Raw genomic sequence first — 144,179 nt, 5'->3', positions numbered from 1 at the left:
TTTAAAAGTACCCCATCAGCTCTCTTGCATTCTTTTATGTACACTATCCCCAAGCTATAGGCTTTCAGAAGTCCTGATAGCAGACTTTTCCTTACTGACGGTTTTTGGATCTAAAGTCAAGTTTCTTCTTAGGTTCAGTGAGTGCAATATATGCTACTAATGTGTAGGGTGAAATGGTCCTCTAATAATTGTTCATTCAACACACAGTGGAGTCATAAGGTTAAACACTAACAACAGAAATTTTCCTGAGCATGTCTAAAATGCTGGTAAAATGCATACATGCACACAGAGACATATATGACAGCAAAATTTGTGAAGCCTCGTGCAAAAGTACATTTGATTACAAACATGCATACAAAACTGTGCTTTGTAAAAAGCTGTAGGAAGTGTTCTGGAGTACATTATTGTAATTATACATTATGCAAAATGAGTACAGGTTGAAATAACTTGCCACAACATACTGTTAGATCTGAATTAACAATGCATTTTTTTAATAAGTCAATAAAACTGAAGGCAAAATTACAACAGAGAAAAATGGACATATTGCTCTCAGGGTTTCCAAATAAAGCCCAAAACTCAAGTTGCCATAAACACAGAATTTAATGTCCCAGTGAAATTCCTTGTATCCCCTGTATCTATGTTACTGGAAGCCACCTAAGGAAGACAAATACAAAGGCAACAAAATCAATGAGGCAGTTTCCTGCAAAGCTTCACGCATTAATCTCTATCACACAGAGAAATATACACCACTACAAGGGAAGGAAGTCACTTGTTCTCTAATAAAAGAGAAAACCCTTGGTAATAAGCAATTAATAAAGTTGTCATGATTAGTTATGCAACTATGAATCAATGTTCATGATGAAAATGACCACTCTCATGATTTAACATATCTATGATCTGGAGGTACTGCAAAAATCATTGCCACGCTGAAGCCTACAGAAACACTGTGGTCATTTTCTTACCATTGTTAATGGCAAATTTTAGCAGAGGCGGTTTCCCTGTCGTGCACACACTATCTGTATATCTGAGTGCAAAGTGTCTCCTCCTGCCTCTTGTCTGCTCTGAAACTCTCTTTTGGGCTTGCCAGCTCTGCCTGGCTCCTGTTTGCAGCAGGAGTTTGGAGCTTTCGTGCCTGCTGACATCTGCCAGCAGTATCCTGGCACCCAGGAGCAGATCCTCCAGGCCAGCTGCAGCCAGATCCCGCTGGGTCTGCTGGCTGCTCAGGTCACCAAGTGATGGGAACAGCCCCTGGGAGGGAGCGCTCAGTGGCACTTTGGGTTCTTCAAGCTCCTACACCCTGCAGCCACTGATGTGGTCCTCAAACTGTGGCGTCCAAGCACGTACCAAGCATTAACCTCAAAGAGCAGAGGCACCCCTCGAAGACCTTGAGGAGGAACAGTTGCCTGACTGTGTCTTTAATTTTCTCTGCAATCCCGAAAGGGGGCTGGAAGTGTTGGCAACACGTTAAGGTGCCATTATCCCACCCACTGGCTCCTCTCGGGGTGGTCAGCACCTGATGCATCTGGAGTGCAGAGCCTGAATTTCTGAGGTCATGAGTTTTTATTAAATTTAATGGTGCATCTTGGGGAGGGAAAAAAAAAAAAATAAAAGGAAAGCCTAAATAGTGATTTAAGAGACTCATTTTCGATATGGCATGCTGCCATCTGGTGGACACCGCTCTGATCGAGCGTTTGACCAGAGCTGTGAGGAGCTGGGGCAGGGAAACAAAGGTCTGCGTGGAGTTTTGGGGTCCTCTGCGGATGAACCCGGATCCAGTGCCAGCCTTCACTCTGCAGGGAAACCATCTCTGAAAAACCTGAGAGCCCCCACGACTGCAGCGTGAGGCACTGAATCCAGAAAATGTTGGCTTATTTTCATGGAGCCCCTGGGAAAAACATGAAGAAAAGCCTGTCTTTCACACTGTCAAGAAGGGGGAAAAAAAAAAAAAAGGCAGCAAAAGAAGCACTACAGTAGAGCCACACTGAAACTGCAACAGGCTTCCAAGCATGCTCAACTTGTGAGTTGTCCTCTGGCCCACTTGTGCTGCTCCTGTGGATGAAGTAATGTCCTGGGAGGAAGCATTTAATTAGCACTCAATCATTTAGATGAAGCTAAGATGAACCCAAAAGAATGAGGCATTTAGGGAAATTTTAAATTACACAAAACAGAGTGCCTATATTTCTGCCTTTATCCAGCTTCCATCAGAAGGATATGCAAAAACATGTAATTAAGTGATACTGGAATCCAGACCATTTAGACCATTTCAAATGCTAAAGAAACTGGGACAACGTTTGGTAGGTCTGGGGAAAGGAGAAGGAAGAGGGAGGAAAAAAAATAGCTGCATGTTATCATAGAGACTGGATGTTTATTCACATTTCTATTTTCCTAGCTTATGCTTTCATGAAAATATAGCATTGAAGCTTTTATCAGTGCCACATGTACTGTCCTGAATATCAAAGCTCAAGGAAAATGATTCTTCTTTAAATGAATGCAATAGTACAACACGCAGCCTAAGAGCTGCTGTAATTCAAGAACTTCACAAATGCTATGAAAAGGTAACCAGCAAAAGAGACTCGTGTCTCATGGTGTGTGTGTGTGTGTACCAAGCTCTTTACAAAGCATTCGTACACTTTGTCCTAAACACAGTAATCAAGTTTCCCACTGAGAGACTTGAAGATCAAGACTAGGGGCCAAATTCTGCTCTTATAGTTACATGTTCACCTGTGTAACTGACAGCAGAATTTGCCCTTAGGACTTTAAACTTGATCTGCTATTCGATGGGCAGCTCGTGCACTGATCTGAGCACCAGAGTGATGTGCTCCTGTCAACCTGTGAATCAGAGGAATTGCTGCTCTCACACCGAGGAGGAAAAAACCTCCTTGTCAATTGCTCTTGAAATCGCCTCATGCTTCTTTCTAGCAAGGATGGGCAAATCTGAACACAAAATTCAACATAAACTTAAATAATGCTTAGATATCAGGGAGGCAGATGCCATAGAAATACAAGCTGGTTGATGACTAATTGTATTTGCCTTTCATTTAGGACATGCTATGATAAAAGGAGTTAGTGAGGGGAAAAGAGAGAAGTTTAAATGAAAAAATGCACGAAGCACACATAAATATGTACATGCTGCATATAAACAAAGCCAATTCAGACCAGCTTCAGCATACTTCTTCACTGGCTAATACAGAAAGTGTTCAAAAAAGAAGCTATTCTTTGTAAAACCGTCTTCATCCTCCAAAACAAAAAAAAGATCAATATAGACAGTGCAAAAAGTTTTATTGGCTGAGATTACCTTGCAAAAACTACAGAATTGTTTGTTGAATTCTACATAAGTTAGCAACTTTGTGAAATGGAATATATTTTTTCCAAATTTACTGCTTTGCATAAAATTAGTTAACACTGAGCACAGACCGTCAAAATGTGTCTAGTAGAATGAGAATGTGGGACACTTGGGGAAGGCAGCCGAGTTAATTTTGGTTGTGGATACACTACCCTCAGCAAACCCTGACCCTGCTCAAACAGCATTTGCAATCAAGATTTACTACACTGTGTTGTCAAGCAGAGAGCCTGTTCTGTTTGTGCAGATATGTAGACTCCTCTCATGATGCCAGGCAGCCTTCCTTGGATAAACTTCCCTGGTCCAGGCTCCTTCCCGTGCCTGGCTGCCAGTTTAGCCCATTGCAGCACAGTCACACGAGTGGGAATGCTGCTGGCTGATGGTGCCCTCATGCTGCTCTGGAAAATGTGAGTTAGCTGCAGTCATGGCTAAAGTCTTTGTGGATATAGGGCTGGGCTAGCTCAAGCCATTTGAGCTTTCAAATAAACCTAGGAGGTATGAAAGTGTCACATCAGAGATGGAGGTACTCATTTAGTTTGTAAATCACATGTGATTGCTGCTATAATTTCTTCAATGGGCAAAGATGGCAAGAAGGCTTTCCTACGTAAGTTGGCAAAAAGATATTTTTGATAGTGCTTCATGAAAGAATGTGTGATCTGTAAATCAGAGAGGAAAGCATTATTTTTTCAATGTATTGAAGTAATGTCAATGCCTTAGTTACAAACTGCTATTGTCCCTGTGATGCTGCACTCTGCAGAAACAGGCAAGAAAAGCTTCTTCCTCAAGGTAACTGCTTGTCTCCATTTAGCAAACAAAATAAAAAAAGACTAGATGGTAAACAATTTTTTTAGGTACATATTTTTTTTCCACTAGGAAAAAAGCTTATAAAGCTCATTGCAATGATCAAGTCTGTTCTTGCAAATGTAGAAACAGACAATTTCTTTTGCTCAGACCCCTACTGACATCATGGCTTGAATGAGCAAAAAGAGAGAAAAAAATATTTTTAAAGATGCTTTTATTGTCTTATTTTATTCTCTATTCATTTGCAAGTTATTCCATTTTCAAGGTCAATTGTTTGATAGAACACTTGGAAGGATATTCCCTGGACATATTTTTGAGAGGAAAAAAATAATCCAGTTTGTAAACAAATGAAATAAAATGTGACAGAAGATGATATCAGACATGCAACATTTGTGACAGATGAAGCTCACAAAGATTGCCCACAGACTTCAGAATGTCTCCTTAGTAATCCCCTTTTCCTCAGGAAAGACTGCTCCTGGGTTTCCCTGGCCACTTCAGAAGTTCATTCTAGCATCTTCATTGAATTTCTAAGACTAAACTCAGTAAAATTAATGTATTTTAAACTGCCCAAGAGGTTACAATGAGTATCTCACAGAACTTAAACTCTCTTTCTCTTTCCTGTGGTTTTCCTCTCTGCAAACACACTTATTCCTTTTCCAGTCAAAAAAACCCCCCAAAAAAAACCAAAAAAAAACCAAACTAAAACCAACCCAACTAACCAACAAGAGTGATAAAAACGAACAAACCTAAAAATCTCCCATAATTATTCTGCAAATTTCAGAATGGTAGTTGAGGCTCATCTTCTAATAACTTTTCCAGTATTTCTCAGCTGCCTCATCAGGTTCTGTCAAAGTCTCATCCAAGTGTTTGATCCTGGAAGTTAAAATTACCTCAGGAATCACCTCTTTCCACCCTCAGACCTAGATCTCCTGAGCCTGTTTGTATTTCTTGTCTCCTTGCAACTGCTACGATAAGCCCCAAAAAGCTGTGAACACTTTTCCCCACTGTGATAGACAGGAACGAAGCCTTCTTCAGAGAGCAGGGGATGGAAAGTAAATAGGTTCATGAGCTCTGGGAACACCAGCAGTGCTGCAGGCAGGGTAGCACACAATGTAAAAATAAATACAGTTAAAGAGTAAGAAAAATATGTTTACTTTTGCTCTTTTAAGCTTTGAGCTATTTGAAAAGGTTGTGAAGGAGATCCCAGTTCAGAAGGGCACAAAAAAAATTTACTTTTAGGCTATGCTATTGCCTCATAGATGAAAAGGAGGCAAATTGGATTTTAAAAGATTCACAACAGATGAGTCATAATCATGAAGAATATGATCCCCAAACCATTAGGAATGAACAGATCATGTGATGGTCAGTCTCCAGAGAAGCACAATTTCCACAAACATAAGTAATTTCTCCTCTCAGGTTCTCAGTACTTACTAGTAAATCCCCAACAACAAACAGAGTACCTATAAATTGAAGAGACTTGAGAGAGGCATTTTGCAGATTTCTGAGAATTATTTGTCTCAGCTTGCCCCTCACTTGTACTGGTCGAGTAAAAGCCACAGCCTATAATACTAGAAACAGGTCAGTACTGCATATATAGACAAATATATACATATACACATACATACACACACATTTTTGTTTGCTAAGTGTGAGGAGTTTTTTTTGGGGTTGGATTTTTTTTTCTTTTTTTTGTTTAATGAATAGTGCCTAGAAGGCACAACAAGAGAACCAGCTAGAGAACCAACTACTGCATTAAATCAATATTGTGTCTTGTAAAACACATAACAGCACTAGAAAATAACACATAATCTGAGAAAAACCATGGCCATGATGCATTTCTATCTCTGTGGAATGCTATAGAATGTAAAATATTTGCTTCTTTCTCCTTTCAATTTAAACCCTGCTCTCCTCTGAGATTATGCTCAAAAAGTATTTCAGCTTGAAGAATTAAGATAGAATGCTTATACATTTCTAGAGGTGTGGACCCTTCAACAAAACAAAAGGAATTAAGAAAAAATATTTTGAGGCTTTCTGCCCATCCTCCATCAATAAAATGCTCTTAGCTTTGTCCCCAGCCCTCTGTCCAACCTGCACAGCAAAGGTACTGTATTGTCTCAGCAACCCAAGTGGTATATACAGACATTTACTCTAGTTACTTTTTTCCCCCCATCACTATCTCTTTTCTTTCTGAAATATTTGTTACTACTTCTAATAATTCTATTAACCAGAGTGGTAGCAATTTCCCGTAGTTATGTTCCCTTGTGAAAGAATACTGAAAATTTGTAAGGTTTCATTTCCATTTAGGATGAAAATTAAGGCCTTTTGAAGCTTTAGTAAGAAGAAAGATGAATATGAGAAATGTCCCTAAGTACCTCAAGCTCCCATGTCTGTTGTAGGGAAACTAGATCACCTCACCTCACATAATTTTTGCATCTCTCTGTGTTTCTCTCTCATGTGTACCTCAGACACTGTTCTTTGCTATTTTGAGATGGTTCTCTTTCAAGGGGAACTGCAAACTTCTGCATAAATTAACTTTTACTGTCCCAAGAGGTTAAACTTTTGTATTCTTCCTTTCAGTAAATAACCAAAGGCTGTTTGGTTGGAGACTCCACCTTGTGTTTACTTTTGCAGAGCAGGTCTGCAACAGGACAGAGAAATCAGTCCAAGCACTCACCTTCATCTTGTGGAAGATGAAATACAAACCACCATGGTGAACAAGAGGCAAAGGAATTGATTTGGCCCCTCTTACATCCCAAGTCAGCTTGACCATTAGATTGTGAGGAGCTCTGAGACTGTCCTGTTTCCTGACTGGACTTTCTAGCCTGCATCTCAGAAACCTTTAATGAAAAGAAATCATGCCAAACTGGTACACATCAGCAGCACATGTCACTCTTGAAAGACTGGTTTTCCTTTAGACAATAACTTTTTGACAAAAATACTCCTAATACAGCACAGCACCATGTCCCACATATAAAATCAGTTTAACCATCCAGTATCTACTGAACCAAAGTCTGACTGACATAAACAAAAAGTTATATCCTCTTCTCTTTCACATAGATTTTATGCTGCACTCATCGCTCTGCTGCTGCCAGCACCATGTCAGTGATGCATATATGAATCAGTACAAACCATTCACAAGTTCTATATTTAAAAGGCTCCGGATGTAGCAGCTCTTCCAGCCTCGTCAGATGTTCGGAGGCGGGTAGGCGTGAAGGGAGGAGAGGGGAAAGGAGTGTTCCGCTTCAAATTCCCACCAGTTTGTTTTGACATCTCCCTTGTACCAAAGTGGCTGTAGCTCACTCAGTGGCTTGCAGAGAGACGTGTGTTGCCAATCTGATATGATGACTCTGCATACACCGCCAAAAACTGTAGTGGATTTTTCATCTCGGATCACAAAGCAAGCTCATGTTTAATTTGGTAGCTACTATCATCCCACCTTTTTTGTGAGACATTGCTGCTTTACATGTGTATCCCTTTTTTATACAAGCAAATGACAGGCAATTTTTTTTTTTGTATACTTTGCTCAATTATATAAGATTGTCACAAGTGTGTAGAGGATGGGGAGAAAGTGAGCTGTTCTGGTGAGACAGCTGACAAAGGAGCAACTCCAGCTCCCCGTACGCTCTGGACTCGGAAGAAAGCCCTTCTGGTTTTTTCCTGATTCACACTCTATGAAGAAAATAAAAAATGTGGCAATGGGGAGGGGGAGGAACTCAGAGAGGTAGAGGTAAGGAAGCCAGGCAACAGAAGACTAAAATCTTGGCATTACTGCCCTCCATATCAGGGAAATAAGGTGAAGGTTTTGTTCAGATCTCCTGCCTCTCTGCCTTCATTTTCGATTTCTACATCGCAGCACACTTCCTTGTCCTGAAGGCATCTGCCCTCCCAGAGCCAGTTCTGTTTTGCTTGTGCCATTATTATAGGCTCGGTGTCTCTGATACATGATTGAGGCCTGACTCATAAATAAGAGCTACTATAAATTTAAACCACTGTCTTGTTTAATCCCCTTTTGCCCACATAGCAAGGAAACTGACTGGAATTTATTGCCTTGCGTATTCTCCCTGATTTATTCAGTCAAGAGCCTGCTTGCATTTCCCTCTATTTGACATTACTTTATATCTCGTAACATAATATATTTTCATTATATTTTAACACACCATGTGGTAAATGCAACCACACTGCAAAATTTTGGGATCTTGCTGCTTGTGCTGTTATTTCTCATGTACAATAATATCCAGTGCATGATGAAGACCTGGCTCATAAACAATAGCTTAGATCACTGCCTTATTTATTTCCCTGAGCACTCTGGCCAAGGAACTAAGGGTCTGGCAATATATCTGACATTTGTATCAGGATAGTACAATCTATGCCCCTGCAGAGGAACATGGGGCTCATCTGTTGACCCAAGCTATTAGCAGGTGTAGAAATCTGCATTAGAGCACCAAGAAAGTTGTGCTGACTCACTGCTGTCAGCACAGCCTGTTAATTCTCAGTATGAGAAGCCTGTGTCAACTTCTACACAGGTAGAAAGAAAGGAAAGACTGAGAGACCTTCTGAGGAAATCTATGAGAACAGGTAGCTTTGAGAAAAGAGGAGTTGTGCAGTGTCACCAGTTTAGCTGGATAGGAACTGAGTGAGCACATATAATCTGAGAAGTCTGCCTCCATATATTGTTCGGTATGCTTCCAAAATCACACTTAGAGCTGTTCATTTTTAAAAAACTAAATGTTTTCTCCTCAAATTGCATTTTTTGAAGAAGAAAATGTTTTAGCAAATTGATTTTCAGTGAAAGCAATTTTTAAAATGTTTTTTACTTCCTCACTGAACAAATTAATTTCTGTGCAAAACCCAAAAATCTAAAGTGACATAGGGTAGGATAAGAAAAGTGGACACACACAATAATTATCAGGCTTTTAAAATTTGTTTGTTAAAAGTCTAAAACGAAAGTTACTTTCACCCTTTCTGTTTTAAGGAAGAGGTTCACAGAAAGACATCACCAAAAACTGCAGACTCACAGTGTGGGGGAGAGGAGTGTTTTTCAAAAAAGGCACCTTTGCAGCATGGACTAGGGAAACAGTACTGTAAGTCCAGGGATTAGAGCACAAGACGGGCACATCACTGGGTGTAGCCCCTGGCAGTGCACAGCACTGGGCAGTATTTTGGGAAAGAAGGTTCCAGAAGCCCAACAGCCTGACAAATAAAGAAAAGCTTGAGCTCACAATAGCCAAGACACCAGTAGCAAAGTCATTCTGAAACTTTGAGACACACTCAGAGCATTAGCAAGGTTAGTTCTGTATTTTCCCTGAGTTCCCTATGGGCTTTGATGAAGTAAATGCCTCTTAAGGTTAGTACCTGAAATCAAGTTACAGGGCAATATTTAGTAACTTCAAGTCTTATTTCAAGTCTTATAAGGTGTAGGTGGCTGCCATAGCACTGGCTATTGTTCCTGCAGGTATTCAGAAAGAAAAATTGTTTCAATGATTCTGGAAAAGAAAGCAAAATTTGGTCAGATTTTAGAGGAATGTCAGTACTCATGCATAAAATATATCAGGTTATGGGATTTTATTTTTAGCCACTTTGTTATTAGCCTTTTCCATCTAAACTTTTTGCTCTCAAATGCTGAATTAGGCCTGGCTTGGAAAGAGTTAATTTTCATCAGAGGAACCCTTATGGTGCTGTGTTCTGGATTTGTAACTGAAGCAGTGCTGATGACATGCTCCAAAGGGATACTTTATAATGTCATGCTTAGCTGTAAAAAGTGAATGGAGGGACACTCTGGAGAGATAACAACTGCACAGTGCCTGGCTGGACATCAGTGCATTTGTGGGAGGTGGCAAGTGATTGTTTTTGCATAATTTTTAAATTATTATTTCTTCTTTCTTTGTTTATTAAACTATGTCAAGCCATGAGTATTTTTGCTTTTCCCCATCTGATTCTTTTCCCTGTTCTTCTGGGAGGGATGGGGGACTGAGGCACCACACAGCTAATGGCTCTTTGGTGCTGCTACATCACAGCTGCATTTCTGTTCTACCCCTGTTCTTTCTAATTTGAGGATTCCCTAAACACTTCAGGTCCAACTGGGGGTCAAAGAAAGACTAGCAATTTAATCAGTTTCTTGGTGATATTTTTAAGTTTCATACTACAGTCATGTTACTTTCAAACGAAAGGACATGAGAACTGTTGTAAATTTTGGTGATTTTATTCCTTTTGCTCTGTCATGACAATGGGCTCAAAGACCTGCAGGAGACAGCATGAAAGACATGAAAGAGTTACTGAACCATTTGTTCAAGACAGGCTGTCAGTGCTCTCTTTTTCTGGCCTGATATCAGTAAAAGGATGGAAATTGAAAAGACTCCTAACTTATGAGTCCACATGAAGATCTTCCTATACAGGAACTGTAAAAATTAAGATTAAATACTTCAGGGCCATCTTTTTCAGGAAAGGAAAGTGCTTGGGCAGTAGCTGTTCAGACCACCCTGCATCCCTGCATAAATGAGGTCCATGGTATCACAGAGAAACAAGAATGCTCCAGCTCCACTCTTTTGTGAGAAAGGAGAGGGAAATGCAGAGACTGAGAACTGGGAGCAACGATTTTTTTGGCTTTCATACCTGTTGATTTCTGAAAAAAATACTTTTGATTATGATGTGTTGCTATTATCCACCTACTTAAAATTACAGCTTTTCTCAAACACTGCCTCTAGGCACTCTAGAACAAGAATTAAAAATCTACAGGGTATGAAGGTATCGTGACTGTCCAATGGTCAATAGCAAAAGAATAGATACTCATTTCAGCCAAAAGATCACTTACCTCCACTTCACATCTTGGGGATAGAATCCAGAAACAATGTCTTTTGCTGATCAGATTTTTCTTTATTAAAATGAAAGTTATTTGTGACTGTGCACTTTCTTTTGCTTTCTCTTTTTTTTTTTTTTCTCCCCACTATGGTGATTATCCTTTTATCTCAAAAAATGCTTCACTATTATTTCCAGTGCAGCGATAGCTCCTGGAGAGTCCAGTGATCATCAATCACCATCTCCCCTGCTGCTCAAATCAACACACACACACTACTCATGTCCCAGTCAGTGTCTGGTCTCGTGGTACTGGGAATGGTTTAGGCCTAGCTATGTCTTTATCAATAACCTATGTTCATATGAACAGGAATAAAACTAATCTGAGTGCTGAACCCTACATTTAAATGTGGTTATTACTGAATACTGAGTCAATAATCAAACCCTGTTTTGTTTGCCAAAATACGAATAAAAAAGAGGGGAAGACAAAGAGAAGATAAAAAACAGAGGAAAAAATCAAAGAAAATAAACAAACAAATAAAAGAGAGAGAAGAGTAAATGAAAAAATTCTACTTTTTCTGCTTTGAGAATAGCTTTCAAAAGTGTGGGCAATGTTTGAGTGACAGACACTTTTGTTAACACAAGGTACCTACACGCACTGACCTTTCAAAGCAAATGCAAAGGTGTTTGTAATCTTTACAGTCTGAGACCTTCCTAAGGATATGATTTGCAAAGTTGATATTTACACACTTTAAAAACAATAAAAAGTGTTAGTGATTTTTAAAATAGAGATTCTACCAAAAAGTCAATACTGTTTCTAAAGCACACAATTTGTGCATATTTATGTTAGCTGTGATAGAATTAGCTTATTTGATACATGGATAGAATGGCCAAAAATCACAGCAGTGTTTCTTGTGATGTTTCCAGTCTTATCTATTAAATGGGCTATTTTCTCCACAGTAAAGTTTTATCCCATTACCCATTGTCTATCAGTAAAATATAAAGAAAACAAAGAAACAATATATGTAGTTTTACTAAGTAAAGTTAACAATGGGTTAGATCCTGCTGCCTTTGCTAATAATATCAGGTAAAACCTCTTCCTTGGATTTTGCAAATATTTGTGGATGTAATTAACTTAAGCATACAATAAGTCACTCCAAAGTCAGTGCTTAATCAGTCTGAGAGACTTACAAAGGAAATTAGCATTTATGAAATACATTATAAATAGCCTAATTTGCACATAGGGATCCCTAGTAAAATATTTGGTTTTTACATTTTGTATATCCTAAGAAATGGAGAACAATTTTGGCTGCCTGTTCTTTTCATTAAGTGGATTTCTTTTCAGGAAAATAAAAAATTGCTAAGCTGTCTGTTAGCTTAGCATTTCACTTATCATACATTTTGTTAAACAGGAGCAAACCAGGCGAAATATATATTTATTAAAAAGTTTAACCCACTTTTTAAAAATATTAATTACTCTAAATAAACTGTTTTCTTTCCAATTCCATTTTATTAATATAAATTATATTATATTATATTATATTATATTATATTATATTATATTATATTATATTAATGCATATATTATAATTATATCTTAATATAAATAATATCATATTATTTAGGCTAAACAATTTCATTGCAAAAGAATTGTGAGCCAAAGAATCAGATCCATATGTTCTTTGTAAACCTATACAGAATTAAATGTCAATGTATTTGTCAGCATGCCATTAATTTTTAAATTCCAATTATTTCTATTATTTAACTAAATTGAAGTACAAAATGCATAAAAAGTAAGAGCTTTACAAATTTGCTTGTAATTGCAGAAATTCAGCAGGTATTGACAGAAAGATTCTCAAGATATATCAGTCTTGAAAATATATCTCCACTATATACCCCATTAAGACAAGAAAAGCACTCTTTGGTTCTCTAGGAAGATTTTGAAATTTTCAAGTGTATTTTCACTGCTGCTACTCAGCAAAATAATTATTTTTTACCAAACTAAAGGAACCAATGGTGCCTTCCACCTTTAAATTTAGCAGTCCTTTTACTGAATCACAATATAATCTCAAGCAGATGATGAAACACGTTCTAGATATAAGCATTTTATTTTTCCCTGCTGGCTGAGCTCAGGAGGAGCATTAGAACTACAGTCACAGTTTCATGCTACTTTATTCTGAACCAATCTAACTTATGCTGACCCATAGGGCACAAAAGAAACCCTTTAAGAAGTGCTAAATATTTTTTCAAAGACCAGCATCTGACTTCATGTTTAGATTATAATTTTTGAAGAGATTTCTAAAAAATAAAATTGATTTTCCATTTCCTTTCTTTCAAAATATCTTTTTGATGAATCACAAATCAAAAATCATCTACCTTTTCATACATCTGCTTTCCTCCAGTTATAAATAAATATTCCAAATATATTAACACTAGAAACCACAATGTGACCACCTAACACTTTTTATATGTGATTATTTTAGGAGAGGTTAGAGATTACATTCACTGCACAACTGCCTTATTCCTTTTATAGCTGTGTGCCTCAGAGTTTTCATTTCATTTCATTGTTATGGAATGCTGACAGCCTTTCCCAGTGTTTTTCTTTTCTGTCTTAGCATGGAGACCAGTGTCTATTGATAATGTCTTATCAAACCTAAGCATCTAATGAAAAGTTAGTTTGGAAATCCAAGGTAAAAAAATTGACTACTTGGCAACAAGATAATTTTAAGAGAAAGAGTGGGTCATTTAACTGCAACATAACCAACAGCACTGTAGAAGTCTATTCACACCAGTCTTAATAAAGCAAATTACTGTTTTTGAAATCTGAGGCAGACAGATATAAAACTGACTTTTAAAGAAGAAAAATATTCTCCTACACTTGCTTTATCTAAGAATTTATCATTCCAAGTACTGCATTAACTATTTGGTTATCCTTAAGAGATGAGAGAGTCTTGGGCTGGGGATTTGAAAAGAAGAGTTTGAAATACCCTGTGCTCAGAAAGTGATCACATTTTTAAAATTTAAAGGTATTTTATTTCAGAGCAGCTTATTAAAGAGCACTGCTCACTCTGCCTGTGCAAGTAATTGATGGTGTATGAATTGTATGACAGTGCTGGGATGATTCTTTATGAACTGTGCTGATTCTTTGTTAACATACTTACTAAACCACAGAGCAATGCTGACCTGGGGGAGGTTTTGAGAAAGAAAGCAACAAATACTTCTGATTAATGAAATGAAAGTAAAATTATATTGCAATATTTTACAGAACATGGAATATTAAAATAGTAACTACAAAAAAGGAGTTTGGGACAATTTCCCATTTGGTACATTTGAAGTGATAGTATTCACATGATTACAACAACTTTCCTTTCCTTGAACCTGGACCATAAGCATGGTAGGGACTTCTCTTCTGATGCATTGCCCTTGACCTTGTGTGTTTCATAATAGATTCAGAATCAAAATCCTTGTAATGATTACAATACAAAATTCAAGTTTTCAGTCATTATGTATGTCCATACATAGGACAAGGTTTAGTTTTGGTTTTTGTGGTTTTTTTTTTTTTTCAGAAATCTCTTGCTTGTGTAAAAAGGCTGACTTGAGACTATACTGGCCAAAGAAAGTAGAAAATTCATTTTTATGTGCCTTTCCTGTAACTCTTGCCATCAAGATAAATCACTATACTAGTGCACAGCTTGAAAAGAAAAAATTGCTAAATTTGAAATGTACAAAACTCATGACGCAAAAGAAGCAGAACTAATATGTCATTTATTTAGATTCAGTTATGATCTTTATGTGAGAGTGAGACATAATAACAGAAAAGCCTTCACAGAAGATATGGATGCACCTGCAACACCTACATCCAAGAAGTGAGTACATCAACAAAGAGGGAAATACATCAATTTTGTTGATAAATTAAGAAAACAAACCACATCAAACACTAGGCATTTACCTTGTGTTTTCTCTGTGGACATTATTTGCAGTATAGATATGGCTAAAATATTACTACTGAGTGTTGGCCAAGCAATTTGTGAGCCTATAAACTTTGATTGATGGATGTTGGGTAGAACAGACCAAAAGATCTTGTACCTGAGGATGATGTACTGAGTGACTCATGATAGTTTACGATGATGTTTAAAATCTTAATAGTACTGCTTGTTTCTGTGCAAGAGCTGATTTTATTACTTGGACCAAAGGCCACTGACATTTTGGTTTCATAAAGCATAAATATATCCATCAGAACAGTTTTATATTCAGAATATGAAAAGCAACAGGGCTGTGCACAAACACTGCTGAACTGAAGCAAAATAACTTTTTTCTCATGAGAATGCCATGGGATCATGGCAACATGGAGAAATGGGAAGAAGTTATCAAAGTCTGCTGAGCCTTTAGTGGAAGAACTACATCATGTAGTATGTAAATATGTTTTACTCACACTCAAAAAGCATGGTGTGCCATGATTTACTGTGGGCATATTTCATTTGAATTCTGAATAAAGACTTAGGGTTTAGGAAACCAATGTCTATGAAGAGGAACTCCCCTACTCATAGTACAGCAGCCTGTACTATGGCCAAGCAGAATGAAATGATTTAAAACAACATGTTTTGATTTGATTCACTTTGTTGAAGGGGCCAGTAGCTTGAATTAACTCCAGGCAGGAAGAGTCTGATAGATTTCCCAAGAAGTCCTGAAAGTTCTCTTCATTGATGGCCATCTGTTTTCAAGTTTATATTGAAATTGCAACTCCTTGTAGCTGTACATAACACTAAGGCCTCATGAAGGTCAGTTTTGATAGTTGAGGGGGTAAGTTCAAACTGCCAAAATTTCAAGTGATGAATCCTCTTTAAAATTTATTTTTAATGTCAAAGATTTTTCTCATTTCACATGTATTTAGACACAAACATTGTCTATTGTAGGGATAGGAACAAAGCACTTTTAAAAACTGTGAAAACATTTAATTGTTGTAAACAGAGCTGATGCCTCCCCAAAACTGAGGGAATTAAAAGTCTTATTCAAAGCAGGAGATTTAAAATGTTTGGATAATTTTCCCACTTACCTTTTCTTTTTTTCTTTTTTAAACTTCCTCTTTTTACAAGTCATCATGAGTAAAAATGAGGGAACAAAAGCTATCTTTCTAAAATAAGTAAGCTGTTGAATTGAATATGTTCCTTAAGTATACAACAAAGTGATGGGCACTGGACTGCATGCTATACAGTGCTGGCATTTTAAGTAGCTTCATATTGAGAAGTTAGTAACCAAATCTTAAAATCTCCTTCTGTGTGGGGGAAGAGATATACAGAGGAAGCAAATAGTTTTTCTAACCAGAGGGTAAATGCCTTGTCTATCATTTCTCCCAGCAACTCAAAATGTTTCTAAGCAAAATAAAGCTAACCACTTTTTTTAGTCTTTGGAGTCACATGTTTATAGATTTTCTGTGGTTCAGCTGCTTAGTGTCCCTGCCTGTCATTAATAGAGATGCTCACATGTAAAGTCACCACAGACTTTTTGTAAATAAAAAGAACCTCAGCCTTAGAAGTGCAAGATATCCTCAAAATGAGTGATCCACCATAGCAGGAAGTGCTTTAAATTTGTTTTAAGAAGAAAAAAAAATCTCAGAATTTTTCCAGGTGCCAAGATGAAGTATATTTCCTCCCACCTGATTTCCTCCCACCTGATTCCTCCTCTCCCCAGATAAAGAAATCTTTAATGTTTCCTTCACTAACAGGAGCATCACAGGCGAAACACAGTGTGTATATGCATCTGTATTTCCAAAAAGAAAAATATCACTACATTTCCTTTAAGATTCTGTTAGAAGAATTTCAAGACCTGTAGCAGTCCATGATACTAAAATTGTATGCCATGCTTTGAAAATGTACTCCTTCAGTTTTTGCAAATCTGTTTATATGCAGATACAATTCTTTCCCAAGAAAGAAAACCGTGTTGCTTTCTTTCACTGAAATATCACCAGCATACCAAGGTGCCACAGCAGTCATGAATAGTAATGTTGACAGATATGTGGACAGATTATATATAAACATGTACATCCATAACTGTGCGAACAGTGAAGGCTGTGATTTAGTTTTCAATTCCACTTGCTGTGTCCCATCATTCCCATGAGAACCACTGATCACTCAGAGACACATTTTGGGGTGATTGGTCCATTTTTGCAACATCTTGCTATTTTAGAAGCGCCAACAGCATCCCACTTTGTATAACATGCCTGCAGTTCCTGCTGCATTCTGCCTGTAATGCTGGCCAAAACTTGCTTGTTTTGATATCACTTGTGCTCAGTGGGCAGTCTAATCAGCCTGGTTGATGGCTCCCCTGATTCACATTGCTCCCACTGTGCTCAAGGTTGCAGTATATTAGTCTCAACACAAATATGAACTTAAAAGTATACACAAAGTATTTATTTGGATAGCACATGCAGAATTCACATACCTCCAACAACAACTTTATGACTGTTATGTAAAATATTTAAATACTGAAAGGGATAGCTATGGTATACAGAGAGGCTTGTTGATGAACTTATTTCTTATTGTTATAATACATTAGATTTATTTGTATAAAATAAAGGCAAAAATATTTTATAAACTATGTTGGTGAGTACATTTATTACACTGAGTTCTTGAAATGAAACATGTTCCCTTCTTTTTAAAATCTCGGTTTAAGTAGTCACAGTTCTAACTATTTAGTCCATGAAACACCAATTTTAAAATTACTTCCAAGTTCCTGACCCTTTGAAATTCTTGCTTTCTGGAATTATTCAGTGCCCATTTGCTTTCCATAAATGTAAAACTGAGAGGGTTATATGGGGCTGTGATTTCTGAAATACAGTGTCATGATGCAAAGTGACAATCAGCAGGGCATTTCACTTCAAAAATTTTTATATTCCAACATCAGGCAATACTGATACTTCAAAAATCTATAATATGAACCTTTCACAAATCAGAATTGTCTGTAATATGAGCCTAGAGATTTTTCTGACTGAAATTTCCTTATAAACAGCCTAGCCTATACTAACAAATGCAATGTAATTCACTACATACAGTCACAACATTGCCATGTGTTTCACTCTATCCCTTTTACTGTAGTCACGTACTATCTGATTTACTGAGCATAAAAATGTATTTTGACTTCCTTCTAATTAACCTCCTCCACCTTATGGCTGCTGTCAATGCCACAGTGTAATTTTTGCAGGTATCTCTCAGCCCAAATATATTATTATGGCAGCTGAAGTGCATGGGGCTTGTTCTCAAAACAGTTCCTACCATTTGCACCTCTGAAGAACTGGGCTGTGATCTCTCTGATCAAATTCCTTTTCTGGAATATCATCAGGACATTTTCTAGGGACTGAAGGAATTCAGGTCTTCCTGGTCTCAGAGGGTAAAACAAAACCACAGGAATAGGACCTATATTTTTGATGAAAATGCTTTTCTTACTGCAAATAGAAAGGCAATAGAGAAGGAAGTACAGACAAGTGATAAAAAGAATCTCTGAAATAATACCTTGAAGGAAATTTTGTTGATATTTTTCAAATGGAGTATCTGGAAAGCTGTTCTACCGCACTTATATCTACAATAGATATTAATTGCATGCATAAAATCTATATGAAAATGGTGTTAAATTAGAAGGAATCAGGAAGTGCACAATTCATAATGACATATTGCATTTTATGTGCACAAAAACAAATGCCTTAGTTGTATATCAACTGATTTTCTTTTACATAAATTCTCATATTTGCTCTCCTCCCCATTCATTCTTTTTTTCTCCCTTAACCAAATAATTCCTCCCCAGTGGAGTTCAGTTGGAATTGAGAGCTCCAACTTGCATTGAATTAAAAGTAGGATTCTGTTTTATAGGTTAAAGAGTATATAAAAAACTGAAACTACACTCAAAACATAGACGTTGTTGGCAAGCAATAAGGATTCCCTCATTACTGTGATGAAATCATCTGTATCCAATTTAGATAAATTCCAATATCCCTGTGATAAATTCCTTCTCCCCTAGAAAAGAATACAAAAGACTTGATCTTTCTATTGGCATTTATCTTCTCTGATGTAGAGGCATAAGTCAAGTGCAATAGTCACCAGTGACTTATTATTTCTCTTCTCACAGGTGAAGATGAATGTCATAAGGGAGATAAGCCCTCGTGCACATATATTATATATATAACACTATATATGAATAAGGAGATATTAAACAAACCATGAATATTTTCTTTTCCCTTTTTCTTTTTTTTTTTTTACTCATCCTAGACTATCATTAAATAAAATTAGAAGATGCTGTAAGTTCCTCTTGAAATGAAAAGCTTCAAAGGACTCAATATATCCTTCAGCACTACAGCCTGTCATCAGTGAAAAAGACATAGCCTTTGTTTCTGTTTGACTGAGAATTGTTTGACAGAGGCACTAGACTGGGACCGCAGGCAATGGGCAGGAACTGATGTACAGGAGGTTCCACCTGAACATGAGGAGGAATTTCTTTACTGTGCAGGTGACTGAGCTGGAACAGGCTGCCCAGAGAGGGTGTGGAGCCTCCTTCAGCTGGGGTACTGAAGAACCTTCTGGGCACAATGCCGTGCCATGTGCTCTAGGATGATGCTGCCTGAGCAGAGAGGTTCAACCAGAAGACCCACTGTGGCCCCTTCCAGCCTGGCCCATTCTATGATTCTGTGAAATTTATCTACTTGATCTGTTGAAGATTTCTACTCTCCGATACCCCATGACTCAGTGCTCCATCTTGTAAACATGATATTCATAGCTCTTTCCTCTTTCAGTGCTCTACAAGCATGTCAAAGAAAATCAGGTCAAACAGCATTTTATTAGATGTGTACTTGTCTTGGAAACATATCTGCTATTTGACTGACATTTTAAAATATATCTAGAACTAAAAAATTACCACACGTAAAAAAATATATAATAGTTCAGAAAAAAAGCTCAATTTATTTGTCTATAAAACTAGCTAATTGCAGAAGCCTAGTAAAGAACAAAGGAGTCCTAGTATTTTTTAAGGGAAGGGAAGGGAAGGGAAGGGAAGGGAAGGGAAGGGAAGGGAAGGGAAGGGAAGGGAAGGGAAGGGAAGGGAAGGGAAGGAAAGGGGAAGGGGAAGGGGAAGGGGAAGGGGAAGGGGAAAGGAAAGGGGAAGGAAAAAGAAAAGGAAAAGGAAAAGGAAAAGGAAAAGGAAAAGGAAAAGGAAAAGGAAAAGGAAAAGGAAAGGTTTTTGGCCCTAAAGAAAAGTGCGGAATATTCCTGAGGATGCCAAATTCATATTCATCCTGCAACTCTCTCAGGTCCTGCTGTAAGCTCCTGCCCCAGCAGCCAAGCAGGCAGGTGGCAGGGTTTGGGTGTCAGCACTAGTGGTTCAGCTCTGATGTGGTCACTTCATTTAAAAGGGCTGAAAAAGGGCTCTAAGGAAGCCCCCAGAGAGGTGAGAAAGGCAACACTGAAAACAGTGTAGGTTGTTGAGACAAAATCCTGCAGGGAAAAAAAACCAATAAAAAGACATGGGGAGGCAGTATGTGTCTATAAAGGTCACCTGCAGTCCAGGTCTAAAGGCAGAAGTTTGTAGCTCCTTTTCTGGTGTTACATTGCAATTCATCTTTTGCCCAGGTTAGCCACAGAGTACAACTCCTTTCCAGTAGCTCAAACAAAATAAATTTCAGAAGAAAAATTAAACACCCTTTCTCTTTAGATGAGCTACACATGTCCTAAACCAAAAAGTGATATATTTAATCTTCTCACCAGCGTGATAAATTGGCACATATAATACAGACTAGTAAAGAGTATTGTTGCACATGGACTATGATGAGTGTATGCATTGTATCTGTATTGTAACATATAAAAATGTGCTTGACTTAATGATTTTAAAGCAAAAAATTCAATGCATAAGGCATATCATATTGGTGAAAAGCACATATTTTATATAATCAACAAATAATCCCTTCAGCCTGCAAAATTTAAAAAAAAACAATCAACATACAGATATATTCCAAAATACACTTGTAGACTGTCAAAGAAGATTGAATGAAGGTATTTATTTAAACTACTCACCTGAACTTTGGGTCATTATTTTTTTGAAACTGCTATGGATTAATACATAAAATCTATCAAATCTATGTGATAATGATTTATCCAATGTTTACAGTTAAGGAGAAGGAAAATGTGGCATGTCCTGTGCTTTGCGTAGTTACAGGGAGTACTTAGAATATTGTGGAGTAACACTGTGTAATGTGAAGCTCCCTGGAGACAGCTGTAAATCAAAGCTGTGGATTTGAGACAATGTTCTTGCATTTATATTTTTCAGAACATAGCTTCATTATATCTGGTAAATGTGAAATTATTTTCAGAATGTCTTTAGTGTGAAGGATAGATATCAATGCTCTGTAATATGTAAAGGTACAGTTAAAGTGAAAATCTGGTACCAATAATTTATTTGCAGTCAAGGTATTTTTTTTTATTGTCTGATGACAGCACATTAGAAATATAGAGCTGGCTTAAAGAAGATACTCATATCTTTGTACAGATATATAATTTTTAAGATAGTCCATGCACCTTATCAGAATGAATGCAGGCAATGTTGGCCAACATTTTTCTACACCACTTTGATATCTGGGTTGCATATCTAATGTGCACAATACTGAGGGAAGTACCCATGATGCTGAGTACTCTGATCTAAGTCTTTCAAAACAGGAAAGTCTCATGACTTTCAGCAATTCATAGATTTTTATGTTTCAAATCCACTGTCATAATCATCTTGTGACACAAAAGACAAATTTTCACCCAATAATTGTTGCATCAGAACTAACACCTTGTGGATGAGCTATAACATCTCTTTCCAAAGGATGCATAAACTTAATTTAAAACAGTAAGACATTGATTAGAAATGCTATTTGACTGACATTAGATTAGAATTAGAAATTAGAAATCTCCTCCAACTCTAGATTCTGACCAAAAAAAATCATGTCACCATTCAATCTTCTGTCAATAAAGAAAATATGTTGTGCTTATTGCAATAGTGATAAAGCATGTTTTTCCTCCCTTGGGATTATTCTTGATAAGCAAAGGTAGAGAACCAACCAGCTCCATGCTGCCTTGTGTAGAACTTCCCCCCCCCCCTTTATTTAGTGCTACTTTTAGACGAAATTAAAACAACTCCCATCATGTCTTTGCATAGAAATTGTATATAGCAGAGTGTAAATGGATTCTTGTTCATAGCATGTTGCTATGAAATAATTTACTATTCAACTAATTATAAGTATGCAGTTTCTCGTGTCTAGCCTAATCTCAAATAAAAAAGAAAATTATTTTTAAAAATAATTTGAAACTATGATGTTATTAGTTATTTGAGCTTCAAAATCTACAACAATATAAATAAAATGAATTCACTTGTTGAAAACAAAATGTCTTTCCAGTTTGGCCGAATAGTGTAAGATTTTGAGATTTTTAATTTGTAGGAATTAGTCTATTTCTACATAGGTTTTACTTGATACTCTGAAATGCCAGCTACTTGCACCTGGAAGCTTTTCTTTTTTTTCTTCTTTTTTTTTGTTTTTTTTCCCTAGCCACTTGTAATGAAGTCTGTTTTGTGTGATTTGCATTTTTACTTTGCTGAAGGGTGGAGTCTTTGCATATTTATTCAGTCATTGTTTTTCACATTCCAATGAAAAAGGCTGCTATAGGTCAGAAGTCTCAGTGTTTTAGACATGAGAAAAGAACAGGATAACATTGCCTGATTACAGCAGAGCCAATTTTGCCCCAAAATATGCTCTTCCAATTGGAGCAGTTGCTGGATGGCAGTAAACAGCCTCAGAAGCCAAGTCACATAACCTATAGCTGTTCCAAAATGGGAGCGTTTTGCAATGCAGTGCCTGAGGCATGTCAAAGTGCAATGGTAAGTAGTATACAGACTACAATAACCTACACTTAGGAAAGCAAACTAGCAGATTAAGCTGCAGTATGTTATAATGTCTTTTAGGAGGAAAAAGAATCCTGAATTTTGTTCAATTTGACAACCTTCCTGTAAGAAAACATTTATGTTTCCAGATTTTCTTCTCCTGTTTCTTTCTTTGAGTACTGACACGAATGGCAGCTTCCTCTCTTCAATGACTCATCCATCAAGATTATCTAAAAGTAAAACAAACTCAGGAAAACACTCTTTACTCATCTCTCATCCCACATAATTTTCACTTTTTTTTTTACATCAGGCCAAAACACGATTGGTCTTCTAGTACAAGGGTGAGTTGGGTAGAATAAAAACTGGCAAAAATCTGTATAACAAAGATACAAAATCTTTTGCAGGCTTTCTATTTGCAGCTGATTATCTCAGTTATTAGGGTACAAGAGAACTGTTAGAATGAACCATGAGACTCCAGTGACTACTGAAGTCGAAGGAAATAGTCCTTTTACCTCATTAGGTTTTAGATTAGGCATTAAGTCAATAAGATGACATTGCCCAGATTTCTGCATAAGAGTAATATTGTAACTCCTTCTACTGCAGCAATAGGGGAAACCAATGGGAAAGATTTTTTGTATCATGACAACAGTACAGCTCATCATCTTTCACAGAACTATGTAATTGCCTGCAACTGAAAGCACTTCACCACATGTTTTAAAGACATGTTCATTAAACTCACTACTTCTGTGCCTTCTTAAGTGTTAGGGATAAATAGGTTAATAATGTAGGATTCACGGGTTAATATTGAAAGCACAGGTATGCATGAAATATGGTATTTAAGCATATGGTTTTATTTTTCTTTCTATCGTGAAGAAAAACATCCATTCCCTATCAATGCATTGTGCAGTCATGACTCCATTGATCAATTCTATTTGAAAAATAAAAATATTTGCAATTTTCTTTTTCAAATTGCAAAATTCATGTTTTTTCTTACTTCTTTCTCAAATACTATTTTGTAGGAAAATGATGGTACCTGAGGCCCCATTTACCTTTTGAAATTGTCAGTCCAGAATAGCTATAGGTGTCCAAATCAAATATTGCAAGGAAAGACAGCACCATCTACTCCATGCTGAAAATGTTCTATTGCAAATTGCAAAAAAATATGAAGTAAAATAGGTAGGTCATAAATACCTTGAAAACAAAGTTTATGGTGGAAATGCTGAAAGACATTCAATGATAACAGCAACAGTTGGCTCCATAGTCATAAAATACTTAAAAGAAAAGGAAAAAAGTCTGTACGCTTCACAAAGGCTTGTGGATTTCAGGGGAAAGCTATGTGCAGAACCAATGTAAAGATGGATGTTAATAATTTATTGTGATGCTTAGATGTCATTTACAGAAAATCTCAGAAACTCAACTTGCAGTCATACTGTTAAAGAGGAATCAGAAACACAGTGCTGCACCTTGCACTAGTATTTCCTTCTGCTTTCCTCATGATAAAATCATGCATCTCAGTGTTCCTCATGCCTAGGATTCAGTGGCCAGAACAGTCTGCCCAGTTATTGTGCAAACAGCAGCCTTCTGTCTGCCTCAAAACAAACACAATGCCCAACTACAAATAAATAGTTAATGGAACTCGGTCTCCCACTGTCTGACACTCAGGTAAGCTTCCCATTCACTTGTGACAAAATGTCTTTTCCCCAGTGGACGAAAAAAGGGATTGATGGGCACTGCTAGAACAGGTGGCCGTGTGCAGCCTTTGCCCTACAGGGGACCTGCAAGCTAAGAGCCAGTAAGGTACTCAAACCAGCAAATAGGTTTCATATTTAAAGGATATTCACATACACAGGTGCATTAGCACTCTTCTTGCATCCTCCAGCCTAGATTAAAAATTAAAGCAACGACCTTAGACTACTCTTGTTGTTAAACATTTTCTTTTTATTGAACCAGCAACAAAAGCTAAAGATACTTCATTTTTCCTCTCTTGCTCTTTAAATTTCTATTCCCTCTTCTCTTTTCTTCCACCTGTTTTTCCTCCTCCTCCTGTTTTTGTTGGCAGCAGTGTATTTGACTTGACCGCTCAAATACCCACTAAGGTCTATTTGCAATCCCCAAGCAACAGCAATTTATAGATTAAACTGGCCACTTACATATTCCTGTCTCCAAATAACGAACCAGGTTTCCCTCAAATAGCTCCACTTGGTAATCCTTTCATGTCTATTCTGCTCCTGAGCCATTTCTGTAGAGCATTGTCTACTGGGAAGGGGATGCAAAGTGAAAAGGAGCAATTGTGTGCATCTGTGTGTGTTCTTTCTCCATGTCTGTAAAACCCAACCCAAACTGTCAAGGTGACAATCCAAAACGATAATCAAAACCACTTTTTACATTCCATCTTGTAATTGCCGCAGGCAAGTTTGAAAGGAGATGCTAACAAATCCCAAAGAATATCAGGTATTAAATATTTGATACAGCTAGAAATGTATACAATAGACATCAAACTTCTGTTGTATATCTCCGTAATTTCTATACCATAGGTAAACAACCATATTTCAATAACAAATTCTTAGGTGGGTATTTGGAAATCTACATTAAAATCTGTTTACATTTTAGAAACAGCTCTGTTGTTTCTACATGCAGCTACAACAATAACAACAAAAAGAGATTTTACTTGGGAATATTATCCCCCATAGACATAGTATGAGAAAATATTTTCAAGGGTGCCTTTCTAGCTTTTTGCATCTTTACAAGTATTTGCTTTAAAACAATCTTACATTCATACTACAGCCTGATTTAAAAATTGTAAGACTGCTGATTTACAAAATAGTTTACACTCATGCCTACAGTCTGCATTTTAAATTTTTCCAGTACTTAGCTATTAAAATTCAGTTCAGTTTTACCATGTCCTTCATAGGGAGCATTGAGACGGCTGCATAGAAAAAGGGGATATTATGAGTAAAAGGGAAAGGAAAACTAAGAAAGAGATGCAAACTGAGGTTACTCTGTTGAGAGAGTAAGAAAAATACAGTGTGCTGGTTTCAGCTCTGATAGAGTTAATTTTCTTCACATGGGCAGGTATGGTGCTGTGTTTTGGATTTGTGCTGAACACAGGGTTGATAATACAGAGATGTTTTTGTTACTGCTGAGCAGGGCTTACACAGAGCCAAGGCCTTTTCTGCTTCTCGTAGTGCCACACTGGGGAGGGGGCTGGGGGTGTTTGGGAGGCTGGGAGGAGACACAGCCAGGACAGGTGACCCAAACTGACCAAAGGGACATTCCAGACCACGTGACATCATTCTCAGTACATAAAGTGGGGGGAAGAAGGAGGGGACATTTGAAATAATGAGTTTGTCTTCCCAAGTCACCATTACCCAAGATAAGGCCCTGCATTCCTGAAGATGGCTGAACACCTGCCTGCCCAGGGGTAGCAGTGAATTAATGCCTTATTTTGCTTTGCTTTTGTGCTCAGCTTTTGCTTTCCCTATTAAACTGTCTTTGTCTGAACCCACCAGTTTCCTACCTTTTACCCCTCTGATTCCCTGCCCCGTCCTGCTGCTGGGGGAGCGAGGGAGCGGCTGGGTGGGGCTTGGCTGGTGGGTGAGGTTAAACCGCTGCAAACAAAGAGCCAGTGGAAAGAGTGAGTGTTCCCTCAGTATGTACAGTCAAAGAGAGGAAAAAAAGAATGATCCTAGATAAAACTTGGTTACAAAGTAGGCTGATGGTAAAAAAATGTAATAGAATGGTGCCTTTACAAAAAGAAGGTGAGTGAATGAGTGATGCATTTAATACGCATCCACTGAGCCGTGTTAACTGCATGCGTGTGTTTAGCTCAGAATAAGTGTAAGAGAACTTGACCTAGGTCATAGAGTTGGTTGTATGTTGTATCAAAGAAGTTCACTTTTGTTTGGGACAAACAGCAGATATATGAGCAGTTACTAGGAAAGCAATTTCCACATAACTTTAGACTACTGCAGTGTGGAAATCTTCATCTCAGCTATTTCTTCTAGACACTCTCCATAATCAATGGAGAGAAATAGGCATTTGGGGAAACATGATTCATCTGATATATGTTAGTTGTCTACTGTGGAATGAAACCTAAGAGTGACAAATTTTTTTCAGTGACTACAGAGAAAGTCAAGATGACTAGTTCAGATGTAGTCATTTACCCTGGCTCAGACAAGTCCCCCTAATGAGCAACAGATGTAAGGTACCTTGTTACACTGCAGTAACTTAATCATGAGCCTAAAATCCTGGAATTAACAGCCAGTGGTGGGGTCCTGCTAGGATGGAAAATGCTCTCCAAAGACAGAATTAGCTCTGCATAATTTTATGCTGTGCTTTTAAAGGAAACTACAGAGGGGGAACAAAAGAGAGGCACAGAGAGATGAGTGGCCCAAGGTCGCCCAAAAGGTCATAGCCTGTATCTGAATCAGTGACTTACCACTGAAGTGCAGTGCTGCTAAATGAAAGTAGCAAAAATAACACAAGGCAGGAGAAATTTTTCCTTCTCTTCCTCTCCACCCTCTAAGGATGGATTAGTGCAGTCTTTATTGTGTATTAGGTAGGTAGCTGTGAACACCGAGCAGTTGATCGCCTAGTGTACAGTGCACACTTCACAAAGATGATCCTTGTATGTCCCATTCACAATATCACAGCAGAATATCTTTATTAGGGCGTTTAAATCCACAAAGCATCAAAGTAAAGGCCCTTCAAAATAGCAGCTCTACTAACGTGTTGTTTATTCGGCAGAAAAAGCATAGCTATTTGACTTAAGTGCCAAATGTAATGGATTGGTAGCAGCTAAAAAGTCTAGGCAACTAAAAGCTTTTTTAAAAAAGCCAGGGTTGGGATCTATATGCAACCAAGAAGGCGTCATTTCAAAACTGTAATTGGCACATCCCTGTGTCTGGTTTTCTTGAATGTCACTGGCACTTGGATTAAGATTTCCTTGTTTGCAGACGCCCTCTTTCTTCTAGATGACTATGGCCTTTTAAGTTCTTTTTTATTGGCACCCTGATTTTCCAGGTTTGAACATAGCCTGTGGAGCAGAGTTGTGATATGTTCTTCCTAGTACAGCACTTGTGAGGGAAAGCAACTGTGTTCTGAAGTAACTGGAGGTTTCAAGGATTCTTCACACTTTGAATCTGATAGAGTGCAATGTAGTAGACAAGCCTGAAGGGATTCTCAGTTATGGATCACTGTAACAAAGTCTGCATTTAAGAAGAAAATGCACCAGCTGAGATGATAAAACAAAATGTTTCTAGTCACTGCTATCTGAAGGACAGAAGAGTCTGATATGAACTGAGATTCTGAATTGGCATGTCATCCTTAGCTTGGGGAGAAAATAGACTTGATCAGTTCCTAAAAATGCTGCCTTCCACATTTCAGGATCACAGCTATCTTCCACTTAAGAAGGCCATGCTAGACTGAATGAACAAAGCAGTAACTCTGTTAGCATGTCATGGAAAGCATCAGCCCTGTCTGAGATTAGTTCATGGCATTGCTGATAGCTCCACTAAAGCATTGAAGGGAGGGCAACAGAAGCACCAGGCACAGCCAGGCCAAGCTCTGAGAGAGGTCAGGGAGCAGAACAGGTCAGGGGAAGAAAACCCATGTTTGCTGGGTTGCCCCATCACAAACTGAACTGCCACCTAAACCAGTGAGTACAGCTCTTGTAATGACCCACTGGATAGAAGGATGCTCCGAGAACTGACCAGATTTGGCCACACAACATGCCATACATACATTTTTATATCAGCATCACAAAGATGGTTGGATAGAATGGCAACGCTGGAGATGGGTTTTTTGTTTTAAATAAAAGGCTTTACAGATAAGGGTTCCTGTGAAAATCAAATTCTCTTAGTAAATATAAACACTATGAAAATATATGTATTTCCTGGCATTTCCATGACATTGGAAATTACTTTATTATTCTATAACTGATACTTAATAATTAATATCTTCTTCATTTAGTTTTTATAAGGTTGAGGTGACTAGAGGCTGTAGAGTGAAGTTACTCAGAGCAACAGTAGGACGAAAAAATGTCCTCCAATAAGCTGCCTGAGAGAAGTTTCTGAATCCCAGGTTTATGCCACCTGAAGAGAAAAATCCAGAACTAAATGTCTTATTTTATTTTATTTTCCTGCAGTGACAGTCCGTTTATTTAGAACCAAATGAAAAAGGAAATTATATATGTGAATACAAGGCTTCCTGGAGAGTTTTAAAATGTATTTTTAAAATTTGTATCAGTGCTGTACATTATGCTTTGTTGTCAGCCACTGATATGAATTTTATCTGCAGTTCAAGAAGGTAGAGTATACAGGTAGTGAACTACCATTTTAATTAACAAAAGAAAAAAATTGTCCTGCAATGTATTATAATCTGTCCTGGTCAATAAGAAGCCACAGGGGGAAATTTTAACTCTGGTTACACATATGCTTTCTCTACAGTTCCTTAGGCTCAAGAAATGAAATATATTTCATAAAGCTGAACTGGTTAGTGGAAGAAAGGAATATAGAGAAGTGCTCCCATTATATTATAATTTTAAAATATTTAAACTACAGTATGATCCAGACATCTCAGTGGTTACCAGGAGTGTCATGCAAAAGTTATCAGAGAGGTAGGTACATGTGTACACGTACAGCAGTTTTTTGTTTTGATTGCTCTACTGAGATTCTCTCCTGTAACAAAAACAAGGACGTGCACAAACACAAACAGAACTTACGGGTCAAACCAATATGATGTATTTCCCTGCAGTAATAGAGTTTGACTAAGACCTTCATTCTTTCAAGTGTTTTAGCTTTCAGGAGCAGAAAAGACCTTCAGTTTGTGTTGTCTCTCTACTACATAGCAGAAGCTTTCATGGAGTTGTTTCTGTCTTGACCCTTGATTTCGCCTTTCAGAGTAAACAATGAGATTGCCTTCTTGGGGAAGAAAAAAAAAGGATGGAATATAGATGCTAGAGGTAATTATGTTTGATGCACCACATCTTTCTCCATACTCAACATTAACTCTTTTGTATATTGACATATCAACAGGTGAGGGACAGGGAAAACCTGATAAGGCTACTTTAGTGTGACACTTAAAAAGTGCTTAAGAAAGGACTATTCTGTTTCTTTCTGCTATACCTGGCTTTGCATTTGTTTCCAACATTTTCCCCTACTGCTTTGATAGAGTTCTTTGACATCTAACTGCATTTTCCCAGTCTCTCAGATTATTGCATTGTGATTTCTTCAATTTAGAGGAACTCTCCCTTCTTTTCAAAAGTGTCCTTTCCACAGAGGAACAAGGTGACATGATGAACGTGAACCCAACCCTTTTTCCTTGTTATTGAGCTGACTGGGTTTTTGGTACTGAGCTGATGGTTTCAGTTTCCAAAAAGAAAATCATGCCACATCTGTGTAATTGTTGATCTGAGGTCTTGATTTGTCTGTTAGTTGTGGACAAGACACCTCATCAGTACTAACTTGTACTGATAATATAGTTTTGAACAGTCTGTATCCATCCTTATATATTCTGTAAATATGTATTTGATTTTGCTAATAGTAGTTTTTTGTCATGAGTTTTACTAGTGCCAGAATCTGTTCCTGACGCCTTATCTGTCTGGCCTTGCTTGCTCTTGGCCTGGCAAGTGCCAAGTTGTTGTCAGTTCTCCCATTGGCTGGAAGTATGGCTGATTTCCCCGTTTCTGTTGGCTTATATTTCAAAATATCTACATCCTGCTTATTAAGAGGTAATGTGACCTTTTGAAAAACAAATATGACCTCTAGAAGGAAAAAAAAATCAGAAAAAAGACATAATTCAAAGTTCAACTTTGTCATGCATCCGAATTCTGTCCATACCCCAGTTAATTTTATTTTAATCAGAGAACCCTTACAGCAAAGGCAATCACAGTAACAGTACAAGTCCAGAAACAAAAATTGCTTGTTACTAATCTGATGTTCTGGCTTTTTCATGTAACTCACACTGAGGCTGCTGTAAGTTTTAAAGTCACCAGAAATACAGTCCAGGTTCTTGAGGGAAGAACGGATAGATAACCACCAGAGGTGAGAGCTGTGTGCAGTAAGTCATGTAGTCATAATGCTGGCTTGCTGTAGCATTCACTGTAGCAAATCCTCAGCCTACCAAAAGAACACAGCCATATAATCCCATGAAGTATGAGCAAGACAGTATCATGTAAACTCACTCAGCCAATAATTTTTTCTGGGATATAAAACACACAGTGACTTATGTTGGAGTTACATGGTGCTGACAAGAGGTGATAGTGATGCTTAGCAATAATAATATTGCTAATTACATTGCTATAATAAAGATATAATAAATAAACCTATTAGTTCCTCTGTAGCATAACACATCCTTATGGCTTTGTAAACACAGATAATATAGCTGGCAAGCATCAGTTCTAAAGTATGACAGCATGGTAGGAAGCCAGTTTGCAGCCAAATTAAAAAAAAGGTCCAAAAAGTCCTTTTGATCTGTTACCATATGCCTTCTCTACTTTGCATAGCATTTGCTATGAAAGTCTCAGTGACTATATGATGCAAGAAAACAAGATTTTGCTAGTCCTTGCTTTTATTGGGGACTTCAATGTATCAGATGTCTGCAGGAAATACAATACAGCAGAGATTAAATAGTCCAGGAGGTTCCTGTAGTGTGTGGAAGAGGTTCCTGTCCTGACAGAGCTGGTGAGGGAGCAGCTGGGGGAGTTGCCCTTCTGGACCTGCTGCTTGTGAACAAAGATTTGTGGTTGATGCCATAGTTGGGGGCTGTCTTGGGCACAGCAAAATTATAGTTCTCTGTTCTCAGAGAAGTAAGAAATGGGGGTCAAACAAAAAAAAGAATTCCAGGAATACATCAGTAACATAAGGAGAACTGAGGAGAATCTCCATCTCTTGTTGTGTGTGAGGGGAAACACAGCAACAAAGGATGACTAAAAGGCTGAATCCCTAATGCCTTTTTTGGCCTCAGTCTTCAGTAGTCAGACAGTTGTTCTCCAAGTACCCTGCTCCCTGAGCTGGAAGACAGGGATGGTGAGCAGAATGAGGCCCTCATAATCCAAGGGGAAATGGTCAATGCCCTGTTACACCACTTAGACATGAACAAATCCATGAAACCACACAAGGGAACTGATGGAGATGGTGGAAGAGCTTGCCAAGCCACTTTCCATCATTCACCAGAAGTCCTGGCTAATCGGTGAGGTCCTAGCTGAATGGAGGTTAGTGAATATGATGCTCATCTACAAGAAGGGCTGGAAGAAGGGACGGGGAACTGCAGGCCTGTCAGCCTGACCTTGGTGTTGGGGAAAGTTTTGGAGCAGATCCTCTTAAATGCCACCATGCAGCACCTACATGACAGTGAGGGGATCGGAACTAGCCAGCAGGGGTTTGTGAAAGGCAGGTGCTGCCTGACCAACCTGATCTCCTTCTATGACAAGGTGACCCAGTTAGTGAATGAGGGAAAGGCTGTGGATGTAGTCTACCTGGACTTTAGTAAAGTATTTGATGCTGTCCTCCACAATATTTTCCTGGAGAAAGAGGCTGTTCATGGCTTGGACATGTGCGTTTTTCAATGACCAAAAAACTGGTTGGATGGCCAGGCCCAGAAAGTGGATTAAATCCAGCTGGTGGCTGGTCACAGGTGGTGTCCCCCAGGGGCCAGTCCTGTTTAATGACTTTAACAATGATTTGGATGAGGAGATCAGGTTCTCTCTCAGTCCATTTTCAGGTGACAACAACTTGGGCAGGAGTGTTGATCAGCTGGAGGGCAGGAAGGCTCTGAAAAGGGATCTGGACAGGCTGGACCAATGATCTGAGGCCAAAGGTATCAGGCTCAACTCATCAAAATGCCAGGTCCTGCACTTGGGCACAACAAACCCTACAGGCTGAGGGAAGAGTGGAAATTTAATTGTTGAAAAAGGATTTGGGGATGTTGGTCTATGGCAGCTGAATATGAACCAATGTTGACCCAGGAGGCCAAGAAAGCCAATGGCATCCTGGGTTGTGTCCAAAATGGTCTGACCAGCAGGATCAGTGATTGACCCCCCTGTATGAGTCCCTGTACTCAGCACTGGTGAGGCCCCGCCCTGAATCTTGTGTAGAATTTTGGGCCCTTCACTACAAGAAAGACGTTGAGTTATTGGAGTTTGTCCAGAAAAGGGCAATGAAGCTGGTGAAGGGTCTGGAGCAAAAGTCCTGTGGAGAGCAGCTGAGAGAGCTGGGTTTGTTTAGTTGCAAAAAAAGGAGGCTCAGGGAAGACTTAATTGCTCTCTACAGTTTCCCTGAAAAGAGGTTGTAGTGAGATGGGGGTTGATGTCTTCCCCCAAATAACAAGACTAGAGGAAATGTTCTCAAGTTGCTCGAGGAGACATTTACATTGGACATTAGGAAAAATTTCTTCACAGAGAGGGTTGCCAAACATTGGAATGGGCTGCCCAGAGAAGTGGTGGAGTCACCATTCCTGGAGGTATTTAAAAGATGTGCAGTTATAGCTCTTGGGGACATGTTAAGTGATGGACTCAGCAGTGCTGGGCCAACAACTGAACTCAATGATATTAAGGATCTTTTTGGACTTAGGCAAGTCTATGATTCTATTATATTATTCTGTATTGTTATGATTTAGAAAAATATTAATTTTTAGGCTACAGCTGGTTTAGGAGGGAAAAAAATTAAAAACCCCAAACCCATCCAAAAGTAAGTCACATGTCAACATGTCAGATGTATTTTACCACAATCGATTTGATTTTGGTAGTCTTTAAAACATTTCTTACAATTTTTAAAGCATGTTGAAGAAAGTTTACAAAAGTTCCTTTCATGTATATTTAATGATACATATTTGTAATCAAACATGCAATCCTTTATTGTGAATATTCTGCAATTGCCAACTGTTACTGGCTACTTTTCTAAGGTAGAAAATAGAACCATTTTTCCTCTCTCCTCCCTGTCAAAAAGCTATACCCTTCTGCTGTTTGTACATGCAACCTGAATTTTAACCAGCGTGCTTTGACCTAGGTAACTGGTTATCAAACAGACTTGGGGCTATGCTCCTCCTCCCTATATCCATGCACACTCAGTCAAATTACTTCAGGCCACATTTCAGAGTTGTACTCTCCATTGGCTGCATCCCTGGCATCCCTAGCACTGTTTGGAAATAAGCAACACTTCTGTGGGGATAACCCAGTTTCTATTTTACAATCCCGAGTACGCTGGTCACTTTACAGAGGAAGAGCTGCCATTACAAACGCCATCTTCTCTGGTGTTCGCTTGGTCAAATATTCCACACTTTTTAAGCACGTGTGAAGCATTACAGAAACCCCTATGTTCATCTCCAGAGAGCAGCCAGAAAGGGTTAAACAAAATCAACCCTGACAATACTAGAAACAGTTCTCTCAGTGTGTGTTGGTTCACTGCTCCACAGGGCATAGCAGATGTTGTGTCTGGTAGTAAGAAGGGCCCAGGAGGTGTGAGCTGTCAATCACTTTTTTTCCTAACTACAGGCTGTGCTATGGATATGAAGCACGACTAAAACAATCTGTCTCAGCTGGGGTGTGTGAGGTATCAATAACCCTTGGCAGAGGTGTCAAGAGCCTTGCTGGAATCAAACTACCCTGCTGACCAGCTGCTTAGCAAGTTAACAAGGCAGCATTCAGTGCTCGCTGCCCTCCCAGCCCAACAATTAACACAACTGGAGCGGGGCTCTGCTGAAATGCAGGAGGAGCCTCGCGAGCCGCATCGCCCTTGTGCTGGCGACAAAGAGATGCAGAGTTCTTTATTCAGAAGCATCCCTGACAACATGTGAGGAGTGAGAGAAACTAGGGCAGAGAACATGTTTTATTCTCAAATCAAATATGCAGATAAATATTAGCAATAGGAGACAAATCTGAACGGACCGAGGAAAAATAGATTTGTAAAGTATTTTCACTCATGAGGTCGGTAGCTGTAGAGCAGGCAGGGAAAAAGAGCTCCAGTAAGGAATAAATTGTGCTGAGAAGCTAGAGTAAGGTAAATTTAAACAACAGCAGGAACAAACAATGTAATGAAAGAGTTCTGAGGCGCTGGTAATCCAAACAAAAGCTGCGTAGTGGCTTGTTACAATCATCCACATGGCTGGTTAGAGTATTATAGAACAACCAGGTTGTAAAATGAACAGGCAACAGTCGGAAAGTCTTAAACATTTTGCGCTCATGGGTCATGTACTACTCAGCCTCGTGCCAGTATAAATATGGAACTGATGCCATTAAAATCAATGGCTTCAGAGTGGTTTAACAGGGAAGAATCAGGCCCATTTGTAGAAAATGATTCAATTTTTCATTTTACAAACTGCTAACTCCAGCTTCTGGAGTTAATGTTTTTCCTAAGCCCTCAACACATTTTTTTTGTTTTGTTTTGTTTTGAAAACTGAATTACTTTCAAGTCTTTTTGTATTCTACATTGCTTTATTTTGTGGTTTTGTTCTCAAGGGTATCAACCAGTGATTATATACTGTTCCATTCTGAAAAAAACCCCCAAACATGCTGTACAGCAAAACATGAATATTAGCTTTAAACAATTTAATGTTGTTTGTCTTTGCTTTGAAATTCAATAATGCCATCAGCCCAAAAGACCTTTTAGAGCAGAGTATTTCACACAGTGAAAGCTGCTTTCTGCTACAAAAGCAGAGCAGCTGTGGCTCCTGCAGATACTCTTAAAGACAGATATAATAAAACACTGGGAGGGAGTAGGTCGACACAGGAGCATGAAATGGACGAGATGAAGCCCTTTGTCACAATCAAATAGGCTGTAAAGTTACTATAGTAACATACAGTATTAAGCTCCAGGTGGATTGACTTAATGTTGACTAAACAAAAAGAGGTTAAGGAAAACCAAACCAATAATTATTACACTCTCTCTACCAAGTGTTTGCCAGGATGCCATTATTTTGATTTAGCCAAGCTGCACAAAACATGGTGCAGGTTAGTTTCTGTTCTGATGAGCCGTTCCTCTATGTGAAAATCTGTAAAACAAAAACAAATTTAAAATTGTGAGAAGGAAGGGGATGGGTTTGCTGTGCCTGTGACAGACACCAAGGCAATATCCAGGCAAAAGACCATGACAGAATTAAGCTGTCAAACGCTTTTTTTTTATTATTATTTTCTCTCTCCAGGGTCACCACTTCCCTAATGTGAGAAATATGGAGAAGAAGAGGATGTTCAAACTCATCATGACCTACCTGAGTTTAAAAGTGATGAATGGAAGATACATACACTTTGAGACTTTATCTTCTGTGTAACAACTAGCCTTTTCATCTAAAAGTCTACGAGGAGATATTCCACTAATTACAAATTATTTTCCACAGGAAGCAAGAATCCATCTGGCTGCCAGTGTTTGTTTCTACTTATATTCTTTACTGTAGAAAGAAAATGCCTGACAACTTATGAATTGGGTGCCTCTGGCTGCTTGTCCACCCTTCTCTTTTAGTTGTGTGTCAAGGAAAGCACTTTGACCTCTAGATAAATCCCACAGCGTTAGAAAAACTTCTCTTAGCTCCAACGGCCATTTCTTTCACTCCATTCCAGTCTGGGAATTAAAAAATCTGAAGATTTAAGTGAAATTCCTAGTTTTATTCTGAAACTTCTGATGCTGTCAGAATTCACACCTTCTATCAGAACTGTAATTTCATGTGTCTCTGGTATAGTTAGTGAACTCCAAGCTGCTGCCCTATAAATCTTTAAAGGTTGCTATTCAGAGAGGGAAGGAGATCATATTGGTTCAAACTGAGTAAAACAGAGATGGTCTTTCTTTGATAAAAAGTAGTAAGTACAAATCAGAAACCAGTTGGATAGTCACTGCGAAACAGTCAAAAATCTCTCATCTGTGCTATAACATTAGTCTCAATAAGACTTGAAATAATTCCACACTGTGAAGGAGAAGTGATAACATGCTACTGCATTCAGGACATGAAGTGTAGCCTTGGCTGGTTAGAATTGAAAAAAAATTAAAAAAGAAGACAAAAGAGATTTAAATTATCAAAATTGTGAGATGGTATTAAACTGTACATGGTTTAAGAGCACTTTTGGAAAAGACAGTATATGGAGGATAGAGGCAGGAGATATCTGAAGCTTTGAATATTTGAGAGGTTCCTGTGATTATTACAGCCTCTTGGCCAGATACAGCAGCCAGGAATTCAGTATCTACTGAAAGATAAGGGGAGGATTAAGCCACTAGCCAGAGCTTTCTGGCAAAAATAACACAAGGGTTACTATTTTCAAGAATTTTTTTCTGTAACCTGGTAGAAATGTAATGTGGCTGCACCCTTGGACATGCAGTGAGGTGAGATCAGAGTAACAATAATCAAGCTGAGAGGCAGTCCTCAGGGCTTCAGTGGAGACAAATATCACTTGAAGAGGTACCAAGCACTCTTGTTAAAATCAGTTCAGGAATGGTTTCCTTTTGGATTAGATTTATAGAAGTACCTGGCACAAACTGGAGTGATCCAAGGGGCAGCACTAGAATATGACCAGCTTTCTCAAGGACAGAAAAATTCTGCATACCCATGAAAATAATGAAAATAATAATGAACATAAATACAAAGAATCAAGCCTTCCAGTTCCCCTGGAGTAGTACTAGCTCTCATTGTTATGGTATGTCACAAAAAATTCTGTAGCTGTATGACAAAATATTTTAATATCTCCTTGTGATTATTTGAGATATCTCTCCTAAGCTGGACTGCTAGAATGTCCTGAATGTCCTAATGACTTAATGTTAGACAAAAAGAATATCAGAGCAATGTCAGTGGTACAGAAAGCATCTTCACTTACTTGAATCTGCTATTACATATTCTTGAAACTGCAAATCACATTCTGACATGTCTTCTGTCTCCTAAACCTAAATAGGACCCCAGATGGCTGCCACCAAACTGATTATCTGTATCTTCTTCTTCAACTCAACAGAGTTCAGTTGGGCTACTGAGGAAGAGCATCCAGTGAACTGTAGCCTGCAGTTCAGAAATCTGGTGTAAACTCTGCAGATCCAAGAAAGATCAAGCTTGTAAGTCAGGAAGAACAAAAGGACAATGAAGGCCCACCTCAAATATATTTATGTTCTGGCACATGAGGACAGCCTTGCCCAGAAAGGGCAGGCTCTTCAAAAGGCACGAGCACAGATCCTGCACACTTTAGGAGCTGGTTGCCTTAGCAGAAGCAGACGTGGAATCCATAGAGGAAATGGATAAAATAAAACCCCCATATATGAACTGTAGAAAAGACTTTAGTTATTAAGTCATATAAAGCCCCAGCATACTAATCATTCTTATATATTCTTACAATGAGGGCATGTGCCAAGCTTTGACTATAGTACAAGAAAAGATGAAATAAGATGTGTATATAGTAAGGTATCTGCCAGGGTTTCTTTGTACTTTCTCAGGATACTCTCTCATGACCACCTGAGTATATTGCAGTGCTTGAATAGGGGATGCTACATAATCCTGAGTTTCCCAGTCATTATGCAGTTTCAGATCTTTGCTCTTCATGGTTAACATGTTAATTCTAAATGCTGGATATCCTTCCTCCTCCTTTGCTTGAGAAGTCCCAGACAAAGCTTATCACTCTGCTCTGTCAGTTCTTGGTTTAGGTTCTCTGCAGGGAGCTATAGGCATGGAGACCAGGTGCAGCTCATCTCTGAGGAGTGGATAAACAGCAAAGCTCCTGTCTTCACACATGGGTCCCATTGCTATGCCCTTGGTGCCCCACATGGAACAGGAGCTAAGAGTCATCTGCTTCTTTCCTTAACAGCCTCTTTTACCTTCCTGTGTCGCCTAGATTAGCTGACAGGATGGAAACCCTTCCCTGACCCCTTCTAGCCAGAGGAAATCACTTTTGTGTTTCTCTGAGTGGAGCAGCTGGAAGCCCAATGCCTCCTGTGGGGTCTGCACTCTGAAACACCAGCCCCACACCCTGGGGTGATGCCCTCTATGCAGTGTTACCCCCTTCCCTGCTTTAGAAACCTCTTAAAGGGATGCTGTTTGCATTCTCTGCTCATCTTCCCCAGCACTGGAGCGGCCCATGCATGTGCCTCTTTATAAATCAGTGAAGATCAAATGAATTCTTAGAGGCAATTGGAGCCTAAAGGTACTGAATTTTCACAATCCCTAAAATGTTTGTTTCTTGCTCTTTAACTCAAAGGAATCACACGGATGCATTGGCCTTGCTTGAGAGTCATTGTGGATTAAAAGACAATTTGAATTATAATACTGATCCAAATACTACTGCTTCTGTGACTTTGGGCATGCCACTTAACCCCTCTGAGCCTTATTTTCCCTATTATCTGAGACTAATGGTATTTTACCTGTCTCAGACCACAAGGGAGCTATGAGGCTTAATTAATGTTTGCAAACTGGGTTGTTGCATAGCATAATTAAATAGCATTTCCAAAGTTTAAAGAAGTAGAAAGTATTAAGACCCATCAGCAGTAAAGATGAGACAAGGAGTGAGAATGTCCTGATTCCCAGGACAGTGCTTAATTCTCTCAACCATATGGCTTTGGAAGGAAAAAACAGCACCAAATTGTCTTCAAGTACACTTTCCAAAGTTCAAAAATGTGAATTTTAAAGCAAAGGTGGCTATTCACAACTTTAAAGAACATCCAAACAGCAATATTGTTTTGATTGTTGTATAATCATTTCCTTCTTGTTTACTTGCATGAAATTGTCCCACATTTTTACATGTTACTGACCTTCCAGCCAAGAGACTTCTGTTAAAAATGATCCTTCACAGCTAACTCTACTGTTATAACATTTTTAATGAGCCACATTTATTTTCCCCTTTGAAATTTGATGTTTCTCTTCCAGATTAGTTTGCAGTATTCAAGTTGCAATAGTCTTGGACCACATAAAAATGATAGAAATATTTTGCAGGGTGAGACCTACCAGATATCTCTTGCCCTATCACTTTGGCTCACAGTTCCCCTACAATACTATAGAGCTATTTTAGCTATGAAATGGAAGCAGATCACAAAATTATTACAGGGATTACTGTAGGACTGTACCTTATTTTTTTATTAATGTGAAATTTAACACTGATTAACTTAAAGAACAGTTGTATGAAAAGTTCCATTTCACTCATATAAACCATGTCTCTTTGTATCCTGAATGAGCAAAAGAAAAGGAAAATCAGAGAAATTTTAGACATGTTTGTTAAATTCCTTTTTTTTTAGTTTAAGGCAATAGGATTTCCAGTTAACACTTTCTGTTTACCATATGTTTTTCACAGCAGAAAGGAAAACTCATAATAAGCATTAATTTCATTTCATTTTCTTCTATTTTTCTGTCTATTACAATAAAACCAGTTTTTGAGAAAAATGTTACGGGGGCATTTTTGTGCTCTGGATGATATAAAAATGTGTGATATCAGCCATGTCATTAAGCTTACTTCAACAGATGTGTGATGCAGCTCAAGTTTATTTATTTGGATTTAAAACCAATATTTGAATTTCAAGCATGGTTGAAGGGCTCTAACTATTGGGATAATAGGCTTTTGGTTTCCTTTTAGATAAAAATAAATATATTTTATCATTGCAACATTCAATCTATAGTTTTAGCTTTCTTTCAGACCTTTAGAAGAAAGCAATAAAAAGCTGTAAATAAAAGAGTTAAAAAATTGGATTTCTTTTCTTTAAATCAGAGCTTTAACTTTTTTTGATATATATAAAATAGACTAAGAAGTTACTAAAAATGAAATATTTATTACTATCTCACAATTCTGTGGAGATAAAAATCCTTAAAAATAATGCAGTTCAAATCCTAAGGGATCTAATTTATTTGAAGTAAAGTCTCATAGAAAAAGGTGTATCTGGAAGGTTCAGATGGGACCTTGCTATTTAGATCAGAGAAGAGCCTAGGACAGTTCAAAGTCTAGGATGTGGAGTTGCATGTCAGGATCTATTGGTACCTCATGGAGAGTCCTTAGAGAATGACCTTAACACAAGAAATTGAGAGTTCATGTTAACGATCATGCAGCCCTAACAGTGCCTGACTGTGCCTGTTTCTGTCCTGGCCTTTTCTGCACACTGACATACTAGCTGGAATCAGGATAGCCTTGCAGTTACAGAGATAATTTTTATCATGAATGTAAATGTTAGAAATCGGTGATGGTGGCAATTCCAGGCAATAACCTGTCATCTTCTCTCAGCAAAAATCTACCTGTGAAGGCTTGTCCCATCTCAGTCTCCTGGTCAAGGCCGCAAAATAAATCTGTATACAACACAGGTAACTGTGAGTGCCCACAGTGAGCTTTGGAGGATGCACAACCAAAATTTTCATCTTTGACAAAAGTTAACTTAGGGCAGAAAAGGAGATGAAAAGAAAGGCAATTCTAAATCGTGTTTTCATCATGTTGGTTCTTCAGAAGTAAGGCCTGTGGCAAAGTAAAGGTGTTGGTAAAGATCAGGCAACATTAGGAAGGGTGCTGCCTCTTTGTGCTATCCCAACAGTTTTGGGTTACTGTATTTCCCTTTGCTCCTGTGGATCTCTGTGTCATTTACTTCTGCAATGGGAGTGCAAGCTTTTATCCTTTGGCTTTCTGCCTATTGCCTCTCTCTTCATTTCCAGACAGAGGTTTAGGGTGGGCTCTGATGTCCATGCATTGGAAGCTGAGACCTGACCATCCATTTTGTAGTAAACCATAATATCTTGATTACCTCAATAAAGATTTTATAAATCTAGTTAAAATTTCTTATAGGAACTCACAGTTACACAATGTCATTGAAAAAAACTGGTTGCTTCTGTTCAGTGTTTTCTGTTAGGCTTATTATTTTGTGTAATTGTGTTCCTCTTCTCCACTGAATCTAGAGAGAAAGGCAGATAAAAACGCTTCTGCCTCTTGCTACTGCAAGAGGAAATTAGTGTCTAAAAAGTCTTGCTGAACCATGACTAGGAATTGTTGCTTTTCAGTCTGTTGATGAGCAGATGGTAATTGGAGGCAGGCAGGACTAAAACTGGGACCTTAAAGCAGAGTAGTTATTAAAAGTTATTAAAACTACTCTCTAAAAAGAGAGTAGTTATTTACACCAGCTAAGGAGATCTGGGGAGCACTGGAGGAGGGATGGAGCATTAGCAATCTAGAGCATTAAGGGAGGCAAAAATTTGCTTACACCCCCTAGTTCAGACTGAGATACAAGTCAATACGATATTTAAGAAAAATTAATTTCCTGACCTAGAGTCACCTCTCAACCTGGGGAGCACTTGGGAAAGCAGTGCTACTGCTTTGCCAAGTTCAAGAAGGTCAATATACACTAAACAAACATGATCTTAAGAGAAAAATGGGGAAATAGTCTGGCAGCTCATTGGAACTGCTTGTTGTCCCAGTCTGAGAGTTTCTTCCACCATTTTTCCCACAACTGGCAATGAAAATAATTTTTACAGGATGAAATTGTTCACGATACAACTTGGAGAACATTGATATGACCATGTGCAAGTATTTCACTTGCACCAACCACATGTTTGGAGTCTGCCCATGGCAGGATGAAAGATGCAGCTGTGCCTTGCATGCTGCTGGTCTGCACGTGGGACAGTGCAGCACAGCAATAGTGACTGATTGCTGCACACTGAAGTTTTACACTTCTGAAAAGTCCCCACCAGCAAGGGAAGCTTGTAAGGAAACTTTGTAAGGAAAAGCAAAGGCAGCGTGCGACAAAGGAGATGCAAACTATTTGTCCTTCCGGAGACTCTGTTTTTGTTCCCTTTCATCTTGCAGTTTCTCTTAATCTAAACTAAAGGCCTTTCAGGCTGCATATATGACTCTCCTCGGGATTGAAAGAATGTGTGTATGTGGGCTGAAAAGGAGAGGAGATGGCTGAAGTAAGAAAAATGCCAGAGTGCTTAAAAATGCTAAAACCTGGAATGTGTTTCCAGGATTTTTTGTCACTTCTAGCAGAAGATTCATTGAGAGTGTGTTTATATTTATATATGTGCACATACATACACATCTAAGCCATATGTATTGATTAAATAATTACCTAAAATGTAATTGCCTTCTAGACCTGCCAGATTAGTTTAAAACAAACAAACCAACCAAGACAAAAAACACCCAAAAAAACAAAACAAAAAACCCAACCAAAAAAAACCCAGCCCAAAGCCTCCACCAGCATCACTGCACATAGATCTAAGACAACACCAACAAATTCTCATTTCACTGGGATTTTATTTCATTCTTGTAGGCTTAATATCTCACTGCATGAACAAAAAATATCACACTGAAAGGGCTTCAGGCTAGCTACTTCCAGAAGATTCAGCCTTCTAAGTACTATCAATATCATCCCTATACCCACATGGTTAGCACTTTCTAATACACTCACTGAAAACCATTAATAAAGCAACATATTTAGTCTAGTTCTTAGCCATGTGTCGCACTGAAATAAGTTCATGTAAATCTGTGAACTGCACGACAATGATCAAATTAACAGTCGTTTCAGGGAAAATGCCCCTCAGGCTGAAAAATAATTAGTAGTCTCTCACTCTATCTTTTCCTACTAATAAAAATCATGCTATTATTGTTGACTGTTCTAATAAAACACCTTGCCTGACCCTGAGGTAGCTCAATGTAAAATATAAGAACTATTCTATTGTGCAGATGCACACATGTTTTATTGAACATTTCTATTTAGTTTCTCATCTAGTAACAGCATTACCTCCATGAGAACTTTTGTCAGAATGATGCAGGATGTACGCTCTTTTCTTCCCATGCAATTCATCTTCCTGAAGTAAACCCCAAATTTTAAAACTTCACAGACTTTCAGTTTAACTTCTCTGTGTACTGATCATTATGTAGTACAACAGCACAAAGATTCATTTTTCCCTTTGATGACCCCTCAGAAACAGAGTATTCATTCCAATGAGTATTATCCTCAAATGAGTATTAGTGCAGATTCTTGCACTACAAAATTGAGAGGTTCAGACTTTCAGCAAAATTTGTGCATATTCTCACCAAAATTTTGCTCTCAGGATTTCAGTTCAGTATAAAAGAGCAATTTACCCCGTGCCACATTGTCAGAACTTCCAATTTAAATATTTACCCTATTATCTGTGCCTAAATGCAATCTTCTTGCAACATGGCTGATGAACACTACATAAGAGAAAGTTACCAAGGCTGTGAACACCCAGTGAAGAAGGGGCCTGTGGTCATACTCCTGTCTTGCCATAACTGATATAATTTTCCTATGTATAAAGGTAGAGAAAAATATCTCATATTAATTGAGTGGCAACAGTGTGCTCAACTACAGAGCAGTGTTAACCTATTCCCTTATGCAGTAATGGATTTGTGGGGCCACATCCCAAATATTATTTCCTTTTCATTTTAACTGGATGTGGAAACTGTATAAACACAGAGATAGGGCTAGAAGGCTTGTTTGAGTTTTATGTTCATGAATAACATACAAACATTTGGGATTAATTTATAGTAGCAAGCAAATAACAAGAGCTTTCCAAAATGGCTCCCAAGAGCACTTCCAAGGGAAGTACTCCCACTAATTTGCACTAATAGGAAAGTCAGAATGAGGTTCTTCTGTAAACATATTTCTGGAAGCACTTTGTGAGTAAGTGATCAGAAGTGACAGCACATACTGAGGGGGTAAATAAATGGGCTGACAGCCTGGAAACACCTACTGAAAACAGGAGTGTTGCCAGTTTTGGCAGGATTTGGAGTGATCTTTACTTCCTTAGGATGGCTGCAGGGTCTGCTCCCGGCCTCTGTGTGTGCCCATGTGCAGATGCCCGTGTGTGCACACGTGTACACATGTGAGAATGTATGGCCACATCCATGAGATTCAGGAAGATGTGAGCCAGCACAGCAATCAATCAGATATTAATGACTTGTGAATTTCCCTCTAGGAGAGAATGGGACTAATGTCGTGGTCCAAGCTGCCAGGAAGAGATTCTAGGCCCCAGTCTTGTGCATCATCAGCCTGTGTATGTAAGTGCTTTGTCTTCCTCTGTATACATTCTCCATTTTGGCCCTAGAAACTTGGATGATCTACCCTGACCTCAGTTTCGGCATCACTATTAAAAGTAATTTTCTTAATTACATCTCTGAATTGTTGTAATGCATCAATTGTTGAAGAAAAAGGTCAGCTGGTTTGCAAATTCCTATCATTTATGGAGGTTCTTAAAGAGTACTTAAAATTCTCATATTTTAGAGATTTATATCTTATGCAATCATGTCTATTTAGTGTTGTCTTGTGGCAAAGGAGGATAAAAGGATTGCAAAGAGGTGGCAGGAATGAGGTAGATTTTTTTTTAGTATTTCTCTAATGTAGCCTTGCCTAAGAATCAAATTCTGTCCAAATTACTTTTGTGATATGCGGATGCCATAAATAACAAGATGGAAAAGGGATTGATCTCTTTCTCCCTCCTTTACATGAGGATATGTTATAATCAGAAAGGCTAATATATTACCAAAACCACCTTTTCTTCTTTCTTGGAGATAAAGCTCTTGGACCAAGAATTCAAAAAATGCCTTTTATTGACAGGAGAATTTCTGAGGTACCACTGCCCTTCAGAAATGACAGCATCAAATATTCAGAGGTCCAGGAGAAACTGTCTTTCTCTCCCTCTGCCTTTCACAGCTTGTTAGCATAGTGTTTTGATTTTAGTTGGCCTAATTGCTCAGAATTAGACCTTCAGAATAATAAGAAATACACATGTTCCCCTGATAAAGCTAAGAACACTTCAGGCTCTGTTCCAGAAATAGGACTGAAAGTAATTTCCATCTTTCAAGTGTTATCAGAAAACAAATGTTGGTAAACAGCGGGTAGTGAATAAATGAGGAAGGAGGGAGGTCAACGACAGCATCAATCAGCTACGTCTTGCTGAAAAATTAAGGTGCTACAGGTGAAAAAAAATTAATTTCAAGAAAGGAGGGGATCAAATTAATTTCCATATCCACTTTTAGACATCTATTCTTCCATAATGGGATAAAACCCTGCAATTTTCATGTGTGGCAAGGGAAATTCTTACTAAAGAGCTCAACCCTTTGAAGGGTGGTCCTTGAGCTATTGAGCCTAAACATTTTCAACATGTTTACAGAATAAGGGTTGGCATTTGCTTAGGAAAGGTAACTCATTGTGTCCTTGTGGTTCTGAACAAAAAGAAGATAGAATAACTTCTGAATGCCAGTGTTTCAGTCATTAGCTGAAACACTGAACTTTGTCCCGTTTCCTTATAAACTTGAAATGTGTGTTCTAAGGACTATTTTTAACTTTCTCTTAGTTTATCACAAAAGGACTCTATCTCCTAGTTAGGATCTTCAGGAAAAGCTGATGCTAAGAGATTAATGGAAATATTGCAAGGGAAAAAAATAGGTTCAAGCCCTAATTTTGAGGCAAGTCCCAGCTGCACCTGCTGATTCCAAGTAGTCACTGAGACTGGCTTTGAATAAAACAAAAGAGGCAACTTTTGAGGCAGGCTTGTTGAGGTTTAGCTTTTGTTTGTTTGTCTGTTTGTTTTTTCCCTAGCCCCCAGAGCTCATGCAATTGAAGTACATATGCAAAAAATCTTCCTGCCGTGATAAACAGAGATCTCATGCATGTGTGGACTCGACAGGTTTTGTTAATCAATGGAGTTTCTCTGCAGTCAAGGAAGCTGTGCCAATTTGCACTGGAATTCTGCTTCATATTTACATGTTCCTTATTGGTGGCTGATCTGTAATCTGAAGGACTAACCAGTCTCATCCATGCTTTGCAGAAAGCCTCACAAAGGTCTAAGACTTTTTAATCAGCCAAATGTTAGGAGGCACTTCAGATATCCTCTGGAACAGTGGCTGCATTTTGTCTCTGATTTACCACAGTCTTAATTAAATTATTATGATCAATTGCTAGGGAATAACGAGTGAGTCAACTTACAAAATTTTAATTACAAAGGCAATATTAGTGAAATTCTTCATCATCTGTATGTCGGGCACCTCTGAAGTTGGTCCTCTATTTCTCTGCATAGAACAGACTTTTTGATTGGTTGCCATACAGAGGAAGTGAGGTATAAATGAGAATGTCACGCAAACATGGAAGATGTGGAACAGCTAGCACAGTTGGACCTGCTCTCAGCGTACAGGGAGGACTCATTTGACCAACACTGACATAGCAGATAAACTGACATCAGAACTGACCTTCAAAATGACAGGAGTAAGTTTTTCACTTTAAAATAACATTACCAGTACACCAAAAATACAAAAAATTCTTTAAATTAAAACACCAAGAATATACTGTGATATTTTTCTTACTTTTAGTTCATTGGGAAAATATCTTAGAATTAGAGTTTTTTGACAATAAAGCCAAGAAGCAAATAATTAGTATGTGATCTGAAGGCAGAAAGCAAGTAATTAATAGTTAATTAATTAATTTGTTGATTAAAGTTAATCCTAACAAAATTATTCTATTTGAGAATTGCTTTCTACTCTGCCATATAAAATGATTTAGAGCCAACAGACAATAATGAGCAAGAGTTTTGTTGCTCATCTCACCTCTTATTCTGTTGTCACTTGAAGATTAGTAATGCCATTTAAAAGACAGCTTCTTAGTTTAGTGCCATTGAGAGCAATGGTACAAGCTGCAGAGTTAAAAAGTTTCAAGATCCAAGTTGGATCACATTGGCCCTGTAATAGTACACTGAAATCATTCTCCCACAAAGCAGCTTATTCATTTTCACAACAGCTTGATGGATGCTGTTATTTTGATTGAGTAGGAGAGTGTGAAGAACACTGCCTACGACAAGGCTGTTGGGACAGACCTTAAATGTTAATACTTATAAGAATGGGGAATGTATTTTAATAGTTGGGTTACATTCCTCTGATCAAACCAACCATCTAAGAGTTTGAAATTCTGCTGATTCCCAATGTCCTCTCTAAGCATTTTGATCCGAGGTGTTCTCTTTACAAAGGTGTCTTATAGAGAGCCACAGATACTACGCATACTCTATGCTGACTTTTGTGGGCAAGTGATTATTAAGAGAGAATAAATGAGGAAATGAGATTACTGGGAAGAAGGAGGACAAGCTTAACAAGTGACTAAATATCAGTAAGGACCTAGAAGCTAAAATGTAGGGGATTATTTTTAGGATGGAGGAATTAACACAATGAATTGGGGATAACAGTTTCTCAGCATCATTCACTGATTGGAGAGGAAATTAATAAATCAAAAATTCCAATGCAAAAATATTTCTACTTAAGCAACACACAAAACAGAAAAATGCAAAACACACAGAAGAATCAAAATGATGGTATTACTTAATTACCTGTTCTTTTCTTCTTTTTTAAAATAAGGTTCCATTATCTGTACTTAACGGCCAAGACTTCTGCGTCACATTCAGTCTACTTTGTCAACTTTTATATTGACCTTAGGAGGACCCAGAAACTGACAGTTTTTGTCAGAATTTTCTGTGATTTTCTTGAATGTAGGTGCCATAATGGTAGCTGGCTTAAATATAGTTGGATATTTCAATACACATCATAGCACTTATATTTTTCCACACACCTTGGTACATATAAGCTCTGTCAATTTAAACAAATATTTGTCATGTACTTTAACCCTTCCCCAAACTTTGACTGTAACAAGAAAACCTCAGTCCACTCTGATAGCTGAATAAAGATTTCACTTATATAGTAAAACATACATTGATGGCTGAAACCCAGCAATGAATGAGCAAGAGAAAAAGTCAGTTTCTGTGTAAAGTAACACACTTTGAAGCAGCTTGTATCAGCCACAACACGGCCAAACATTTATTATGGGGAATTAATTGACAAGGAGAACAATGGTGACTGACAATGCAAGGAGAGATGAAGCTCTCTCTGTGGCTGCTGCTATGGCCCCTTTAGGGGGTTATCTCAGGGTAGCTGCTAAAAGGTCACAGGCACTGTCCAATGTCTAGGGTTTCTTTTGCATTTATGCCCTCTACCCCAAGGAAAAAATTATGCTCTAAGAAGTTAAAAAGTAAAAACAAAACACAAGGACATGCAAATGCAGTAACTTTCACAATTACCAGAGCTACTACAACTGATGATGTATTTTTATGTACCGTGCTTGCTAAACACAAGCAATTCTCAGAGTCTGCAAAAATGTATATATAAATCTTAGCATTATTATGGAGATGATTTTAGGCAAATGTATTATTAAATATTCTTTTAACAGTTCTATATGAAAACAAAAGGGCAATGCATGTGCTGATCTCAGGTAAATAGAATCATCTCTATTTCATTTTCAGGTTATTTTACTTAATTTACATGAGATTCTGCAAACTAAGTAATCAGTAATTTTTGAAATTATGTTGACATATATTTTTGGACAAATCACCATGAAAAAACACTGAATAAAGAAGATTCAGAAATTGAATTGAAATTGGTTGTCTCTCTTTAATTCATCCATTGTATCAAACCATTTACATATACGTAGTCATTAAAGATAGTTTCTACGTGGTTTGTGATCCACTTTTTAACTGCAAAATGCACAAAAGTAATTAAACCATTTTGAAACAATTATAGAAAAACAGCATTCAATAACTGAGGTGCCAAAAAGTTTTACCGTATCTTAAGAACGCAAAAAATTGTCTGATCAGCAGTCATATTATTCCACATTACATTTATTCCTGCAAGCTAGCCAAGCTCAAATTAATTGTACTGACTAAACTTTTCTTCTTGAAGAAAATTAAAGATATGCTGTTGTCAACACTTGAGCACAACCTTGCCGACACTTAAACGCAGAGAAGGGTGTGACATCCTGCCCTGGCTGCTTCGCGCTAATTAATCACTCTGGTATTTAGGACCATTCAAGCAGACAAATTAATGGAGAATAATTAGTGTATCTTTGTTCCAGCTCGGCTTTGCACACCAGACACTCTGAGGGAGAGAGGGGAGCATGTAGAAAGTGAGCCATTAGCATGCACATAGTTTTGCTTCTGTTCAGCAAGTTCTGCAGAGATTAAGAGAAAAGCCAAATTAGCAGTCGTGTGACTGGGGTTAGGACATCTCTCAGTAAAGAAAGCTCTCTGTTTGGGTATCAGCTTTCAGAAGCATGTTGTTAATCCAGATGTTACCTTTCATAAAGAACAAAACACAATTAAAAATCTCCTCCTCCCCCTCTCACCCATGCACACAAAGGAAAATAAAGGAATTGTTCCTTTCCATTACAAAGATTTATCTGCAATTTGGCTATGAGTACCCACTAAAAGCAAATTTCTAAACCTTCAGTTTTCCTTTCTAGGTAATATCTGGTCAACATTAACTTTCACTGGGAGCACAAAGGAGAATACAACAAAGAACATACATTATGTGGTTATTATAGTCAACAACAACACTTATTATTTTATGTGATTGCTTTGAATAGAGAATACATAAACCCATCAGATTTCAAAAAATAACAAATAGTGTCAGATTTATAGTATTGTAAAATTAAAATAATATAAAATCATGAAGTATCCTAACATATGAAAAAATAGTGATACCTACCAAAGAAAGCAATGATATTAAGTCCTTGTTACAGAGTTACCCTAAAATAAGAGAAATATGTATCTGTACACACTCCATAGAATATTCTCTGTTTTTCCCGTGTAAAAACTTTTTGTTCCAAATTCCTCTGTTACTTTTTCTTACATGATGAGATCTATAAGAATTTGACTACTATCAAGACAGAGATGATCGTTGCTAATTCACTTTGACATCATCTCAAGCTTAATGTGATGAATCCTGCTTGGTGGGACTGAACACAAAATTAGTGCACTGGCAATTTCTGTGGTAGTTTAAGAGTTATTCTAGACATCATCAGGATTTAGTCTCTCTGACTGGTGCCAAAGTCTAACAATATGTAACTCATTGCAAGACCAGGACATAAAATATTTTCTTGTTGAAGAACACTATGTTTAGGAAGATTGGTTTAGAAACTTGCTGCTCAGACCCATTTGTAGAGTACATTGCTTACAGGCAAAAATGCACCATGGCTCACAAAGCATAGTGTCTCAAGGGGGTGGGGGTGGGTGAAAAGGGTCAAGGGAAAAAAGATCAAGAAAGACCACACAGTGAGAAAAGCTGACCACATTCAGAGGCTGTATCAATCCTAATCAATCCTATAAAATCTTTTTTTTCTTTTCTTTTCTTTTCTTTTTTTTTTTTTTGTAAGAGTACACAATAATGTGCAGACTATAAAACTGTGCTACGTGCAGTTTATTTTTGAGCAGCATGAACTGAAAGGCAAGGAGAGGGGGAAGGAATCCCACCCAGGTTTTGACAGGATATAGGATACTGTTTTAACACAACATTACAGGGCTTCATAAAAATGTGATATTTCTGTTCACAGTGTCCTGGGTTTGTTGTTCGAGGGAGAACACAGCTATGAAATTGTGAACTCTCACAGTTCCTCACTGTGAGGGGGAAAAAAGAGCACCACTCCACAGTTTCCTCCAACACAGAGTTACTGTGTGGTAAGACCAGAGGCCATTAGAAACGCTGCTGTTCTGGGAGTGGGTTTCCTCAATCTTTGAAGGTGCATAATCCTCATTAAAGGAAAACCCTGAGCGTGGGAGGGGCAGCACTGACATCAAGGCACCTGGCCATGACTAAAAGAGCTGGCCTCATATGCGGCTGCTGCTGAGCAGCAGAATGTAATTTAGTCGCACCAGCAGGAGCAGAGGTCAATGATTTTATATTAATGGGGATCACGACAGTTCTAAGCTGTGGCGTGCTTTGAAATAAGTGTTGTACAAGGCAGCAAAGAGGGCTCAGCAGAGGAAATGAGCTGTGTCACTGTCTCCTCATGCCTTGAAGCAAATACAGAAATGTTTAAAGTTGCTGTAGACTTGAAGACATAATATTTTATAAACAACAATTACCTTTTTTAATCCAAAAGCTAAATAGCTTGTGAATTATTGCATCTTCTGACATAATTCAAATGAAATTAAAAAAATTAAAAGCGTGGGACTTTTAGACAGGAATCCAAACAGAAGCAGAAGTCGAGGAAATGTGATAAATCCTTTAAAAAAATCAAATACACTTCGTAATTAATCATTTGCATGCAGGGATTACAGTCACATTGCATTAAATCGCAATGCATCAGCAAACAATCCGTGTCAATATCACCTAACAAAAATCAGAGATTTAACCATGCAAAAGGGTCCAAGTTTTGATTAAAAGATCCTCAGGAGTTTTAATATGTACACTTCAGACCCTGAACCAAATTCACATTTAATCAAGCTTCTTTGTGAAGCTGTAATGTGAGCTCTTCTGTGGCTTTTTGGGGGATTTAAATTTGGCCTTTCATGTAAGTGCATGACACAGCAATCCTTTACATGGATCAATACGTAACTCAAGGGATACCTGGGGTCCTTAATGAGGTTTTCTGGGTAGGGGTTATTATTATTGTTGTTATTGTATTTCATTGGCACCAACATAGTTGCTGTTCAGAGGTGTGGTGGAGACATGATCTTCTCAACAAAGAGTACTCCTTGAGTATCCTGTGAGGGGATATTTGTGCGAGGCAGAACAAAAAGAGAACAATGCTGTACCCTCCTCTGCTATTTCCCAGCAAAATTCAAATTACTCATCTCTCAGTATTGATCCCAAAGCCTTTTGGTAAGTATTACAAAAGATACAGCATCTGAAGTTAGTCATAGCCTTGTGGATCAGCTGTGAGATGTTACTCCGTGGCGTAAGAAGGCACAAAGCACAACAATGGTGGAAATACAAAGAAGGGGGAATGATGGTGGCATAGCAAAAAGGATGGGAGATACAAGATAAAGACTCAGGAGTAAGGATTGTAAAGGTTCTCAAAGGCAGTGAGGAACAGTTTGTATTTTACTGAAGGGTGGGAAAAGGAATGATTGACGTGTTTGGAGTGAGAAACCAAAAAGGATTGAGAAAAAGTATTTTAATGGAGAGAAATTTGGAAAAAAAATGTGTGTTGAACCACAAAATTAAATACTCCAACAACTGTGGTAAAAGGAGTTGAACACAATAATAACTAATGAAATGTTAAACATAAAACCAAGAATAAAGGAAGAAACAGTGAAAAGGGTGGAGCAGGGGGTGAACTGACAGTTAGGGAAAAGTCTAAAGGGACAAAACCCAGCAAACTAAAATGAGGTTAGTAAAAAATGCACATAGAAAAAGTTAAAAAAAATTATGATGTTTTATCTTTTTGTGGAGACATATAAGGCAGTAGTATTGCAAGGGCAAAGGAGGACTTCTATACAAGGGTTTAGTCATTTGCTAAAAACCAATTAATAATTAACAACAGCTAGAAATTATTGAAGAGTGCCAAGTATAACTAACTAGAATGTAGAAAGGGAAACCAAAGGAATAGGTAGGGACATTCCCTGGAGATAAGAAAGCCCCTGTAGTCCCAGTGTCGAATGCAAAGTCACACTGACCAGCTGACTGATGAAACCTTTGTGCTCTGTGAGGAAAAGTCTTTTATGAGTCAGGTATGTCCTTTGCTAGGAGCCACTTTCCCCTCTGGAGGCAGTCTCATCTCCTGGCTCTGTCAGTCATAGCCTGACTCCTGTGACAGCGAGGGCATCAGCAAGAGCTGGACTGGATACTGGGTGAGCAACAGCAGCTGGGTCCTCAGTCACACCTGGGAGAACCACTGGAGGCACACGGAGGCAGAAGGAGCCCAGAAGCTGTAGAGCATTGTTTGTGAGCTTTTCATTGTCCCCAGGCCAAAAGCTCGAAGTCCCCTGTCTCTGTCTCTGTCTCCTAGCAGTGATCTTGCAGGCAATAAAATTTCACTTTCTGAGAGAAGCCTTGTAGGAAGCTGAGAGCTGATTCGAGACTCAGAGCTTGGCTGGCACTAAATTTCACAGCTAACCCTTTTAAGCAGGTTTTAAACAAAGTGCAGTATGAGCCTAATATAGGTGTGCATTAACTACTAATAAATTGTAAGGAACACCATTGACACCTATATGAGCACAGATGGGATTGATGATCACAGCCATTACCAGTGAGCACCAAACGGGTCCGTGATAGCGACACGCTGGCTCCAGAGCACCTGTGTTATGCTCAGAATCACTTACACAGAAAATCCCAAGAAATAACAAGCTCATTCACCTCTCTCTTCCCTTGACTTACAGCTGGCATGTGTCTGTTCTCCCATCTTCTGGGCTACCACCTACCTCACTTGGGAAGGGGTCTGGACAGACTTAAGCTGACTTCCATTGCCTTGGGCAGGAGAATAGTGAGCAAAAGATACAGGGAAAAAAATATTAAAGAATGACAGGAAAAAAGAAATCACTATATTCCAATGGCCAATGTGAAACGTTTTAAAAGACTGTTGTTTAAATCAAGTATTTAATGAGAGAGAATACTCTTAGAGATACAGAAGAATGCTTGCTTTGACAACTGTTTGCAATTTCCTGACTTCTATGTGTCATGTATTTTAATGTCTTTGTTCTTTAAGTTAGCTTTTCAAGTTATATTTTACTTAAAAGTATGTTTCAAGTATATGGAAGACAAGCGTACCACCTCAGACACAAAATTAACCTGTTCAGTTTTTCAAATTGTAAACTACAGAAAATATAATGTTAAATGATCTGAATATAAAACTAAGTTAATGATCTAAAACTTGTCTCTGCTTGTCTCTTTTTTTCTCTCTGCCTGGCTAGTTGATTTGAGGAAATATATCCTTCACTAATGAACAGATTTATCATCTTATTTTACTATGAGTTTTATTTCTACACATATTGCAGGGAACATGCAGAAGGACTGGTCACTGACTAGGACTGCTCTGCCAAGGCACTGTAGAAACAGAAGAATGATGCCCTCTGTCCTGAAGAATATTTTCTGACAGCTTCCTACGAGTTCATTTAAATGAATGAGAGCAGTCATCCAAGTAACTTTTGCTGCTTTTGAAAATTTCAAACAGAATCTGCTAACACCCATTCTAAGTGAGCTTTTTTGTAAAATGAATATCATTATAATCCATTAATGACTGAGGGTAGGATCAGGTTCACTCAGGTTAGGCACTTAACTTGAATCTAATTTTAAAGTACCCAGTATACCAATCCTCATTAGTAAGAGCATACCTAAATTCCCCTACATAGTCATTGAGGAGAAGAAGGTTGCTTTTTTTCTTCTACTTAAATGAGCCAAGACCAAAAATAATAAATTTCCACAGAAAGGTGGGAGTTATGAAATCAATATCCTAGTTCCATGTGATAGTAGAGAATTTGATAGATGTTGATGCACAGATAATCCCAATGAGTTAATTGCTTCTGCAACAGTAAGGAAAGGCTAAAAAGGAAACCCCAATGTTCCCTGTCAACCTGGCCTAGAAATCAGATGTATGAACTCACACCTTGTACTTTTGATCAGGCTAGTACTGGGCATATAAATATGACACAGGTGAGTATTATAGAAATGTAAGAGGTGAGGTCTTAAGCATGGAGTTAGAATCTTATTTTACTTCCCAGATATGATTCTTTTTTCATATATAGTTCACAGTAATTGATGCTTATTCAAGATAAAATCCTTGTCCCACCTAGGTATTTACTGCTAGAGGACACTGTTTCCATCTCAGCTCATTAGAGGAAAAACATAAAACATGTAAACATGTAAAAAATGAAAACCAACATACAAAACATCAGGACCAAAGATGAAACATCCATAATCCTTAGAAGCATTGAGCAGAACATTCTGAAAGAGGCCTAGAGAGGTCACTTAGTCTACCTGACTCCTCAAAACATAGTCAACAAGATGGTCAATACCCTTTTTCCCTTTGGATTTCAAAAAGCTTCAAAGGCAGAGATCTCACAACTTCTTCAGGCAGCCTGGAGAACCTCAGTGCTCAATCATCCTCATGACAAGAGAAATTCCATGATAAAGACTTGAAACAGCACAGTCCTGGGACAGACCCCCAAGGAATTCCACATGTGCACTGGCATCCTGTCAGTACACAATGCTTTTCATTTGCCTCACAGTTTATTCATCAAGACCAGAATGTCCCAGTTTGGATACAAGGATGCAGTGGAATACTATGGTGAAAGCTTTGGTAGAGTGAAGACAGATGGCACCCATCCCTTTTTTGTCATCCACAGTCCTAGACATTTCATTTTAGAAGGCAATCAGGGAAGCCAGAAGTATTTTACCCTTGGTAAATCCATGCAGACTTTTCTCAGTCTCCACCTTTTCATTTTTGGGCCTAAAAAAGTCTTCAAAGAGAACTTGGTCTATGATTTTCCCAGGGATCAAAGTGAAACTGGTTGGTTGGCAGTTAAACATCAGAAAAACCAAAATCCTTCCATTCTCCTCAGGATTAAAAAAAAAAATATTAAAACCAACAGAAATCAAGAAAATGCAGCAATAGACTAGCTGCAATCTTAAAAAACAGCACAAAAGGACCCTGTTTTATAGCTTTAGGCTATGAAACCAACTCTTCTCATCCAGGAAAGTTTCATTAAAAAAAAGCATTTGTTTATACTCCAGCTCATTCAATATGCATATGCAAAATACACATCTTCCTACATAAAACATTCAATTGGAATACTATGGACTTGATTACCATGTATGGTCAAGATGTTTTCCTGCACAGAGTAATACTAACAAAGGGCCTTAAAAGGAATATCAGTTTTGGTGTCATGGGAGGCCTTTTAACTTTCACAGGGTCTTCTCAGGAAGTTTTAACACAATATGATGAGGTTAAGATTTGGTTTTATTTCAATATTTTCACAGTTTCTATGGCATTACATTTCTACCATGTATCTTACTGTGTGAGCTCACAGCATTAGGATTCTGCCTCATGATTTGATGTTCAACAATATTTTTGTTTGTGTTACTAGTTCTATTGTCACAATGGAAAATACACTAGTGACATTAGCCTTAGAAAATTAGGCTTCATTTATCTTAACAAGTGCACCTTAGAGTATAAGAAGCACAGAAAACACAAAGCATGAAATATTCTACTGAGATAATGTATGTCATAAATTTTATAGAATTATTTAATAACATTTATTGTTCTCGATGGCACCTTTGTAGAATATTGCTGCCTTAAGAGAAATCTTAAAAAACAGAAAACAACCAGTATATTTTAATTATGTATATTCTTTATCAAATAATAACATACATCTATGTATTCTTGTAAAAAGCAATGTCTAAGTGTCACAGTTTTATGTGTCTAATCCTAACTCCCTGCATAAACAGCTTCCTGATTTTTTTCAGTGGCATGGTTAAGTTTATGAGCTTGGCTTTTAAGGAGGTGCTTATAATAAAAGTCTTGATTCTTTCTGAAATCAAAGTCTTAGAGGAATTAATGAAAGATCCTTACAGCAACATTAACTCTTTCAGCATCAACTAGAGACTGTAATGTGTCATGGGATACAAAGCCTGTTGCAGAAAGACTTAAAGTGGTACTGTTGAACATGGCTTTGAGGAGTTTGCAACAGCCTGAATTCTCCCTCTGTGCGAGGGAGTGCTGTCTTACAAATCCTTATCACACACCCTAAGGTTTTTTTCCTGTTTTGCTTGTCCCAGGTAAATTAGAATGAGGTAATTTACTCTTCCTTCATTCTGCACAAAAAGCAGCTGTAAAAGCCTCTGCTTGGGGAAGTCACATCTGTGACCAGTGTGATCAGTTTGGGCTGGTACAGTTACCTAGGAAAGTTTCTCATCAATTTTAATGTAGATTTAGAGTGGTGTTCTAACCAGCCTTGATGATTTAATCATTTTTTTGCAGTAATGGAACATAAGACATTTTTTCCCTAGTTTTACAGAAGGTAAAAACTGTATAGGTAAATAAGTATGGAGCACCAGTGCATGGCTGAATCGATGTAACAATTTAATACTAGTTTCCATCTTGAAATACCAAAGCTGAAATATCTCACTATTTTAGTGATCAGTGGGAATCTCAGTGTGGAATTGCTTACTTAAAACATCACTTAAGTCACTTGACATTGACCAAATATGCCCCCATTAAAATGACATCTCACAAATATTGCCCGATTAAGCAGTAGCAGTAGCTATTTGTTGATGAAAAGATAAATCAGTTTCCTGGGAAAAGTGCCAGTAGATAGCTTGTATACTCTACTTACATACTGGATTCTTGATAGATTTGGTGAAGATGTCTTCATGTTAGTATAATAAAAGCCTATTATCAGTTCAACAGCAGAAAACTATTTTCATTCATCAAGAAAATAGCAGGTTCGACACTAGTTGCCTTTTTAAGTGAAAGATTGGACATACGCTATGAAAAAATTTCCTGCCATCGCAGAGAAGGATAGCACACTCAAACACATTTTTAAATTTAATTCCACTTCTCAATTCAGTTGTCAGCCTCTTTACAGTAAATTACATGGTTACTATTAAAAAGCACACTTTGACTTGTTCCCAAAGTGATTTTTTAAAAAGTTGGAGCAAAATTCTTGCAGCCATTTTGGATTTATGACAAAAGTAAAAAACTAATCCTCTTGCCCTCAACTTCTCTGAACAACATAGGAAAAAAAACTTAGCTGTGTTTTTTTTCTCTCCCCATGGGAATAATTCAAAAGTTGATGAACTGCCAAACTTCAAACTTCTGTCATTGTTATTGAATATTAATATTCTTTCCTTACGAAGGCTAAGTGCCAAATTTGACGAGACACCAAAACCCTCCCCCATGGTACATGTCAGTCCCTGCTTTGTAAAAACATGATGGAACAGGTAAGAGGAATTGAAAAGTGAGTGATGGTAATAAGGATTGTGATACAAGGGAGGACAGGAAAACATTAAGAACTCTTTCTAGTATTACAGGCATTTCTCAGAGCTTGCCCAGGGAAATACATAACAAATAAAAATTTCCTTGCTACATTTAAAAATTAAATAGGATAAAGGTACCAGATAGTTTTCTTTTTAAAAAACTGAAAGAAATAAAATTTCTTCCTAATGATCCTGCTATATATTTATATTTTTTTCTACCAGTTAGTTATGACAACAACAAATAGCCCTCTATTTTGTCTTTTAATTTCTGAAAAGAAGAAAGGAGATGAAAGAGAAGAGACACCTGAGATTACCCTAAAAAAAAGTAGAGAAGGGCAAAATATTCATTACTAGTTGTGGTATCTCATGGAAACTCTCAGGTGTAGTTCCAAGAAGGAAATAAGCCACACAGTGTTTAGACTTTCAGAACTTTTATTTACTACCCTGGTTCGCCATGAGCAATTGCTCACTCTCTACAGACCCAGTGGAAGAACTGAGCTTGAATATCTGTATCTGCATTTTTGACTTTTGTACAGACCAATAAAGCTAGGCCTGAGAAAAGAAGGTTTTTGGATCTCTCAGTGAGGACAAAGAGGTTAAATATCTGTTTCTGGAGCAATTCTAGGCTCATGAAGGAAATCAGCAATTAAATACTGAAGCCTTGGAATATTACCAGTTTTTTAAAATCAACAAAACTCCATCAAAATGTAGAATATGATCTTGGACATATTTGAAGTGTCCTTTAAAGAAGCTGTCATGTCTATTTTGGCCTCTTTCCCTGTCTTTGAGTAGGAAAGAGACAGCCCTTGCTGGTGCAAGGGAGCCAGAGGCAGTGAGACAGCTTTGCTCCACAAATGCTATTAAAGGTGTTTCTTCAGCAGTGAGAATCAGGTGCAAGTTAACATACACAGAATGTCTTTCCTCAGCTCTAATTTGTGCAAGCCATTAATGGATAAGAGTAAAAAATGTGATAGCAGCTATCCATTACAAACCTGTCTCTGTGGATTAAAGTACACACTGATTGTTCCAGCCTAGGGGGTCGTTTAAAGGGGAGAATAAAACTGCTTTAAACAGTGTAAAATTTGTGTCTGCAATCATAGTGCCAGGTTACTTTTGGATATCATACCTCAATTCTGTCCTCACTCTAAACAGGTGGGTAATTCTTGGTTTTTAGTGGGTTATGTAGACTACAATCTGTCCTCAAGGACTGATCACTAGTATTCACACTTTCTACTCACACCCTTGAAAACATGCACAGCAAGGATAAGAAACCTGTGACAGAGGTTAGACAGGGCCTGTCTACATTTTTATCCCAGAGGGCTCCCAGTTGCAGCATTTTGTTGATTTGGGGATGCTGCTCCTGGATAGTCCCAAGGCAGGTGAGTGAGTATCATGTGAAGAAACATGCCAGGGCCAAACCAAAACAAGGGCCACATGCTATCCAAAGTAACTGTATTACCCTGCACTGTGGCTTGGTAACCTCCAAGCAGTAGATGTACCTTTATTTTTATAAGTGTATATTTTGGTCATGCTTTGGCAGCAGCAATAGTGACATCTGATTTGTCAGGTCTGTAATAAATACTCTCTAATTTCTTTCCTTTGCTGGAGAGAAAGAAAAATCACTACATTGCCTGCTGCTGTCTCAGGACTGCTGACATAACCATAGAGGGGTGGCAAGTCCAGCACCTTTCCCATTTCAGGCAGAAGGAGGAGGCAGAGGGAAGGAAGCCTTGCCTGGCTCCTTGGGCAGTGCCTACAGTGGCCCAGGAGGCTCCATTTCTGCCATCTATTAAAGCTGGCAAGTTCCAGACCAAACAGCAGGTTCCACACTAAACCACAGCTTCTAGCTAAATCAATAGAAGCAAGATGAATTAAGAGCGAATGTGCCAGGTTTTTTAACTGATATAATTAAATCAGTTTTTAAATGCATCTTTAGTTACATAGACGCATTCACATCAGATCTTGGCCATCTTCTCCCCCTCACATACTTGAAGCCTGAATCCTCCTTGCCAAAGGGGCAATATGATCAAATCTGCATATTCTAATTTTTCAGAGCTTGTAATATGAAAGTCTTTGAGAGTTGGTGGTATTCAGGTGCCCAAGTATCTAAGCTAGTTTAACACTGTTGAATCTAGGCCAAATAAGTGCTTTTAAGTTTTCCCCTTAAGCTCTTTGGGCTTCAGTTTTCCCACTTCTGAAATCAGAGTTTTGAAATCAAGATTTATGGTGGGAGAAAAATATCAGCTGCCTCTCACACAGAGATCTTTTCTGCTCTCGCTAAACTGCCATGAATCTTAATTCTGAGCAAGAGGTTTTGAGATCCTCACAGCTGAGGATCACTGTTTTAGCACCTTCTGCAAGCTGAAGGGGGAAAAAACACCCTCAGTACTGTCATTTCAAACCAGCCTATAACATTTCCCTGAGAAGCTATTTGGGATGTAAAATTGTATCACACCAAACCACATCAGCCATCTTTCAGTGAAAGACAAGAACAATTTACTATTTAAAATAGAAGTATTAGTGTTTTAACGAGCATAGATCTTTGTCTGTAGTTTTGTGAATGAACAGATCAATAATTACGCAAGAAACAAAACCTAAAATATTACGTGCAGAACTAGCTCTATCCTTCACTTCCCAACTCAGTGACTTTTCCCAGTGCTTTTATCAGACCATATTTGTTCTGTGAAAATGGAATGTAGTTCTCCTTTAAAGTGCATCTACAAGACACACGCGAGAGTCAGATCTCAGCTGGGAACTAAATTTTAATTTTAATTCTGGTTTTGCCACATCAGTGTGAAACACACCTTTTTTTTTTGTTTTTTTTTTTTTTTTGGTTTTTTTTTTTGTTTTGTTTTAACATTCTGTATATCTGATTTATTTAGTTTACTTGGAAACCTCACTCTCCCCTAACATCTTGGATTCAGTAAATACTCACTTTTTGGGCTTTCAGCATGCAGTTTTTCTCTCATTGAAAACATATACAAGATTAAAAAGCTCAAATTAAAATAAAAAATAAAATAAAATAAAAGGAAAGCAGGGGGATAGGTGAAGGTATTTTTTATTTTTCCAGGATATTCCCTGAGCTGCAAACATTTATTTTTGGCATAGCATGCACACAGAGAGAACAGCTACCCCCTACCTGCCTTAAGCACTGCCCTGTGCACACACCCAGGGTGAAGGGGGGACCTTGGCTGGGGCACCCAGCAGCAGGAACATGCCAAGGTGCTGGTAGTGGGCTACACAGCACAATTCGTTTTCAGGTGATCACCTCTGGGTATTCACCTGAGGACAGATCTTGTAAGGTGTTGAACACTCTGGCACCAACCCAGAAAATCATTTATACCCACGAGGAGCGTGCCCAGGTTGAGCATGCATTTCTGTCCTTTCCTTGATTCAGCTCAGATGGAACGTTATTGCTTTTCAGGAGCTTTTTATTCTGTGCCTGATGAGAATGACCTTCACTCATCACTCATATGTTTGTTGCTTAGGGTCAGCAAGAGGATCAGACAGGAAGGCTTTCTCTCACTTCTGATTTCCAAGGGAGAGAGAGAAAAATCCACTTTTTTCCTTTTTTGAGATCCAGTACATTGCAAGCATCGAGAATGCAGTTTGTGCACTGTTACAACCTGTCCTCTCTTGTGGCTGAAATCCCACAAACATGTCTTGTTAGCTTATCCTTGGAAACTGGGAATATTATTTCTTCATGTGTGCTAAAGTGAGGAAGTTAATTGTTTTAAAAAACTGTAGTGATTGCCGTGGAAATAATAATAATGCCACTTAAAAAATTCAAGTATGCAGCCTTTCCTTTCTCAGTTGGAAACATACATTGTCCAGTACTCTGATGCTTAATTGCAATCCACAGAACACTGAAGAAAAGAGGAGAGAGGCCACATTGCAGTCCCTTGAGTGTTCTCTGTATGCTACAATTAAGTTCTTCCATGCATCTGTCTTATTTTCCCTTTTTTATGTTCTTTCCAAGCAAAAAAAAAAAAAAAAAAAAGTCCTGAGGGATGGTTTTATATTTTGTTTTGCTTAATTATCTGAAGTAGATCATGTAGAAGTCATTATTTTATACTGTACAAAATAAGTTCTGTTTTCCTTATTTATTTCTGCCTAGAGAGGAGTTCCTGCTGAAGTTAAAAATATGTCAATTTACCTGCGAGGTAATTAAAGATCTATTTATTTCTGAGTCACAAATATTATTGGTTCTGATATTAAATCAGTAAATAGAAAACTATATGGCATGGGGCCAGGGAGAGAGACAGCATTAGCAGCCATTTAGTGTGACCACAGTAAGAGCTGAACAATCTGATGCTTGGGCAGTGCTGAACTCAGGAAAAATGCAGCACTGATTCTCTCTGCTACTTTTTTTGCCTTTTTGTCTGTGATGGATATATAATAATTATATTTTGCCAGAATGCCAGTGGAAATGGAAGTGCTGTTGCTAATGTAGAGGCTGTAAAGCCATCAGAGGAGCTTTAAGCAAATGTTATCTGTTTTACTGAAGAAATCAATTACACACAGATTGCTTAAACCAGTGACAGGCATAGTAAGGAGTAAAATCTGTTAAGCAGAAAACTTACAGCCATCAACGTGTACAGATTTACATGTTATATGATACAACTATTCAAGAATTTCAGATTACAAAAATCAAGGAAAGAGAGAAAAATAAGAGAAAGTCTAGGAAAAAAAATAAAAGGCACTTTTTAATGTTCCTGTCTACATCTTATGCTGCTGAGAGGCTTCACCTTTCTTCACCTCCCCTTTCACTGGCACAGAAAAGAACTGGTGAAGAGTACACTACCTGGAAGATGGGCAGTTTTGAGGGATCTGGACTTTGACATTGGTCAGTTGGTAATGGTCTGTCCAAGTTTAGAATTTCTCTGTAATTTCCCTACATTATTTGTGCTCTGCCATTTCAGGGTATTGCTTTGGTTGAGAAAAAAATTTAATAGTGCTTAGGCTTCGGCATTTAATCATATTATCGTCTCATTGTTTCTGGGTATAAAACAATTTCTTTTAATTCTGAAAGAATGATTTATAAGATGATATGCATGTTAGCACATATTAACAATTACAGCAAAGAGTGTATTGAAATTGCTTGCCACAGAATCATTTATCTTTTACTCACAGAAGAGTGTTTGCACGTGGTTGTGTTAGATGGGGTCACTTTGCATCCATATTTTCATATTTAAGGAATGGCAAGATGATATCTCTACAACTTGTGAGAAAGCAGCATGTAACTGCACACTCAAAAACAGAATTACTGAAAAATTAGCTACTGCTTCTGAAAGTATTGGCCTTAATCATTCATAAAGTGGAAAAAAAAATTTAGTCAAAACTCCTTTGACAAAAAATCCCTAGTCAAATCTGCCTCTGTCTTGGCTTTTGCACTGCTGATACTTAGAGCATTAAACATCCTTACAGAGAATATCACTGTTCAAAAGGACTGTCAAGCCTGTTAATTACTCAGGTGGAGTTAGCATACAGCTCATTAAACCATGTCAAAACTTTCAGTCCTTCTCCACTGTATCAGTCCCTTTAGAGGCTCTCACATCAGGATAATTTGATTCTTAAAAATACATTAATTCAGATCATACATTACACCAACAAATTATTCCACTTTCTTTGTAAAACAGGTCTGATCCAGCCAGAAAGGGTACTGCAGCAAAGACAGCTTCTGTAATTAATATGTAGTGGGTGTGTCTGGTGCAGGCAAGGGGCGTTTGCAAGCTGTACTCGAGGGTAGTGCTTACAGAATGGCTATTGGCAGACCTTTTTAAGAAATATATTTCTTGCCGTAGAAATATAAAAATGGTTTGTTGCTCTTATGAAAGGTTTATTGCAATTGTACAAAGTATTCACAAATCCATAGTATGAATCTTGGCTGCATGGGTTACAGTGTTGCCTCAATTTTGCTTCGCAACAGAGAAATTCTGTGAAAAAAAATTAAAGATCAGGTTCCCCCCACTCCAATGCCAGAGTTATCAAAACTTCTTCCCTTCAGCAGAAAGCCATTAAAAAAATAAGTTAATATGGATCTTGAGAAGCTGGCTTGTGATTTAGAAACCTACATCTCACTATCAGTGGTATCTCAATACTCACAAACCAGAACTATATTTAATTAGAGAGCACCTCAAGTCCCACCCCTCCAGAAGGAGCTCCAGGTATTTTGACAGGAGTCTGCATCCTCCTATGGTTCAAGTTATCTCTGAAAAAATCTAGAGAGGTAATTGAATAAAAAACTATATTGGAGAAAAGCTCTAAATATTTGTTAGGGTTAGTTACAGTCATCCTTTCTTCTCTTTGTTTTTTTTTTTTTTTTTTCATTTTAGACAAGTACATTTGACCTGGTGAGTAAACTGGCTGAGACTGGCTTTCATCTAATGTCTGCCAACCAGAGCACAAAAATCTAGTTTGAACTCAAGCCATTTGGGTTCATGGCACTTTATACTACCTCATCCAATGCAATCAGAATCGATTTACAGGAGTATGAGATTTTTCTCATGAATATAATTGCATTTGGATATAGTTTGTGAAGACTCTTCTTTAAATCAGGGAATAAAATTATGATTTTTATTATTTCATTGTGCCAAATAGAAACTAAGAAATGACAGCAGGGAAGTATTTTGCTGGGGCAAGCAGGCTAGTTAGTGTAAGACTAGCTGCAAGTTTTAGAAAGAGGACATGATTTTGCTCATTATGTTCAGTCGCTCCAATTGGCTTTAGCAGAAAATCTTTGTGTGGAATGTCTCGCTATATCAGCACAAAGTTTACAAGATCTATGACTGAGAAGCAATCATCCACCATTGAGGAAGACCTAACTCTGTTAAACACATTTCTAAAATGACACTTCCAAGATGGATTTCAGCTCTTGATGAATGAAAGCCATCATCACGGTTTTGAAGTTTAGTTTGTTGTTTTTAAATGTGCACTCCACAGGAGTCAAATGTTCATTCTTACCCTGCCTTGCTGGGAAAAAAAAAAAAAATCAGAACAAAATGTAGAGGACAATTAAACATGCAGAACACTTTCTCCTCCAAAATCCTCACATTGGTAATACTACAATAATCTCCAAATTTATCACAGCAGACCTCCAAGTGTGATAATGCATCTTTAAAATACGAACTTCAAGCTAAAACATTAAGCAAGTGTTTTGTCCTCCTATAGGATAAGTGCTGAAATGTCACACACTATTGGGGAAAATGACCTGTAAGTGTTTTTTTCCCTCCTACTGGAGCAGTTAGTGTGGTGTGCAGTGAACCAAATCAACAATGTGATTCAAGCTGTCTCTGCAGCGTCATGGTGAAAGAAAGGATAAACTATAAAAACTACCCTCCTACAGCTCTTAGTTCTTGCTTCCCACACTTTAACATCTTCTGTCACCCCTGGCGCTGTTACTGACCCATACTAAGCTAAACTAAAGGATGATAAGTTTGCTGCCTTTGCCCTTGTCCTAAGGGGCTGCACATTATCCTATCAAGCATCAGAAGCCATTTCTGTGGGATATTTGTCAACCTAAGAAGTCCTTTTAGAACAAATGAAATGGGCAGCGAATTACAAAAATGTCATTCTCTAAAGGAAATGGATGAAGGCTTTTGTTCTCCAGTAATAAATAGATGCCATAGGCTTATAACACTATTTTTGTATTACATTTGACAGGGTTACTATTTCCAGTTCATTAAGGAAACAGCTTGAAAACTATTTTTTTATATGCTTTTCAAAATAATGTTTTCCCAGTAATAAATATAAGCAATATCTCACATAACGTTAACTTCAGCACCAAGATTTGTTTCAAGATACTTGTGTTAGGGATTACTACCTATCAAATGGCAAGTTTTAAATACATATTTTTTCAGCATATATAGATGCTTATTTTAACAGACAGGTAATAAGCACGCAAGTATTAGTGCCTCATCCTGACTTTTTTTGGTAATATTTTAAGATTGTTTTTAAATTTATCTTTTGCTAGACCAATTTTCTTGTGCATGATGATCTTCTGGAACCTCATGATATATACTCCATAGGCTAAGGTCAAGCAAAGGAATAATAACTCACTTCCTTAAATGAATGCTTCAAAGTAAACCTTCTATGTTTAATAGCAATAAACAGAGGTCAGGATGACACTCTCCCAGGCTCAAGAATAAAGCCTGTGTGTTAATATTCTCCAAGATTTACAGCGGGATTTCTGGGTGACAAAATGTTTGCCAAAGTATGTCCCTGACAAAATATTTTATGATGCTATGACTGTCAGACATCTGAATTTTTACATAAAGCTTAACTGAGACGCACATGTAGAAATATACATAATGGTGCTTTGATGGTTTCCTTTGCTATTAAAGAATGTACTAAAATGCTTCAAAGAGGATTATTAATTATTTTGGCTCACAGAAAGTTCTTTCTGAAGATACTAACTGACTGAAAAATTAAGTGATATATGATATATTGACACAAGTGAACTTAACTGCTGTGTCAGTCATAATATTTAATGTGTAAGGTGTATTTCTCTCATCATCCACTAATCAATTATTAAGGGAAAAATTTATTTACATCAAAGTGCTATAATATTTCTTATGTTTACAGCTTATTTTTGCCTGCAAAATAGTCTCTCAACTACTGTACTGCTGGCACTAGTTATTACTGATTACAAGTGAACACTTTGTTAATAAGAAGAGCTCAAAATTGATTATGTAGGAAGATAAATCAGTAAACCAGACCATTAACTGGTCCCCTTGCTTTGTAACTATTTCACTAATTCCAGGCTAATTATATTCAGACCTTTATTAGTTAGATATTTCCACAAAGTAAGCTGGACATGGACCAAACGCAGGGCGAACAGTAAAGAATATATTGATAAATGCACTCCTTCCTTGTAGTGTATTTTTCAAGACACACACCAGTGCACATTTCAGATTAGACTCTGTCCCTTAGTTATCATTAGTCAGGCAGAGACAGCTAAAGTTTGGGATGAATGGCTCCCAGCAGTGCCCCCATTCCCTTTCTCCCCTGCTCTGCTCCTTCGTGCACGGCCGCCCTTCCGCAGGTGAGGAGCTCGGACTCTCCGAGACCTAAAGCAGTGGGATCCTGCCAAGATCTGCTCTAGGAGTGGGGCTGGGGAAGTTCAGCTCTCCCTTTAAGTTGGGGCAGACAGAATCACTCCTGGGTTCGGGCTGAACTGATGAATTAATTTCTTCTGCCGAAACAGAAATGACAGAGGTTTTTTTAAGGAGTGATGAAATATTTAACTAGACAAAAATGCTTCAAGTGGAAAGCAAAGCTTCACATGTTGTTTCCAAAATACTTAGTTTTTAGGCACTTTAAGGGAATCCTGAAAAAGCAGGTTAGACTTAGAAAATGCTGTAATGAAAGGGGGCACTGCTAGAATTCCTTCATTTAGAGAAAGCACATCTTGTATTCAATTTCTTTCCCTGCCTAACTGATAAAGTGAAAAATTTCTTTCCCTCTAGGATCCCAACTGGGATGTTAGCAGTAGAGATAAAATAACGTATAGCTGTGGCAATAGCATTTTTTTGGGGATACTGGAGATCATTTGCTAAAAACCCCTCAGAAAGAGCAGAGAACAGCCCCATCTATTCTGCAAGTTGGATGCACTGTGTAACCCTGGTGCCAGAGGAATCACCAGCTCTGGTGAGGATAGGCAACAAAAATGGACTTTTATTTCCTTGTGCCATTTCACTTTTTTCAATATCAAACCAAACTACCAAAGAAAGTGGTGTTATTATTCCATAATGTGACCTGATCTGGGAAGAAAAATATGCTTTTCTTCCACATTATCATCCTTCCCTTGAAGTGGGAGCCCTGTGAAACCATGTTCCAAGGGGATTTTTGTAACTCCTATATTTTCTGGGGCAAAGCTGCTTTCAGTGTTAATAAGAGTTCCGTAAAGGCATGAAAGAGCATGTTAACTTCACAAAAAGGTTAAAAATTTCAGAATGTGTTATCTGAATTATCTTATGAAGAATATTATGTCATATTAAAGGTTATTAGCAGTGCAGAGATCAGAATTTCAGGATGCTCAGATCCTGTTTTTTCTCTGAAATACTGATCTTCCTGCAGCTCTTACAGATTTCAGGGTAGATACCAGCCCTCTTCACCTGTGAAAGCCAGGCCCACCTACTGGGATTTAGCTGCCAAAAAGGTATTTTAGCAGATAGCTTTAACACACCCAGTTTTGAAAAAATCTGTCTTTGATTTTTTTTAGCATTCATCACTGCTTCTCTAAAGAGTTTGGGAATATTACTGTATGCTGTCGAACAGCTGCTGCATTTCACTCCAGGCATGTATGAAGTGTTCACCATACAGTTTTTCATACCAATTTGCTAGGTTTGCATAGCACTCTGGGATCCTGTAGATGAAAGGAACTGTATCGAGGTTAGATTACTGTTACAGTGAAACCCGTCCTAATAGGCACAAGCCAACCTAAATCACCTGTCCTAACACACAGTAAAATTTCAGCTTCTGTAAAAAGTTCCCTTATATTAGTTCTGCTATATTTTGTGACTACGTGTTGTAATGGCCAAATTAATACCAGGCCCTTTGGTGGCTGATAAGAGGCTTTTACTTTGGATAGTACATGAAGCCATGAACAGATGCAGAACCAGGAAAAGAATGCCTGGTGCTGCAAGCCCGGCTTCATGAGCAATCACAGCACAGCTTTCCTGAAAGCAGAGCTGCAATAATATTAGGCAAGTCTGAATTTTTTATAGGCAAAGTTTAATATGAACTCTCCAAGGAAAACAACCTCAACAGTAAACATGAAATGCCATTTGAAGAGATACAGTTATTTTACTCTGCTGATTTTACAGTTTCTGTTACAATCAGCCTTAAAACACCAGCTGTAATCCCAAAGTCAGCTTCAGTGGCCCCAGTTACAGCACACAGTGGTAGATAGACAGACAGACACAGGAGCTCTCACAGCCAGTAAAAATCAAAGACTTGGGGAGTTAAAGAGTACACTCATACCTACCCATACAGTACTCACACTTAAAAGTGTTAGAGGTATTACCCATCCTGTAGTTTTACTTTCTTTACCCATGGACCCACAGTGCACTGTAGTTTCTCCCCATCACTAAATAAAAATGTGCATTTGCTGAAAATACACATACACACACACTTTGTGTTTATACAGAACAGACAGGGGTAAATAAAAACCAGACATGTACAGCAACTGTTGAGGTGAATAAGTTCATTGGTTATTTTTCTAAAGGTTATAGCTAATGAAGGATAGTCGGTGCTATTTGTAACTAAAGAGTGAAACAGAAACCAAAAGCAAGAATTTACTTGTAAAAACATGATCCATAAAAGCTAATAAACCCTCCAAAATTGACATACTTAACTCTGTGAAACCTCAATAATTATAATAATAATAATAGCAATAGTACTAAGAATAAAAATGAATTTGCAGTCATACTTTGCTTTCAAGCTTAAATATTTGAATATGCTTGACAAATACTAAATATAAGTCCTGCAGATAAATAAATTAAGACCCAGACCACAAGCCAGACTAAGGAGTAGGACTCAAAAATCCCCCTTCAATCTCATGCAGTGTCTATTGCACAGTTTTCCTCAAACCGAAGTAACTCATTCCTCTCCAATGAAGAGCTTGAAAATGCAAGGATTACTTTGTGGTAATGGTTTAGTTGAACAACAGAACATTTGTGTACACTAAGAGCATCTGAGAACAACTGGTCTTGATGGTAGCTGACGGTCATGCCTCTTCATGACTTGTTTGGAAAAAGGGTGAAACAAATTAATTTATATCACTTCAGCAGGCAAGCAGTAAAATGTTTTTCGTGGCTACTGATTCATGTATGCTGCAGCTGTGTGACATGTACAAAAGTGGGAAACATTTCCTTCCTCCCAATTCCTTTCACATCTCTAGATTACCAGAGGGTAATGACTATGCCATGAAATCAAGGTCAGTTCTCATCAGTTTCAATGAACACTTTTACAAAGAGTGAGCCTGGTCCAAGAACTGCAGTATTCATTTACCAAGACACCTAAGAGCTAATATTTTGAGGAACCTGTGAATTCCATTGCTATTTTCAACATAAAGTGAAACTTGACTAAAAGTGAGCATTTCACAGCATTTGTCACATGAGTCTAAAAGTGTAATTTTAATGCTACCAGACAAGGGGGAAACATCTACCACCTCACAGAATGTGTAACTTAAAGAAATAGACATTATTCCAAGGATGCCATAAATGGCATGTCGCTTACAGACTCAGTAAGTGAAAACATACTATTGACATTTGATAATTCAAATTTGGTTTTGTATGTGGCTCTATCAGTGGCAACAAAAACACAGAGAATTCGAGAAAACCCAGTGCACTAGACAAAGTATGTATGCTCAGCTGTGTTCCCCCAACATTGTCACACATTGTTTTTCTCACAGTAACTCAATGCCACAGGGCTGTTGGCATAGAAAGGTCTCGGTTTAATCAGCACAGAACATCCAAACAAGTCTTAATCATATACATTACATGAGATAAACATTTACAAAATTAATATTGATGCTCCCTATGCTCGCAAGAAAACCTGTCAATGTGGGAGGAACGTACCAGTACAATAACAGTAGCAAATGCTCTAGAGCCCCTGCATGACTGAACCACTGACCTTGCTACTACAATTGAGTGCCCTCTTTTTCTCTGGTGGTGTGCCTCTTATCCATACCAAACAAAGCTGCCTTCTCTGTAGTAAAGGAATTCAGGACTACTTCCTTAAAAACTTGGTTTTCCCATGTTCAGTGGTGGCTCAGCTGCCTTAAATACCCATGATGATATAGAAAACTGTTCTTTCCAATAATATTTCAGGAAAATATGATTTTTATTTCTGCCGTTTTCTTGATTTATCCTAATTTTCTTATTAGGACAACAAAGTTAAACCAAGACAGAAACATATCTATTTGGGATCATGAATGATTTGAATTCCTTCCAAAACCTTTTGCAGTGGCTCACCTACCCTTACCAGAGTATCCAAACACAAGGTGTTGACAAAGGAATCATACTCCTAGTGATTATCCAGAGGCTGGAAAGCATTACATTTGCTGAAGCACAGTGAATGTACTAGAGCTGACAGCAGCAGAGACTTCCAGGCGTAGGGGACATCTATACCAATACTTTAGTTCAAAGCAGGAATGTGCTTCTGAAGTGAATCTCCTAACTTCTCCACTTACTGCATTTCAGCTTGCATCATGGAGAATTCTAAAAATGCCTGTGCAGCTTTCCAAGTAAATCAGCAGCACACACTTCTCTGCTCCTGCTCCTGCTCCTGCTCCGGCTCCTGCTGGATGCTGGATTCCAACAGCAGATGAGAAGCAGCACATATTAAAAAATGTGCAGGGCATACACTACAGAAAAGCATGTCTTCAGCATCAACAATTTCACTCCACAGATCTGTTCTTTCCAGGCTATGCTGCTTGCTAATGGCAACTTGGCTGCTGTGAGCCGCAGCCGCTCCTGCTGCGCGTTCCCTCCCCTGATGTGCTTTACCCCCTTGAAAATATATGCAGGCAAAGGACTGAGAGAAGAAGTCAAATAACTTCAAAGGAAAATTAATCATAAGTTTCAACTCATTATCCCCTTTATTTTTAGGATGCAACATGGTTAAAGCATTTCCTTTCAACACCTACCCACCAATAACACAGAAATAGTATAAACAAGCAGAAAACAAAAGGTGAATGGTTATGAGATCTAAAATGGCACAACCACCATTTTTTTCATTGTTTTTCCCAGCTACCCTCTCTTCTGATAGTGTTTTTTCACTTAAAATCACTTATCTCCAAACTCAGTGGGCTTTGGGTTGATGCTGTTGTAGCCTTCACACCCATGAAGTGACCCAGCATCTACAAGGTTCCAATTCCTTCAGCCTCCAGACCCAGCTCTGATTTTAGTTTCCTCCTGGCCCAATTAATTAATTGACTTTAATTCAGAACAAACCAGGTTTTTTAAACCAACCCCTGCTACTTTGCACTCCTAATTTAACCTCTCCATGTCTCCCTGACTATGCAGAAAGCAAGCAGTGCATCAAGATTGGTAACCCTGCTATTCAGTCAGAACCCACATACTTGCTGTGGGACACATTCCTACAAAAGTAAAATGGAGAAAGACAACTTTCATCACAGTGCCCATAGTGCTCAGTGCAAAACAAATGCCATATATGGTAAAATTCATTTTTCTTACTAATCTAGTGTGATAGATAGAAACTCACACTGACTTTAATGGAGTTACTCTGATTTACCCAGGAGTAAATTTGGACCACAGGGACGATATTAGATGTGACCTTAATCTGATTTAGTCAGAATATATAAGTTAATATGTTTTTATTTCAAATTGATATTATAGTGCTCATCAATTATAAAGGTCACCAAAGTATTATAACACCAAAATATTTATTAATATTAAACAATAGCCTATAAGTATTTAAACTGAGGAAAAAACAACATTAAAATTGCTTCCAGTTACTGATGACCTGAGAGGTTATTTTCTATAGCAAATAATGAGCAGTGGCTCTGTTGCCCTGTAAAGAACTAATAATCTGTATAAAACCATTTCAGGACCCCCTTGTGCATACTGTACCTACAGAAGCCTAACTCTGTCCATCTCCAGACACCTCTCCCAATACACCCAGTGTCCAGACTGTTCTGATCTGCTTGCAATACTGTAATTCATTCAGCAGTAACATTCAACAATGTGCACTTTACTTATGTAATTTGAAGGGAAAGAGGGAAAAGAGATGGCTTTTCCTGATATAGGGGATAATTCTCTCCTTCTTCTAATGGATGGGCAATAAAAGACTTCTGAAGGCAGTCCAGTGGGCTCAGAAAAAAAATCAACCAAGCAAACACTGGAAAAATGCATTCAAAAAATACACTGTGATAAATAATGGGAGTGAAGTTGAAGGAGGGAATTGGAAAGGTTTTGGGGTTTTTTTTTGGTTTTTTTTATATTTTAATTTTATTTTTAAGTAACATTATCTCAGCATATAAATTAAAAATTACTCTTTTATATAGTGTATATATCCATGATATATGTATGCATTATACATATAGGAATAGATGTTGACATGCAGACTGTCAGGTTTTCCTGATCCATCACGTTACCAATGAAATCTATTATTATTACACATTGATAATCACATGCAGATACACACACACATATCCAAACATTCAGATTAGTGCCCATATGCACACAGTTACACACAAACACTGCAACATCATCTCTGTGAGCATGCAGCCCTCCAAATATGCTGCAGGATTCACACAGAGCCACACAGTGCTGGAATTATGAAAAGCAGCAGAAGCTGGACCAGCTCTTCTTCCAGGGAAATCCATGGTAAAAACCTCAGTGAACTCCTCAGGATCAGAGTGGCACCAGAGCATTTAACAGGGCATCCTGGTCACATACAAACAGCTTACCCATAAAGTGTATATGCATAAACCACCTACTTCTTGTGTGCCAGAGGAATGCACATCTGCATATAGCTACATAAATCTTAAACACAGAAAATATATGCCAAGGCTATAAAAATTCAGTGTGCTAGAGCTGGATGGGATGCTTACATTAGTGCAGATGAGGTGTGTATTGTCTGAGCTTTTGTGCGCTTTTTGCTCTACAACAGGCAAAAGACTGACTGAGCTTCCCCCTCTAGCTTTGTGGGGGTTTTTTTACCTAAATAGGGTGTTGGGATGAGTACTGAACCTCCACGAAAGTGTGGAAAAAAACCCTCTTCAATCAACAAGTTCAGCATTTTCACAATTTTCACATCATTGTAGCTGATAAAATATACACAGTGTTCTCTTTGGATCTGTAAAAAGGCTTTTCCTCCTGCTACAGCTCTAAAGCTTATTTTACATTTTAATACTTCAGACAGTAGCTTGTCCAGCTTCTTTTCATCTCTACATTTCCCCTCTCTTCTATCTCTTTTTCTTAAGTATTGTATTACATGAAATTCAGTCCTTATTTGGCAGGATTTTATGCAGTCTGTGGTGAGAGCTGAATTCTGAAAATGTTCAGGAAACACTGGCTAAGTGGGGAAATTTATTTGCCTGAGCCAGAGATAACATCTTTCTTAGACTTCTTTTTGAAACACTGGCACTTGTCAAGCAGAATTCTCCTGTTCCCCCTTTCCTCTCTCTCGTAAACACACACGTGCACACTTATTAAGGATGCAGCAGAACTTAGCCGACACTATAAGCTGGAGTTTTTATTCATTCTGTTTCTACATCCAGTAGGAAGGAAAAAAAAAGAAGAAATCAGAGATGTTAAAAAAACCCCCCACAACAGCTTTTTCCCCCATTTCCAGAACACTCAGCCCTTCTCATCCTCTTGTTTCAAAAAAAATGATCTATGTCCCCTGTGCCAGCCAGGCTTTCACATTTTTCTTCATTAGAAAATACATCTGTATAGCAAAGTCAAAATTTTGGCATTTATTTTTATGGTCACAGGGTAATGTTCTTCACGAAGCATAATCTAAAGCATAAACAGTGAGGGGGAAGCGATCATTTCTCATCCAGGGCACGAGACAAACCTGAGAGTAAGTACACCCAGATTCAGAGCCCTGCTTGCCTGGCACAGCTGCGTGTTACACATTTTGGGAAGGACAGCTGGGGGCCGAGCAGGTGATTTGGCAAAACCATTTGGGGGTGGCAAGGAGCGAGGCTGAGGACAAAATTAAAGACTCGAGTCTATAAGGAGAGAGGTTTAATGCCTGAGTGCTCGTTCTGAACTGTGACCTAAGGTTTGGCTGGGCACTAACCACAGCATGCCTCATCAGCTCCTGTCACGGGTACCTCAGGGCAAACCTCCAGCAGGGAGCCAGCTCCAGAGCCGCATCCTCAGCCACCAGCTTGCTCATACACCACTGAGACCCTGCCGAGAAATCAGCATGCAACCCGAGAAAGCATCCTTTCCTCTGGAATAAAAATTAATATTACTTGTCATATTTCATGTCTGAGCTCTTTTCATGCTTTATCCTCTGTAATGAGGGCTAAATTACCAATATTAGTAGATTTTCATGGCTAGCACAGAAAGAGCTGTTACCAGAATAAATGTTTGCATTGCTTCTGTTGGACACAGGCTTTGCTAATGCAGCTTTGCTAATTATTTCTAAATAGGCAATAATCTGCATCCCCTAGTGCTGGGTAGTGGATTGGCCACGTACCTGCTATTTCCCTTATTTACATGTTTTACAACTTTATCAACTACACTAATTACACTCTGAACACTGTTTAAAATTTTCTGTTAATAGAGATACAATGATGCACCAGAGGATGTGTATTTATGCCATAATTACGCCTCTGTTCCTGCGATGCAGTCTCCAATTAGCTGTCGACGGTGGCACAAGCAGCTGCCTGATATTCTAAAGCAGTGAAACATCTGCACGGCGGATGATACGCTCACATGGATTTTTTTTTTTAAGCCTAGAAATTTACACCCAAGGGAGTGCAGACAAATAGGAGCCTGTCATGTGTAGGGATGATTAGAAATCCTCACCATGGCAACATTGGAGCAGCCATGTCACAGAGTGAGGGGACACATGTCTAGATGAAGGCGCTAAAAACATTTGCCTTTTTTTTTTTCTCCAGCATTCCCAACTTCCCTCCCTCCCCCTCTCCTTTTCATATTCTTCTCTTTGCATCTAAAGCCAACCAAAACAGCAGGTGAAAAGGCCAAAATCTGCAGCCCATGCAAGGAATACGACACAGTAGATTTAGTGTCAGGAAAACAGCAAGCAATCAGAGGATGCTGCCAGGCATCCACTGGATGTTTTCTTTCAGGTGGGGGAGGGAGAAGATGGAAAAATAAAGGAGAGAAAAAATATGGGCATCATTCAAAATAAAGCTCCAATGTCTTGATCCTAGAATGACATTTAATAGATAACTTCCATTTAACCCTCATTAACAATTTTTCTCTGACTAGTTGACCAGCCAGCATGTGCTGATGAGGGGGGGAGGGGAGAGAAAGGTGAAAGCCTCTGTTCCCAGCATACTGTCTCAGCTTTAAACCATTGTATGTGTTAGAGAGTAGAACAGCTACTAGAGTTACTGTACTCTCATCTTTATACCTAAAATCTTGATTGTACAGACAAGGCTGTTAATTTTATCAGGTTCCTTCTGGGCTATTGCCTTTTGCAGTGCAATATCAATTTCACATAATAAAATCATTATAATTAGTCAAGGGTATCATTCTAGGATACAGGCTTGCCTGAATTGCAGAGAGATGGCATTGGTTTGGATCCAAATCTCTCCTTCTTACTCCATCTACCTACTCTTTCTGTGACTGGTCAAATACCTCCAACATGTTTAGGAAAGGCTCCAGAGAAGTCCAGAAATCTTGCAAAACTAATTTATTTTACAAGATTTCCTTTGTTTAGTTGGATGGAGAATTTGAGAGACCAGCTGCGCTTCTTTGAAAAGAGCTCGCAGCATTTCACTCTCACTGGATCTTGAGCCTCAAATATCAACTCTAAGCTGCAGTTTCTACCTTGTCTTAAATGATGGTGTTTTAATAAACATTTCATTTCTAAACCAAAGGCTAGCCTCTATGATATCTAAAATATTTAGTGAGGCCTTTATTACAAACACAAATTCATGATTCTTAAAATAATATATTTATGGTTATAATGTCCAGGGGTCTATAAAATCAGTGTAGTGGAGAGAGCATGTAGCGAGAGGAGAGAGAGGGCTGTGAAGGGATACTTTGGTAACACAGTAAACTCAAAAGTGAGGGTCCTAACTGCATGGTCAGAGGCTGCCACGATTATTGGCACATCACAAACCTCATCTTAGCTCTGAGCCTTTTTGCCTGTGCCATAGAAGACAGACCCTTCATGCTACTTCTAATTAAATTCCAAGCAAAATAAGCAAATTAATTAACATTTGCAGACTTCAGAACATGTGCTCGAAATGTATTGAGAATGAGTAAGTAAAATGTTTTTGGAATGTAATGAGGAAGTTTCTCCCTGCAATTACTGAGCTGATGCAAAGAAACTGCCCAGTGTTACAGGGTACTTGTGTCACCACACCATGTGCATAAATTTCACTTGTTATTCATTGTGCATACCCTGTTTTGCTCAGTTCTCATACAGGAGAGTGTGATATTGAAGAGCCACTATGTGTCAGTGCAAGGACAGAGTTTATCTGATAAACAAGTCATTTTTGGAAACTGCAGATGCTCCTACTGTGAAGCATTAAACGTGGCCCCTCTTAGATACACAGAATGGGGTTCTGGTCAACTGAGCACAGGCTGATAAGCTCTGCACAGCTCTGAATGCTGTTTGCCCACATACTAATGTTAAACAAAAGAACTGCAGACTGCAGAGAAAGCATGTGGGTCAGACAACTAAATTGCTTAAACCCTTAGGCAGCCTTCTGAAAAGAAAAGGCATGAAAGAAGCTGATATGAGCTTTTATGCAGAATTGTTCTGTTTATTATCCCTGTTAAGAAAATGATGGTAAGGATCTTGTTAAACTATATATTCCCAAATAAGACAAGAGGACAACCACCTACTAAACAAGATACAATATGCCATTGGTCATTACATGATCAGATATACATCTGTTTTACATTATTTTCAGATTATGAATATAATAAAAAGACAACAAGAAAGCTGTACAGATAATAACAAATGCTGTTAAATTGCATTTTTTGCATTCAGTCATATGATTTGTCATTGAAAGTTTGAGTGTAATAATGGTCTGTCATTGCAGAAATCTACTTCATGTTAAAATTTCACAATCTTGTATTAAAACTTTGTTAGAGTACAATTGTTATAACTCTATTCAACTACATTTTGTGACAACTGAACAATAAATCTATGACAAAGTATATCACTGTGATAACATCCAAACTTGCCTTGGATGAAACAGCGATATGATTTTATTACAAGATTTCTCCTATGGCTAGCACAATAAAATATTGAAAAATAACACTTGTCTGGAAAAACAGAGGGGGTGGAGAGCGTGTTGATGGAATCTGTGCCTTCCTTAAAGCCTGCTTGGTTTGCTCACTCCACAGTAAGACACAGTAGTGTCTTTGCCTTTCATTGCATTGTGTGTCTCTCTTACACACCCAGGCACACACGCACACACATGGCACAAGGTGGAGCAGAAGGGCTCCTAAGGCTCCCGAGGCTCAGGATGCCAAACCTCACCTGTAGGAAGATGAGCCACTAGCAAAGCAAAAGTGTAGGTTGGCTGCATTCAAAATCATGGCAGCTTGTGTAAAGCAGAGACTCGGAATGGCCTATTTATCAGGAAAAACAGAATACCTCGCACTCTGAGACTCATAACAGCAACAAAATTAAACCCTCTGCTTTTTTATTAAAAACATGTATAAGACATCATGGGATTCCATTGTCATCTTTCTGACATATGCCTCATCTGATTACACATGAAAACCATTCCTAAAGAGGGATTGCAAGAATGCAATGTGTTTATCAGTACATGCGCACAATGCCATTCAGTGTTAGCGCTCCCTGGTCTGAAATATATTGCTTTGTAAATAAAGTAAACAAATTTATTACAAGTAGCCCTGGTCCCTAGGAGCACAGCTTCACACCTGGCACAACACTGATGCATGGGACAAGTGCCAAACAAGACCTCATCCTTCTGCAGAGCCCCATTGCAACCTGAAACCCACATGGAGTGCGGAGCCATTCCAACCTCTGTGGTCCTTCATCTCCCCATGCAAGCCACGCTGAATTCCAGCCTTTGCAGTGCTCCTTGTAGCACACCACTGGTGGGATAGGCTGCACAACAGAATGGTTCAAACCAGAGGAGATTTTGTTCAGGGGCGCATAGAAAATATCACTGCTTAGTGTCGTAGAAGGAGCAAGATTGTGACAATAATCAGAAAAGAGTCACTGGACAGAGCTGAGGCACTTACACACTTCTCAGGGAGTAAAATACTGTGTTTCTAAGTATAATGTTTTTTAAAAAAAATAAAGTAAGTAAAGTCAGAGAAATGCTGTGCACTGAAGTGGTTTAACTTTTCCACGCAGAAAACAAAGCCAATCTATCAACTCAGATGTTGCAGCTGTCTCAAAGTAAGAGCCAAAAGGTGCTATACTGCTTTTAAAAATATCTTATCTGGTACTCACCATCTTACTGAGAGATTCCCTTGAGCTGTGCAGTGCGTATACCCTGAATAATATGGATATTTTCAATTTAGTGAATGGGGAAATTATTTCGTTTGGACCAAAGGAGGTTTATTTCCCTACACCCTCCACACAAAGAGATGGGAGAAGTGCATATTAAACAGAATACTTGCCTCAAAAAAGGCAAGTATTTTTTGCTTTGCATGCTTAAGCTCATAAATTTAATGGCAGTCAAAACACTACTGCAAAATACAAAATTGAAAGTTGCAATTTTGAAAAGCACCTAATTAACTATCACAACATTAATATTTCTCACTGCCTCCCAGGGCTCTTTGATCTGAACAATTACTTATTTCAACTCGATTTTCAAATATTCTTGGTCAGCCCAAAGTAGGCTGATGAGGGGTAAGAAATAAAATAGCTTTTTCCCAGCACCCCTGCCCAATGAAGGAAGGAAGCATAGCTGTCAGTATGTTCAAAGGGAGAAGCAGGATCAGAGAGATCAAGGCTCTTCCTGTATTGTACCTTAGGCTGCTGGGCCAGAGAGCAAGTTATATCCTTGGACTCCTGATCCCCAGCCTGTCACCCTCATTATGGATTAATCTTGCACCTACAGTGTCTGGGTGTTACGAGTTTGGATCTGAGCACGAGGTATCACGGACATGTCCTTCATCATCTGAACTCCGAGGCAGGAGGCGCTGAGCCCTGTGCCTGGATTTGCCAGAGCACATGCACATAGAAAATTGATACTGTGTACAGAGGTTTATGCTACTAATTCTTTTTTTTAATGCTTAGCACTTCTAGCTAAAGTTGTTTCTATGGAGTTTTGTGTATGGGCTTTATTCCTCCTGAAGGTAGAGGTTTCAAATTGTTCATGTAATCCCTTATAGGTGCACTGCACAAAGTAGTTGTTGTTAGAAGTGCTTAATTTCACAGTTCTGACTATTTTGAGATTTTATTTGCTAGTAAGCCTGTCTCCTTCCCATCCTTTGTAGTTCTGTAACTAGCAAGGGATGAATTTGGGTAACAAAAGTGGACGACATCAGCATGATCTGATGACTGTACATACCTGCTGCTGTTGCAGTTTACTGCAAAATGTACAGTCTGAAAGGTGCTCCCTGCCACAGCATCTGGTACTGAACTGTCAGAATTAGTCCTACCTTTAAATGACAGACTACATGTACACTGACTTTAGATTCAATTTATTTTTAACAGTAGGTGGTTTCATCATTAATTTGAAGAAGAATTATGTACAGTTAACATCCTTTTTCAGAGACTAAGACTTTTCTTGATTCTATTTGCTCAGACAGGGAGTAAACAAAAAAAGGACAAGCTTTATGAATGTCTTTCTTACTTTATTTTTCTTTTGTCATAATTTCTCTTCTGGCATAATCCAGAAAAATGCTGAGCATTCTTGATATGTATTGTTTCCTGTGGTACTTACACCTTTCCATATCAGGAATATTACTTGGTTGGAAACAGACTTTATCATCCTGTAGAATAATATGTAATTGATTTGATTTCACAAATTTAGAGGATCACTTGGTTGTAACGTATTCCAGTATGCTTCTAAATGTTTCAAAATTTCTGTGCATTTCAATGATAATGCTGTAAATTAATGAATGTACAAATTTTTTTTCCTGTTATTATTTTTTAAAGCCAGCTACAGACTATCCGTTGTTGGATCATATGAACTTTATCCCTCCAGCATGCCTACCCAGAATAAAGACTTGCACAGTAAATCCCAGATGGTGAAGAATTGTTTTTATATTTCAGTTAAGGACTGAAATTGGGAAATTTCTTTTTCACACCTCAATTTCTGTGTAGCTTGCACTATTATGCTCAGCTGTATTATAGAGCAAGAAGCCTTTAAAATATGTAAATTTCCAGATGAATTTCTGAACAGAGAATGGTCGTACAGACTCAACACATTCCAAAACCAGAAAATGTCAAAAGAAAGGAAACAGATCAAAACACTGTTTTTGACATTACTTTCAATTAAAGCTGCATCTGTGAGGTCCACATACGCTTGGTGAATTTTTAAGGAAAGAAAAGACATGAAGGAATTATTTTATACTGGATGGTGGAGGAATACCAAATAAATGGCAAGCATTATTTCAGTACATTAAAATCCCCTCTGGTACTGATTTCAGAAGATCATTTTCACTATCTTCCTTCCAAAATTATAGTATTCTGAAAGGAAAATCTGACTTCCCAAAATTTAGGAAAAAAACTCAGAAATATTATTAATTAGATGAACCAGTATATTTCCTGCATTCTTATTGTAGCTCAGTCCTTTATAATTGTTTAATACACTCTAAGTCAATAAATGTATTAATTGATAGAGGTTCTCTGATTTTTTGCAGGATATTCCATGGCAACTCCAGATTTTAAATACCTGTTCTTTTCAGAGAAAAATTGAGTGTCAACACAACTGTCTGTTTATGCGAACAACTCCGTCAATATTGCATGCAAATGATGCATTTTAGCATTCAAACGAGCATTTAGGGTTTTAAGCAGAAGTTTACACACAGTGTCTGACATATGTATTCCTTTATTTATACATATACATATATATATGTATATGTTTTGTATGAGAGAAGCCTATCAGTTCAAGTTAAAGCCTATATCCTGAAAGTAAGAGGAAAACAAGCCTTGTGGGCAGAAGAAAATGAGAGAAAACAAGAATGTTTAAAGGTTCATCTTTTCACAGAATAAGAAACTTTGAACAGAAAAAAAATCCCACCACAAGCTCACAAAAACAAACTAAAAACCCCACAACCACAATATGCTATGCCCCCCACCCCAATTTCTAAAGTCCAGATAAAAAGGATTATTTATTATTTCTTATTTATTTCTGAGTGATTTTATATTTTTGCTTAAACAGGAGATTTTCCCACGTCATGGCCTTTGGTGAGACATTTTCCTGAGGGTCTGCCCCTCTTGGCACCTCATCCCCATGCCCTGCTGCAATACACGCTGTCCTTGCCAAACGAGGCCCCGAGCATCAGCTCGTGTGGGTGGCAGGAGCTCCCAGCTCGGCTGTAACGCCACCTTGCCAACAAATCTGACCTGACATTCGCAGCCAGAGTTGATAGATGTGCAGTAGTTACTCAGGCTAAACTCCTGATCAATATGTCAGATTTTAAAACTGATTGCAACAAAGTGGAGCCGGGATCAGGAGGCACCTGCACTCACAGGGAATGGGGAAAGACAAGCCCCAGACACTCGCATTTTGCATGTCACACTTGATGGCGTGGTGAAAGATCTGAGCATAAGGCCAACACTTCCACACTCAGCTTAGCTGTGACCCATTAGGGAGACCAAAAATGTACAATATGCATAAAAAGGTGGCTAATAATGCATACACACACTCACACATGCACAGGCTGCAGCTACCCAGAACACCAACACTTTTTGAAAACCACATGAACCTCCCAAACTGCACCATAAACATCCATTAACATGATAATACCCATTAATCCAGCCAAACACAACTCATTTGTCATCTTTCTGTTGCAACCCATCTGTGAGCGTGTAGGAAGGGGAGGGGGGGAATTCACAGTCTTATCTGTCAGGGGATTAGCTTCACAAGAAGGACTGATTTTAAGTAATTCCGTGGTAGGGAAAAGCTCATTTGTTTCTATTTATTGAAGGACCTTTTTAGTATTGTACTTTCATGATCTTAAGTCTTAAGCAAAGCAGTTAAAATGGAGAGAAGAATTAAAATGTTATCCAGCATTCAAATTTTACTTTTCCTTCTTGTATCATAATTTCCTTATAATTTTTTTAAATTCCTTATGAATTAAGAGCTGCATTTTAGTGGCTGCATTGATGTTTGATCTGGTGGGAAACATTTTTTACTTGAAAAATCTGGTTTTTTTGTACCTTGTTTTTTGCACAGGTCTCCTCTTGGCTATGAAGAAGTAAATCTTTAAGACTGCAACCCAATACAAGGCATCCTGGCTCGAGAAAGATTGTGCACAGCAAAGTATAGATCCACAGGATATACTCCAATTCTACAGGAATCTCTAAACAATGCAAATGACATGTAACTCAGCCTCTTCCTCTCAGAGGTGTTGCTTCTATTCTACATTATCATACATTTTCCTCTGTAGGTTCCAGAGAAGGTAGAATCTTTTTCAGCCTTGAAGAATAGAAGAGGCAGAACATAGACATTTGGTAGAATCTGAATGAGAGGAAATATTGGTTAAAACTGTCTGAGAAAATAAAATCACAATAGAAGACAGAAAACCCCCAAACTGTTCAGTGCACGTCTAGGTCTTATTTGACTCTCACTGAAGAGTGTTGAGGCTGCAGAGATGGTCACTGAGCTCTGATGCAGTGCCAGGGTTCCTTAGTCAAGAATATTTAAGACAACTTCAGAGCTTGGGAGGACTACAGAAGTATGTTACTAAAGAACTGCTACATCAAATAAAAATTTTGCTTTTACTCATACTGATTCATTAGCAGTTTTGGAGATTCCTTTTACTTTCTCTGTTAAGCACATTCAGGTCTCTGAATGGCTACTCAGCTGTTTTTGCACAGATCAAACTGCAGGTATTGCTGAAATGGCTCTGAAGAAAATTATGTCTGATACAATATTCAAAATTTAATTATTTGTACAGAAAGACCCTTCTTTTTAGCTGAAAACCCATGCTAAGTTTGTACCTTCTGTTGTTTGGGGGAAAGGAAAAAAGTCTGTCTGGCAAAGTGTATGCCCAAGAATAAACAGCATATCCTAAGTGGTGCAAAAAGATCTGTTCAGTCCTAACACCACTGAAAAACAATAAACCAGGGAAGTTTGTTTGTATTAGGGTTTTTTTTAAGAGTGACAGTATTATGGGGCAATAGAAACAAGCTAAAAAACCTGAAATTCCTAATTATCAGATTATTCTGTAGTCTGATTTAATATTTCAGTTCAGCCTTCCCTTTACCACAAATTAAAATCTGAATTATTCTAATTGATAAATACACCTAATTATCCATACCAAAACCTATGTGCTCCTAACCAGAAAGTAAAATAACCAAGGTATTGTTTTTATAATTAGCAGGAAAATCAACTGAGGAAAGCAGGGTAACATTTAAGAATGATCCTCTTAATGATTAAAAGTTCTAAGGGGGAGATGATAAATAAGGTAAAGATGTGATGAAGGAAATGCTCATTTGTTTCAGCATTAAATCTCCTTTATCTGTCTTTCCCCCACACCCTCATACACTCCCATCTTCACAAATGTGATAAAATTTTATCAACAGACATCTAATCCTTAAAAACCAGAAAATTCTTTAAACCCAAGAAATTTCCTCTAATTATGGCTCCAAATTCACTGTATGAGTAATTTTCATAGCTCTGCAGAGAATGTGAATGCAAATAGAAATTCCCTTTTATACAAAATTGTTACAATGATAAATTTACATTGTGTTCATACATGAATGCAGTCTCTGCTTAGTTTCAGTGTACTACATGTATTTCTAATGGAATTGTTCCCTTTTCAGTACGTGTGAACAATATCCTTTATATCTTTCATATGAGAATAGACATTATGAGTCCATTAATGGGCAAGATTTGTCCTTGCAATACTCCAGGGAATTTTCATGTAAATTTGCATACTTTTCCTAAATATGTATGCGAAATTGAAAGATGAGACTCTTAGATATAGAGGATGTAACATTAGAGATAGACAGACAAACCCCTCTTCCATTCCTTACAGACCTGATACCACACATGGGATAAATTCCTTTTGCTGCCTTTTTTTTAAGACAAAAATTCCAAATTACTAGATTTCTAAAGTTTAGTCAAAATTTATAGTGATCATGAAGATTTTGTCTTTTCTTAATCAAATAAATGCAATCTTGTTTATGCATTTAGGTCCCTAGAAACCATATCTCTCAGGAGAGCTGTAGAGAAAAAAGGACATAATAATGAACAAGATCAATACCTTAGGAAAGAATCACCTCTCTTTGAAAAAGAAAAATTCCCTCTTATTTGGAAGTCTAAAATTAGGCAAAAATTATCTAGGCCAATGAACTGAGTTTAAATTCAATAGCCTACATTCCTTTAACAGTTTTCATTCAACTATTCACCCAAAAGTACTCTTAGAAAGTATCCTGAAAAGGAGCCTTTAGCATCATAAGCAGAAGTGCCTAAACCTTCAATTTTAATTTCTTCCTTTGAGCTTCTGTCTTTTTCCTCACTCTTTGCTCTCAATTTTAAGCACCTTGCAGTCTTTCTGTTCTGTTATGACTTCTGTTGTATCTGTATTTCAGTCCTTAAACAGGGCTCTTTAAACACCATTACAGCAGAATTAACAAGAGGTGTGGTTATCTTTAAAGTGATCAATCTTAAAACAATAGTGGGTTTCCAGTGTTCACATGCAAGAATGAATAGAAAAGTACACAGTAAGGAAAAAAATTATGCTTTCAGAACCAAAATTGGTGTTACCTGGGCTGTGCTACATTTTTATTTCAGAAAGAAACAGATGCTTCCAGTAAGAGTCCCATAATAGAGAAGACACAAATTTGTAAAAAATGCTATGGACAACACGGAGAAACAAAGAAGCAGGTATGAATATCTGAATACTGTTTGTGGTGAAGTTTGAAAGTGATAGAAGAGAGGAGCAGACACAAATCTTGCTATTTATAAATGGTTTTGTGCCTGCACTTGTTGCACACATATTTGAAAATACCTGCCTTTGCAAAAGGTAGGTCCTTTTTTCTTGATACTTGGATACTGAGTAGCAGCTGTATAATCTCTTCAAGTTTTTTATTTATGTACTTTTGATAAATTTCTTTGCATGCTCTGGAGTCACACATATATATCTCATTGCCTGGCTTTCCAAAGTGTCCATCTGTATTACCTACCACAGTGTATCTCCTATGCAGAGGAACCCTGTGTTTTTGTCTCTGGTTCAAAGAATTCTTGGGAAAAACACATTTGCACTGAGGCAATGCAGTAGGTAGAGTGGAGGAGCGTGCACACATAGCCCAGATAGCCCAAGAGAATGAAAGTAAAATCCGTTTCATTGCTTAATTGGCTGGGGAAAAAAAATGGTCATGAGGCATCTGTTCATTCTAAAATCTAGTCTAGGACTAAGAACACCTTTGTACCTGAAGGAAATTAAGTAAATTCTTTGGAAACTAAAAATTTTAGCATGTATTAGTTAGTTTGCTATCGATGACCAATTAAAGGCATAGAAAAGTGCACTTCTATGTTTTAAAGAATGAGGAAGAAGTAAACAGTGGCCAATATGGAAAAATGGAGAAAGGAGAAGGAGAAGGAGAAGGAGAAGGAGAAGGAGAAGGAGAAGGAGAAGGAGAAGGAGAAAGAAGGAGAAGGAGAAGGAGAAGATGAAGATGAAGAAGAAGAAGAAGAAGAAGAAGAAGAAGAAGAAGAAGGAGGAGGAGAAGGAGAAGGAGGAAGAGGAGGAGGAGAGAGATAAAGAGGAAGAGGAAGAGGAAGAGGAAGAGGACGAGGAAGAGGAAGAGGAAGAAAAAGGAAAAGAAAAAGAGAAAAAGAAAAAGAAAAAGAAGAAGAAAAAGAAAAAGAGAAAGAGAAAGAGAAAAAGAAAAAAAAGAAAGGAGAAAAGGGAAGAGAAAAGAGAAGTGAAAAGGAGTAATTACACAAGCTATGTATTGGAATGAAGAAAAATAAATTTGCTACATGACATGAAATGGTTTCTTTGAGCAGATTTATTATTTCTTTTACTCTTAAAACAAACCAACCATAAACGTTTACCTTAGGAGCAGCAAAGTTGCTTATTTCTGTACTGTAAAGCTCAACAGAACTATGGACTGATGGTTTCAAAAGGCATCAGTCACACTTCCACAACATTTTCTGATATAAATATAAAAGCTTCATTTTAAAGGATAAATAAAGCAACACTATTATCTAAACAGGGTAAAATTTAACATCCTTGTGGTTTGTGGAAATTTTTGATGTGCCTGCTGGCTTTTCAATAAAAATCAATTATGCCTTAAATGCGAGCGGTAGTCAACATACTACAGACTATAAATTCAATTTCATACTCAGAAATATGGATTAGCTGAACTTGATGCCCTTCCATTGATTTCAGAAAGCAAAAGCTGATAAGGTAAATAATAGTAAGAAGCTCTCTGACACTCCACATCAAGTTCCGGATTTCCATATTATTTTTGTAAGAACTTTCCAGCCACCACAATATCCTCCTTGTGAAATATGTATGATGAATAGATATTATATGGATTGCTGATTCATCTCTATTTACAGAATGGATATTTGGCTTTTATAATGCAAGGTGGGAACTGGATAGGAAATGAATATACTTATTTCTTTTAGCACTGTGCAAGGTATATATCATCCAGGGTGAATAAAGCTGGTGAATAATTACAGAGCAATCTGATTAAGCCCACGTTCTCCAGACTGCAAACTTTTTAAAATAATGTTTCCAGACATAAAGTAAGCAAGAAGAAGCCAGTCTCTTTAACATACAAGAAAATTTAAAGCTGCTTTAAATTTAAAACAAAACCATCTCTCTATTCTTTGAGCAGAACATCCAAGACTAACATGAATTACAGAAAATGGGCTGTAGTTTAAGGGGGAGAGAGGCAATAATGTTAGAACTGGGAAATAGAGGTGGGAAGATGGATCATGAGCTAAAACTTTGTATAATTTCTCAGAAAGATCAAGTCATACATGAAAAAATTTCTTCCCTTCCTGAAATTACAGAGCACTTGGGCTGTAGAGCTTATGTTCTTTGGCTTTCAAACAGGACTCAGTCACTCTTCCTTTCAAAAAAAAAAAAATCTGATCCATTCAGGTTAAATCCAAAAGGCAGCTTAAGTAGACTTAGCCCACAAGGACTTGTTCTTACCTTCATTCAAAGGCTTGTCATTACTTTGACTTCAACTTACAAACACTGCTTTCTTTTGTCACACATCTAGCATGTTGAAAGAGACATTGTCAACTTATGTGGGTCTTTCTCAAGGAATGCTGAATCCCAAGAAACATCTGTGATAGACATATGGATACTAAACCCTTTTTGAAAAACCCAAACCATTGCTTGGGACCTACTGACACAAATAATGTTTACAGCATTGCAGAGCCATCAATAAAATTTCAGCACTATGCAGCTGAAAAGATGCTAAAGTGCCTAAGCCTGTAATTTAAGGAAGTGTTTTACAAAACTTAGGGTTTAATTTGCCCCCAACACATGGTTTGCTCATTATATTCTGTCAGCTCTGTTCCACTGGTACCTTCTGCCCTGGCTTTCCCCCAGAGGGTCTGTGCTGAATCACATATTTCTCTGGTTGAAGAGCACAGGTTTTGATGGTTCACTACAGTTATCAGTGCTGTCTTCTGTTTTTACACCTGTAAGGACTTAAAGGCACAGTTGCCTGTCTTGAACACTGCCAAGGCCACAGAAGGAACTTCCCATAAGATAAGCCACCACAGAGGGAACTCGAGATAAGCACAGAAGAGAGAAATTATGACAGGAAGGTGCTAATTCCAGGCCTGGTGGAGGCGAGATCTGATTAGCACATCCTGGTTAACATATCCAGACAAAAAAAATCCCACTGTGGCAAACCGTGGGAAAGGAAGCAACTGCTCATACATGTATCACCACCAGTTATGGGAACAGCATCTGTGACCACCCTGTGGTTATCCAGAACCTGGGCTGTATACCACTGGTACCCCCAGAGGGGTACACAGGACACCCACCACCAAGAAGCCAGGTGAGGAAGGACCACTGGGATGCTGCTGGATCCACAGATGGTGGATATCTTCTCTCTCTCTCTCTTTTTCTTTCTTTCTTTTCTTTCTTTTCTTTCTTTCTTTCTATTCTTTCTTTCTTTCTTTCTTTCTTTCTTTCTTTCTTTCTTTCTTTCTTTCTTTCTTTCTTTCCCCTTGCCTCTCCCCTCTCTTTTTCTTTCTATCTCTCTACCTCACAATTACTGTTAAATAAAATCTGTATTATTGATTTTGGCATATGGTCTTGTTTGCACCTTAATTCAGGCAGAGGCATCTCTCACTAATTGGATCATAACAACACCTCTTGGGTAAAGCACCTAATTGCGATTTAGAGATCCAAAGATTATTTCCAATTTTCCTGTTGGCTCTGGCATCAGCTTCCAGAGTGGCACGACATCCTACCAAGATGGGATGTCTTCAGTTTGTGATAGCACCAGCCAATTCAGTTGTGTCACCCTGTGTTGTGTGCCAGGGTCATACTGCCTCTGAGCTGAACAGGAAAACAACTTGATGAAACAACAACTGTTTCAGGCCATTTTCTGGGTTCAATCCCTGCATGGGCCATTCACTGAAGAGCTGGGATGATGATCCTTGTGGGTCCTTTCAGCTCAGCATATTCTGTGATTCTGTGAGAGGACCTCATGCTGAGGTGTGCTCAGAGCCATCGTGCCTCGCCTTTCCCCTGCACAAGATTTCCAACCTGTTGTGCAGCTGCACCTTGTACCTGAGGAGACATGTCTGGGAGACAAGGAGCAGATGTGCCCACTGCAGGCATCAGGATGGGGATTGAGAAGCAAAACTCCTCAAGTGAATCCCATATTTAATAGGTGTGAGACACAGTCCACAGGAGCACCTGCTAAAGTTGTTGGTTCCCTAAAATTCACTTCCTTAATTCTGATCTAGTTCTAATTCAAATACTAATTTAATTCCTTCTTCCAATTCCTCTGCAGAACTTATTTCCAGCACAAACCTCTGTGGATTCTGCCTTTTTTTATTAACTGAATGAGTTAATTTATACACCAAACTACTTTAGAAAGGATTGAAAGAAACTTGCATTATGCTTATCTAACAGAAGCATATCAACTTGTATTGTTATAGATCATTTGCTTTCCCGTAATTTCCCATCTTTCCCTCTGGTCAGTTTTAATGCAAGTCCCAATTTTAAAAGTCACAGCATGCAGCAGTTCCCTGACAGAACCAACTGAAACTTCATTTTCAGGTATTCTCCTTTGAAGGGCTTATTCTGTAAAGCAATATATTCAACACATGTACCCTGCTACAACACAAGCTTTTAATTTTCATTTAAATGGAGGTATAATTACATGCCGTTCTTGCACTGTAACTGCTGCAAATCACATCCTAAATACGCAATTGTGTTAAATCCTGATTAATGAAATTTCTTTGTAAGTTAGACATTCCCTGTTAGATTTATATAAAAATTACATATAAATCTAATAAAACAAAAAAAGCTCCTGATAGTTCCCTGTACTGTTCTGGTGTAACCAAGGTATATACAGGAAAAATATACAGCATTTATTATGAAAATATAATTCTTGTAGATACACTCAGAAAGCTGCAAACATTCATAAACATCTCTCTCTTTGGGGAAAGAGAAAAGTGCCATTTAACAGGTGTTAGAATGTAAATGACATCTCATTAGTGACTTCCTTTTGCAGCTCAGAGACAAATAAAACCTTCATTTAAAAGCATTAGTGTTGTTCCTAAGGGTTTTTGGTATCATAATGTTTTGGTTTATGATGATATTTAGCCTTTTCTAACATTCCCACTTATTTCTACAGAATAAACCAGCCTCTCTCTTTAAAGTTAAGACTCAGAATAAAACCAGAGGTGGAAAAAGATGAGGGTAAAGCTATTCAAACCTTCATCCCTTGCAAGGAAGTGGCAGGGAATTATCATCCACTTAAAAAAGACGAAAGAATAAAAGAGCAGTTAATCTTCATTCTGGATACCAACTGGTTTCTAACTTTGCTCTGCAAGGTGTGAAAACCTCTGTATGTTTCTGATGTGTAGTTTTTTGCAAAGGAGCTGCTCTGTATCATGCTCTTCCCCACTCCTCACAAAACAGTTTTGGAAAGGTGCTAAATTACCTCAAGTGTTACTGAAATGTTAATTCAGTTCTTCTGGATTAATCAAAATCCCGTGCTTGCTACATCCCAGTTTCCATTTTATTATAAAAAGGAAAAAAAAAAATAGAAATCAAGCACAAGGACTTCTAAGGAGCAAGAGGATATTTCACTTGAAATTTTAGGAATGACTGTGATCAAATAGTATATTAAAAATATGGGTGACCCTTTGGCAATGAAACTGTCAGATTCAATTTCCATGCTGATCAATGAGACTCCTGTGCACCAGGGGTGCAAGGAGGTATAGAAGATGAATGATGTTCTTCAGCAGACATGGGGAGGAGCATGAGAATCCCCTGAGCTGGTCATCAAGACCTATTTCCAGACTGCCAGAAACACAAGAAGGTGTATGGCCTTCCAGTTCAATGCTTGCCACTGCTTGGAGTCAGAGGCCCTCCCTGTGGCTACTGAATAACTCGTTCACTTGACCCATTTTTCCCATTTTTCACATCAATAGTTAGGCTTATTTACAGGAGGTTTCACTGTGGTTTGACTGCTGGCTCATGCTACCTGTACCTGCAATGATGTGCCCATTTGGGATATTTTTCTGAAAATCCCAGAGATCATGGATGACAATGTGTTCTTTCCCACAGTGTAAACCTGTTGTAAGCAAATAAGATAAAGCCCGAAGCATTATCTAAAAACTTCATGGTAAATGTATGCATAAGTGCAAAGATAGGAAATAACAGCAAAAATGGTAAAATAACAGTAATATTAATAGTAATAATATGTGTTTAACACCTTTTCACTGTTGGTTCTTGCTCACATCTCTTTTAATAAATCAGTTTACATCCTCAGGGGGCGTATTTAGTCTCAACCATTCCTAGGCAAAGAACATTGCAGTGCAGGAACTGGAGACAAACAGGGAGATATTCAGCTTCACAACGAAAAAGGGGTGTAAAGACTGTGAAAAGACATGCAAGAAACTGACTCTTAGTGGATGGGAACAGATTAAACTGGCAGAAAATTCTGAATGCTTCAGGGAAAGCAAATAAAGAACTTTATTTACACTTGCTTGGAATAAAAGAATGAATGGGACATTCAGTGGCTTCAAAAAGCAAAAACTAACATGATGATTACATTTACTTTTTGGAGTTCTGTAATTTGCACCTGCAGTAGTCATTATTACACTATATCATTATATTTTAAAGTGATGCCATTTTGAGAATAATGTTGAGCACAGATCTGAATGAAAAAGGCATTGCAGGGAGTCTACAAGTCTACAAAGCTTATGCATGAAGTTAGTTGGTTTTAGTAATTTTTTACTGTTTTTTTAAATTTAAATTCTAGATTAAACCTATCTCTCTAATTTACTCAAATCCTTAATTATTCAGTGAGTTTGTTAACTATAAAAATTGGGAAAGATGTTGCAGTTAAAAAAAAAATAAAATTTAACAGAATTAATTTCACTTTTTAAAGTTTTGACTACAAGTTTTGTTTGATAACACTAAATGTATATTACTATCCCAAAATAACAAAAATCTGTACATTTAACCATAATTTTTCTGGCTTTTGTTTGCATAAACAAAGTACCTCACAAAGCATGAAGTGTTTCAGTTAAAGCTCTTCAAGGCATCCACATTTAAGAAACACAGTTATCTTCTGAAAGCCATAAAACCTGCTATGAAGAAATTAGCTAAATCTCCTACTCAGATCTAATGCTAATATTTTGTTCAAGAATCTTTTGACATCTTTTTTATTTCTTTAATCAATGTGATTGCATGGAACATTCTACAGCTTGATAGAGCACAATAAAGTATTAGCTAGTGAAAAAGAATTCACTGGATTTCAATCAATAATAAATTAGAGCAAACATTTTCTGAATAAGTGCACAATAATTGTGTGACCAATTCATTCCATATCAGTTTGTTACTCAGCCAGTGTATCATTTACAATTAATCTGGAGGACAGTAGTGAGTAAAGGAAGAGTAGGTGAGGATTTTTTTGTATATAGCAGTCAGACATAGTTCTAGGAAAATACTCTATTCATAGAGTGAAGAATATTTAATAAAGTAAAATTATTAATATTTTAAATAAAACAGACCAAACAAAACAAAACTAACTAAAAACCCAAATGAAAGCACAAAACCCCCAAAACAAAATAATACAAAACAAACAAACAAACAAAAACCCCAAAAGACCCAACCCCAAATGCATCTCCTGGGTTCAAAACTGTGTTACAGTGATGTTCTGTGATTTGCTCACAGGCTCCATTTTTCCAGCAGAGGCTTGGTTTGCCCCAGAAGAAAGAAGCATCAGTTCAGGCAGTGAGTGAGGGAGGTGCAGCGCACAAAGCTCTGGCATGATGTAAGGGTTTCTGCATTTTAATCTCTGTTCTCTTGTAATCTCCCTCTGTGCTTCAAGTCAAACCACTTACTCCTTTCCTGCCACTGTTTCAATTTCAATACAATTTACTTATTTCCCAGGAGAAATGGAATGCTCATTTGTTATATGTAAAGCTGACTATAAAGCAAATACAACTCTCCAACACCCACTCCCCATTACTTTTGGAAATATCTTAAAATATTGGCAAGTGGAGGAGGGGGGAGGGGAGGTACAGAAAGGACAAATCATTTCTGCTCTGCAAGTTATCTGGCTGCATCAGGGATTATATTGGTTTGCAGAAAAAAGCATCCCTCTCATCCCAACGAGATCTTAGTGCCCTCCCTCATCGTCCCACACCAGGACTGCTGATGCCTTTGTGATTACTAAGGGAAGAGGTCTGTGACTGCTAACCACAAGATCCCTAATCTTGTCATCCCTTGTGGCTCCCCAGCCATCCTCTTGCTTGTCACTGACTTCAGTCAGCCTTTTGGTGACACCTTCAGCACCTGCGACAAAGCGCCCCAGGTCAGGTACCGTCAGCCCTCTCTTCTATCTTTTGCCTAAGGTAAGAAGTTTGTTTCCCTTGTCCCAAGGACCAGACTGTAGTAAATATTCTCCCAAACAGCCTTAAGATCCAAAAGGGTCTTCAAGAAATCGATGTTTATTTGAAAAACAAGAAAATACCACAGCCAAATCAAAGCTTAACTGTTCAAAAACACCTATCCCAGACTCCCCAGTGGCAGAGATAGGTCCAAACAATTGAAGTCACTGAAAGAAAATCATAAAATTCCTTGCTTGGATTTCCAGAGTCCTGCATCTCTCTCAACTGACAAAGTCCTTGTACGACCCTCAGTACTCAGATGTCTCTGAGTCCCCAGTGTCACCATTCTCAGTCTCTTGAAGCTAGATAGATATCTGTCAATTATACTCTTCAGGGTTCTTTGATGTGGCCAGATATGACCTTACTCATTACCATACCAACCATGAAAACATCTTTTGTGTAGACAATAAGATTTGTTCATGCCATATGCAGCCTCTTTTCTTTGGCCTGGCTTGTACCATGTCATACAGCCCAGTTTAATATTATATTTGCAGTTTCTGTAATTGGTGCAGTACTTTGTTTTAATTGCTGCTTTATTCCTGCACCAGAACTCAGTGGTGTGTGTTTGTCTAGTCTAACAGTGAATGAATATGCTTGTGCTGCCTTCACAAATATGGAGAATATCCATCTTCAAATGCAGTTATTTAATGCTAGGTAGATTTTTATTGACATGGCACAGCATGTTACCTGAAGCTATGTCAATCAGAAGTGCAGAGGGATCATATTTCATAACAATTCTCAATGAAATACTTCTATAACAAACATAATACTGCCACTATCCAAAATTAAAATTACTGAAATTACAACAAAATCTTTCTCTCATGCAGTACCTTTGCAGGCAAAGTTTTACACACACACACACACACACACACACACACACACACACATGCATCCACACACCCCTTCCCCTCCTCACAGCCCCCAAGCAGTATATATTTTAAAGGAGAGACTTGGTATTCATGGGAAGCTGGTTATTTTAGTGTCATCTTATTTCTGAGACACTAAGCAGAGCCTATATGGAGACTGGTTCTCCAACACAGCAGCTTGTTAAGGGGAGTTGAGTGACATCCCAGCATACATCTAGCTTCCTACTGAGTCTCCAACATCTGTTACTGCCTAACTGCCTGAAATACGTAGTGCTTTCTAAGAAAAAAGTAAGGTTTGTTTTTGTTTTTACACATATGCTCAGCTGAAAAGTGTGTGAGCTGATCCCCATCGCATCCTTGGACATCTATGTCATCTGCTCACATACTGCAAGATATAGACTGATTTAGTGTAAGCTTTGCTCTGCTAACATTTTCTTAAAGACACAGGGAAAGGTAAATAAAGCTGGAAAAACATGTATAGATATATATATCTCACTATTATACAGGCAGAAACTATGTAGAGTTGACAAAATATGTGGGTGTTCTTTCAAACAAACTTAGTGATGGAAGCTTAACATAGCTGTAGTGGGTGATAAATCTTGAGGGCAGATCCCAGTTCTGGAAATGGGCACAAAGTTTAGGCTGAAATCCAAGCATACTGCATTAAACCTAAATATTTTAAGTCTGGTATGTATCAGACAGCTAATTTGTTGGATCATGTCATCATCACTATAAAAACCCCATATCCTGGAACTGCCAACTCCAGGTTCAGAATTTAGCAGGGAAATGTCTGGCTCCTGTTCAAAAATACGGTGCAGAAGTGTCTGTGCTCCCAGAATCAGTCCCTAGTGCATGACCACCTTCAGGTAGAAGCAGCCAGACTGGAACAAATAGTGCTCTGCATTGCAAGTCCTGGAAAAATTCCAGATGAATGACGAGTACGGAACAGCAGTAAAATTTAAGCATTAAATGCCACTAAAATATATATAATGTAAGAAGTTATTGAATCAAAACTAAATCCTTTATAAAATTCAAGGTCATCTTCATAGGTAAAATTTTCTAACCCATAAAAACGTGTTCAGCTGATCTCAAGGAAAAGAACCAGTAAATTTCACAGTGCATTCCAATAGGCAAATAATTTCAGAAGCTTTCTTAGGAGTAGTTTCAGCATTAAGAACAAAATCCAGCAAATGGAAAAAAGGAAGCACGGGATACTGGACATGGCTCTCTACTCACACTTTGGCTGATATAAACGAGATCTGGTTAGTGAATCTATAAGTGTGCTATATGAACAAAGTTCAAAAAGCATCAGGTCTGTGTCATCTTATTGAATGATACAACTATTTTTAAGTAAGTAGAACTCGTAATTTTTAAATTTTTTTAGTTAAGAAAATCCATACATCACTACCAAATAAAAGCAAAAGGTGTTTTCTTAGACTGGTCCATTACTTCCTAGGACCACATATAAATAAAAGCAATAATGTTTAAAATGTAAGTTTTTATCGAGATAAAGAGTGCTCAAAGGGAAATTTGAATCTAACAGCAGTATGATGACAGCACAATTTTGGTAGCAGAAATATTGTTTGGCAGGAGGCATTTCTTAGTAGCAAACTGAGTCACTAACAGCAAGACACTTCTGGATTCAGTATTTTTTTGGTTTTTAATTGGTATCTAGTGCTAATCCACGTATTTGGGGTTTATCTTAAAAGGAGGCATAAATTAGGGCTTTACATACATCACTGACAGTCTGTCCCAGCAGAGTGTTTCTCCCCAGTAAGGCAGGTAGCAAAGTCAAGGGCAAAGGTTTTAAGAGAAGTAAAGCATAGCCAAGGGAAGAGAGTAGAACTACAAAGGAAATGTAATATTAATACTGTAGGAAAAAGATGTCAGAATTGGAGGGGAGGCAAGAACGAATGCAGAAAAGCTAATGCACTGAGGCAGTTAACTATATGCAAACAGATTCATCCCATTCACAACTCCAGGCATCTCTGTTTATTGATATGGGTAGCTACCAAAAGAGATCTAATTACACTAAAATTTGAGTGATGAGAAGGCAGACACTCAGAAAAATTATTTGTTTGCTTCAGCTGTCCCGCAGGTGATATTCCAAATATTCCCACAAAGCTATAGGCAAATAAAAAAGAGCAAAAAGAACAAAAGAAATATAACATTCAGAGAACTCAAAAGCTTCTGTGATACAGCTGCAATATACCTTCTCACTGTTTATAATAGCAAATAAAACAAATGCAAGACCTGAGTATATTTAAAATCTATTCTGAAAATGCACTCAGCTTTTCTTTGTTTTCCAAAGGGGCTACACTATCTACAGTGGCCTGGTACACAAGCCCCTGAGAATTAATGAGAAGGATTAATACATATTGTTATGACTCAAAGCATTTTATGATTAAAAAACAGCCCATTTAACCATAATGATTCAAACTCAGCTGTAGCAATAGCAGGCGAAATTCCCATTGATTTAAATGAAGCTGAATTCAGTCCTCATCTCTTATGCCTTAATAACACTGTGGGCCTGAATATGACAGTGCCTCTTACTTTGTGTTTAACCAAAACAAATGTCTTAAAGGCCATCGTTCATCTTTAACCCTCAATAGAGTGCTGTTTCATCATTTTCTCCCTACAAGGTGTATCTCTTAATTCAAATGTATGCAATAAAAAGCATTCCCAAAGTATATCATATCTAGTTAACCATATTAAGTATTCCCTAAATGGAAAGGTCATTGATATTGGATGGATTTCTCAATTGGAACAGAAGACTACATCTCCAAGGAGTTTTATAGATGACATCCATATGTCTTAATTCCAGATTGCTTAATGCAGAGTACTTTTTGGTAGATACATTAAACTGCATAATAAGTTTAAAAAATAGCAAATTAAAAATAAGAGTCTCCTTATTCATTTGCTTCATATCTTGTTTTAGATTTTGTTTGGTTGGACAGTGCAAAAAAAATTCTATTAGGTAACCTGTGATAGCATTTCAAGAACACACATGCAAATGCCTTGAAATCTGAGTGTGCTGCACATTAAGGAAAAATAAACCAACTTTAAAATGAAACATGATAAACCAAATAATTGAAAATCCTTGTGTTTGGCTGAAGTTAAATATACTTTATGCAGTCATGAATTTTGACTTCTGCAGTGTTGTACAAAACATAATATTCACAAATATCATAAAGTATCAAGGTAGTTTCCAAATTACTAATTTTTCCATCCCAGAGATAAAGATTTATTTAGGGTAACTTGAAGAAAAAACATTTTCTCCTATGTTCAGATGCCATGGAAGGCAGTTATTATCAGAATATGTTTTCCTGTCATGTCATGATGCTGTATCTCAAATGCCTCCACAGTGCATTGCCTGTCTCATGTGCCCTTCCTGCCCAGCTCTTACATCTGCTCACCTTCATTAGGAGAGCCCTGAGGACAGGCCTTGGTGGCCTTCAACTGTCCCAAAGAGTCAGAAGGAAACAATAACACCCAGGAGTGCTTGTCATAAAAGCATTCCAGCCTGCTTCTGGGAACAAAGCCCTGGATAGGCAGGGTGAAGGAAAGGCTACAGAAATGCAGCACTCAGAAATTTTAGAAATTTCTAGAAACACTACCACCACCACCACTAGATATACATCACCACTTCTGAGGCTGTGAACCACCATAATGTTACTTTGGCAAGAATAAAAATAACATGCAATTGGTTTTCACCTTGGAGAAGGTGTCCAAATAAAAAACAGCAAAATGTGGTGCAGGGGGAAGTTGTAAGAGTGCTCTGGGGTCCCCTGGGGTCCCCTCTCTTGTATCCAAGCCTGAACTCCAGTGGGGCAGCACCCCACTGGTCTTTGGCAGCTCCTTCCTCTGGTACTTTCTCTCTGAACAGGCTTTACCCAAATTAGTCAAACCATCCTGACCAGTGAGAGGTCACTTCACAGCTCTCAGGCTCCCCCTGATTATCGCCGCTCAGACTACAGCGCTAAGAGAAGGTGAGGAAATCGATGGGGGAAGGGAAGGAGCAGACAGCAGCAGTCTTTAATTCAAAGTACTGGCAACCTTGTAATGAAGGTGCTGGACTACTTCAGCAAGGGGCTTGAACAGTCTTTTTTTCATGTTTCTTGAAAAGACTGACCTGGCTAAAATAAACTGTTTTTACAAAACCAGATCAACAAGACTAAATTAAAAAGGGTCTTTCAGTGAATAATTTCTTTTAGGTGTGATTGTAATATCAGTTTGAGAAAACTGCATGCAATTATGCACCAGGTAAGAAGTGGTCTTGTGTTTGAAGAGAAAAGAGAGAGTTTGTGCACAAGTCGGCACAATGGCAACCTTTGATCAGCAATGTCTTTTCCAACCTTCTGTTTACACAAAGAAGGAAAGAGACTATCACAGTGCTCTTTAAAATGTACAATTAATTTCTTCTTGTCCTGAGTTTGCTTTGCATCTCCATTGATTCTGCTGATGAGAATTTTGCTGCTGCTGCAGAATCACACAAGGGTACCTTCCCCTGCACAAGGGTAGCGGCAACAGCTTCCTCCGAGCAAGACCTTTCCTGCTTCACCTTTCAGGTCATGCTGCCTCACTGATATTTAAATTTTTTTAAATGGCTTAGCATGCACTTCTGAGTCCTAATCTTTAGACAAACTCTTGGTTCACCTTCTAGCCTTAGACTCCTCTAAGATCAGCCTCACATAAATATTGTTAGTTAAAGCTACTCAAATCAGGAGAGACCTATTCTGTTCAGCCCTTTTTTTCCCCTCCCTTTTTATATTTTTTTAAAAAAGGGCAAACTGTTTTATATCGGCAGCCATCTGTGAGCCTGTCTTTTAGGCCATCAAACTCTTCCATCCATTACCAGGAGCCTTCCTCACCTCCGCTGCATGACAGCGCAATAAAGATGACATACTAATTCAATGACTTGTAATTTCAGCTAAACAAAGACAAGTGCTGCAGCTTCTCCTTTTGTATTTTGGTGCCATATCGGTGAAGCCAGCTATGCAAACATAGCACTGGGAGGGTTTTATGACAGCAGTTGAATGGGGAGAGTAGCTTGGTGTTGCTTTTTTATGGGTTTTGGCTCCATGATATTTGGCTCGTTGCTGCTGGCCACTGCCATTGTGTCTGGATTCTATGTCAGCAGCAGCTAATTGTTCCAATAATGTTTATCATAGGGATCCACCAGGGAGCTGTATATGTGGAGATAAGCTACAGGGCAATGATACTCACTATCTTACTGATCTCTATACACAGTGCTTTTGCTTCATGCCAAAAAGCTCTTTAGGTTTCCAGTCTAAAAAAGAAAGGGGAAAAAAAAAAAAGGAAAAAAAATAACAGCTTAATCATTGTGCCAACAATAGTGTCTAAGGGGATGTAATCAGGTTCCTCTGATAATCTTAGCAACACATGAAAGTCATGCGCAAAAGCAGTAATTGAAGTAGTTGGTTCTTTCTACCACCTGCTGTTGAAGTCACAGGTTAATCTAAATGAGGTCCCCTTCCTATGAAGTAGGACGCAGGGCACTTTTTAAACCATGAAAACGTCTTATGCAGGCTTTGCAAAATAATAAAGAAACAGTTCATTAAATGAAAAGTATTAAGTATCCAGTGCTTGCACAACATTTCATGCTGCTATCGGGTGCCACATCCAAGTGGAACAGCCATTCTAATTTTTAAAACCCAATGCACACTTCAGTTTGCCTGTGGAAGCAGACAAAAGGAGTTTTCAGGCAGATGTCCCCAAATAACTAGACATTAGGGAGCCAATGTAACAGGTAGTAAGAAAATGACTGGGTTTTAGGGCTTGTTTTTGACCCCTCAAGAGTAACACAGAAATAAATTTCTAAGGACACAATGAAACACTTTAATGCATATACCAGTAGATAATTTGCATTCTTAATTCTCTTGCAAGTTCTTCACAATATTTCAAGGTTTACAAAATAAACAGTTGGAGATCTGAGCTCTGAACTGGTCAATTTACAATGTTTTCCTACTGTGTTTTGATCCAGAACCTAAATATAGGACAAAAGCAATAAAATGAAAATGTCATTGTGGTTAAGAACCACTATAATTACAAACACTCTTTGTACCTTTTAGTGTAATAAATGACTTATAATTAAAGCCTCAATGCTGTGGCTGTATTACCAGCTAACTATTATTCTTACTGGCCCTGTGAAGTTGCCCCAAGATCTCTGCCACACACATTATTAATCTGCTTAAGTATTAGGTGCATAAACTCAGCAGAGTTAATAAAATGCTATAGCTTCATCTCCAAAGTACAGAAATCCCTCCCTTATGGAAAAGTCCTGAAGGATTTAATAAGGATACCACTAGTTATTTCCTATAGAAATTACTCCGAAATAATTTACATAATTTGAGAAAATTATATACTTCCTACAGGCTTTTGAACCATCCTAAGGGATTCTGCAGCAAAGATAGCAGACTTTCTGAAATTCTATTGGATATTATAATATTCTGCTATATTCTAGAGAAATCTTCCATGAATCTTTTTTTGAAGTTAAACTGATCATGTTGCTGGGAACAACAGGTTTCTCAGCATTTTCTCCCTTTTGTTTCTGGCTGTACACATCCCCCTTATCAAATAAAGCTGTACAGTGGAAATGGACCTGTAAAGCCAAACATCTGTGGCTGCAGAATTCATGCTATACACATTTTTGGGTGGAGGTTAAATGGGCTAGTTTTAGTGTGGTGTCATGGACCAGCTGCTGTGGACTGGGTGTGCTCCTAGAGAGTGTCCTTTGCTTTAGTTCCACATAAAATTGCACTATGTGGGGATGTTTCTCTTCAAATGCACACCTCCTGCACAAACTGTGGCAGGCATACCAGCGTCTTCTGTGTACCATTTAAGCTATACATCATTATTACTTCATTGGGCAGAATTATTTTTTTTTGTGAGACATTGGTGTAAGTCAAGCCAGAATATGAAACATTAGAAATATTTCAAACACAAAGCATGAAAAAACTCTTCAAATGCATTTACATCCACCACAATGACTGAATACATAACAAAACAAAAAAATACAGCAACAAAGTCCAGAGAATTTGGGTTAAAATTGAAAATCTTCATGCCAGAAACCCAGGCAATATTTCTGTAGTTATTCATAAGTGGTGAACAAAATGAACTGATCATTTACTTGTATTTGTTTGCTCTCTCAGGGTTATCCTGAAACAGACAATACAACTAGGAAAAGTATGACTGTGTGTCATTGACAGAAGATTAAAAAATCCAAACCCACAAAGATCCAAATTAACAATTTAAAGTTTCAAGTGCTTTTCAAGATGTCAACTTTCACCAGCTTTCTCAGAAATTTTGACACATCTCAGCATTCCCTGTATTACAATAAAGGCTAAGCACTTACATAGAGATCCTGCAACCATCAAAAATAATAGTAAGTAAAAGCGGAACATAGCACAGATTGTCATTTAATAAGGAATATGGTGATGACTGGAATTGTGCAGCCTACCTGGACTTCTAAGATCCCCTTGCTGCATAGCCCAAGTGATATATTTTCATTTTCCATATTCAGCTTGCTTTTTATTTTAGAAATCAAGGCCTGATTCTGCTGTCATTAGTCACAATGAGTAGTACCTGACTCTACAAGTAATGCCTATTGATTTCAGTATTAATTCTTGTTAAATGATGTTCATACAGGAGAAAAGGTGCCACTAAGGAGAAGTTAGAAGAATTCATGTACTGTTTAATCTTATTTTAGCTGTATTTTTTCCCCCTCCATGATAGTGTGCATGCATTTTTCCATCTCTCTCTTTGGATCCCCTTCCTTTTGTCCCTAGCCCTTTTCATATCTTACATGCTGTTCTCTCCCTTCTTGTCCTTCCTCCCTCTCTGCCTCTTCCTCTCCCCTGTGACTCTCAAACTCCACTGCTTACATTTCAAATTGTCAGCAAAGAGATTGGCCAGAATGGGTCCAAGTCCACCATGCTGTTTGTTACTTGTTTCCAAATTGCATAAAATATTGTTGGACCTCTCTCTATACTTGCCAAGTTCCCACTATCCCCCTTCCCTACTTGAAATGGGATTTGAAGGACAAAAGTATGTTTAGAAGTTTCAGAGATTCATGAAATTAACACTCCCAAACCTGCTATTGATCTGTATGGAAGAGCAAAATGTTGCTCATTACCCGCTTTGCCTTCCTGTTTCCATACTCAATACAGGGTTAACTCCTGTGACCTTGCTTTCTTAACACATATAGGAACATGCAAATTGAAAATAAACACAAAAGCCACCTTCCAAAACAAAATGCTCATTCATGTTCCCTCAGGGATAGGTGAGAGAACACACTGCCTTTAATGACTAAGGCAAGTTACAGCCATACAGGGCTGGATATATGTTAACTTTATTTTCCTGCTTTTACTGTTCCACCAGAGGTACATACAGATTCCATTCACTGTATCATGTTTAGAGGAAAAACAAAATACTGAAAAATGAAGAAAAATTACCAGAAAGACCCATTCTATTCCAACTGCACTGAGGAATATCTATATGACGTGTTTCAAAAATCTCTCCTCAAAGACCTCACCATTTTATCCTGTGCATTTCATGAGCTACGCAGAGGTTTCCAAAAGAAGCAGCAACTAGGTTTGGATGTGCAATTCAGATTCCAGCTCATCTATATTCTTGACTGCTGAATTAACTTTTTAAAGATCTACAACCATTAGGAATAATTCAAAATATATTGGCATCTCCTATTTCTTGTACTTGGCCTGAGTTCATTCTTCTCCTTTGGGAGATGAATCTTTCAAGCTTCACTTTTCCATTTCACTGCTCTAGTGGCTTTCCACAACATTTGCAGAGCCAGGACAGTGGATTTGTAGCTTCTGAATGAACTATAATTGCTTGTACGATCTTCAGAATATCAATCTTCAGGACTTCTCCTGTTTACAAGTTTATTCCTAAAATAAACTTTGCTTTTAAGCGCCAGATGGCTTTTCCACAGCAAGATGGCTCAGGGTACTACCAATGTTTATTCCACGCTCTCAGAGCAATTTCTTGTTGGATTCTGCTTAAAATAGGTGATGGATTATATCAAATACATGTTTTTAACTTCCTCCTGTTTAACACTTTACTGTAATATGGCATTTAAATACTACCAAACTTCTAAATGCCAGATACAGATAATATTTATTAAATAAAATGAAAGTATGCCCTTACCTATGGGTAAAATGAATGAAATACATGCTCGATTTAGAATAAATGAGAAAAAGTCATGTGTAGCCACTGTGCAAATTATTTTTATAAGAGGAAAAGAAAACACAATAAAAGCTAGTGAGCATTTATATTAGATCCTAGAAGTCCTTCTGAGGGAAAAAATAGCAGGTTTTAAAACAAGTCATTTATTTGTAGACAAATAAATGCATTTTTTAGGGAGTGCTTTAATGTGAATGATGAATGTTATAAGAAAGAGCAGCTGTTGGCCCCTTCTACTCTGTAAACCAAAGAGCCTTACAATCCACTTATGCACAATTATAGGAGTAATCGTACAGGAAAAATAGGAAAGGCAGTCTTAAAAACAGCCCCAACTGTGCCTGAGAAATTTGTGCAAAATATTTTTAAAGCCCTTATAGAATCCTCACATTCACCTGTTTGAGAGCTGCATGTTTCCCATTTTAATTTCTGCACTATTAACATGTTTGCCAGCTAAGCTCTGATGCCAATATTGTTATTGTTAAAATGGCAACATGCAGAGCTGTTGGAACTATTGCAAATAAATATTTATCTGTCAGGCAGTATTCTGAGGTGAAGCATATTTCATTTAAGGAGCACATAGAAGAAAATTCTTAGTCAACAACACTGAAATGCTAAGGTACAGGACTATTTCCTTGTTTTCCAGAGCATGCATTTACTTCCAGAATTACACTTAGGAATATTTTCTGTGACCTCATCACAGAAAATGATTGAGATTTCTGTAATTCATAGAACTTCCTAGGAATACTTTTTCCATTCTGATAACCTAAACAGCAAAGTGAGAAAATAATAAATACCCAAAAAGGGCCACCAAAAAAAAAAAAAAAAAAAGTAACTACCTAACGTCTAATTCAGGTCAGCAGCACCTGTGAAAAGCTTTAAAGTTGCCACAGAGCTTCAGGTGTGGGATCTGAGCAGGACTGGCCCTCCTACCTGGTCTAACTTATTTCAGCTTTGCAAGTGGTCCTCTGGATAAAGGTGCTCTCTCAGTGTTGTGACAGGCTGAGGGGTAAATGGCAGCTCAATCAGCTTCATATTAGAGCACTCTTCTCCTAACAAGAGAAGCCAGCCTACAGTCTATAGCCATGACCGGGTTGTAGTGAAAGAGGGATTTACATCATGCTATGCATCCACTCTGCTCAGTTTTTGTTAGGTGACTTATGTCCATGGGTCCTTCCCATCGGGAAGTGAGAAAAGGAGCTGCTACTAGGAGCTTTAAAAACTTACAGCAAATGCAAATGTCTGCATTAGCTCCTGTTTGTAGTCATTTGGGAGAAATGGGAGCCATAAAATTACTCTATAGAAATTACAAATAAAATCTTCAATTCAAAGTCTAAATCAAATCAGGAAAAAAAATAAAGGAGTTGCGGCATTTCACTAATTTCAGCTGCTCCATTTTTGTAAAATCATGCTAGTACAGAAGAAAAGAGATATGAATTAATATCTTCAGTATAAGCAATTCCTATTAATTTTTGTGGAAGCTGCATGAATCAAGGGTAATAGACCACCATTAAGATATATGAAACTGAAAAGCTGTTGACTTTCAGAAATCGGTTAAACTAGGCTAGCTGAAAGACAAGTTAATATATTTTTAATTAGATCTCCATTTGCTCAAGGTAAAGATTGCAATCTCAGTCTGAAATGTATCTCAAAATATCGAGCCAAACATGTGGTCTGAGAAAAGCTATTTCTTAATGTGCTAAACATCTACACTTGCACTAAGGGGTCTGACTAAATAAGAAATCCTTGCAAGACTGATTACCTAGATGGTGTGATATCTGTGCACTGCGTGCCTATTTAGAGCTATATGGTGTCTAGCAAAAAAATAATAAAAATAATAATAACTATATATAGTCTAAAATTACCTAGCTAAGCAGAACTGCTTGCTATTGGTTAAGAGAGAAATCCTATGACTGGAAAATAACTTTAAACATTAACTAAATTAACTACACCATTAAATTTTAGTTGTTGCTAATAAGCATTCCAAAGCATGTTATTCACAAAAATGCAATTTGATATGTTGTGATTTTAAGCAAGTAGAAAATAAGGAACTATTGGCCCTAGTTCAGCAAAACTGTCAAAAGCCAGTGATGAGTCAAAGGCAACTCTTTCTCACTCTGAAGACTGAAACACCTCCTCTTTGAGACGTGTTAGGAACAGCAGGCTATCTGCAAAAGTCACATTGTCACGGTGAGAAGAAAAACTTGGTGATATGTGATATCCATATATTTTCATTCCCTGAAGAGGCTAGAAAACCCATCTGATCTACCTACAATGCATCTGGAAATGAGATGACAGATCTCCAGTGCCTGTGAGACCACATCCCTGTCTGATGGGGTGAGCCAAGAGAAGGCTGACCAGTTTCAGCATGCACAGACAAGCAAATGCTGTCTCCCACAGTGATTCAGGAGTGACCTAGGGAAAAAAAAATCTTTTTATACCTTACCTCTTAGAAGAAGGTTCTGTGTACAGGTGGGGTGGGCCAGAACCGAACTCCTCACCAGCTAGTTGGACTCCCAAAATTCAATGCCTGTGTAAGATTACACAACTGGCAAAATAAAACTGATGCAGATTCTTGAATTAGCTGGCTGTGAGGCAAGGAAGTAATGATTTATAGTGTTCATGCTTCTCATTTTAGCTTGGATTTTTCATGAATTTTAAAACTGTCATTGGCTTCATTTGGCATTTGCTCTTTTCTCACTACATACACTCTACCAGATACATAATTTAGAATTCCGCAACTACAATTTAAGTAGAAAAAAAAAGAAAAAAGAGAGATTCATTTCCTTAAAGCCTTCTTAGAGCCTTAAAACAAAGATCTGGGTTTTTAGATATCTAAATAAAGGAAAAAGGAAGCCTTAAAAAAATTGATTAGTACTTTAAAAAAGGTATTAATCAAGCTATACAAAGGACATAAAGGCCATATATTGCCCCCTTCACTCTGTTCTAAATAGGTGTAACCGAAATATCTGTAACCAAAATTCTGAGAGGATGAAAGGTAAAACCAGTCAGTCTGCTTTATTGTGTATGGATTTATCACTAAAACTCTCATCTTCTGCTTGAACCTTGGTACGTTGAAGACAGATAATCCTTCACTGTAATAACTCTTCTGCCTCCAAATATGATGCAGAAAACCAGAAATATGCTGGTACCCAAACTACAGTGAAGATCCCTGGAGCCAGGTCTTTTAGATAAGATCATCAGCCTTGAATTTATCTGACTTTCATAACAATACTTTGCAGTCCATTTTCAGTTTCCTTTCTCCATTATGGCAGGAATATCAAGCCACAGGGAATGTTGTTGGTGGGATGCAGGGGCAGGAAGTAGAAGGTGGTGTAGTGGGTAGTGAAACAGCTAAAAGATTTGTGATTTGCCTACATGGCAAAAGGTCCTAAGAAATACCTCTTGCATATGCTAGAAAAGATGTACACATGCCAGGCTTATTGGATTTAATGGAGAAATATTTTACTCCCTAAAGACTGGGGACAAAAGACCAAAGTAGTTGAATTGTGTCTGTAGGTTACAAAGGAAGTATATTTTATCAGAAGCAAATATTTCAAAGTTTGACCTTTATGACGAGAAATACAGGTCTGGCACTGACAATTTGTTACGAGTAGTAGTGGTCCTGATGTGATTATTAGGTGGCACTTTGAAGCCCACCTGGAAAGACTTGGTCCTCCTCACTGTCAGTCTTTTCTCCAGTAGTGCAGCTCAGCCTGGGATACACGTAAATATGATTGATCACATTTCTGAGTAACAGAACTCTCATTATTATCACTGACTTATAGCACCAACTACGCCGAATTTGCATCTCCAAAGAATATTTGGGATACCATGTGGTGAGCCTTGGGCAGAATGATCAAAAGCTGGAGGTATTTTTCACACAATTTCAACATCCTTGTGATGGATTTTTCTGGCATTTTCATGTGAGATTTGGAGACATTTTTCTGACTAGACGACAGGACCACGTATTTAAGGATTCTGCCCAAAAGTGACAGTTGGCAATCTAGTTGTAACAAACATCCCACTGGTTTGGGCAAGAAATTAGACACTTTTCCAGTAGTAATGCTAGTTTGAGAGAAATTGAGATAAACCAACGAGAAGGAATCAAGATGGAAATAGTAAAGATTGCTCTTTAGATGACCTTTTCTAAATAGTAGATAAGATTTCTCCCATTAAATTAACATATTTACTTAAATATTAAGCTTTCAAACTGAGCAATAATCAGTTCTCTTCCTCTGAAGCAGACAAACAGAGTTATTAAAAATAAATCAACTCTTTGAGGGAAATAGAAAGCACCAGCTTTCTCTTTCTACACCACTGGAGCCTCTTAATTGTCATGTGCTACACAAAGCAGAAGTGTAGAACAGAGTCTGAGCATGGAATCCAGCGACCCCAGAAGGCAAGGTCCGTGTAAAGAAATTTGCACTGCAGTTCTCCACCCACTCTGAATCTACTTATTTGCTCTGACTAAATAGAAAACATTTTTTTAAAATGGTACTTTTTGCACAAAAACAGACTTTCAGACATGTTACAATGTTTTATGCTTGGTTCTGAGTAATATGATTAAACATCTAGTACAATAATTAGATTAGATTCACTTAACAGCCCCACTTAAATTCAAATTCATTCCTCTGTCCAGGAAATACAAAATACGATGTACCAAGTTGTATGTAAAATTTCCTGATTATTAATCCTTTTAGCATCTATATGGGTGAACAGTTACTCTGAGATCAAGATAAAAGTCCAAAAAGCTGTTCACTTTTGCTGCCACTATAAAAGTATCTTTTTGTCTACAGAGCCTCAGACAGCCACTGGGGCCAAGCCAGGATTCCTGTAGTGAAACAATCGACTTGGCATCATGTTGACACATATAAACAACAGTCTGTCAACAGGCCTCACATTAGTGACAGAACATTTTTGGCAAAACAGTAGCATCCTTCTGGGCACTATGGCAATAACAGCCAGTAGCATCCATTCATGCCTTCACTCTACAGCACAATATTAATTAAAAGATTATAACAGTGACACTTATCCAAGAAGCTAAAAACCCGCAGAAACATCCGTGCAGAAGAGGGGAATGTTTATTGAATGAGAACATGCCTCTAGCTGCTTTTTCCTACAGTAATTTTAGACTTACACACTGTATGTAACCTCTGTCAGTTCACAATTAGCAGGTAAATTTAACTGCTTGCTTGCAAATGGCCTTGTGAAGTGTATATACACACATGTGCCATCAACTTACGTAAATCAACTTCTCTCCAGCCTGAACTAAAAAGCCCAAAACAAATAGCATTGTTTGTGAAAATAAGCAGTGCTGTAGACTTCTTCCCCTTTTCTTTTTAATGAAGACCCAAATTAAAAGAGAATCACCACTTTTCATGTTTTTATATTTTGCCTTTCTTATGTCTTCTCTAAAACATTATATATACATACATATATATATATGTGGGGGATTTTATGTGTGCTGAATATCTGTCAATGAGTTAAAAAAGGTGTAAAAAATATTTCATCTTGCTAATATCTTTAACACAGCTGCTCTGCTTTTTAACTTTTAAAAAGTCCTTTAAATATGTGCAATGCTTATTAATAATACTTTAGAGTCAATGGATCAGAATTAGAGGTAATGTATAGAAGGGAACTTGGAAGGATGGAGAAATATCAATTACCAGCTGGCAACTGGTGGAAGCTTAAGTAGTAAGAAAATACAACATGCAAAGGAAAGTGGATGGCATCCAAGGACCCCAGAAGAAGCATGACATCAATTGTGGAAGCTGTATATGCAAATTAGCAGAGTAGTTTGTCTGGACTAATTATCCTTACTGAGATACCCCACGCCGTGTTGCAAAGGAACTCCCCGAACTCTCGTGCCAAGAGGTGCAATGCATATGGCATTCACAGGCCCAACACAGGAACCTAAAGGAACAGAGCTGGGGAAAAAGTGGGGAGAGACCTTTAGAGATCATATAATTCCCTGACACAGTATTTTATGACTAAGCCATCTTAGACAGATATTTGTCCTTGGCTAAGTATTCAGTAGTGCAGATTCTGTAACATTTTTGTGCATTTTAGTTCTGTTTCCCTGAATACCTTTTGAGCAATATCTCATCTCTTACCTTAGTCCATGGAACAGTGGTCTTGACTTATTATTAAGTATCTGAAGGGCGCTGTGGCCTTCTTCAGGCTAAATCAAACCAGTTATCCTAATCTCATTGGATTGACAGCAACGGGTATGTGAATGTAAGGACACCTCTTGCCAACAGCAGCCAGAGAGTTGAAGTGTCTTTGACACGTTATCCCTCTCCTATTAAAAGGCTGGATGGTAATCTGAGCTTTGCCATTGATTTAAACACATAAATCCTCTTCTCATGGAGGAGGAAAGAGTTAATTTTCTCTTTTAAAAGATCTCATGGTAAACTTACAGTTTGAGCATACACTTCAGCGTGTTCCAAATGTCAGACTACAGGTTAGCCTGGCAAGGGATGCTTCACACAGGAACATTCATTTTAAAATTCATCATCTGATGGTGGAGCTTCAGTTTGGAGATTTCTTTGCAAATTGCATAATCTGATTTTTTTTTTTTAAATAAAATGAAGAATCTACAAAAAATAGGCATTCTCTCTGAGGTCAGCTCCCTCACCACCAAGCCTCATGTACTCTCCCTGTCCCTGCACCCAGAGCTCCCTGTTTCTGAAGAGGTAGAAGAGGGTGCAATAGCCAAATTGGTCTCAGCTGGGTACTTGAAAGCTCTTCTCAGAGGACCATGTTGTTAGAGGGTTTCAATCTGTCTGTTCAGAGAAACCCAGGCTCAGCCTCTTCCATTTTTAGGTGCAAATCTTCTAACTATGGGAAATGTTATGTTGGTTACTTTTCCGCATCTGTGTCTTCCAGACTGAGAAAATGTTTAACAATAATGGGAGGAACAAAGCCAAACACATCTCTGAGACTTGCAATTAAGGGTGATAAAATTAACTGGTTTTGGCCAAATTCTTCCTCTCCTCCATGTGCACATTCTTACTGAATTCATTATATGCCTGCCAGGAGTGCATGACAAGATCTAAAATAAAACTTCATGAAAGTGCTTTTGTCTATAGAAGGCATAAGTTACCTACAGAGCACAGACCCTCACCACAGCACCTGGGACAGTTCAAATGACAGGCTAGCCTCCTTTTCTTAGCCAGCATGCTGCGTCATAACACACTTCCCCATGTGCTGAAATCAAAGCTAAGCAAAGAGGGATTGCAAGACTTGTCTATGTAGCCCCTTTTATCTCTCTTTCTAGAATTTAAACCAAAAAATGAATATTTAGGAAAAACTAGAAAAACCATTAATGTACAAGGAATAATTATATCATTAGCAAATTTAAACAATTAGGATGATACTAATTGAGATCTACATTTTTTTTTGTCCCGCAGAAAATCTCAGCATTTCTGGAATTCTTATTTCAAACCTCAGTTTTGAAAGTCAAATATTTTGATTTTACGATATCAAAATCAAATATGTCTTTCTTTTTTTCTTGGATCAAATTTTTTTTTTTTTTGCATTGTTACATTAGAATACTTCATTTTGATGGATCTAACCAGTCTAAAAATCTTTGCTTTGAGTAAATTCACAGTTGAATAGACTTTTCTAGTTGATATATCTTGCTTGTATCTTATAGCTGGTACTGAGTCCTGATTTTCCACACTGGGTACACAGAATACACATTGCTTTGACAATTTAAAGTTACATGGTGTCCCAAAACTTGCTTAGCTCAAAAAAACCCCCAACCAAACAAAAAACCAAGGTATTTCCCCTGAAAGTGATGAGTGATATAATCAGCTGGAAATCTTTACTCATCAAAGTAACAGTGGTCTGGCCTACAGCTATTATATCACAGTGAAATACTATGGAAAATACTATGGAAAATAATACTATGGAAAACAGTGAAACACTAAGAAAAAACTATGGGAAGGGAAGAACTAATTAGCAAAATATACTAAGATTTTTCCAACATGCATATCTAAAAGAAAGATACCTAGACCTCTCTCAAATTCAGCTGCCAGGCTGAATTTGGGTAGTGCTCTCAAAGTCTGCAAATTAACTATCAAAATAAAAGAAAGAAAAAAAAATTAGTAGCTGAAGTTTAGACAGATATTTTCTGGGCATGCAACTTTTACAGATAGAATGCTGTTTATATATTTTTTCTTTTTTTTCTTCCTTTTTTTTTTAAATCCAATTCCCTCTAAAAACCAAAAGAATGCAAACATGCTTTTTTGTTATAGGGTTTCAAGTTTACTCTCCAGCTTCTGGGTCTCAAAGGAAAATGTCACAAGAAAGGAATTAAAATGACTCTTCAGGGGCTCAGAAAACATGAAATAAAAAGGCTTCAAATGATGAAATGTGTAGAGTGATTTGTGGTGGTTTGTGAAAGTTTTATTGAACTTTAACTAGCAGAGTGAAGCTGTAGCACTCAGTCTCCATTCGCCCCCTCCCAGCCTTTTCTCTCCCCTGTTGTTCAAATGTCACAAGCTTTTTACATTTCATCTGAGTTTCTACTGACATTGAACAGAAGTGAGAAGGCTGAGAGAAAAACTTCTTAAACTATCATTTTCCTCTTGTCTCACTGTCCTTATGTTATACATGGATGGTTCCTATCCATTATGTATTTAGATAGAAATACAGCTCTGAGTCCTGGATCTTGAAATTACTTGATGCAGGGCACTGTTGGGAATGCCCAATTGTCCTTTGTCTTTAACTATTTAGATACTCAACACTCATTGATTTCACCTGGGACTCTGCAGGCCTACATCCAAACCAAAATTAGCCAGTGACAATAATATGAATGTGATTACTTTTTAAATATACTAAATGATAATATAAAAACAATGGCAATTTCATGAACAATCCCAAGTTCCCTTGGTTAGCATTCCTAAAAAGAATTGTAGATACGGTTCAGTTGACTAACAAACACTTGTTTACAACATATTCTGAGAAAAGCTACAGTTGGTATTCCAGTTAGAACAATTTATTTATCAGGACTCAGATTTTCTAACACAAATGTTCAGAGATCAGAAACAAATTTTCATAGCAGCAGGCATAACAATGTTGCATACATATAACTTTGGGACATATTATGCACATGATCCAGCATATTTCTTGTTTGTTCTGTGATATCCAAAAGGACACCACCTACAGCTCTCAAAAAAATTAGTTTTAAATGTGTTAGCTAGTATCTTTCATCCAAAACAAGCGACCTTCCAACTTTTGTGTACAGCTCTTAGAAAGTTCTGGCAGCTCTTTTGTGTAACCTTTAGTTTTAGGCTTTAGTGGGTGTATGTAAAATCTAAAATACAAAGAGTAAGGCTTGTTATATACCATGTCCTGACAAACAAACAATATTGTATAAGCATAATTTAAATACTTATGCATAATAGCTTAGGAAAACATTTCTAAAGTTTGTACTGGAAGCTATTGTCTTAAAAAATAGTAGTGTGCTTTATTCTTAGAGCACAAGTGTCCTGCCAATAAGCTGTGTCACTGTTCTTGTGTTTGTCACATTCTGATCATCTTTAAAGTGGTCAGTAAATCAGCCCAATGTGTACTAATTCACTAAAATTACTTATCAACATCTTGACCTGTCTTGACTTTTTTTCTCCTGTGCATCATTGAGGTTTTCAGAAATAAGTTTCAAATATGTACTAAGAAGTACTTGCTACAATATGTGTAAAATGAGTGACTCCTGCATGGCTTTGATAGGAACTGGAATCAGGAAAGGTACGTAGCCTTCTGTCAATTTAGATAGCTTCTCTCATTTTAGATAGCTATAAATGGAAGATATTATGCCCTGTGGTGATGGCTCTGAAAATATGCTCAGGTACTCATTACTAAGTTTCATCATTTACATTTACCTATTAGATAAATCTTTCCTATATAAAATTAATAAATTAATAAAATTTAAGAAAAATTTTGTGTGCCAATTTTTTGCTGCCCATTGCACAGCAATGTTAAATTGTCTCAGAGAGTGAAAATTGTGAGAATCTAAGGGTGAGGCACTTCATGGAATACACACTACAAAACTGGAGTCCTCAGCCTATTGGGTGAAGTACTTCCATTGCTTTTAAGGGAAACAGAAAAATGCCCCTCTCATCCTATTCCAGTTTTTTTTAAAAAAAACAGTTCAGATTTTTTTTTTGTTTTTTTGTTTCTTGTTTCAGAGATTCCAAAAGATATTGCAATATCTTTTTGTTAATTTAGAAGGGCTGCCACATCTCCAGGTAGATGCATTTCATACCAAACACCACACTGGCATTTACAAGTAGGAAGGAAAAAAAATAGGTGTGCTTTCAGCCATAAAAATGGCAGCCATGAACTTTTCCATTTTATTAAAACCTGGAAAACAAAATGTTTGATAAAAAAATTAACATATTGTTCATAGCAGATACTATTGAAAAGCATGTTATCCAAAAATGGTTTTTTAAATAAAAATCAATAAGGCAGGTCTGAATGGATATCATGTTTACATGTTTGTAAAAACCAATACTTTAGAATGGTTCCTATTTCTGATGGAAATTTACATGTCATGGACACAGATTCACTAAGGGTTTTTTAATTCAAAATATATTGTATCTCCCCACAGTAGTGTCAGTTGTAGATTTTAATGAAATAAAGTCCTTATTAGATTAAGTTAATTTATATTTATTACCAGTGGAAGCATTATTTTAAGGTTCCACAGGAAACACTGAATTCTTTATGGTTCTCCACACCATTGTCCCTGACTTTGCTCAATGTCAATTTTAATTTTGATGTAAAATTTATATTGAAAGATAAGAAAAATTTTGATTCTATTTGAAACAGTAGTGTCCAAAATCTCTTTATTTTGAAGGTATGTAGGGAAAAGTGGAATTGTTTGTTTTTGATGTTCATACGACACAAACAGCATGCTAAATGCATAACACAATACATGCCATTGAACATTAGCTGTTACTTCATCAACAGCTTCTTCTAAATGAGGATGGGATGGGACACAAATAGTTGCTTAGGCTGAGGTTTTTAGAAACACCCAAGACATCAAGGCAGCAAATTCCCATTTAAATTCAGCAGAAGTTGGGACTCTGACTCCCCTGAGTTCTATTAAAAATCTCCCCTCCCCCTTGATTCACAAATGTGTTTGCTCCATTAGTTTGATTTTGATTAATTAACAGTGCTTTTAGGCTTTCCCTGCATGAATTTATCAAATGCAACCAAACTGAAATACATCAGTTATTTCCTCTTTTAAGCATAAAGGAACTCGGCGTTATTTCAAAGTGATTGTAAATGATGGCTTAATAGCTCCTAATGCATCATGGCCCAGTTTTTACAAGTTGATTATGAAATGCCCATGCAGTTTAGAAAATCAAATGGCAGCCCTTACAACTATGGCTCATGTTAATTGAATAGGTAAATTACACTCTTTATAGCAGGGTAATACATATGAGTAAAATCCTAACAATTTGCCTCTCCATGGCTGGGACCAATGTAACAACCAGCTGTGTGGCTAGGTGCAAGAACAGGCAATAACACTGTGAAGAGGAATGCTCTCTGGCACAACTCAACTTCAGTCTGTCAGCACAGACTCTCTCCAATGGACAGCTCTTCCCTCTCAAAGCACATCTAAGAGATCAGTAAGAAAAAAGAATATGAGTGTACTACTACCCTTCAGTAACAGTGAGCATCTGATAACACAAAATCACATGGAAACCAAGAGATGGAAAAATGGAAGGCTGAAATCTTACTAACAAATACTTACATAGGAATTTACCAAAATCCACCCTGATTCTCAGCTGGCCCCAAAACAAACTATAGGGGCTGACAAAGATGAATTCCCATTACACTTCATTATTTGATACACTTCTCAGGGTTATACCACATTCTAATAGTACAAAAACTGAATGTTGCCTAAGAAGACCCCAGCAGTTCTGGATGGTATACTAACATGCCTAATATGTCAAAAAGAAAACACAGTGTTTTCTGTGTACAGTCAGATGCAGGAGTGAAAAAAGTAAATGCAGATCCCATAACCAGAATTCCAAACTCTACATTTTATTTTCTATAAAGGATGGAAGTGGAACAGGTTCTGTCTCTAATTCACTAATTAAAAATTCTGCAGAGAAGCGTTTGCAGTCAGAATAAAATTGCCACATCTTCTGCTAGTCATGCAGCTGGGTGTTAAAGACAGATTGATGGTAGGTCTGAGAGCCTAAGGTGTTTTCAAGAGTTAAATGATTACCTGTGCTACAAGTCCTACCATCACAGAGTCAGAGGACTTTGTCTGGAGCTTCTGAAGGCTTAGACCACTCTGGAGTTACTTCATATTTTCCATCTGAACTTGCATTGAGTCATGTTAATAGACTTTTTGCCTCACCAGTCAGGTAGCAAAACTATTGCACTGGGTCACACCAGCACTAGGTAAATAGAGCTTTTCCTTTATCTTTGTTCATTGCCTGGGCTGCAGATAAATTAATACGTGCAACTGTTCAAAAAAACTTTAATGCGGACTGGTACATTTTTCAATATCTTTCTTTCAATATTTCATTTTGTTATAAGAACATCTGACACACTTTCAGGGTCCGTCCTAGCAGACGGATGACCTGATGGTTCGTAGGAATGATCTCAGAGTGCAAAACACCAACACGGTACAAGGGGGTTTGCAGTGATAATCAAAAAAAATGCAGTTTTATTGAAATAACTACAGCAAAAATGCGATAGAGGGATTAAGGGAGAGAAAAAGAAAGAGAGAGAGAGGGGGGGGGGGGGGATATAGCTACCAACGCAGAGGCGAAGTTCTTTGGTGCAGTCCAGCCAAGGGTCCGCCTGCTACGCTGGGGAGATCTCAAAGGCTCTAGCTGACTCAGAGGTTTTTATTACTGAAAATTGTGAGGGAGGGGGAAACAGATACAATAGGGAACAGATGTAACAGGTAGTCTGTGTTTTTAGCAGTAAGCGAGAGCCATTGTATTCTCGGTCCAGTGGTCACAATCTGCAGGCAAACATCTTGTTTCGGTCAGCTTGCCTCCCCACACACCTCCCCCAGGCTGGGGATTTCAGTCCCAGTCCTTGGAAGGAGCAGAGGAGCCTTTTTAGGAGTTTCATGTCTCAGTCCTTGATGGAAAGGCTTCTTACATCTCAGTCTGTCTGTCATGGTGGTTGTAAAACAGATGAGGGTCTTCTGTGGGAGACCACCCGAAACTCAGGAGAAGTCCAGCCAGGCCAAGAGGTGGGACAACTTCCAGAGCTGCTATTGTTGCAAACGGGGCATGGTGCCCTCTTCTTAGCATACAGCAAACACTCCTGTGAAAACAATTTTGATAGCTCAAAATTGAGCTTTCAGGTCTCAGGGCCCATGGCATGTGACTTTTCTCCTTCAGAGCCAGATATAGACGGGGGGGTCTTCTCTTCAGTGGTCTCCCAAGGATGATCGTGAGGCAGATGAGGGAAAATTAGGACAGACTCTCGCACACACCCATTAAACAAAATGTTATTAGCAAAAGCAAAACCTGGGAACACATCACTTCTTTTTATTAATTATTTTTACAGCGCTATATGAGTGATCAGTGTTTAGAAACAGAGAAAAATAAATCAATTGGTGACTATGTGTTTTTAGCCAACAAAAATCATAAAACTTCCCACAGGATTTTTGCTCTGTGGATTTTTTCACAGAAGAAAAGCAAAAATTACTTTTTTCCCATTCTGCCGCAGGAGTAGTCACAATAGAGGTAAAAAGATTTAACATTTAAATACGTACAAAAATTATTGGTGTGAATATAGTATGAAAATGAATAAGCAGAAAGGAATTACTCAGCTGGAATATGACAGTTCACTGTGGCCAAAGACTTTTAACTCCCCACAAAAATACCACTTGATCCTTTGATATTCATATGCTTGCAGCTTATATGGCTTTTCAACAAGGGTCTTCCAACAACCAAAACTTTTAAATATGATGCTCAGAAACTGGCTTAAATGGGACTAAAAAGACAGAGTGACTCTGCAAATTGAATAAATGATGGAAAGGCTGCTCGACCAGGTTTCAATGGCAGCCTGCATTTGTGTCAGTGAGTACATGTGGTGTTTATAAACATCTACTGAGGCTTGCAATGTATAGAAGCATAAGTGGAGCTATGCTTCCTGAGTACAATAATTTTCTGCAGTCTCAATCTTAGGCAGAATGAAAGAGCATGGAGGCTGCTCAGCATATGAAAAGCAAAAAGGGGTCTGTTTCTTTCCCCTGAGTGTCCTTAAGGTCTGTAGTCTGTCCAACCCACTCAGGAGAAAGGGCAGTGTGGGAGCAGCCTCCCTTCTCCCCTTCCCTCCCACCATCCCAGCTGAGCCCCTGCAGTTCTTACCTGGGAGGACAGCTCTTCTCTGCCCTGGCAAATAATTCACATCTTTTATGATGCTCTTGTTCAGCATGTTCTGCGGTCTACACTGGTAGAGTTGCCTGAGAAACAGTGTTCATAATTTCTCAAAGCTGTAAGACTTCTTAAAATGGCATTGTAAGTAAATTTGGGTTTGGGAATTGGGAGAAAGCTGCACTTTATTAGAAGGTACAGTCACGTACGTTCCTTACAACTTTTAGCAGACACTCAAAGTTTTTAATGCTTTAATAACGGAAAATTTAAATTATGTTTTAGAAGGTGTTTTACAGATATCTGTTTTTCAAGCATGTGATATCAGTACAGTCTGTAAGTAGAAGTGCTAAAACAGTCAAATCTCTTAAATGTTCTTCCAGCACACAATCTTCTACATTTTCAATGCATTAGATCAATGTAAACTCTCAGAACCTGATATGTAGTATATTTTAAACACTATAGAATAACTTCTTTCATATTCAGATCAGATGTTTCATGGTACTCTAAACTATAGAAAAATGTTGTGAATCTAAACCAAATACTGCTATCTAGCCAAGAACTTATTTATTCTATCCATCCAATTACTGAAAGCTGAAACACTAGAGTTATTTTTGTGGGATATGATTGGGACTTTGTTAAAGATAAAAAGCTCAAGGGAGATGGGATAGGATACGCTTTGATTTTGAAGGAATAAAACGAATTTACCATAACTAATTTGAAAAAAAAATCTAATGACTTGTAGAATTAATTGGTATGCTTCAGCTAAAATGTAATAATACCAGTTTCACAGAGAAAAGCATCCTAGCTTAATATCTTTTAAAAATTACCTCAAAATAGCTGTTTGTGTCTAAAAATGGAATACTTCAACTACAGTTGATTGAAGAAAGTATTCCACTTTATGCTACTGATTGATGTCTATTTTCAATATTTCTTTAATTTGCTTTCCATTTTTAGTTTACCTGACATAGAATGCTTTATTCCTGTCTTCTGAAAAGGTTTACAAGACTAATTAAACAATATAGACCCTAATTTGAAAAAGAAGGTAAGAAGAGAGAACATTTTGAGATAACTTATGGCAATGAAATGCACACATTTTCTTGACTAAGGGTCATTTTTGCCCCTTTTTTTGATTTATATGTATTCATAAAAGCAGTATCATGTAGAATTTTAAAATACAGAATTAAATTTGTTAAATTTATTTTCCTTAAGAGCCGTCACTAAATCAGAAATTGACATCTTGGTGCATGCTACAGAAAAGGACCTCAAGTGTTAAGATTTATAGTTGATTTAAACAAGAGTAGTAACTCATATTAACAAGCACAGATATCAAAATTAACAATGAAGTAGGAATATCAGTGTGCTAAAGAATTTTCTAGTTGATTCTACCGTACTTGCAATCACACATTAAGTAGCAGGGAAGGCCTAGTTAAGGGAAAATAATTTCTTGTCAGCATTCATCTTTCAAATAAGCACACAAATACCAAATCTCTTTGGTGAAAACTCTGGTTGACTATATTGTTCTTCTGCCTCAATGAGCCCAACTGCTTCAGTGTAAGAAGGGGAAGGCTTGTTTTGTGAAGATAGGCACAAGACCATAAAATAAACCCCTCGGGAAGCAAGCGCTGTTATCATTTTTTTTCAGTGCAAAGCATGTATCCTACACAGTGATAAAGAATCCAAGAGATCTCTAGCTTAGTTATTCCAATGTAAATTGACTTTTCTCTTGTAATATTTGTCTGAATGTGCATAGCTCTGAGTTTTCAAACACGGAATCTCATTACACTTTACTCTACTGGATTACAGAACCTTCTATGAGAAGAAATATCTTCCTTACACAGGTATTCATAGATCACAGTCAAATCATCCCTACCTTCAGTCAGATAAAATAGATGATTTTACCTTGTTAGCCTCATTAAAAACAAGGTTTCAAGGCCTTGAAACATAGTGCATCTTACACTCCAATTACTGACTGGAAAACAGAAATTACTCCTCTCAGCTGGCTGTGCAGCAAACTTTGTACAGACTCTATCAGTAATATTGCTGGGTTTCATTTATGTCTTCTCCAATGCTGCTAACATTTGGTGAATTTATACCAGAGGCATAATAACCAGACAGTGGGGTTAAACACCACTCTGAATGGAGATGAAGTCTGAACTACAAAGTGGTTCTAATGTACAAAATGGGAAAAACCCTTTTGCTTTATTCCCCAAAGGCAACAGCACGTACTTATTGCATTATTTCACCATGATCCATCACTCATTAACTCAGCAAAAATCCATTTCTGAACATTATTTAGATTTTATTTTTCCTTTAGAAATAAATCAGATTGTCCCGTTTAAGTGTTGTGAGAACTGACTACTGGAGAAATTACTAAAAACTATTCATTTGAGATATATCTAAATTATACATTAAAAATATATATTGAGTACGGTACATTTATATCTGTGTTTACATATAGGCTGAAATTCAGAAAGGCTTATCGCATTTTTAAAGCAAGAGAATATTTCCTATTTCTAAAATTTCTATCAACATTTGAGTCACATATGAAAAAACCTAAATGAGGCAACTTTACAAATTCAGTATTTGTTATAGAGGCAAAAAAATGACATGCTGGAAGAAGAAAATGTGGTAGGAATCTTGGGAAAAAATCTAGTACAATAATAAATGAAAATAGTTTTATCATCTGATATAGATATTAGAAATATTTCTCTGCAGATGATAAGTGTGACTAGAATAGCATCCATTTAAAAGAAATTACATTACTGGTTCATCTCTGATGGCTATTGTGGGACTGATATTAGAGTAGTGCTATCTGCAATTTACCTTTTTTAACTAATAGCTCTTTGTTTTCTGCATGGATCCTTTTAAAATCTTTCATATGCTTTTAAGATATCACTTACCATTTAATCACTTTCCACTTACTCTTCACTCTCTAGGCTCCTCAGTCTTTAGCTACGTTATGCTTTTTTTCATATATGTATTTGAGCATGTACACAGACTTGGTTTCTTACCCAATCTGTCTTGACAGATATACAATATTTTGCTTTATTATTCACTGGATTGTCAGAAAGATCAAGTTATTTATTGGACCTTTAATCTGGTACACCCAATAGTGGAGGCAAGTACAGAACATCCTCAGACTTGCAACATGATCCAAATGAAGAAACTGGGGCAGAAGAGTGCAAGGACAAAAGGGATGCTGAAGTCACAGGCAAAGAGAATGGAGATGACACAAATTTCCATTTTAAATGCTCTTTGGGGAATAATACACCTTTTTTTTTTTGTTTTGTTTTGTTTTTTTTTTTTTTTATGAGGCAAAACTGCACAGTGATGGGCAGCAAGCTCTGAGGTGTGGCCTTTGAAATAAACCACAGAAAGCTGTACAGATCTGTGCAATTTCCTTCAGGACTGTCATCCATAGCTGGCTACCCTTGTGATGGCCAAAGCATTATAGCATAAAGCTGACCCCAAAGAAGAGTTCTGTAGAACAAATGATTCCAGAGTGGTATCTAAACAACTTTAAAACAGTAGATGCCCTCCAAAAAGGTCTGTTGCTCCTTGTTTAAAAGGCTCAGAAGCATTTTGCCCCAGCTTTCCTGCTTCAGATCATTTGCTGTAAATATGTGCTTAAATGCTGTGTTAAATGGGGATCTTAAAAGCTATGAGTGCTGTAAACCTCTCAATTGTATTGCCAAAAAATGGTGTCTTTGCAGCACTACTATTACTGCTAATATAAAAGCAGATGAAACTATTAGCCACTTTGCAGAGAGATATTATTCACAGAAAGAAATAAAATCCTTCTGAATATCCAAGGAAAAAGGGTAGTTTACTGAGTCTTTAGAATATGGATTTTGGATTAAGGTATAGCAAATATCTTTCTTATGATGAAAGTGAAAGGTTCAATTAAATTCCAGGGATAAACTCAAGAGCAAAATTTGCAAATCCAGTGCTCTCTGAGGCATGAGGCACTGCCTGTAAAGAACCAGCAGGCTGACTGGGAGGAACTGAGTCAAAGCAACACTGAAGAGCTCATTTTCCCCTATCACTGTGATCACAATTATACTGTGCTGTTAGGAGACTCATTCTCAACAGAGTTCAGAAAAACAGGAGTATTCAAAGTGGCCGAGCCCTTTCTGCCCCTCCTGCACTTGAGAGAAAATCTCTTAGGCATGAAATGAGCCAACCATACACCAACCCTTTCCTAAAGCACAAACAAAAGTCCAACTCAAACAGCTGAGCATTTCTCAGGATTCTGCCCTGTACCCCCAAATCTTGCAGGTCAAGTGGGAAGGAGCTGTGGAAAGAAATTTTTATTTTAAATAACTTCCCTCCTATGAAGTAGCATATTCTATTGCTTAATACAAAAGACTGTGGAGAGGGAAAAAGTCATGGACACCTTAAAACCCAAGAAACAAATCAGGACATTTCAAACTCTGTTTTAGACCTTTGCTATGCAAGGTGCTATACAATAGCTGGACTATATGAAGTCTCCGGATTCCTAATGCTTATACATGTATGGATTAGTGGCATGTAATTGCTTTTCTGTCCACATTGTATTTTAAAATATACCTCAGAAACTCAGTGCCATTTGAATGCAGGAGAAGTAAAATCATTACCTGCAATATCACTATTTCTAAAAAAATAAGAAAGTGTTTTCTACTTTAGAAAGATAAAAGCTGTTACAGATGTCCAAATGTGCAACCACATGCATAGGCAAGTAATGAAAAAAAAACAAGCCCTACATACATTTTCTCTTGGATTAGCACAAGACAAATGTTAGAGCCTCTTTGTATTTTCAAGTTACTCTCTCTTTTTATTAGCCATTCCAATCCTAGTTCTCCACAGTACAGCTTGGTGAGTGAATGTACAGTGGCCATCAGCTGCCCTCTGTGAAGCTGAGCTTCGTTAGCACACTGATCACAGAACACATTTCTAGCTTGGGCATATCAAAGTAATACATAATATTTATTCTTGTGCTTTTCTCTTCCTTCCATTCTCCCCTTGCTCCCCTTCTTCCTTATGACTTCAGTTATGGTCAGATGACTCCTGCAGCCAGTTCATTGCACCAAAGCAGGTGCCACTGCACAGCTCAGCAGTTCAGCACCAGCTGGCAAGCAGGGGCATGAGGATGCATTTAGCAAGTCTGCAGAGAGCTGTTTAGTTCCTGGGGGGCAACTGAGGGAGGAGTTCACCTTCTTCTTTCTTCCCCAAGGACCTTGCAGGGCTCAAGCATCCTGCAAGCTGTGCTGGAGAGTTTGCTGCCGACAGGGGACTCTGCTGCCTGGTTTCCAGAAAGCTCACACTGAAATGGTGCAAAACATCAGGCAAGAGCTTCTTGATGTGCTGAGGAAGGATACAGGGTGGCACAAGGGAAGGGTGGGCAGCACTCCCCCCAAAGTTATGCCAGACTGCAAAGTTTGAAATCTGTGCTGGGCAGACAGATCCTCCATGGTCTGCTGGAGAGGGCAGAGCAGTTGCACAAGGATGCATTAGTATGCAACCTATTTCTCTATACTTACAAATACTCAGAGATAGGATTTTTCATAATAATGTAAACTACACTCATAAAGTCAGAGGACTTTAATGCTGAGCTATCTAATTCTCTGGAAAATCTGGAAGGTTAATGTAGCTTGCAGACTCAGAAGGAGGAATAAATCCAAGGGGAGTCCAGCCAACAATGACTCTACATATTTTGGACTTCTACAGAAGAAAAAAAAAAGACTGATATTCCAAAAAACACAGATGTCATATCAAAAGTACATGAGGAGACATGGTACTTCAGACTTAGGAGTTCACATTTAGAGTACCCTTCCCTTGGAGAAACTTGTGCCAAGCCTTCTAACCAAATGCCATTCCATGTTCTTATTACATGCAGCCTTCTGTAGCAGGGACTGGTCACTACAGTGGGTATTTAAACGAATTTTTTATCATTAATAGTAAATTTTTATATCTATTGCACTCACAAGAACATAAATCAGACTCACAGAGGAAACACAGAGCCTGGGTCTTTAAGCCTGATGAGGAAATTTTGCAAGACCTGAACAATTTCATAGAAGCTATGAGAAGAATAAATGGCATTGGGAGAAGCCTGTTTCCTACTAAATTAGAAACATTTGAAAGAGTTACTAAAATATATTCACAAAACCAGCATGCATCCAGAACTGATTAGAATCACATGATGTGAAAGTGGTTTCATGTATGAACAACTAAACCAAAATTCATTAAAATTCTGGAATGAATAGCTGAGGATAAAAGACTGCACAGGTAAAAGTTAAAATTGTTAGACCTTTTTAAGATTACCTGTGACACTAAAACTAATTGCTTACACTCCAACCTCTTGGAGTTGGCTCCTGTGAGAGGAAAAGGGAAATATCCAGCCATTTATCTCACCCACCATGTAAATGTCCCATGTAAATTAAAATATTGATCCTTGCTTTTGGTTGGTTCAGCATTCCCCATTCCACCTACAATTTCACAGGGACGTGGCTCCGGTAAGCAAATGCACTAAGATAATTATGAATTTCTCTTTTTCTTTTTTTTTTTCCTATACATTTAAAAGGTTTAACATAGTGAGTTTGAGGTTTGAAGGCTATTTGTTTTCACATTTCTTAATATTGTTTTCTGCTTTCAAAATTCAGAATGGACGGCAATTAGGGAAGGGGTTTGCCCGACTTTTCAATACCTCATGTTACCAAATATGAAACAGGTAATAATTTTATAATAATCTCAGATAAAAGAACAATTATCAATGCACCTGATCTCTTTGGGATAAGAATTGTACACATTCATTTTTGAAAGCCAGTGATATGGTGCAAGTGTCGCAGATATGCTGAGGATCCATTTAGGGATGTTGGAATCTGTCTGCCAAAGGTGGATGTCAATGTTCAACTCACATATGGGTTCAGCTGGGAACAGAACAAACACTGGAGATGTAAGTATGGCACACAATGGAGCTAATTGCTTGTGATTCTGATGGGGTGTACCATTAAAAATGGCAGCTGAGAGATAAAAAGTAGAAGGGCTTGGTAGGTAAACTCTGCCCCTGGAGGTGAAGCAAAGTTGTGAAGGTGTTCCTCTTCACATTATTGTTATTTTTAGTCTGGGAAAGTTCATGGTGCAGGAGTGAGGTGAGGAGAAGGAACAGACCAGAGGTACAACTCCAATTTGATTCCTCCTATGTCACAATACATTTCAAAGATATAAAAGGGGAGAGGAGCCCTACAGGTTACTAATCTGTGCCAGTAAATTGAACAGTCTCTGGAATGCTATTGAGAAAAGACTCACAACTGTCTAACCTATGAAAATGACTCATGTCAAGTAGTGCTTTCTCAGGGACTCCATGGGTGCCATGCAGAAGCTGGACTTTCCAAAGGCCATAGCTAGCAGCCAACTTGTTGTGGACAGCAGCATTTACACACTGAGTTTATTAGCATGGATGGAGTCATAGTGCCCCTGTAAATTATAAATTCTGTACTGCCTCTTACTTTCATCTCTCTACCATGCTGAGTCTTTGGCAGCATTTTATCCTTATGTGTTGACAAGAGGAATGAAACATTACTCTGAAATTCCATCTAGACTTAAGTATTGTATTTAGAAAGCATGCTTATTTCAGCTGCTCTTTTTAGGTTTATTACAGGACAGCAGGTCTTGTGAATAACATGTTAAGCACATCGGTTCTTCACTGCTGGAAGAGAAAGTTTTCTGAATGTATGGAGTAATAACTTCAGCAGCATTTCATGTTTTCTGTGTAGGATCCTGGGAATCTAAGAAACAGCAAAGGATTCACTAAAAAAGGCAAAAAGGATCCTACCAAAGCCAGCAGTTGAAATAGGGTGGCATGCACAACTTTTTTTGAACAACTTTTGCAGCAGTTGAAATAGGGTGGCATGCACATTGATTTCCTATATTAAAGATACCCCTAAATAACCATATTAAAGTATAACATAAGATATAACATACTCTATATAACATACATATATATAACATAAGTATAACATACTCTCCTGTATGTTTCACACAGCAATTGACAACTATTTTCAGAACTACAAACCATTAAATTCATTAAACAAAATTTTATAAAAAAGGAAAAAAATTGAAACTTTTACTAGGAAGGTATAAGGCTCACTTACTGGCACCTGTGCTACTCTGGAGCTAATCTGCACATGTGATTGTAAGAGATCTAACTGCAGAGTGCTGTGCTTTTGGTAGTAAAACACCTAAGCAGGCGTCTTTTTTGCTCAGATAGAAGCATTCCAATGGTGGTTGGATCCCTAGCACCTCCAGCTACACAATGGTTATAAAAATCACTGTCCCTAACACTTGCTGAGTCTGCATTCATGTCTGAACAAATGAAATTGTCCTTGGGTAGAAGAAACAATTGTCACATTTCCTAAGCAAGTAAAAGAAGGACAAAATTAGAAGGCTCATGTGGATAAACCTGCTCCATTACTGAGAAAATTCAATGTCAATTCATGTTATGAGTATATCAGAAGGGAATTGATGAAAACTGTCTTCATCTAATCATTCACCTCATGTTGGGTTTTCTGTAGTGCTCGTGTTTGGCAGGATGCATTACCCAGAAACACCATCCATATAAAGAAACTGGGAAAGCAGGGTGAGTCATAGTATCCAGCACATAATGTATTTTGTCATTTTTCACTGATGCTCTCATATTTCAGGTCTGCTTAGGAAGGTGATCAGCCAATTATCACCAGCCTGTTCAAGCACAGGTTACCAACATCTTACCAAAGCCTATCTTTGTTCTTAAAAATTACTTAAGTGTTTAGAGTTACTGCGTAAAACCATAATTCATTTCATTGAAATAGCTTGATTTTGCACTTGCTAGTATTCAGGCAATTCAACAGCATTTATTCAAAAAGGTTTAAAAGAAGGTGGATTCATAAAGGATTTGCTTTGCCTTTCTAATTGAAAATTTCAATACAGTTAATACTTTTCACTTCTTGTCCACTCTAATCTTATTTATTGTGCCTTTGACACCTTTCATTATCCTTCCTCTAACTCGTTGTTTTAGATGAAACAGTTCTATTTCTTTAACACTCAAAATTACATTATTTCTGTGCTATCAGTGGCAACTTCCTGTGCCTTTATATATACAAATTAAAGAGTGGATTATCATTAATTATGCACTACAATTTTTCCTGGCAACAGTCTGAAAGTGACAAAACATTTGCTTTTGTCATAATTCTGTTAAGTGAACCCAAATTGAGCTGCTGAAATTTATGACACTTAACTGTGTTTTTAATTTGCAACACAGGGTCAAGATCATGACAGTGATTTTATTTTATTTTGCACTTTATTTTCAGCAATCCTTGTAAGGATGTTAATTAAATTGTTTGAACTAAACTGTTTTTATCATTCCAACAACCTATATTTATTGCATATTAAGGAGAAATTTCTTGTTAACATTACTTAATTTTCTAACGGATCAGTTTAATAATGGAAAAAACTCTACGCTAGGAAAGACAGCTGCTTCAACCAGAATGATAATGAGTCAACTTTTCCTTAGAAAATAAAATGAAATTTACAGCACATTTAAAGAATAGTTAAGGGAAATATCTAAGCATTTGGAATTTTCGCATATGCATATCAGTTCTGGACATGGAAAATACTTTTCCATTTACCAAGAACACGACTGAGGACTTTCCATCCCAAATCACATCTGTCATAAACCCTGTCCATACTCCATATTTAGTCAACAACAAGTAACCAATAAGTACAAAATTATGAAAGAAACAGTTAAAATAGTGTCTTATCTCAGGAATATGGCCAGTGTGCCAAGCAGTACCTGAGAGATGAGGTCTGGTTTGGCATTGACCGCTCTCATGTAATGCTTTGCTCACCTAGGTGGGAGCACATTTCAGTGTCACTCATGGGAAGACACACAACCCACCCTCAAATATTGCAGAAGCAGGGCCATTGAGAATGAAGACTTGCAAAATTATCCAGTGTGAGATGGATAAAGGGAGGTGAAGTACAGACAGCCCTTCACCTCCCCAGGCAGCCTGAGATGGGCAGCCAGGATTTCACACAGCATGCAGATTCCACTACACCCTCTACATAAATAGTTTTAGAAGTAGAGAAGAAAAAGCAAGAGCATTTTTAGCCTATTTCCCATGTTCACTCTCATGCTAGCATGAGTTTTGGGTGCGCTGACAAATGTTAGGTTAAGAAAGCTTGAATTATTTATATAGACATTATACATGGTGTAGCTCTATTAATACCTATATATATTTCATCAAGGCAATTACTGAAGTGATAATATACATATAAAGATAGGTTAAAATATACTTGTATTATTAGGCATGTATTAATATTATGACATAAACAATTAAAAATATATCATTTTAGCTGACACAAATCAACTAAAATATCAGACATTTTCTATTCTTATACATTACTCCATGAATACAAGTTAGTAAATCTCATTCAGAAAAATACCAAATTCTGACAGAAACATATTTTTGTTGTAGGAACATGTCTTTAATAATTTTCTTTGAGTGTTAAGCATGTTAGTTTTTGTTCTCAAAAATACAAAAAACCTGCAAGCCCATCTTTCTGACATGTGACTGTTTATGAGCTCTAGTGGCTGTAATGTTTTGCTCTTAATTAAATGGACAAGAGGAGTTAATTAAGAGTAAATTAAGAAAATTGTATTATTAAAAATCAAGACAGTAAAATTAATAACAACAGAGACAGAATGTGTTAACGTATGCTCTACAGGAATCTGAATTCACTAAACTTTTATAATATGAAATGGGGAAAAAACATTAAATCATCTCCATGTTTTCCATTTCTTTATGCAGTACTTACAGATGTCAGAATAAAATATATTTGATATATTTTTAATTTGGCATACAAAAATCAATGAACCTGTCTGGATCATTGACCTCTCACCTTGGAGTATTATTTCTGAACACTGAGAAAATAAATTTAAACATTCCTGTTTGGTAAATGGTAACAGTCCTTAATAACACTAGTAATTAGGCTTGCAGGTCCTATGCAGAAGAAGGAGCCATCCAGTTTTTACAAGGGTGTATAAAACATTATTTGCCCTCACCATACTCCTAGCATCCTAATTTCATATTTTCTGTTGGTACTTTCAAGTTGTTCTGTCATTTTAACTTTCAGCACTTGAGGCTAGAAATAGAATAATACATTAACAAAATGCATAAGTGTTTCATGAAATGGTCAGATGCTAGTTAATGGTCTTTGGCACAGAACACCCCTTTTTCCACTGAACTACAAAATTCTACCTAGATTCTGTTTATAGAAATGTAATGCACTTTCCCTTTTTTTTTTTTCCTCCCACAGCAATAGTAATTTTACTTTGATCTCATAGCAGCCAAACTATTAAATGTAAGCATGCTCATAAGCAAGGTACAAGGCAGGCTCAGCCTATGATTTCTAGTGGAAGGTCATAACCCAGATTTTTTTTTAAATAACTATTACAATGAGGAACAGAGTATAGCCACAAAAGGAATAGTTATAATTTATGCCTGACTTACTTCAGCAGAATATAGTTTATTTATAAACTGCTTATGGCAAACTCTGTATGCCCCTGTTCTATGCATGTGCTGAACTGTCTTCTGGTAAATTATTTAAATTACACCTAGCAGTAATTCCTGAGGACTTTCATACTTCATTTTCTCTATTAATGTAACAGGGAAAAGCTGCTTTGCAAGGATTGCTCTAAATTCCCAGAGTGTGAGTTCCAAACTCTGTATGTGTTGCATTATGCCTGTCAAAAAACTTGTCTTCTCCTGAAATTTATTACTGAAGTCTCTCCACTAGAACTACTCATTGAAGCCTTACGGAAAGCTCATACATGATTTAAGAAGCTAACAGCACTGAAAGAAATAGGTCAGGTAAAAAAACCCTGAATTTAAGCTACCTTCACTTATTACTTATGCAAGATTATGCATAATTTAGCACACTGCTGAATATGCAAGGGCAGAATAATTGTTTACCAAAATATTTACTCTGTGTTCGTACCTGTGTTTTAGTGAGATAAGGTGATTTCTCAGCCCTTGCTAATCACTTTAGAATTAGAAAAGGATTAAATAAGTTTTTGATTATGCTGATAACTGCATGACATTATATGTAAACAAAACTCATGTTTAACAACCTTTTTAAAGAGGATACCTCGTACATTAGACATATCAGGTTGTTGAGAGTGGGAAGTTTAACCTTTTTAAGAGGACTACCTCCCTTTTGTATTATCTGCTTAACCCTTCACAAACAGAGGTGTGAAGGAATATAACAATGAATGTAATGTGCCAGTCCTACCTGAAACCATCCCCACCAAGAGTGCTCTCCCAGTTTTCGAAAAACCAGATAAGAATTCAATGAAATTTCGTAAGAGGATAGTTTTCAAAATAGAAGCATACAGAAAAGTGTAGCGCTTGCATTACTTGACACATAAGTGTTTAACAACTCAGTGTCAAAAGAACCCTTGAAAACAAACTTGTTTAAAAAAAATTCTACTTTTAGCTTTATGCTTCAGAAAAAAAAGCCTGTGTTTCTAAAAAATAATGTATAGCATGTGAATATGGATCCTCGTGACAAAAGTGATAGCTTATTAAAGGTTCTATACAACTTCCCTTCATGTAAAAATAAGATTAGAAAAGATAGACACTCATGTGAAAATGATTATTTTATTTGTAATGTGCATTGCAAATGTAACAACTTTGTTGTTTTAAAGTTGAGGAAGCATTGCAAACATGCGCTTCCAGCCCAGAGAGCCAATCATATCCTGGGCTGTGCCTAAATCCGTGTGGCCAGCAGGGAGAGGGAGGGGATTCTGCTCCTCTACCCCACTACCCCACCGGGACCCCACCTGCAGTCCTGGGTCTGGCTTTGGGGTCTCCAGCCCAGGAAAGGCTTGGACCTGCAGGGTCAGAGGACCCCGACCCCTCTGGGAGCCCAGACCCCCCTGAGAGTCCAGGGCAGGGCCACAAAGATGAACACAGGGCTGGAGCCTCTCCTTTGAAGACAGGCTGAGGGAGCCAGGGCTGTTCAGCCAGAAAAAGAGAAAGCTTTGGGGGGCCCTGAGTGCAACTTTCCAGCAGCTCCAGAAGGGAACCCACAACAAGCCTGAAGAGGGACTTTTTACAAGGGCATGTGGTGAGAAAATGAGGCTGTGAATGGAATCGATGTGAAAGAGGGCAGGTTTACACTAGATATAAGGAAGAAGTTCTTCACTGTGTGGGTGGTTAGGCGCTAGGAGAAGCTGCCCAGAGAAGTTGTGGGTTCTCCATCCCTGGAGGTGTTTAATGTCAGGTTGAACTGGAATTTGAGCAGCTTGGTGTGGTAGAAGGTGTCTCTGCCTATGGCAGGGAGTGGTGGAACTAGGTAATCTTTTAGGTTTCTTCTGTCCCAAACCATTCTATGATTCTATTAATCCTGCTCACACATTTAACTCTTAATCATTAATTTTCTAATAACACACATTATTGCACATGTAATCTTTAAATCTAATCACAGATAGGATTTTCTCACCTGCTAAGCTCCTAGATTACACCAAGCTTACAGTTTGAAAAATTGTGATCTTTCTGTGCTCAGAGAGCAAAATTGCAAAAGGAAGGAGCATCAGTAAAAAGGATTTCCACTCAAGAAAGATTCCTCTGATAGAATATATTTTGTACTATACAGAAATAGACATTTTTGTTTATAGGATAATAACTAGATCCACTCTGCATTCGAGGCTGCTTGTTTCTTCAGTGTAGGCATAGATTTATGTTAAAATTAACTTGAAAAGCTTAAGGCAAACTATAGGATTTCTTACTTCAAACAATCTTCTTTTAAGATTCTTCTGAAAAGGAACATTAGACTTGTTTAAATCTTTACGTTTGCTACTTAAAAGCTTCAAAATAATTTGTCCCACATACAAAGCTAAAGGAGAAGACCTTTTCTGGATTTAAGCATCAAAAAAAATTCTAAGCTGAATAAATATTACAGCAAAAGCCTGTAAACATATTCACCTCATGCCTGTCTGCAGTCAGAAAGCCCATTCATGATTTGTCCCTTTAAATTCTTCAGAGACAAGTTACACAAGTAGGATAACTTTCATTACTGTATTACTGCTGGTATTTAACATTAAATCTATGCAGTAATGCCAACATAATTAGGAAAGTTCATTTTTCCTCTTTGACTAGAAAGAAGACTGTTTCCTTAATAGTGTGTCAAAGTCAGACCTGATGAAGGCAAGAAATTTTGCATGTTAGAAATCGAACCAAACACGTATTTTGAGGCTGAAAGTCAGCAAAAGAAATGGAGCTTCAAAAGAACAAAAATACCTCTTTGAGCCATAGTAGATATAAAGAGCCTAGGTGAAAGGCGAAATCCATCTCAATCAGTAGATTGAGAATTCAGCAAGAATTCTCCCTTTCCTCAGGTGGTCTTATTTTTGTTTTTTCCAAGATTAAATTGCGGTGGAAAGACTTTCACCCTTAAGTCTTCACCCTTAATTCTGAGGTGACCTGCAAAGAATAAAAATCAAAATATCCTCATCATCTTATAAAAAATTCCACTGAAATTAACTTTGATTATTCAACCCAGACACACATCAAATGCATTCATATTTCTCCTTGTGGTCTTCACAGAAAATTTTACTCTGCTCTGTCTTTAAGCTTTTCTTTCCTTAGATGTACACAAGACCTATCTGTAATACTTGGTTGGATCATAAGCTTTTTAAGTTTGTTCATTTTCAAAGCAATGCTTGGACATACATCTATCCTACTTGCTCTAGCAGCTTTTGTAAAACATTCAAAGAAGTTCTGAAGGCAACAACCATCCCTATCAGCAAAAAAGAACTGCCACTGGATTAATTCTGTGGCTTCTTCTGAGGACTGGTCATGCAAGTACTGCCCATCATCATATGGTCACTCCTTGAAGCAGCAGAGCTGAAGTTCTTGGTCTTCTCAGTTTGAGAGAAAGAAACATAAATTAGCATTGATCATCTATGAACCTTCCAATTACTAGAAGTGTCCATAAATAAGGATGTTTCTTTTTAAATCATCCAGCTGAGAGGCTGAAAAGTCTTAGAGTTTTTGAAGGGAGAAAAAAAATCAACTTTAAATAGCTTGTCCTGGGGCTGAGGGGGATAAGATTAATAAAGCCTTAAACACTGTTGCAATAATAGGGATTCAGTTGGTGCAAAACTGCATGAGCACAGTCTCCCACAGCTTGTGTCAGTTCTGGTCTGCTGAATGAAGAGTGGGAGAACACAATTTACAACAGCCTGAGAGAGACTGAGTGGTGGCAATTACTTTTCTCACAGTGTGTGACTAGCAAACAGGGCTTAAAGATACTTGTCCATATCTCCCACCCCAGCTCAAAAAGCCAGTCAAAGGCCCTTAAGATGCCTTGTGCCCAAATGCCTTCAGGGCTGGATACATACATGAGAGCTGCGTTCCTGATCTGGTTTGGTTGCAGGAGCCAGCTCACATTTTCACTCTAGAGACAGATTCTGCTGGGGCAGAATAATATGATCAATGTGTGTCCAAAGACTAACAAAACTGGTGCTTGGTGTAGAGAAGAAGTGATATGAGAGGCAGCTAAGGGAGCTGAGGTTGCTCACCCTGGAGAAAAGAAGGCTCAGAGGGGAATCTTTTTCTGAAAGGAGGTTGAAATGAGGTGGGGGTTGGTCTCTTCTCCCCAGTAAAAATTGATAGAAGAGGAAATAGACTCAAGTTGCGCCAGGGGAGATTTAGACTGGATATTGGGAAATATTTATTCTACCAAAAGGATTGTCAAGCATTGGAACGGGCTGGCCAGAGAAGTGGTGGAGTCATCATCGCTGGAGGTATTTAAAAGATGTGTAGACATGACACTTAGGGACAAGGTCAGTTAACCCTTGGACTTGATGATTCTCAAGGTCTTTTCCAACTTAAATGATTCAAAAAGTGTTCTGGAAAACTTGAGGGGTGGGAGAGAAGTATGGTATGAATCTTATCTCATTGTAAGGATGCACTTTTAAAAGTTCATGAGAAAGTGTGAGAGCTCCTGCACCCACAGCAGTCCATTGAAGAGGAAGTTGCACTTCTCTCGGGTTCTGCTGGGAGACCCTGAGCTTGTTCAGTGTTGAGACATTGGAGGGACCTGCACAAAGGGTGAGGGCCTTCAGGATGTGGCCTTCAGCTGGATGGGCTATTGGGCCTGGTAAGAGGAGGTGTAGGCAGCAACACGAGTACTCCTGAGTCACAGAATCACAGAATATGCTGAACTGGAAGGGCCCCATGAGGATCGCTGAGTCCAACTCCTGAGCCTGTGCAGGACACCCCAAGAGTCACACCATGTCCAAGGCTATTGTCCTAATGCTTCTTGAACCCTGTCAGGCTTGGTGCTGTGACCACTTCTGTGGGGAGCATGTTGCAGTTCCCAACCACCTTATGAATGAAGAATTAGAATTTTTCTAATATCTGACCTAAACCTCCCTTGACACAACTTCAGGCCATTTCCTCATATCCTGTCACTGGTCACCAAAAAGAAGAGATCAGTGTCTGTCCCTCCTCTTCCACTTGGGAGGAAGCTTTATAGCAAAAGGAGATCTCCCCTCAATTTCCCCTTCTCCAATTCTGAGCATTAAATAGTTTCTTGTATGAAAATAATTAATCTTGTACATTATATAAAGTATGCTCTTACTCCATTCCTTATCTTTGAAATCAGAGCTCTTGAGCACTGTATGTAAACCCAAACATACATATCCTGGCTGCAACTTTGCCTGAACATTTCGGGTTTTTTTGGCATTGTATTAATTTCAATATGTCTTGAGGACTGGCCTTTATTATATTATGTTTAGACTTTCACATTGTTCCTCATTTTTAACCTTCCCTGGAGTAGATCAAAGTATTTAACACTCCAGGTGCTGCATAAATTTTTTGGAGTCCTATTCAAAAGAATAGATTATGAAGTGCACTGCAAGACAAGTTTATATTTAAGTATTCCTGGTTCTGCTTCTATCCCTGGGAAATTATGAAGTAACTATGTAATCTCTGTGCATTACCATAATCCTCAAGGAGCAGTGATTCTACCAGACAACATTTTTGAGGAAAGACATATCCAGCCCTATTGCTCTTCATACACATATATATGTAAAAGCAAAGGTTACTGGAACACAAATGCAAGAACCAAAAAGCTGGAGTGATAAATTCACTGGTGGGCACTAAGCAGTAGACTCTGCTATTCCCCTGTTCCCTAAAACAGTGATTAATTAATGAAGCTATTGCTTTGACAGGAATATAGTTGTTGGGAAAAGAAAAAGTCCCTTTTCTAGCACTTAGCAGGGCTAGGGGGAAGAAGTAAGGCATGAAGATAAGAGTTTGCATGTTGCCTATGTACTGTTCAGTTTTGTCTCATTATATTGAAATCATAAAAATCACAGTGGCTTCTCCTGATTGGGAGGATTGCCTGTTGTATAAAAGCACCCATAAATCAAAGCAGTGTGATCACTTGGGTATGACTATGCTTTCTGGATCCAATCCACTTAGAAAGAGGAAAAATACTTTCTTAAAAATGCTATTAATTAAACATATTTGCCCCTCAGTTCTTAGAGAAGACAAAATATAATCACTACAAAGAAGCACTTAATTTTGTCTTTTAAGCAGTGCTACTCTCAAAGTGGAATTGCTTTCTAAAATAGAGACATTGGTTAGACTACTGCTGACCCCATGGTGCTAAAGAAGGCCATATTCTATTCCACACCATACTGAGGTCTGAATTTCCAAGTTGCATTGTCAGCAGTGGCCCCCTCAGCTTTTCACACTTGGGTCACTGGTTCAGTTTAGGTCAGAGGCTGTTGGTGACTTGCCTTAAATACACAAGAGGTCTGGTACATCCTAAAGGGTATTGAAGGAAAAGAGCAGTGTCCATGTGCACAGTTCTTCCACCATCCTGCTCACTTCTGTTCATCTGATTATATTACTGGTTATTCTTGCCTTACAGAAGTTCTAGCAGTGCATTGACCTATGCCTCTGTATCCATTATAATGGAAGGAGAAACACAAGTCAAGGAGAAAGGATGAGAAAAAGACTTTATTTTTGTTGTGAAATTGTATTTGTTGTGATTGTTTTCTTATTTTTTGTAGATATAGCATTGTTCTCTGGGTGGCATAAATGCTTATATTTAAGGACATGATTTTTGTGAAAACAGCTTTGGAGAAAATGTGACTGAATCACTGCAAATTTGGATATATTTGGATTTTATAAAACTAGCAACTTCCATAATTTTTGTTCCTCGTGAAAAATTCATATACAAATAATAATTATTCTGCTTCATCCACCTTTTCTTCCATATATTTAGTATAGTTATATATTGATGGTAGTTCTATATACTGAGTTTCTGACTTCTTGTAAAGCAAAAAACTACTGAAATTAAGAAATACAAAACTTATTTTTTCAATTCTCTGAGATAGCAAAAAAAATTCCATTATTCTCTCAGTCTCATAAACACTTATTCACAAAAGTTCATATTCTTAAAAAGAAAACCTTGTTAAAGTCTGAGATTATATTTTAACTGCTCATCACAGTCAGTGGGGGTTAGTTTGGTGACTTGAGTATGTTGTGGCAAAGCCAATAAAAACTTGTTAACATTTTCTGACATAAATAAATTGATAAGAAGGAAGATAAAATAGCAGAAATATATTATGATCCATATCAAATTTTTCAACAGTTAAAATCCTCAGGATGGAATTTGCACATTAAGATTGCATTTCATACATACATACAAAAAAGCCTAGGTCTCTATTTTTTCCAACCTAGATGATTTTATTTGTAAAAGAAAATGTTTATACATTCTAAAATCCTCAGATTCTTGTAACATTTATACAACAGCATTTCTGTCACTTCTATACTGACAAAAATTTCAGAATATTTGCAACTTAGCTAGATAAAAATAAATTGTGATCTTCAAGACAATGCTTAGGATTCTGATGATCCCTACCTGTTCTTTGACTGATGTACCGACCATGATGTATGAGGACAAAAATACTGCAGAAAGAGAGTGCATGGTCATGAAGTAGAAATTATATTTCTTATAGCATATTTACTGAAGAGAGAAATATAGCTTTGTTATTTTTGTGGAGCCTTGGAGGAAACAAAATTAGCTGATGAATGAGTATTCCTTTTTACCTTTGCATTTGTAATTGGTTCTTTAGAGAAGATTTTTGTCATTTTTTGAGGAGATCTCAACATCCTTCACTCCTCTTGGATTTCAGCATCTGACTTCTGATTATTTTGCTGTTGGCTTGCTGTACACAGTCTACTAGCCCCTAACATGTATGTTTTTTATTACAGTTTTTGTTTTGCAGTAATTTTTTTTAATTTCTTAATATGTGCCAGGTTTTCTATATACTCTTCAAATAAATAACGTTTTTCTAAAACAAACATAACCACCTTCCCAAAGCTTCTTGGACCTTCTGAAACTTATAGACCAAGACAGCACATACTAAATATACCATTTATACCACAGTTAACATGAATCTCCCTTTAGATCATTGACTTACAGCTCTAAATTGAAGATGGCAACAACATTTTTGTGGTATTTATATATTTTTTGAACAGGGAGAGACTTAATTCTTTCCTAGGAATTTCTTGAGAAGCTGTGAGAAAGCTCAGGGAAAACAATTTTTGTTTCCACTTGCTGCACCTGTTGTTGTGCACATGTGGAATGTGTTGTAGAGATTGTTTACCAAAAGGTAGTTTCCTAATTAAACTCTAGTGATAGTATTTTGATTCATTGACCAATTAGATGCACATGTGTATCAGTCTGTCTAGCAAGAGCAAAGGGTTTTTCAAGAGAATAGTTTTAGTATAGTGTGATATAATATAGTATAGCTTAATAAAGCTTTTAATCAACCTTCTACAATCATAGAGTCAAAGCTCATTAGTCCTGCTGAAGGGGCCTCCAACCACTCTACAATTTCATTTTTTATTTTCTTTTTTTTTAAAAAAAGATTTGGCACACAAATTAATTCTGTCTAAAACTCTTCAATTCTCATAAGTTCTATTTTCAGAATTAAGTAACTTTTGCCATAGTTACCAAAGTTGCCCACCCAAATGGTGCTGAGAACATGAGTAGTTGTTACACATGTTTATGAAAATCCAATCTTATTTTGCCTACATTTTTCAAATAACCAAAATGCAAGTCCACATGATAGGCAAACCTCAGTAACACAAACTGGATTGAGCTTAAAAGGAAAATTGCTAATTCACTGTGCAAATAAACTCCATCTTCATCTTTAGACTAAAATGATTATTTAGCTCTTGGGTCCCCAAATCTGAAGCATCAGAGTGATTACAGTGAAGGGTGTGGGTTTCCAGCACTTTGGTTCTTCCACTAATGGAGATAAATTTTCTGGATAAACCTTGGTTCTCGTTGATGATGCCAAAAACCTGGTGTCTGTTAAAAAAATTATTTTGCAGTGTGCAACCATGACAATTTTGGTTTTAAAGAATAGTATGATGGAAGTAAAACCTAGATATCCAGATGCATTACTTTTACCCAGCATCACTTAAAGCACATAGTGTGCTTCAAATACTCAGAATTCAAATCAAGGAAAGAGTGTTTAGACCAGTCAGAATGTTACAAATGAATAATGCTTATTCTTCCTGACTTTCTGGAATAGGATGCTAAAGAAGAGACTTTCATCCAGTATATATCTAATTTACTGTCTTAAAAAAAACCCCAAAAACTCACTCAGAAAACCTGATTTCAGAGCACCATGTCTACTGAGAGATTATATGAGAGTGCTTACCTCCACTTGAGGGGTTAGCTAATGGTAGTATCATGCACAAGATGCACAGTCAGGAAGAAGTTGTGATGATTGTCCCCACATCCTTGAACAAAAATCCCTGCTACTCTGAAGGACTGTTGCATTACAAGCTTACAAAAGATACAAAGCATACAGCTGGGCAATTTGCTGCCTGTGTCTTTGAAAGGGGACACAAACGAGACTTTTCTGGTTAACCAGGACTGCTGGTAAATGATTGAAGGTGGCTTGGCAAGCTCTTTCACCATCTTCCTCTCTTCTCTTGGGTTCATCCCATCTGGGCCCATAGAGTTGTGAGTGTCTAATTGGCATAGCTGGTCTCTAGCCATTTCTTCCTGTATTATGGGGGCTTTACTCAGCTCTCCATCACTAACTTCCAGCTCTGGCAGCTGGATGGATATCTTGAGGACAGCTGGTTTTGGTAGGAAAGACTAAGACAATGAAAGCATTAAGCACCTCAGCCTTTTCCATATCCCCTGAAACTATGTTACCCCCTGCATCCAGCAAAGGATGAAGCAGCTTCTTAGCCCTGCTTTTGTTGGCAATGTATTTATAGAAACTTTTTGTGTTGGCTTTAATTGTAGCTGCCAAATTAAGTTTTAGGTTGGGCCTTCTGGTTTTCTCCCTACCTAACCTTACAACATCCCTGTGGTACCCACAAGCCACCTGCCCCTCCTTCTAGAGGTGATACAGTCTTCTATTTTTCCCTGGGTTTCAGCCCAAGTTTTCTGTTTAACAGGCCATTCATTTCTGCTCCTGGCTTGTCTTGTGACCCATGGGGACAGCCTGTTCCTGTATCTTTAAGATTTCCTTTTTAAATCATGTGCAGCCTTCCTGAACTCCTCTGCCCTCCAGGACTGACTCCCAAGGGACTCTGTCAATCAATCTCCTAAACAGGCCAAAGTCTCTTTGCTGGAAGTCCAAGGTGTCAGTTCTGCTGGCACCCCTTCTAGCTTCACCAAGTATTGAAAACTGTATAATTTTGTGATTGCTGTGTCCAAGACACCCTCCAATATCACCCACAAGTCCTTGTCTGTTCACAAGAGATCCAGCAGGGTACATCCCCTGGTAGGATCAGTCACTAACTATCAGGCAGTTATCTTCCACACACGCTAGAAACCTTCTAGAGTGCCTCCTCTCTGCTGTAGAGTGCACCTTGTGTACTCTTGTTAAGGGTAACAGATTTCTACTAGGTCAGCCAACCTGCTGACCTTCTCTCTGCTCTTTACCCAGAGGCACTTTGTCATCATTGTCACTGATTTCAATACAACCAAAACAATCCCTAGCGTAAAGAACCGCCCCACTGCCTCTCCTGCTGCACCTACCTCCTCTAAAGAGCTTGTAGCCATCCATTGCAGCTCTCCAGTCATGAGAGTCATTCCTCCACATTTCTGTGGCTGTGACCACATCATAGCTTCCCTGTTGCACAGTGGCTTCCAGCTCGTGTTTATTGCCCATGCTGCCTGCATTTGTGCCCTGGACACAGCCCAGCCACATCTAGGCTCATCTCCAATGGGCCTGGTTGCATCCCTTTTAAACCTAATTTAAAGCCATCTCAGTCAGCCCCACCAACTCATGGGTCATAATCCTTTTATTTTTCTGAGACTGGTGGACCCAATTCATTATCAGCAGGCCTTGTGTCCTGTAAACTGCCCCATGGTGAAAACCCCCCAAATTTTCAGCTATGGCACCAGCCTCTTAGACATGGATTAATCAGGCTAGTTTTCCTGTTCCTTAGTGTATTCATCCCTGGTACAGAAATAATTGAGAGCACAATCTGTGCACTGACTCCTTAGGCCAAATGCCCCAGTACCCTGAAATCCTATTAAATTGTCTTGGGACTTCTTCCTTCAACCCCATCACTCCCAACCTGGAGGCCTAATGGGAGGTAATGATCTGAGGGCTATACCAGGTCAGGGAGTTTGCTCATAGTGTCCCTTTCCTTGGCCCCAGGGAGGCAGGAGACTTCCATTTGGGGTAGGTCCTGTCAGCTTATTGGGCCCTCCATTACTCTCAGAATTGAGTGGCCTGCAATGGTTGCCCTTCGTATTTTTCTTTTATTAAGGTGGGGGGTTGGCTGATTTGCCCTGGGCAATGCCCCAGATGGTCTTTTGCCTACCTCAATGGTCCTTCACCTACCCATCCTTGAAATGATGAGGACGGAGGGAACTGACTGGGTTTCACTCTACCTTCCCAGGCAATCGCTGATGATCAAAACCCCAGAGACAAAACTAATCCAATGGGAAGACAAAAAGCACCCTAAAACTCTGCAGCTTTAGTCATCTGACTGTGAGTTCTGTATTGGAAAAAATATAAACCAAAACTCAAACCTACAGGAATGCTTAGCCAATCTAGCCCACAGCAAAGAGATTGGTACAGTCCAAGATTCTCAAGGCCTGACTTAAAATTATGTCAACTTGACCATGGAGTCACAGGATGGCTTAGGTTGGAAGGGACCTCAAAAATCATCTATTTAAAACCCCTCTGCCCTGATCAATGACACAGATTTTAAGATTCTGACACTATATTCTGGAAATAAATCCAAGACATCTCTTATTCCTATGTAATAGTCTGTTATGCTTAATATAATAATGTCTTTGATTGACAGAGGTTTGTCTGAGTGTCCTTAATAGAAGAATGAGTAATGGCAATATTACAGAACAAACACAGCAATTGTTCATTTCTAAGACCTAAATCAGGTCCACATTTATGTTGCTGCCTTTGGTCCGAAACAGGAGTACCAATGAGTCTTAGTTATTTATGATAGGATGGGAAAGTTATAATGTTTCATGAGCTTTGATTACGGACTTTATGCTTATGGAGCTGGCCTGCAATATACAGAATGTATGGAGCTGACCAGACCTCTACCCCGGCAGCTGGAGGCCAGGTGGATGACCATCAGGGATCTCCAATGACCTTTAATGCCTGCATTCGTGCAACTGGACTCAAATCTCAATGCATACCTCTGAGGTGGTGAGCGCATACTGCTGTCCTACTTTGCCTTTTTGAGATTATCAAAGAGCACTTAAATGGAATAAAACACCATGGCAGTGTTTTAGTCATTCTACACTAAGTCAGACTGGGGAAATGTCCTATATCTCTTGTCAAATTCCCTCGTGTCACATGACATCAGGTCAAATAGGAGTCTGGATTTTTTTTGTAAAGTAAAAAAGAAATGTAGAGTATTATGGAATAGGAAGGCTAGAGTTTAGGTAAAGATAAATTTTACTGTATAAAGACACATATCCCTATATATAATGTACCCTGAAATGTGTGAAGTAAAATCCATTTTAACCCAAGTCCTGTCCATGTTAGTCCATATCCTCACCATTAACTTAGTCTTTAATGTCATTATTCATGTGATGTTTCTGCAATGTGATTATTAGCATGCAGCTATTTAGAAAGAATTAGGATTACTTGCTGAAATGTTCAGGAAAGCTGAAATGTTCAGGAAAGCTGTCCAGTTACACTGGATGCTAGCTGGAATAATATTTCATGCCAGCATTTGTGGACACATATAAAATACATCTTCTATTTAAAACAGATGAAAGTGATTGCAATTTAATGCAACTCAAGTATAACTAATTAAATAGTTTAATTAGCTAATAAGGCTTATATTGAAACGAGCAGTGCTTAATGAAATGGACAAAAATGCTGAATACTGTATTTACATTGCATTAGATAGGACAAAGCTTGAAAAGTTCCACTCTCTTATTGAAGTAGTTACAGTAACAAAAGGGTTTCTGTTTTGTGTTTTCTATGACCATATTTGCTTTGTTAATTACTCTGTACACATAATGGCTGTACATGTGGTGAATAGATGAAATCAGATTACCTTGGCTGTAGCACAGAGGAACACATTGGTGTTCACACCCTGTTTGAAAGGAGAGAATGGAGAAAGGTCACGTAGTCTACCACAGCAGTGGTACTCTTTGTGGGTCAGTAAGGGAGAAATTTTGCTTCTACCACTTAGTGTAAGTTTATCTTTCCTGATATTTAAGTAAAAACCTCTACTACCTTTGGAAAATTATTACAAGTTTAAAACAGAGTTTGTTGTTTCCAAGCGCACAGTTGCCAGATCAGCAGCATCTCTTCCTGATGAGATGTGCCTCGATTTTCGTCCACCTGTCTTCCCCATGAAAAATTACAGGGGATCTCTCTTCGATGTAAGACTCCTAACAAAATGATACACCCCTTGTCTGCTGAAATCAGTAGTAAGACTCCTTTGGATCTCAATGAAAATTGCATTTGGCCCTAAATACTACTGATATTTTGTCTTTCCATTTTTGTAAAGGAGGTTGGAAATGCCTGCAACATTTCAGGCCAAGGAGCTTTCCATTTAATTTCCCAAACCATCTGAACATTGCTGATGTATTTGACATGAAAAGTGGTTAGAGAAATTATATTAGATTACAAAATAAGGTTCTGAACAGGGGCTTTACTGGGGGATATTTCTCCAGAGAATATGGCTCTCAATACTTTCTGAAGGTGCAAGCCCATTAGCAAAAATCTTTAGAACTCCAGGCAGAGAGTTTATTCACATTAGAGTTA

This window comes from Melozone crissalis, unplaced genomic scaffold (assembly GCF_028551555.1).
Source record: "Melozone crissalis strain CALT ecotype California unplaced genomic scaffold, PUWL_Pcris_2 ptg000027l_1, whole genome shotgun sequence".
NCBI classification, from domain to species: Eukaryota; Metazoa; Chordata; class Aves; order Passeriformes; family Passerellidae; genus Melozone; species Melozone crissalis.
The sequence above is the reverse complement of the archived record's forward strand: the minus strand, read 5'-3'. Positions refer to the sequence as shown.